The sequence below is a fragment of the Martes martes genome (genome assembly GCF_963455335.1).
Source record: "Martes martes genome assembly, chromosome: 11".
NCBI classification, from domain to species: Eukaryota; Metazoa; Chordata; class Mammalia; order Carnivora; family Mustelidae; genus Martes; species Martes martes.
In genome coordinates, this window is record NC_137899.1 from 94234658 (window position 1) to 94359216 (window position 124559).

Below are 124559 nucleotides of genomic sequence, written 5' to 3' on the forward strand. Positions count from 1 at the left end.
GCAAGGTTTATCTTTATGATCAAGTTCCCTTTAGGACTGTTTTCTGAAAAAAAGAAAAGTGAATTCAGAATGTCACAGGTCTTGCATAGGTAAACTACTTGGAGGTCAAGGGCTACGTGGTAGCCAGGGTTTATTAGTGAAATAGTGCAGAGCAGATAAACTTGGAAGAACCACTGAATACAGTTTCAAAAAGGTTGTAACAAAAAATTTAACTTTGCACTTACTAAGACAAAGCCTTAGGACACTAGAAAGGGCACCAAGGGTGAGTGCGAGAGTCTAAGGGGTAATGCAGGCAAGTGAGTATTATTTTCCCTACCCATTATAAGGGAAAAAAAATACAATAAAAGAATAAAACCACAGTCATGATAAGCTAATTGCTTTGGAAATAGGCATTTGCTTCTTAATGCCCTTACTTTAAAATTTTTGTTTACATAAGGGTATCAAATACTTGACTTAGGGCATGATGTTCAGTGAAAAGCAAAATAAAAGGGTTTTTAGTAAGGCTACAGTATTATTAAAATTACATTACGTTCATCAGCAATGGAGTAAGTATATTATTTGTCCCCCTTTCTTTCCACCTGACTTGTAGTCAGCGTGTGACCATCATCCACCCCTGGATGAGGACAGGATGCACAGTGTCACACAACAGGGGCTAAGCAAGCAAGCTACCTGAGGTCTAGGGTCCTCTGTGACCCCAGGTGAGTCACTGCCCTCCTGGCTTCATTGGTCTCCTTTACTTACTGGCAACACTCCTTTCCTAAATAAGCTCACTATCTGAAGTTCAACCTTTTCAAGACTGCTTTAGATAAAAGCTTGGACATCTGAAAATGACTGATGATTTTTAGCTTCTCTTTTCGGAGGGAGCAATTAGCTTAATATTTAATGGGGGAAAATGAGCTTTTGAAAAATTTTCAGATTTACATTATTCATCTCTTAATATAAAATTGCAAAATGCTTACATGCTGCAACAGTTACTCCTGGCAGTAGTCACGTGGGCCGTACAATCACTCATCACTCTTTGGGGAGTAGCCCTATCACTACAGAGAGCATCTCCTGAAAAGGACAGAAAGAATCTTCTCCTTTGAAGATGTCAAGTCTCCTTTCCACCACTACAGTGGCTGTGGTTTCTCCCTCTACCCAGCAAGCTGCTGTTAGCCAACCCTGAGCTGTCTTTGTTGGTTCCCATCTCCTGACCACCTTCTATTTTTTCCCTAGCTCCTTGGGTAGTTGCTACATTTTAACTGTATGACTTGCTTGACCTCTATCTAGTGCCTGAAGAGTAGGCAGAGTCTGTGGAGCAGTACTGTCCTAATTCCTCTTTGAGCAAAACCTAAAACCATCTTTGAATTCCTTTAAATCATCTTAATGATTACGTGGCGATACACATTCTCACTCTTATCCATCAACTATCTCACTTCTTTTTCTTTCACTTCAAGCATGGATTCTGATTTTAATCCAACACCTTCTTAGAGATTCTTCAGATGTTTTAGGTAGCATGCTCTGGGCATATACTCGATATGAAACAGATTGTAGGAGTAACAGTTTTCACTTAAAAAGGATATGAATGTGCATTGTCAGTTGTAACTTAAATAATGATAAATTCTCTGCAAGTACGAAGTGTCAATAATTAAGGAATGCTTTTCTGTGTTTTTCTTAACCACATTTTTGTCCAAACTGCCAAATGAGAAAACCGACTCAGAAAGAGTAAGTGACTTATTTACAGTCACACAGCTGATCCGTGAATGACAGAACTTGAACAAAACCCCAGGTTCGTCCTCCCTTCCATGCTATATACCACACCCCTCTATTACCAACATTAAACTACTAGCTTTTGAAAAAATGTTTCTTAAATTTTAAAAATAAAAAAAAAATTGACTTCCACTTCTACAGTTGTACTTTTTCAGTTGAAACTAATAAAGTTACCCTCTTTTTCTTACTACACGGGGCCTCTTCTGCTTAAAGTTTGCTTAGAAATGAAAGTAATACTGCTTATTTCTTGGAGAACATACCTTCCAGAACAGAGCCCCCACCCCAGCTTTATGTCCCCCCCAGTACTAAGTCTCGCCGAGCACACGGACGTTGGATAAATACCTGCAGCCACCAGGCGAGTCAACACCGTAGGGCTCATTGACAAGGCAAGAATTAGGATTACTAAAAAACAGACCAGTATTGAAGCTATTTACATCGTGGTCACGATGGTCTTGTTTTTTCTGGGTTTCTAGGATTTCAGCTGGAATTTTAAAATCTGTATGCTTATGAAATTCAGTGTATTTCTAGGGTGCTGAACTACTATCAACCGCCAGCTGTCTTGTTGACATCATTCATCAATCCTGGAGAGCACAGTATGTGACACTATCCCAGTACAGGGGATCCCAGGTTAACAGAAGTCACTTGTTTCAATCAATACAGAAAAAATCATTATCTACTACTACCATTAAAATCGCATGTTAACTTACAACTGTTTTACCTATTTATCTGCACTTAACTAGCTGAATGCCACCACTGTTGTCTCCTTGTCTAAGCTGCAGCTTCTGTGTGGTAGAGGGTTTATAAATGAGACGGAGGAAAACACGGAATCCAGCCACTTCTACAAGATAAAGGGAGGCATCACAGCCAGTAGGCTGAATTTTCACCAATTTGGAAAAAGATACATGAATTGTTTCAGTGGTTAGATTATCTTACTGAAAGTTTTTTTCACATAGCCAGTTCATGGGCTAAACCTGCCAAAAATGAATCCATAGTACCTTAATACTTACACATTCTAGCTACTTAAAATTAGATGTACTGGCCTAAGTACACAGGGGCAGATACTGGTCACCATTTTAACTCAAAAATAAACTGATTTTAATTTTTTATAGCTAAAGAAAAGAAGTCAGGTAATTAAAAATATTTGGAGCTATGAAAATGTAAAGAAAACAAAAGAACCTAAGAAGGAATTATAATTCTGATTTCTTAAACCAAAACAAAATCATGTGAACTCTAACACTAAAACAGTGTCTACAGAAAACCAAAACATCACATACTGGGAGACAGGAAAATCAGTCTAACCCCAACTTTTGACATCTTGAGATCCAGTGACCAAACAGATGACTGATTATACCCATCTCTTAACCAGTTTTGGCATAGTGTAGACAGAGTGACGTAGGCCCTTTACAGACATTTAGTGTTTCCATAAAAACTCTTTTTCCTGACACCTAGAAAAGACCCAGAATCTGGTCCAGTCATCTGGACCAGAAAGGTTAATCCATAAGCTGTTTTGTATTTATTCCATGAGATACTGGAATGGAGACAGAGTAAGAAATATTTCTCTTTGAAAATACACATTTAAACGCAACCATGAAAGATGACGGTAGAGATGTTTTTTCTTAGCGCTTCAAGTGATACTTAATACAGAAGGGCAAGTCCTGCTACCTTGCTGAGTAAAAGAGACAAATCCATAATATGGCCATATTACTTCTCCATAAAAATAAATTTTATCTTATTTGCCTCTATTTTCTTTGTAGAAATTTTTTTTTTTTTTTGTCAGAATTGGGACTATCTTCACCCCAGCCCCAGAAATCACTTATTTTTATGCCATGGGGAGGAAAAGGGAAAATATAAGCTATTACAAGCAACTGAAAACTGGCATTTAGTAAGAGCTATGCATAAAGGAGAGAAGTGATTCCTTAAAGCTCAACCAGATACTCAATATACACTGGTTAAGTTAGGACAGATGGAAGAAACTGCAAGAAGCACCCATTTTACTCCAAATCCATATCTTAGATATTTCTTTAGAAGGTTAAGAAAGAAGAAACTAAACACACATACACCCGAAAGATCTACTCCAACATGCTTGCTTCTATACAACTTAATATAGTATAGTCCTATTATATTACGGCTTATTATGCAGATTTGAATATACGAAGTCAAACCATATCTCATTATTTTCCAACAAGTTAGGTACACAGAATAAAAGTGTCATAAAATATAACCTCTGTGGCAGGTGCTCGTCCTGCCCTCCAACACCAGCAGTATGAAGAAGGCCCTCTGTAGTTACAAATGTATTTGAAAAACTATAAACATGACAATTTAACCAAACTTATAATCCTTTTCCCACAAGTAGGAAAAAGATATTAAAGCTGTTCTCTTTGGGACCCAGATATCATCAGCAAAAATGAAAATGCAAGAAGCCTATTTTTACAGAATTAGAAGAAAACTGCAATGTCAAACGAAATGAGAAATGTGGGATCTTTTATGTAATTCTTACACATTGGCTATGAAAGTGTTTCCCTGCAAAGAGAAGAGTCTTGTTGCGTCGTCACAAAATGATGGGGAGTGCAGAGGGAAGGTGGGATATAAGGTAATCAACCTGGATAACAGTATGCACCTTGGATGTTAGCAAAAGCGAAGCTAATAGCTTATAAAAAACACATGAAATATATAAAATAAAATGATTTTCATATACATCTTAATTTAAAATAATTAATGCATCAAATCCCTGTTTAAGACTTTAACCTGAATATCAAATTTAAGAGTCCAGACTAGTTACTGTTACTGTGGCTCTTCCCCACATGTAACATACACACTATCAAAAATAATTTAAAAACTTTCACATTCTTAAATCTAAATTAGTGAGATATTTCTCCAGAAATCTTCCAAATAAATAGCTTTAAAAAAGAAAGAATTTAAAAGCTGTTAACTTTAAAAAAAAATCTGTTAAATAAATTATTGACAATTCTTTACCCTACCACTGAAAATAAATCAAGACACTACCAACAACAAAATGAAATTCAAGCCCTGACTAGAGACCTTTTCCAGTTCAAGGTCTCTTTTTAAGGTTCTACCCTCCTTCTTCCTCTCCCCCACCAGGTCCAAACGGTTATTGCTGAGTGGGTGTGGCACAGTGAAAATGCAGCATCAGGTTCATTTTGTTCCTCCGGCAGTGTTCTCTACTGTACATGCAAACTGCTCCGGGCAGGGGCGCGGCGGGGAGCGCCAGGCTCCCGCACCTCCGCCACTAGTCTGTCTCCAAAGGGAAGAGCGGCCGCAGTGGCAGCTCGTCACACGAAGAAACGGGCATGGCCATTTCTGTTCAACTTCAGGATCTTCCCAAGACGTTGTTTGGCTGTGGCCATTCCTTTTTTTGGACGTTTACCTGTGAGACAGCAACGACAGTGTGAGTAACAGTGAAGACCGTTCCTGACGGCACCGGGAAGGCTTCTAGGGAGAGCCACGCGGCAAGGCTCGTGGGTGTGCCGGAGGGCCAAAGCCGCACTCCCGGAATTCTACTGTCCCAGACCTCCCATAGCATTCCTCCAGAGAGAAAAGCCAGTCTCCTTCACGTGACCTACCAGGCCGACCCACGGTCTGATCCCGCCTCTCTCTCGAGCAGGGCCCCGGCCCGGTCTTGCATCAAACCGCCATTGGGCCACAAAACTGACAGCAGCTGCCTAAACAGCCCACGAACCGTTTTTCACCCTGGTACCGTGGGCCACACTATCTCCTTGACCTTCACTGCGGTCTGCCCTGCTACTTCCCCAACCCAGCAGGGCTAACCCCTTACTATCCTCATGGTCGGGACCACCACCCCCTTCAGAAAGCCACGGCCAAGCCCCGGGGCTGACCTAGGGAGCCTGCGGCTGCGGGCCCACAGCGACCTGCGCACACCGCCCCTGCCGCGCCGGCCAGAGCGCATCAGGCGGCAGGCGGCGGGCAGCTCCGGGGCGGAGGCCGCTACACCTATCTGAACTGCCACCGCCACTGCCACACACGGCCAAAAACACTCCGCCGACAGCCGTGTCCACGTTACCTTTTGTTGCCTGGTTGCTGATAGGTGGTGGATTTGACGCGGGTCTCTTGGTGGGGTGAAGGGGCACGGAAAAGGAAGTTTCACCAACTGGCCTTTCTGGGCTTACGCTGCCATTATTTATCCGGCACGCCCCTGAAATCAAGCTGGAATTCTGCGTATACTTCCCATTTTGAGGGCTTGCGCCACTGCTGTCCACAGAATTCCTACTTTGTACCTTCTGACTGATTTCTGATGAGCCTTCCTTTTTGATGCATTTCTGGCCTCTACTTAGATCCTAAAAAAAGGAAGGAAATAAGGCTGGATTTTTAGAGTTCCTTTACGGTAAGTGAGGTATTTAACCTCTCTCTGCAATAGCAATTCAAGGGAGAGAAGAAACAGACCACTGAACTTTGGCTTTCTTAACATGTAGCAGCCGCAGACGACACCCCGTCAGGAAGGTCATGTCACCCCAAAACCTGACATCATGAAAGGACTCAAGTATGCAACTTCTGAATAACTTAAGTCCAGAAGTAAAAAAAAAAATATATATATATATATATGTGTGTGTGTGTGTGTGTATAAACTTTATACGTACATATGTAAATGTGTGTATCTATATATTATATGTAATGTGTATTATTTATTATAATATGTCATTCTGCACATGCTTTGACATGCCATGGAAGGAACACATGGCTGGGACATGTGAACCTACCAGTTCCTCAGCACGTCACACTCCCGTGTATCTCTCACGGTGTGATGCACTATCTTTTTTAGAATCTAACTTCTGTTACGGTTCATCTCCACTGTATTTAAATTGTTTGCTAAAAAAAGCACCTAGGTGCTGAGCCCCAAGCCTGGTTTTCCTCTAACAATTCTTCCTTCAATCTCTTTAAGAGATCACTGAGTGAACCATCAGGAAAAAAAACCAACAATGCTACTGATGGGTAGGTCTTGAAACCAATGGAAAGGGTCATGACTGGAAAGGAAAGGAAAATACAAACTTGAAAAGAGCTACTGAAGATGTGATGTTTCATGAAACTAGCCGTGTGTGTGTGTGTGTGTGTGTGATTAATTCCTGATTCTGCAATGGTCAAATAAGCTTTAAAAACAGCACTACAGGGGCACCTGGGTGGCTCAGAGGGTTGAGTCTCTGCCTTCAGCTCAGGTCATGATCTCAGGGTCCTGGGATCAAGCCCTGCATCGGGCTCTCTGCTCAGCAGGGAGCCTGTTCCCCCCCTCTCTCTGCCTGCCTCTCTGCCTACTTGTGATCTCTCTGTCTGTCAAATAAATAAATAAAATCTTTTAAAAAAAAACCAAACAAAAAAACAAAATAGCACTACAGGCAAAAGAAATCTGACTTTCTCTAAGGTGATCTTGCTAATCATCTGTCCTCTACGTCTTTATTTTCAAAGACTATTATAAAAACAACAGCTACATTTAAATAATAGCTTACTTTAAAAAAAAAAGATTTTATTTTTAAGTAATCTCTACATCCAATGTGGGGCTCAAACTTGCACTCCTGTGATCAAGAATTGCATGCTCTACTGACTAAGCCGGCCAGGCAGCCCAATAATAGCTTACTTCTAATACTGAATCCTATAGCGCTAATAAGTTATAAACGTTATGACTGCTAAGGCACTATAAAATTATACACTGAATAAGTGAATTACTAATAGTTAAGGGATTCCTTCCCTGACCTTTGATTCTGGAGCATACTCTTCTATTAAAAGAACCTGTACTTACAAAACGTTACCTTAAAAAATTAACTTGGCTCTTTTTGTCATTGTTAAATGTCTAAGTATTTAGAAAATTTAGAAAGGCAAATGAAGAAAATCAAAACCATCCATCAGGGGCGCCTGAGTGGCTCAGGTGATTAAGCGTCCATCTCTTGATCTTGGCTCTATCTCAGGGTCATGAGTTCAAGCCCTGGAGCAGAGCCTACATCCCAACATGGAGCCTACTTAAACAAACACCTATGATTCCACTACTCAGTGTATGCTTGGGGTTGGAGAAGTTAGGGGACTCTACTCTGCAGCATGAGAATTTTGATTCTTTGGCTGTCATTTTCCAAAGTTTGTAGCCAAAGGTCCTATCACTTTTCTTGTTTGGTGCTACTGGTAAAGCTGTGGCTTCTCTAAAAGCTATCTGAGGTTCATTTTGTTTGGTATAAGCATTTATATGCTGGGATCCCAAGACATCAAGTGTCTTGGAGCAAGGGCTCTTAATCTGGAGTCAATGGATGGTCTGAGTAACGGTGAGGCACAAACCATAAGAAAATGCTATGCAAAAATCAGTATTTATGGGGTGCCTGGGTGGCTCAGTGGGTTAAAGCCTCTGCCTTTGGCTCAGGTCATGATCCCAGGGGCCTGGGATCGAGCCCCGCATCGGGCTCTCTGCTCTGCGGGGAGCCTGCTTCTTCCTCTCTCTCTCTCTCTCTGCCTGCCTCTCTGCCTACTTGTGATCTCTGTCAAATAAGTAAATAAAATCTTAAAAAAAAAATTCTAAAAAAAAAATCAGTATTTATGATGAACACTTTTCTGAAAAGCGAGTCAATATCTGTCATCAAATTCTCAAAGAAATTTGCTGTCTAAAAATGTTCAAGAACAACATCAGAGATTAAAGAGAGATCCTCATGGTACTTTTTTCCCCCTCTCCTTCTAGCCGGACATAACCTAGAAGTGTTGGCTGCCAGTTTTCAACTTTCCTTAAATCAACTAAACTATTCTTTTCCAGATCACAGTCTACCCGTGAGCCTTGCATTAGTTGTTACATCAGAATTCCTAAAAACAGACAGCTGTTCAAATGTGCATTTATTCATGTTATTTTTTAGCTTTCGGGATCTAATGGTTAATTACTGGTTGCAGTAAAAAAAATAGAAAGCAGAAAAAGAGTTAATGATGATCCTAAATCTCCTTTTGATGTTTCAAGCATTGCATATTACCTGAAGATGAAATCTGGAAGTTGTATCAAATTGTTTAATCCAGGAAGAACTTCTCAAGTCTTGATCTTCGGCCTTGACATGGTACCCTAAACAGGAGTTTGAATTAAATTATCTCCACACAAAGTTGATCATAACAAGCAAAATTCTCCTAGTGTTTAAAACTAAAAGTACATATAGGTTGACGCTTTATTAAAAAAATGACTATGTTAACGCTTTATTTACTCATGCACTTTCCACCACACTGCTTTCCCCTCTCAAAAACAAAAGAGTCACAAGCTCACAATCTAACATGTTAATTCTTTCAATTCTCTCAAAGACCGTCTATATGACAGCTTTTGTGCCAGATGCTGGAAGATCCAGAGTCAAGTTCTATGGCCATCTGTTGTAGATGGAAAAGCCAAATGCAATATACTCTCTCTAAAACTGGTATATTTTTCCATATAGAATAAAGGCATATGTTTGCCTGAATTCTGCAGTACTTTCACAGAAGCCTTCTTTTCAAGTGAGGACCAAAGAAATTACAGGGAGAAAGAATGGTGTGGACAGACAGAGAGACCTAGACCTGAATTTTAGTTTTTCCATAACGCCTGGATTTTTAGTCAAGTTATTTAACCTCTCTAAACCTCTGTTTCCTCTTACACAATAAGTCAAGATTTTGAGATCAGACAGTCCTCGATTCCAATTCCAACACCAGTGGATAATAACAGCTATGTAAGTACGGGCAAGTCCAATTAACTTCACTAAGTCTTCTTGCTTCTACCTGTAAAAGTCTTATTACACACACCAAAATGCGGTTTCAAGAATTAAGTGAAATGGATGTCAGGTTGCTGGTATACGATCCACACAACCAGGTAGGAATGAACACGACTTCTGCAGCAAGCATCTCTGCACAGGCTTTCATGTGATACCATCTTCTCCCCCATCCTCCTCAGACTTTCAGGCAACACAACTTCCCCCAAAGGCACAGAGAAGAAAACACTACATGGCCATCACTGGTGCTATCACTGAGTCTTCTCTTTCCCAATAATTCTTTTTCAAGTAGGAGAGAGAATGTCCTCAACCAGAAACAGATCAAAACTTGTTTTCCCTCCCACAAAAGGAAAGAGGATTGACGGTTCAAGCCTAGTGGACCACGTAAGATGTCTCCACACTCCTTCCACTCAGAACGGCTTATGAAAGGGAACAAGTACTAAGTGTCTTGCAATAGCAGTGGTAGGATTATGCCAGCGAACATGATTCTCCAGACATTAATTTACATTTTGAGTTCTTATAACTTGCATCTTATATCTGTCAACTTTATGTGTTTTTTTGGCCAATATGCTTAATGCCATTTCCAATTACCGATGTGCAATTAACAGTTCTTAACTCATACTGTCTAACCTCAACCAGGATGGGGAGCTACGACGTTGGGGGTCCTATGTTACTTTTTAGAGACCGATCATTTATGTTTCTTACCACATTCCACTGGCTTATCACAGCGATACACCTGTCGAGCCTCCTGGTTACTGCTGTGGCAGCCGCCGGGATCCTGGAGACAGTCTCCTTCGCCACTGCAGTCTGTGCTTTGTATCTGCCTCTGTAAACACGCGGAGTAGTGCAACCCTGCCATCGACAACATGCCCTGAATAGCTTCTTCCTCTGTGCTCGTCGAGGTAGGACATTCCCTAAAGAGAAGGTAAGCAGAAGGACAAGAGCTTATTTCTTCTTCTGGCATCTTCGGTAAAAGTTAAAATTAAAAAGTGTTTTCATACTGCTTACATTACAATGTAGTAAGGCCACTAACCGTTGGTAAGCCTACCTTTTAATTGGAATTTCACTTCTAGAGGGCTTCTGGCCCTTCTGAAGGAAGTTCCTCATCACAGTAGAGTCCTCCTTGAAGTTTGATGTTATTTCTTGTTTTTTTTCATCACCTGAACTTTCAGACTCTTCAGTGGTAAAATTATTTTTCTGAGATAATAATTAAACAGAAGCAAATCTATATAAGAAATCTGATTAAGTCTCTACTAACTAAAAACACTATCAGTCTAGACAAAGTTAGAAAGTTAATTATCATATAATTATTTCTGTATTTCTATGACAGAGTTAAAACCTCTAGTAATTGGAGTATATAATTCCTTAGTAAAAAACATATAGTACCAGTTTTCCTTAAAGTCAAATGAAATATAATCTAGGAGAAATATGAGAAACGTAAAAACATCCACCCTTTCTAAAGCCAGACAAAAGCTATGTTTATCAGATGTCAACAGTCACATGACAGGGTGTGTGTATGCTTTTGTGTGTGTGTAATTACCATTACAGGGAAGACCTTGTGCCACAAAGGTCATGGAGACAGGCTTTGGGAAAAGCTGTTACTTATCTTCCCCGCAAGTGAAGGAAAGGCGGGGTCATCTTTCCATCAAGCAACGCACAAGTCTCGGGGGTTTGGGCATACCAGTGCAGTGCAATCAGGTCCAGAGTCTTCTGAATCAGAAATATCAGAATATTCTGATGATCGATTCCTGAGTTCCGATTTCACACTTGTAAAAAACCCTGCGAAGACAAAGGAAGAGAGAAAAAGAGAAAGTCAGTGGAAGCTCATGAACAGGGTGGGACTTGAAGTCCGACCCGCCTCTGCGCAGGTCTCGGCTGCCCGGGCTCCATTTCCACTGCTTTCCTCTCCTTCATTCCTTTCTTCCCCCGAAGACTTCTCTCCCGAATTGACCAAGATCCAGATTGAACTGTACTCTTAAAACATTTGTGGCATTTACGGAACATGATGATACATTCCTCATTTGCGTGGAAATTTTCTATTTCTTTCCAGAAAAAAACCTCCAACACTAAAATTGGCTACAAGATGCTTTTCACTTTCCCTCTTGCATTTTTTCCCTCTCAACAGAAAACAAAAAGATAACTCTCCTAAACCTCAAAAGCACTCAAGCAGACAGTGAATTCGACAAGCTTACAAACCAGGCTTGACCACTGCCCTTCTCTCCCACGTGGCACTGCCAAGTAACAACTGTTTGGTAAGTCCACCGATGAGCAGCCTTTCCCCCGGCACGTGACACATGCAGAGTCACCAACTACAGCAATACCAGATTTACTTAGAATTAGCTTGAACTGTGGTATTCAACACAGATGAAATGTTCGTTTTTCTTGTCAAGTTATCAAAGTATTTAACCACTTTTTAACATAGAAGGGTATAAGGAGGCCCTGAAAAATGCCAAGAAATTAAGACTCCACTCGAAGAATGATCTCAAGAAGGAGGAGGTGTTACTGTTTGTCACACTGATGATAACCAATTAGTAACCAAGTAGAGGTCTTCCTGTCAACAGGCAGTCAAACAGAACAGTACCTGATTACTAATAGCTTCAGGGAGCTAATTATGTGTGTCTCCTAATGCTGAAAACCATATACATGTTCACTAAAATTAGTATGAAACTATTAAACTTCTGACTATTTTATTATTTCAAGTAGAGGCCCATAAAATGCACAAGCTTTCATGTGACTCTTGAAACAACTGTCACCTGACAAGGGTGTCACTGACCAGCACATACCCTCGTCACTAAAAACACCTTCCCTGGGCACGACACGTCACGTGGCATTCACATTCACATCTCCCCGATGGACAAACTACTCAGAAATACTTCCAATTTCTCAGGAGAGTATTAGGGACACAACAATTTTCAGTCCTACTACAAACTTCAGAACTTTTAGTGCGTGACTTTACGTATTATCACACGGGTAATGAGCCGACCTTTCAAACGACCATTAAAACAAACATACTGTTAAGTGGTTTTTCAGACTCTTCATTCTCCACCCCTCCTATTCCTGAACTCTCTTCCATCTTCATTTTTGCCTTTTTCGTCCTTCTCTTGTCCTCCTCATTTTCGCTGTCCGCTGTATAAAGACTCGGATCGGAGAAGGGTTGTCTCTCGTCCCTGCACAGAGAGGGGAAAACAATCATGTCACAAAACAGTGTGACACTGCAGCCAAACAGTCTACCCTCCCCCGCCATCTCCAGTCCGAGAGGAGCACTGAGACACTCTCCCCGCAAGCGGGATGTGCACTGGTGGGGACTAAGGGTTAAATAAGCAGAGGGAATCCACGAAAACTCATCTGTATGACACTGTGATCGACTTTACGTACTTAATTATCCTTCCGTTGGTCAGCAGTAACCGTAGATCATTATCTTTTGCCCTCCATTCAGGTACCGTGGAAGATGGCTGGAGATGTTTGTTAAATTTTCCATTCAGTTTAGAGCTCAAGACGTCCTTAAAGTATAAAAACAGAACTCAACTTACCATCTGCCCTCAGATACACCTGCCCCATTAGAGGAACCCAGGACAGTGCCGCCTCCCACCACGTCCCTACACCCCAAACCGTGCGGTGTGTGCGGCACCGACACTAAGTGGTTCCTAAAACCACAGCATGAATGTGGCTCCTCTTTCTGCCTGGGCACCACCAGTAAAACACATTCTATAAAGCAGAATGTACAATTCATGTCAAGTAAATTCAAAGACATTTCACTCTTGCAGAGAGCTGAAAAGCTGGAGCAGCAGCGCCCGCACGTGTTTTAGTTCCCCTTGCTTGTTCCTGCTGAAGCCCTGGCTGCTGGGTCCTTCCTGGTCCTCCTATCCTTGACCTAATCCCTCGTCCTTCCCAGGAGGCCCGGTCAGCAGCTCACAGATCACCACCTGCTGTCACCAGGAACAAAGGCCACTGTGTGACATAAAAGCACAGCCATGGCTGGTTTTTAAAAAAGAGGGTTTCTTTTTTGTGGAAATTTTCTTTAATAACAAAGAGAACCTTCTCTCAGATAGCTAAGGGTTAAAGAGGTTCAGAACAACAAAAGCTTAAAATATCAATACAATTATTTAAATGTAAAGCCTTTAAGTTATAATTTCTATAGAATTTCTTCAAATATTTTAATTCACAAACACTTCTTTCTTATTCATTTCAAAGTATGCCTGTTCTTTACTCAAGATGTGAAATGAAGGCTGTTGCGGCCCATCACAAGCTCACTACCCTGTTTTACAAAGGCCCTGCCCCTTGCCCCTTTGTCCACTAAGCCAGCATTTCCCAAATTTGAATGGGTTTCTTCTAACAGTCTCCCAGCGCAGTAGCTGCTCGTACTGGTGCTGCTGGGGAAGGAATAGGTTTTCCGCACTTGCTCGTCCCTCAGTTTCCTCGACACTGTATCCACCTGACTTCTTCCAGTAGTTGTCAGCTCAAATGCCGCCACGAAGAGGCTCTCTGGCGGCCCCAGCTAACGGAGCCAGCCACAGCCCAGCCCCTTTACTCTCTCTCCTTCTACTGTCTCGGCTTCCTCTGTAGTACGTATTATCTGAAATTATGTTATTTTAGTATATGTCTCATCTCCCGTTCTTCCAACGGGAGCTGGAATGGAAGCTACACATTGGTAGAGACTTAAGTTGTGCTCACTCTGGTAATTTCCCCAGAGCCTAGAAGAGCGTAGGGCATCTGGTAAACTCTCAATAAAACATGTCCGCAAAGAAAATGAGATCTACTCAGCCTACTACACGGATGCTCAGAAAGCTGAAGCCTGTTCCCTGTCCTGGACATCTGTACTTCCGGACCCCACAATGCGAAGCAAAGATTAGAAAACAAACAGTGCCAGACTATTTTTTTTACTATCACTTTAAAAACTTTCAGGAACAACCAAGTCTCTTTCTATAACCATGTGTCATAATACTTGCCTCTTCCCATGGACACATCTCTAACCTTCTGAGGACCTCCCTTGTATGGAGCTCTAGGATGTCTAGGTTAGAGGGAGTTCGGACATTATGATCTCGAAGTTTCCTCATCTTTCGTCGGGAATGGTATGGGGAAGTTGCTTCGTTTGAGGATCGTGAAACTGGACACACAGTAGGAATTCCCTGAGATTTAACTGGTTTGCCATTTTCCTCCTTTAAGAATTAAATTCAGAGTGTTTTTATTACAAGGCCAGATATATACCTGACTCAATAATCAGCCATAAAAATACTTTAAAAAACAAAAACCATTCATATAAATAACAAAGACCAAATTTGTAACACTCATAAGATTCAACATAAGCTTTGCTGAGACCTTTATCCCCTTCTCTCCCCCACATAATACACTGTGAACGTATTTCTTTGATTTTAAATAGCATTTTAAAAGCTGAGTAAGTATTCTACCATAGAGATACAGCCAAATTTATTGACCTGATACTTACTGGTAGTTATTATAGGCTGCTTCCAGCACTTTCCTAGGAGGGACACTCTTTCACATATGTATTTGCATAAATCAATAATTGCTTTTTAAACCAAAGTCACCAATCTATGTAGTTTTAAAAATTAACTCTATAAATACATCATGAAAACCAGCGGTATACTCTTCCCCATTCCAGAGTCCCATTCTCCAGAGCCAACCACTTCTAAGTTTTCTTTTATTATAGGGACATATACCTAATTTCATGGCACATATCAGGTATTATATACATAACTTACCATTTAACATTGTAAGGTGTACAGGTCAGTGGCATTGAGGACATTTCACACTGCTATGCAACCACACACCACGATCCATCTCCAGAACTTTCTAATCCTCCCAAACCTAAACTCTGTACCCATTACACAATAACTCCCATTCCTCCTCACCACCAGCCCCTGGCAACCTACTTTCTCTCTATGAATTTGACTCTTCTAGGAACTTCACACAAGTGGAATCACACAATAGTTATACCTGTGTGGCTGGCTTATTTCACTTAAGGTAGTATCTTAAAGGTTCATCCAACTTCAGCTACACACCAAAATTCAAGTTTAGCTATTTACCCAAATGTAAGGGCTTCCAGGAAGGGAAAAAAAAAAGTATCTTTTGAGACATCCCTCCTGGACAGGAATGCCAGCTAAAGTACCAGATGCACAGCTAAATTTGAATTTCAGATAAACAACAAATATGGAGTCATCCTCCTGATTCAACCTGGACTGGCTGTACTCCCCGCCTGTACAGGTCATCAAAAACCTCTCCTGCCCCGCCTGTGCTCCACCACTTAAAACTGCAACCCCCACCACCATCTCTGGCTCTCACACCCTATTTCGTCCCCCCTTCTATATTTTTCTCCGCAGCATGTGTCAATTCCTAATACACTGAAGTATGTACAGCTAGCCTCTTCCTACTCAGCTCCATGAGGGCAGGCCTGTTTTCTTCACTGCTCTCTGCCCATCTGGGTATTCCATATTTGTTGGAAGAATTTCAGAGCTCCTTTTTTGGCCTATGTTCTCTCTTTTAGAACAGCACCCCCTCTAAGAGTTTCCTGAAAAGGGGTCCATGGGAGGTAATTTTTTTGAGATCTTGCCTCTTTGACATCTTCAGGATTTCATTTATTTGAGAGAGAGAGAGAGAGAGAGAGCGAGAGAGAGTGAGCCCACGGGGAGAAGTAGGCTCCCTACTGAATAGGAACCCCTACATGAGGCTTGATCCCAGTATATACTCTGTTACATGTATTCTAAAATGTAACCACTATGTGCCTCGGCAAAGGTCTTTTCTCACTCACTGTACTGGGCATTCTGAAGGGAAGATGTGTCCTTGAATTCTAAAACATTTCTTTGATTTTTCCTGATTATCTTCTCCTTGTTTTCCATGTTCTCTCTTTCTGTTCTTCCTAATATTTGATGATGACTATGTAAAATGACCTTCAAATTTTTGTGTCCTATTTTAGTCTTTTTTTTTTTTAACTTTATGAGAGATTTTCCCAGCTTTATCTTCCAATGATTTTACTAAAAAATGAAAAAGAGAGAAAGGAGTTTTTTGGGGTTTTTTCTTAAGATTGTATTTATTTATCTGTCAGAGAGAGCACAAGCTGGGAGGAGAGGGGCAGAGGCGAAGCAGGAAGCAGGCTCCCTGCTGAGCAGGGATTCCCGATGTGGGGCTTGATCCCTAGACCCCGGGATCACAACTTGAGCCAAAGGCAGTCGCTTAACTGACTGAGCCACCCAGGCTTCCCTATATTTTGTTTCTATTATATTTCTAATTTCCAAGAACCCCTTTTCTTTCTTCTATGAATGTTCCTCTGTTATAGCTGCCTGTTCTTTTTTCATGGAGGCAAAATTTATATACTCTTTTCTCTCAAGGATATCAATTATATTTGGGTTTTGGGCTAAAGAACTTATTTATTTCCTTCAAATCCTTTTTTTTCCCCTCCTTTTTTGTCTGTCTTCAAAACTCTTCTTGGCTCTCTATGCACTTTAAAATATAAAGCATTAAAAAGCTAACTGTTTCAAGAAATGGTGGTAAGAGAACTAGATAAACATATGGGAGGAAAATAATGCCTTAAATTTACCTTATGCTACACACAAAAATTCAAGATTAGCTATTTACCCAAATGTAAAGGCTTCCAGGAAGGGGAAAAAAAAAGTAACTTCAACCCTTGGGGTGGGCAAAGATTTCTTAGAGAGGACACTAAAAAATACTAACTATAAATAAGAAAACAAATTTCTAAATTGGACTTCCTCAAAATTAAAATTTTCTGCTTGGAAAAAGATACCACTAAGATAATGAAAAGATAAGCCACAGGCTATGGGTAAATATTTACAGTGTTCATCATAAATGAATGCATACATGCCAAATGACAAAGAACTTGTGTCTAAGATAAGTAATGAACTCCTACAAATCAATACAAACAACGTAATTTCTTAAATGGGCAAAAACTTCAAAGAGGTACCTTATAAGAAAAGATACAAATAGCCAAGGCACAAGAAAAGGTGCTCAACATCTTTCATCTTCAGGAAAATGCACATTAACAGCCTATGAAATAGCATTTCATACTCTCCAGAAAAGCAAAGATTAAAGAGACAGAAAACACCAAACACTAGCAAGAATACAGAATAATGACAACTCCTACACCTTAATGGTGACAGTGGCGCAACCATTTTGGCAAACTGTTTGGCAGATTCTTATAAAGCAGAAATTCACTTATGACTTGATAACTCTATTCCCAGGTACTTAATCCCCACAAAATGAAAACATGTATTTACTACAAAAAAAATACAAGGTTGTTTATAACAGGTTTTTTTTTTTAATGATTTTATTTATTTATTTGACAGAGAGAGAAACAGTGAGAGCAGGAACATAAGCAAGGAGAGTGGGAGAGGCAGAAGCAGGCTTCCTGCCAAGCAAGGAGCCTGACACAGGGCTCAATCCCAGGACCCTGGGATCATGACCTGAGCTGAATGCAGACGCTTAACGACTGAGCCACCCAGGCGCCCTGTTTATAACAGTTTTATTCATAGCGGCCACATCGTACATGACCCAAATATCCATTAACAGGAGAAGGGAAAACAAATTATGGTATAGTCATTCAATGGAATACCACTAGCAGCAAAAAAAAGAACTACTGACAGATGCAACAACACAGACGAATTTCAAAAGCATGACGTTGAAAGAAGCCAGACACAAAACTAGGATATGCTGCATGACTGCCTTTATTTGAAATTCAAAAACAGGCGAACTAATCTACAATGAGAACCACAGAGGTTTGAATGGTGGCAGCTTACCGTAGTCAGACTGCCTAGAAGGGGGAGAAAAGACTTTCTGGGGTGACAAAAATGATTTATAGGTCTCAGTGGCAGTATTCGTTACACAAGCATCTACTGAGTTTTCATCAAAACTCAAACTGTACTTTTATGATCTGTGCATTTCACTGCATGTAAAAAGAGAAAAGCTAACTGGGAGCTCTGTGTAAGTAGGGCTTTGTCAACTGGTGGGTGTCACTGTAGGAAGCCGCCTGGGTTGCTCCATCAGAAGGTTCCAGATGGTCACGATCACTGGATCTTCTCGGCCTTACAGGTATAGGCCAGGGTGCCAGTGTTTGGAGAGTCAAGTGGAAAAAGAATCACTCACTAGGCAGACTGCCACTTAATCCTCTTGTTTTCAGCATGGTACCCATGTCCCTCAGCTGGGTTCGGTGTCCTGAAGTCCAGTCTCAAATTCAACCTCTCAAACAACTAAACCTCTAGAGTTTTCAGCATGTATTAAGATAGGGATTTGGAAACCAACTCATTCCTTAAACAGACCTATAATCAAACCTGTTCTCAATCCCACCTCCACTCATATTCAGAGGATCCTAGCATCCCTAATTCGTGGCTTTTTGTAGGTTCTCCTGTACAAGTAAGACCTGTCTCTGGGCTTCTCCCTCTACCCACATAGATTTTGGCTCTCTCTAGCGTGCTAAATCAGTGATCACTTGTATATTTGTTTTCCAGCTTCCAAAACTGTGCAGAGTTCATCTCTATTATTTTCTGTCTTCAGGAATATAATTTTTATTATTTTTTTTAAGATTTTATTGATACAGAGAGAGGGGCGCCTGGGTGGCTCAGCTGGTTAAGCAACTGCCTTTGGCTCAGGTCCTGATCCTAGAACCCCAGGGGTCAAGTCCCGCATCGGGCTCCCTGCTCAGCAGGGAGTCTGCTTCTCCCTCTGACCTCTCCCCTCTCACGCTCCCTCTCTCTCATTCTCTCTCTCTCTCTCAAATAAAGAAATAAAATCTTTAAAACAAAACAAACAAAACAAAAACATACTTGATACAGAGAGAGAGCAAGCGCAAGCAGGGGGAGTGGCAGGCAGAGGGAAAGAGAGAAGCAGACTCCCCACTGAGCAGGGAGCCTAATGTGGGGCTTAATCCCAGGACCCCGGGACCATGATCTGAGCCGAAGGCAGACGCTTTACCAACTGAGCCACCCAGGTGCCCTAAGGAGTATCTTTTTTATTCTTTTACTATCACTTAAGTTCCAAGAGGTGAGAGCAGTAAGTAGGTATGGTTAATCTACCAAGTTTAATTAGAATGCTCTTATTTTATTAAAGGGAAAATGCTCAATTTCGGGATATGCCATGTAGAAAACACAAACTAATTTATACTTCCTAAACAGCAGGACAAGAATATAGAATTTTATCTCTGCCCGTTAGATAAATATCATTCGAAATCATAAATTATTTGGCAAAATGTGGCTGAATACTTTTTCACATACTGAATACTTTTTCACATAGCTTGATGAAGGGGTCTTGGGAGAAGTAAAGCAAAGAAATTTATCTGCATGAGGAGAAAAGGTGGGAGAAAAAGAAAACAAAGTGGCACGATGGTAAAAGGAAAACCAAACTAACAGAGGCAAGCAGCACTTGACACACATGGCAGACACACATTTTTCATATTTTTATCGGATTGGCATTTGTTTCTTCTTTAGTTTCTCTGCATATTTTTCTACAGCCGTTTTGCTGCCTTCTCAACGTTCCAATTTAAAAAACAAACAAAAAAAACACTTTGTTGGAGGGGCACCTGGGTGGCTCAGTGGGTTAAGCCTCTGCCTTCGGCTCAGGTCATGGTCTCAGGGCCCTAGGATCGAGCCCCGCATCGGGCTCTCTGCTCAGCAGCGAGCCTGTTTCCCCCTCTCTCTCTGCCTGCCTCTCTGCCTACTTGTGATCTCTGTGTGTCAAATAAATAAATAAAATCTTAAACAGAAAAAACAAAACAAAACAAAAAAAAACCCACTTTGTTGGCTACTTTTGCCCAATTATTCTTGCAGGTATAACTCAGCAATTTAAATTTGTAATGTTAATTTAGAATTGAGGTATTTTTGAAATGACATTTATTAAACTATTGTTTCACTTCCCTTAGTAAAGATCTATAGTTTTTTCATACAGACCCACACCTTTATTACTGAGTTTATTCTTAGTTTTGGTTATCATATGAGATTTATATTTATTTATACATCTACATATATATTTAAGATTACATATGTGACTTTTGATTTAAAAATCTATATGCAATTACTACCACTCTTTAAAAATAGAAAATATTTTTCTGCCATATCTGAACACACTGAAAATTAGATGAAATATTCTATCCAAGGATACTAAACACAGCAGTTCATTATTTCTTAGATGTATACCTCTTTCCATTCCCCAAATACAGCCCTAATCTAAGCTGTTAAATGACCAGTTAGCCTCCATTCCTGCACTTAATTTCCTTCCAGTTCAAGCTAGATACTAACAGAACCACCTTCCTGAAGAATTCCTTTAATTGAAATCTCCTTTAATACCCAGAATAGTTCCTAATTTATAAATTAAAACACCTAACTTCAGATTTTATGGGCTTTTATCAAGGGGCATATACATAACCAAGTTGTTCTAATACTTCAGTCAAGGGGGTCTCCTTGCCGCACACCACTAACAGAATCCCGCTTTCCAAACCAGTTTCACCCAGCTCTACTCACCCCACCTTACATTTCTTTCTTCCTCTAATTACTTAACACATACTCTTCTCTGCCCAACAGAAATGAATGGGATCTGAAATTTTGTGTTTGCTCTCTTTCTTATTCTCGGAGGAAGCTGAAGAAACTGACTGGAAGGAAGCTGAAGAAGGACTTTGGAAGCCTGAAAATCTCAGATTCCTTCCAAAAATGCAGCTCATTCTATTTCATCTAAGAGTACAAGGGCTTTTGAATGTTTGTACTATAATGGTAGATCCATTTGCTTCTCAAAGCAGACAGTAACCAAGCATTTAGATGATCGTTTCTACTCTTACCTCTATTGCTCGAATTACTTTTGAAAGTTCTTTAATAAGATGTCCAGGTCTGACATTGTCTGGGATCTCAAAAGCATGTTCAGATACAAGCTGTATTTGGATTAACAAAGATAAGACAACCAAAGTTATTTACACTATAACAGATAAAAATTATACACTAAACAAATTTTGAATTCTCTAGATTTTATAGACATAGCAAAATACTAGTAAGCCAGGTCTCAGAGTTCATGTAGTTGGTACAATACTCTTTAAGGAGATTCTTATTAACTTATAAAATCCTCTTAGTTTGCGTTAGAGATGGACTGTCTCACAGTGAATTTTGCATTATACTGAGATGTAACATTGTACTCTATCCCTCAAAGCCTACTGTGACTCTTAACTACTATTATAATTAGTAAAGTAACTAATTAAGCCCAACATTTAATTCATAATACATAAGGATTTACAAGTGGGAACACAGGCACTAAAAAAATGATCCTATTTCCTATGGGAGGTCTAATTTTTAATAAATTTTTGTAAACTTTTTTTCTTTTACTAGGAAGAAGATCCCGTCAATAGGACAGAGGAATCGGTGAGTTGCCATACCTATCCAAATGCAAACTACTGTCATTATTTATGTCTATTTCTAAGTATTAACCTTTGTATCTAAGAACATTTTAATTTTTTAGATGCATTCAATATGCTAGTTTTTACTTTCGCTTTACATCTTCTCCTTGGTTTTAGCAGAATCTGTTAAAACAAACTAGTAACAACGTAAGTGCTAACTATGTGCCAGTCAAGATTCTATACTGTTAAGCACTTTCTGTGTGTTAACTCACTAAGCCTTTCAACAACAATGTGACAGAGATACTACTATTAGTCTCATTTTACAATTATGAAATTGTAAATTTCACAGGACTGAAAGCACAGAGGTTTGCTAGTTTACTCGCAGCACAGCTGAGATTTGAATCCAAACATCTGACTCCAGAGCCCATGCCCGTGAGCACTACACTGAGCCGCCTCTCACCAGGCCACAAGGTGAACAGAGTTAAATGCAAATATCATGCTTTTAAAAGAGCACTTCAAATGTCATGAATTAACAGTATTTATCACTGATGAATTTTACTATGCATCAAAATCACCTACAAAGTTTGTTAAAGACAGAGGCTCAGATCCTACCACCAAACTAGTCAATCAGTGTCTCCCAGGAAAGATCCAGGGAGTTTATTTTTTAAAAGACTCTGACAAACATACAAGTTTGAAAACAACTTATCTAAAGCCTTCAGCAGGTAACAAATTTTACAGTTTTTGCAACATATATTTTGTTATTATCTTGTTAAATAGTTCTGTCATCTACGTATGCCTCTACTCCTCATCTGCGTGATGACCTCTCTGCCAAAGACTTGATGTTTATTTTCCTGATTGCTTCCACAGTGCCCTGCTCTAACGGGTACGTACTGGCAACGATAATAAAGTGAAAGGAGTAAAAAGTTACTGGGAGGGTAACCTATTAATAACTACCTCCAGTATCTCTTAAGAGCAGGATTTTTATTTCAAGTGAATGTTCAACAAATTAGTATGGAAATATATTCTCATCAGTTTGCGTATCTATCCCTTATTAAAGAGTTGCATGTAAACTTCCCTGGTCTTCAAGAGCTCATAAACCTAGTGAAGGGGACAGGAATATATTACTTTACAGATACTACTTTTAAGTCCATTGGCATAAGAAATGTGCTACATAAGCAGAAGGGTTCCAAATGGGGATGTGGGATGACCTCTTGGAGGTAGTAGGATTCAAACGCTAACATCACATTTAGTGAAAATGAAAGCTCCTGCTTGAACCTTGACCTCCCTTTTCCTTCATTTTTATGAAAAGTCCAGCGCATGGAAAGGAATATGGGCTTTGCAGTCACAGAGACTGAGCTTTAGTCCGAGGTCCTCCACAAGATTCTGGGCAAGTTACATAGAATTCTTTGAACCGCAGCTTCTCCACAGTAAAATGGGGATAACAAGCAGATGCGAGCTCGAAGTTATTTATTATCCTACATTTACATGTTCATTTCCCAGTCAATATCCTAAACATATTTGAATTACTTTCTTTTCCAGATTAAAGATTAAAGAAATACTTAATTCTCATAAATATGCACATAAGCCAGCACATTTGTATATACCATACAATAAAACGGAGGCCGTCCCAAAAGCATCATTTCCATTCCCTCGACCGCCACCACTCACGTGCTGCCAAAGCAGCGTAAGGACGCTCGTTTTCAATCTTGCCACAGAAACAATAACAATTATTTCTCCAAAGAAAACGACTTACTTCTTTCTTCATCCATAACTTTAAAGCAGCATGCAGTGCTTTCACTCCCTGTACTAGGTAAGTTTGAGGCTGGAAACCATCTTCTCGCAGTTCTGTGGGAATGGAAGTGGGTGGGGGACAGGAGTTAGAGGGCTCCCAAGGTAACGCGGGGAGCTTCCGCTGCTGAGCCACCAACTGTCAAACTGTGTAACTGCCGGATGCCCAGAGGGGAAAACAGTGAAATAAAAAGCAAGAAAGAAAAAGAAAAGAAATGACATTAAATGTGGTTGTACCGAAGGCTCCAAGTAAAAGGGAGCTCACCGACAGTCTGAGCAAGACACAAGTCGTGGAACAATGTCAGTATGGACCTACTCACATGAACTCTAACAATGGAAACCATTAAACTACTTCATCATTTGTGACACAGGTGACAAAACTGAAGAAAAGGATTACCACAAAAGTCAGGATAGGGGTTCTCTTTACAAGGGAAGGAGGAGGGTGCAATGGGAAAAAATGACGGGATGTTTCAAAGGCACTGGCAAGGCTGAGCCAGTGGTACTGGTGACCCAGGTGAGCCTGTAATTAATATTCTAACTGTTAGGACCGTGTATGTGTGTATGCTGTGTGCAGTCTATACAGTCAGCTACGAGGCGGGACATAGTTCACGAATGTAAAGGTAAACACACCACACACACATACATCTTTTCTGGGTCTTTAAAATCATCTGAAACTCACACAAAATGTATCAGGTGTGGTCTAACATTCAGGTAAGCCGAAGCAAAAACAAAAGGTTTCACTTCGTCCAATGGCTGATTTACTTAAATACGTCCAAAATTAGTTCACTGTTTTATTATTACTTACCCTAAATGCAGTTAAGTTTCATACAATCTCTTTCCATTTATCCAATCATAGAAGCCTTGTAACAGTCTGAGAGCTGGCAAATACTGGGCCACGATGGAAGGTTAAAAGATCAGGGATGAAAGAACATAATGTGGCATGATAAGACCACTATCCCTGCTTCCAGGCTGAATGCCTAGGGTGATGGCAATTGGTACAATGGTGATTTCACCCCAGCCTTAGCGGGACTGGACTGACTCACTAGTTGCCAGGTCTCCTATCCTGTAGTGACCCAACTGATGAACTAAAATATGTTAAAACCTGGCCTACCAATATCCTTTTACAGTAATCTTCTTTAGCTGCTGATGTACAGGGTCACGTTTTCAATTAGACCTCAATATTTCTAAACTCTCAGTGGCCTAGAACAAAGGCTAAATCACTGTTCTAAGATTAAGCACTTTGCTGTTTGCAGCTGCAAGAGGAACAGCCAGATTTTACCCTTCAGATGAATTCTTAATTTGTCCTAAAAAGGTGATTGATGAACCCCTCCTGGACATTAGGAAAAAGCATCACTTTGAGGGGTGGGTGTATGTTAGTGAGAAAGAAAAGATGGGAAAAGGCTCTGCACTTCCTTTTTTTTTTTTTTTTACTTTAAAGATTTTATTTATTTGACAAAGAGAGACACAACGAGAGAGGGAACACTAGCAGGGGGAGTAGGAGACAGAGAAGCAGGCTCCCTGCTAAGCAGGGAGCCCAATGTGGGGCTCGATCCCAGGAACTCTGGGGTCATGATCTGAGCCCACGGCAGACGCTTAACGACTGAGCCACCCAGGAGCCCCAGCTCTGAAATGAGTACTAACTGCCAATCTCCTATCTGGAGGGTTCGGTAACTGGATTTTATTTCCAAAACACAAGGACATTTATAAATGTTTTTTAAGCATTTGTAAGTGTTCCTATTTTTCTAGGCTTCTACTTGGAGAGGAGACTGCAAACTTTACTGCCCAGTACCCCACTGGAAACTACATATGGCAACTCTATGTGCGGTCCCCTGTGAGATTCCTGCAGCCAAGACACCAAGACACGCTCACTGAACACAGGTGCCTCAGCCTTGCCAATACCCAAAAACAATGAGTGAGTCAGGGACTCAGGGTAGGGGTGCATTTCTGGAAAGAGACTGGTCTTGTGCAGAAAGCAGCCAATCCTCTTCATCCATAGGCTCCTTCCTCTACCATCTCTCTCTCTCTCTCTCTGCACCACGTCAAGACACTGATCTCTATCTATACTGCTGCAAGGTGTGGGATGGGGCCCTACTGTTTTTTCCAAGGAGAGTGAGGTTGTTTTCTGTTTTTGCTGTTTGAGGAAAAAAATCATAAATGACTTTTATCATTAATTCTGTGCATGTTACCCTGGGGAGTAAGTTACTGATTCTTTTCATTTTACCTTTTCTTCCTGTGTAACTTTTAAATGGGGGGGGGGGACCCATATGTTTAGAACAGACTTTACTATTTAATCTGTTTCTATCTGTTCTTCTGAGAATTCATTATAATAATAGCACTATCTGCAAACTGACAAGAAAAGTCAGACAACACAAAAACCCGATGAACTCTATTCTCATAGGTACAAGGGAAAGAATGGTCAGAAGTAGATGTGATAATCAGCCTCCAACTTGACTGCTCAAAGATTATTAAACCAAAGATAAAACACCAAAATCTGAAATTCTGCAGGAAAAAAGGTAGCTAACTGTAAATAAAAGAATGTCCTGGGCACCTGGGTGGCTCAGTCAGTTAAGCGTCTGCCTTTGGCTCAGGTCATGATCTCAGGGTCCTGGGATCAAGTCCCACATTGGGCTCCCTGCTCAGTGGGGAGCTTGCTTCTCCCTCTCCTTCTACCCCTCCTACCTGCTTGTGTTCTCTCTCCCTCTCAAATAAATAAAATCTTTTAAAAATTAAAAATTAAAAAAAAAAAAAAAAAGGAATGTCCCCTGCCCCAAACCATTTTCTTCAACAGACTCATAGTCTGACCTTCAGAAGATCTGCCCTAACAGGTGCCTTGGACCAGCCAGCATCACAGTCCTAACAGTAATGGCTCAGGCACTCCCTGGTTCTCTCAGGACGTGAAAAATCCCCTCGATTTTTAAAAGCAAATGTTTAGGAACACACATGACAGTAACAGTCCCATAGCCTGAACTGTACTTTTGTGAGGGAGGCACTTTTACATGCCTGACACTGTGTGCAGGGTACTAGAGTCCAAGGGGAAACGAACATTTTCCAGCATTTCCTGTGTTGCTCTGATGCAGCTCTTCATAGATCTGATTTTTAAGGCTTTGGGCTAGAGACTGATGTGCTAAAAAGTTTCTTGGCAGGAGGAAATCATGCATTTTAAAAAACAAAACAGGGGCAATAGTTACACCATAATAAAAAAAAGTCCCCTCTTTCTATCAGTGGCTTTTCATGAATTTACAAACATCATGCATCATAATGTACAGATTATGAATTACCTTTCAAAGTTTCCAGCAAATTTTTGGCTACAAACCAACATATGGCTTCAAAGAAAGGGAATTTGAAAAGATCTGGTGTTTTTAGCCTTTTTTCCATCTCATAACACCTAAAGAAAATTTGAAGAAACTTATTAATATTAGCATTTCCAAGTTAAACGGAGGCAACCAACTTAAGGAAAATAAAACAAGCAGGCCACAATACGTAAGGCCAATCAAGTAGTGTGTATCACCTACCACCACCACACTTGAACAAGAATGAACTGTGATCTTATCCAGCTCTGACCTTAACAAATCGAATAGTATACTGAAGATTTATACTGGGGTCTTCCCGTCGTAGTTTTAGCAAAAGGAATGTTATAAGGGTTCCACCGTAACAAGTAAAACAGCATGTGTAGAAAACAGCTCCCTGTGTTAGCACCACAACACCCACTCAGAGTTTTCTTTAGGCTCTGCTACACCCGACGCTGGTCACGGTGAGCAGACAGGATCCACAGCCTGCCAGTGTTATTCTTCTGCAGGAGTCCTGGCAGCAGTCCCCACGGCCAGTAGTCATCCTTCCCCCAGGGACACTCCAGGTAGAGAAACAAGATTCACATCTGATGGGTGTGGGAGGTGCCCTGGCTTCGAGCTTCATGGCGCTATTTCTCACAATACCTCCACAGACACAGAGCTCCCAGCACTCCCCTGGGCACGCCAGTTTACAAGAGTCACCACATTCAGGAAAGCCCAAAGACATGGCTTCTGACTGGGCATCTCTAGTTCTTCCAGTCCTGAGGCAGTTAATTAATCAGAAATCATTTTACCTTAAGCCATGTAGCTTGGTAACATTCTACTCTCTTCAGACCACCAGAGGAACAGAGTTACCCAAAGGTCAATCTCAGACAGAAGGGGAAACAGCTGTTAATCCTTTACCCACAGCAAACTAAAGCAGGTGTTCTGACAGCAGTCCTGACTTAGGATGACTTTCCCCCAGCACCATGTCACACCTGAGTCCAGCTGGATTTGGTTCATTTCCCTAACTATAAAAACAGGCAAACGATAGAGCCCACATTTTGTAAAATTTTGAAATTCAGAGTTATATTTCGTATCAAACTGAATGAATGACTCTTTCAGTTTTTAGGGTTGAAATACATCAAGGAGTCGTCCTGACAAAATTTTATGATAATACATTTGGTTTAAAGGTCCTTAATAATTCCTCAGGGCCTACCTCCATGAGAATGCAATTAAAATACATTGCTGAATTAGTTTTTCTGGAACTTTAAAAATAGTATCTTATTTAAGAAAAGACAAAAGATCCTTTAAATACTGATGACACAAACCTGAGCTGCATGCCAATGTTAAGGTTGTGCAGAAAGTTCCCCCCAAAAGCCATACAGTCCTGAGATGTGAGCACAGCATGAATCCACCCTGGAACAGTTAAAATGCGCATCAGTGAGTTTTCAATATTTAAACCAAACAAATGTGATATCTACCTGTGAAATGAGAAATTCAAAATATCAACATCAGTTTCCTTCCTACTCCGCCAGAGCTCGAGAAGCTGATGCTGATTATCATCTGTAGACACATTCGTTCAAGTATTTATTAAGAACCAAACACATGCCAGACTCTGCTGAGTTTGAGGAAACAAATGCATTGATCCAATCAGACAAAATCATGGTACAGGATAGGTGATGGGTTTTGTGGTTGTTGCTGTTTTAGTTTTTTAGCTTAAAAACATAATCCAACTTCTCGTTGAAGATGTTACTCTGAGAGGAGTCAAATGTGGTAAGAATGAGGTGAGCACATTTCCATTACACGGACACGGGACTGGCCGAGCCCTTCCCTTCTTTATTAGCGCCGTCCTGGGGCGAGCAGTGCCCTGAGGGACTAAGCAAGGAGCAAGAGTGCGACTCGAGGGGACACCTGGTGCTAAGAAGAAAAAGGTAGATCACCTACAATGCACTGTGGAGGGTTATGGGTCCTAAGGTACAAACGGTGGCAATTAAAATGATGTCTTATTTTCCCACAAATATGTCTTCAAAGTAAGAATCATTTCTAAGAGGTGATGCCTAACTTTTGAAAAAAAAAAAAATCCACAGGCTGAACATAAAGCCTTCGTGCAAATGTATATATAAATACACACATATGTTTGCGTATAAAAATTAGTTATTAAAACAGACCCCATTTTCTTTATATTTTTCACTTTTTGATCCCTCATTGTGCTGTGGCACACATGAAAAAAATTCCTTTAAAGACTGACTTTCAAGGGGTGCCATTTGTATGCTTAAAGGCACAAAGCCTTCAGCTTCACCCTGAAATCACAAATGAAAAATTTTTGTCAGCTACAAATCCTACAGATCATTGGTTCTCTACAGCACAGAGGCAGCGCTGCCTGTGTAGGATGTTTTGAAAAGTCTGGAGGACTGGCTTTGATTGTCCATGATCAAGAGGCATTAGTGTCATTGCCTGAGCGAGAGCCAGGGACGAAACAAGTGGGCCACTCCATATAGTAAGAAAGTCGTGCATTACTCAGGGCTCTCTGCTGGGCATTCACACAGGTACAAAATCTGTCATTAATGGTCTAAGTCTAGAAACTGTAAGTTCATTATGTATGTAAGCAAAGCATTTTCTGCACAGTTTTGGCACAATTTTCTGAAAAAGCAACAGTCCCTATGGCAGTGGTTCTCTAGGTGGGGTCTCAGGCCCGGCAGCATCAGCCAGCGACTGGGAACCTTTAGAAATGCAATTCCTAGCACCACCCCCCAAGCCTCTCAGATCTACTGAATCAGAACCACTGGGGATAAGGCCCAGCAATCCATGTTTTAATAAGTCCTCCAGGTGATTCTAATGCTCAATGACATTTGAGAACCATTAATCTACATCAGTGCTCTAGAACTTGAGTTGCCAATCATAAACCTGTATGAGCAGGCACATTTTGAAATAGTATTTTATTATGAATTGCTTTTGAGTTTCTTCTTTCTGTTCTAGTTAGATCATTGCATCAGTTTGGGGGGAAACAACTGGTATAGGAGATTATATCATGAATGAATTTGAATCCAAGATTTTGAAGGGAGCATTTACAAAAGATTTGTTACAAAAGGGAGCCCTGGGAAAAGGATTTAAGAGAGAAGCTGAGCCCACGGACAATAAAAATATTGATACTTATCTAGATTTATAAATTCTGGTGGTTCTAGACATTTATTCATTCATTTATTCAATACATATTTATTATTACATACACCAAAGGCAAGGCAAGAGAGCAAGGCCTGTGGCAACAGATCCCCGTGAACTCTGCAGCCATTAAGGTCACCCAAATCAGAAAAACATTAATTCTCAAAACCAGTGGCTGGATGAGTCCACACCCTGCATTCAGTCAATCTCAAAGTGACACGCCTGATAACCTATACTTGAGGCGATAGCTAAGGCTGGTGTTCAGTTCCTTCCCAGGGTCCCTCAAAATATACCCACTGCCTCCAGTGTCCCAGGGCAGCAGCCCAGATTCTTAGAGCAGGCTCGGCCTTTGATAGCAATGTAGAGCCAACCAGTTAAAACTGAAAGCATGTCAACAAAATTTTAAAATTTTGTGCAAAGGACATTACAAAGAACATATAAACAAAGTGCGAAGATAAGCCTCAGAATAGGAGAGTTACTTGTAGGTCATGTATCTGGATATATCTAGATCATGTATCTAGTATACGGAATATATCAAGAACACTTACAACTCAACAATAAAAAGACAAATAACCCAACTTAAAAACGGATGAAGAATTTGAATAGACATTTCTCCAAAGACAGATACACAAACAACCAAGAAGCACAAGAAAAAAAGTTCAGCATCATTATTCATTAAGGAAACACAAATCAAAACCACAGTAGGATACCATCACTTCACATCTACTAGAACGGTCAAAGTGAAAGATAATTACAGTGTTGGTAAAGATGCGGAGAAACTGGAACATGCGTACACTGCTGGTGGGAATGTAAAGTGGTGAAACCATATGGAAGAGTTTAGCAGTTCCTCAAAAAGCTAAACATCATAAATGCTATGGCCCAACCATTTCATTACTAGGTGTGTATATATATATATGTACATATATATATATATAACCACAAAAACTGTTCAAAAAATGTTCAAAGCATCACTATTCATAATAGCCAATGTCTATCAACTGATGAATGGATAAACAAAATGAGGTCTATCCATATAGTGGAATATCATTTGGCCATAAAAAATAATGAAGCACTGACATGTGATACAACATGGAGGAGCCCAGTGAACATTAAGCCAGCTAAAAGAAGCCAGATACAAAAGGCCACGTATTCCATGTGTTATACACGAAATATTCAGAATAGGCAAATCCACAGAGACAGAAAGTACATCAAGTGGTTGCCAGGGCCTCAGGGGAGAAGAACGCCTATTAACTGGTAGGGGTTTGTTTTTGAGGTGATGAAATGTTCTGGAAGTGGTATGGGTGCACAACTTTGTTACTCTACCAAAAACCACTGACGTGTACACTTGAAAAGGATAAATATTACGGTATATGAATTTTTAAAAGATTATTTATTTTTTATTTATGTATTTATTTATATATATCAGAGAGAGAGAGAGAGAGAGAACACAAGCAGGCAAAGTGGCAGAGGCAGAGAGAGAGGCAGGCTCCCCCCGAGCAAGGAGCCCGATGCGGGACTTGATCCCAGGACTGTGGGATTGTGACCTGAGCCAAAGGCAGCGGCTTAACCGACTGAGCCACCCGGGCATCCCGGCATATGAATTTTATCTGAATAAAAATTAAAATGAAGGCAAATGACAGAAAACAAAATTCCAAAACAGGTTCTAATTGCAAGAAAAGCCCTCTAAGGGACAAAGCAGTGAAAAGTCCAAGGTCAGAATTCTCTCTCACGCAAAGCTATTTTCCAACCATGTTAAAGCCAGAGCTTCCAATAAAATGCCGACTCTGTGCAACTGAGCATCAACTATGGGGAGAGGGGATGGGATGAAAGCCTTACCTGTAGGAACAAATAAAGTATGTCCCTGCTTTACCACACATTTGTAGCATTTATCCACCTTATCTCCAAAGAACACCTCACTCTGGGTCACAGATGAACTCCAAGACTCATAGAGTGCCAAGTTTTCATCTGTTGGCTTTATCAAATAGAAAATCTTCTCACCCTAGAAGGAAGTAATCACACTATTTTTGAAAAAAAAAAAGCCACTCTTAGAATGGCCTACACGGATGCGATTTCCCAATATAATGATCTAAATCAAATTAGATAATTATCAGATTTTTTTTAGGCTCAAGAGGACATCTTTCACAAACCTGATCAATAATTACTGCCCTTAATAAGCATCTTCACAAAAGCTAAAGCTCCCCCTCCAAAATACGACCAGGGGTCAATAAAGCAGGGTTGGAGAAACAGTTACAAGAGAAGAGGGTAAACAATCATAAACACCTTACTGATCTCATTTTTAAGGTATGGAAGCAAACACATGTTAATAGGCCCAGGTCACAGAGTCATCTCTGCAACTTTGCCCTTGCCCCTAAGATCTATGATTATTTTTTTCAAAGACCGGTAAATAAAACTTCCTTTAATCAACTCGCCCCTGCCTTCTCACGGAGAAGAGGAACAGGAGCTCAAGGACACAGCGTCGAGTACAGTCCAGAGCGCTGCTGAAGCATGGGCGCTGTACACAGATCTGGTTCTAGACCAGCACTGTCCAACACAACTTTGTGTGATGATGGAAATGTCTTCTATTTGCACTATACACTAGTCGTAAGCCACATGTGGCTACTGAGCACTTGAAATGTCACTAGTGTAAAGAAGGAACTGAATTTTAAATTATATTTAATTATAATTATTTAAATTTAGCTACATGTGGCCAGTGGCTACTGTACAGTCCAATTCTAGATAAAGCAAGGTGAATACAAGCTGCCGAGAAGAATTAGGTTTTTTTTTTTCATGGGCATTCTGACTCATTCAACTAGCTGTCCTGGCCTACCCTTAAAACCAGAAGCAAGTATTACTGTAATTATGCTGTAATCAGGTATTTGATTCAGGGATTAACTGATAGTTGACTAGGGTGAAAAGGAAACAGAGACAAAAGGCTGCAAGTGACCAATTTTTGAGACAGGGACAAAATAAAGGAATGTAAGTATAAAATAAAAGCATGGTGGCCCCTCCATTACTTGAGATTAAAAAAAAGAAAAACCATAATGCTTAAAGGTAAAACGCTGGAGCCTACTTAAAAAGTACAAAAACTTCCCTCTTAATAAATATCATTTACAGCAAATGAATGCATTCCTGGAAAAACAGGACTAAACGTTTCTGTCAGTAAAAGGAGGAAGAAATGCCCCAGTCTTACCCAGAGGACATGGTACCAGACTGAAGTTCCACCAAAGTCAATGTGGAAATCCGTGTAGCTGTCTTGAACTCCCATTAAGCAGTACTTCTGAACAAATGGCTTGGGAAAAACTGAATCATCCGGCCAGTAATTTTCTACCCAGGAAAGCTTTCTGGCTATATCAGGGACCTCCACCAATTCAGACATCCTTTAAAAAAACAAACACACATATACACACATCCCCACACCATGCAAATTGAAAGCTCTTAAAGATTCATTTCCCATCTCAACCCAAACCAAGAAATTAAATAGAACTCTAGGTTAACAACAATACTTAAAAGATTAAAATTCATATTTCTAAATACTCTCTGTGCGTGTCAAAGCAAAATGTACATTGCTGTGACTGGACCTCTTCAGAAGTCATAATTAGATTTCGTACTGAAATAAATGTATCATTAACTACATTTAGCTAACACTGAGAAGACCAAACCAAAATGTCCAGAACTACTCACTTTGTATCTGAAAATTCAAGGCTGATCACATTTAACACTTTTGGTCTGTTAGGATTCATGAAGTATTTAACATAATTGTGTAGGGTCATTTTGCTGTCTGCCTGCCTTGCCACATCAATGACATCTATCACTTTGTCACCACCTGCAGAAAAAAATTATAGTCTTGTTATTGGGCTTAAGAGTTACAGCAATAGATGCCCTAAACAAAAATATTTTAAAGACTGTATTTACTTAAAACCAACCATAAAACTACATAGCCTAGACAAAGATTCTGCCAGTGTCCTTACTTTTTAAGTCCAACTGGTACTTCTGAAAAAGGGGGCTGCTTTTGAGGGAAAGAATAAAGCAATAAAGACAGAGTTACTAATTTAACAATGAGCGTGAAAACTTAAATGCTTACAAAGTTTTCTACATACTACTGATTTCTGTGTGCAGCTCACACTGACAAAAATGCATTATACTGGTATGCAGGAACTGGGCCATGTGCTCTGCACCTTCAGTGTCCCCATGCATAAGACGAGGGGACTGCCTTCGTCCTTCCACTCCTCTAACACCTAAGATTCCATCATTTAGAAAAACCAGTCAGTCGCTGTGGAATTAGTAAACAATGTAACTATGACAATTTCTGCTTGCCAGGTAGTGTCTTCTCTTCCAACATTCTGCTTCAAGAAAAAAATCAGTGGTTAGGAAGCAAAAATCAGTTCATATTAATGCAAGTGAAATGAGTTCTCAATTGGGATTAATTCAGATTTTTCCTATAAAACCATGAGGTGTCTCTTGCCCATCACTGTACAGTCACCCTAGAAAGCAAACTCAGTTTTGTAATGTCCTACGGGACAGAGGGTAAATTCAAAATATGGCAATATTTAATCAATCTCAAAGAGAAATTGAATAAATGACATTTTCTCACTTTAGTGTAACTTTATATTAATGCACTGCCTAGTAGACTTTATTTTATACCTAAGAGGCAAAACAGTTCTGTTAACCAAAGCATTTTACAATGCTAAAAAGTAAACTATCTAGGAGTTTGAATATTTTTCCTATACTTACGTTACACTAGCCACTTATTTTACAGTGCTATTTATGAAAACATGCCAGGTTAAACCTCAGCCTCATCTCCTAGTTTATCAAATAATTCAGAATTAGTGAATGTGAAGTCATGACATTAAACTGCGTTTCCTCAGTGAAGCATTTATCAATGAAAACTGTCACTCAGTGGCTTAATAAAGGGACAAGTTCTCCAGCATTTTGTACTCGGGAGATAATGCATCACAGTAAATGTACAGTTGGAGTCAAAGTCGATTTGAGATCTAATCCTCAAAAACACCTCTATCTACAACTGATAAGGAATGAGATCTACATACAGTCAGTTTTATCTACAGATACCGAGATGAGAATACACAAAATGACTGACAATGTTGAGAAGAATGCCACAGAGAAACGGTTTCCCCCTTGTTTCTTATGCCTCCCTGGACCTCAAAATCACACACCGAGTGCAGACACCAGGCAGTGGCAATACCATCATGTCACGAATATGGAAATGGGCTTGAACATGGTCTCCTCTTTTTCCCAGCCCTTCTCTAGGCCCTGGAGGTCAATGACACAGGATCCAGGGATTCTGCTCTTGCATGCTACAGAGTCCTAGAACCAGTCCAATTTCCCAGAGTCTTCCTCCTGTTATCTGTAGTTCCACCTCACAACTGTTCCTCCTAAGCAGGTACCAGACAATCTGATGACAACAGAAAGAGCGGCAGAATGAGGCTGAGTACATAAGAATAGAGCAACCGTCTCATTCTCTTTCTCTGACAATTGGAGGTTTGCCCAGAAGAAAGTTTTCCACCTAGGTGATACTGAATTTCACTTTTCCTACTAAATTGCCATCTCTTCACTCAACTTCTAATGTACTCAGAACACTACTACTACTACTTTTACCGCATTTCCCCCAAGTACTTCAAGGAACCAAGTGCGTACCTACATAGCGTTCCACATCCATGACAGAAAAAGTAGGTGGAGGGAGCCTGAGTCCTAGGTCATCTAATTTGGGGACCATAATGGGAACTTCAAATCCGTGTTTCTCCAGGTATCTTTGTGTCAGCTGGCTGCCATGCATCTTTACAATGATTTCATCGGCACTAAGGAAAACATAAGGGTAAACAGTCATCTTTGTTGGTAAGTTCATTTTAAAAAAATAGTCTGGTAATGAGTTAACTCATATACTGCATCATTGTCTATATCAGCAGTTCAACCTATCAAACCCAATTCTCCTTTTTAGAACAAATGTTTTATCAAGTCCTTTTTACTATTCTAAAGTAAAAGTCATAGATAATTACCTCAATACGTACCATTGGAAAAATATAAATACCTAAAATTAGTTTATAGCAAAATACGTATTAGATACATAAATGTTTCAGTAAACTACACAAGGAGAGATAATATAATAATAGGATGATTACAACTTGTTGTAATGAGTGACAGAATTTAAGAGAAGTAACTAGATCAGAAGCCACTAAAAACAAGCTGTGTAGGAAATCAGCAGAGCGAAAGGTAAGGGGGCACATTAGGAAAAAAGCTGGTGTCAAGATAAGTAAAACAGATAAGATTCTATCCAGCTGTAAAATTCTACACAAGTATTTGTTAGACATTTCAAAGGCTCGTGGACATAGAACATTTCACTGTTGTCCTGCACCATGGAGAATGACTAGCTCCCATGGTCCCCGTCCACCAAGACAAAGGTCGAAAATGAACTCCTGATCTGTTACAACCAGTACGTCATAAGTTACGGTAAGTGGTCACCTCAAGCCACTAAAAAGCATGCTGAACCCCAGCTGCCCGCTCTCATGAGTAACACGTCATAAGCATCACGCCTAAGAGTGGTTTGTCCCTTTCCAGTGTTCTCTAACTATAAATCAAAGATCTCTTTAAATGAGGATGTTCTAGATTTAATCTTCCAATTGCCCCCAGAATGCAGGTGTTAATACATTCAAATAAGTACAACAGCTGCTTTACAGGCTAAAACACAGTCGTTTCCATTTACATAATCCGACTTTAACTGTCTTCACGTCACCTGCAGCCCGGGAATCAAGGAAAAGACAAGAGATACGGGTTCCCTGAATTACTGGGTTCTAATCTGTCCACCCTCTCAATAAGAAAAGGGCAGTCTGAAGCTCCCTAAAATGAGACAGACTTTTTCTGGATAGTCTTATATTTGAAGGACTTAGATCTCCTTCATCTGACTCACTGGGTTCCGTGCTGCCTTTCCGTTTCCCCACAAGCATCTAACATTTCCCTCCTCCCCCAACCTCTGAGAATCAAACACTTCCTTCAACTCCAATCTGAGGGATAATTTCCAGTCACTTGTACTTTCTGATCTTCAGTGTTTGGTGTTTTACTTCCCCTGTCGATCAAAAACATATAAGTTCAAGTGTTTAAAAATACATGCATACCGTTATTTTCAAGGGACAAAAACTGGAGACAACCTAAACATATATCAGGGAGGGATGGTGAAGTGGATTACGGTGAGTATACCCGACTACGTACTACACCGCAGTCAAGGAGGGAGGTAAAGTTTTGTAAATGGGGGGAAAATACCGATGAAATAGGTATTTCATATGCAAAATATAACTCCATTTTATTTTTTAAAAATTAGATGCGTGTATATATACACATATATATAGACATAAATATTTTACATGTAATTATTTATGTAGGAAAACGTCTCAAAAGGCCGACACTAAGTTTTAAAATGGGGGAGAGGGAGGTAAGATAACCCATGCACTTTATTTTATACACTTCTGTGTTAATCACATCAAGTATGTGTAATTTAATTAACTACCATCACTCTCTATATGGTTTTAAATGATGTGAAGGTTTATGGAGTTAAAATAAAACCAAAAACCTTTAATTAATGGTAATCATCGTTTAGACATTTGTGACCATCTCTGTAACTGGCTCTTACTTGTTACCACTTTGGCACAGAAGCCACAGGCATCACTAGGCCAGGATTTTTAACACTGTTCTTTTGGGTCACAAGCCTATTTGAAAAGAGTAAAAGCTTTGGCTCCTGTTCCTGAAAAATGCACATTCATATATTGACACTAAAGTATCTACACAGCTTCAAGAAACTCACAAGCCTCTCGGAAGCCTATTCATAGACCCAGGCTGAAAACTCTGGCCCTAGCTCCAAACCAATCAAGGAAAACAAACATTCGTCCAACCACTTTGAAACTGGTAAGAGAGAGTATTTGAGACGAAGGCCTTCACTATCACAAAAGTCATGTGGAAACCACTGTGGAGAGCTCAGCAGACCTGAGGGAGCCAACACTGGGTGCGTATCAATTACACGTTTCTGTTTAAGGATTAAAGGAGGGAGAGGGATAGACAAGAATGTTAAAGACTGTGAAGAAATAGCACGGGTTTTACAGTTACAGGACCTGAAATAATTCTGTAATAGGCTGCACGTGATGTTGAGATTTAAATTTAAATTGCGCTTTCCCTCCTTAACAAGCCTGGATATGATCTCGTGTAAAAGGCTATTAAGCATTATCACTTTAAATAGATGCCAGGCAGTGAGCGGGAAATGATTTAAATTAGCATGATTAAATGCTGTGCAATACTTTTGACGCTCTCTGAGCCACGGATAAGTCAAACACTTTCCATTATCTTTTAAAAATCAAAAAGCCCAGTCCTGCTGCCACCAGAGAGGCTGAGCAATGGTTACGTGTACCCCTGACAGACCTAAGGTAGAGAGATAAGAAAACAACACAAGAAAAACACAGAGTTTGACAATCAGAACAGGTGAGGTAGAAGGGGAGGAGAAGCAGCAGCTTCCCGTCATGAGGAACCCGGTACCAGGAACAACTGCCTTAGATCAGTGTATTTCAAATTTTCTGGACGGAGATCAGCAGTTCATGTATTTGTACAAGGTGCCCCAGTACACATAGGTACCACGATAGTTCCATGAAACCTTGCTTATTTACTCATTACTTATATAAATGCGCCAATATTTTCTATTTTATTAAAAAAAAAAAAGTAAAACGCTGAGAATGGGTTACAAGCTGAAGTCTGAAAACATTACTTTAGATAATGCCACTGTGTGAGATAACAGTCTCAAGTTTTCTTTGGCAAGAACAAGTTTCCATACCTTGGGAAGACTCGAGAACGTAACTCCTTCACAAAAGTCCTAGTCCCAGCTTGCACTGGTTTGGTGCCATCATCAATTTCTGTGTAGTCGTGCCTGTGCCAATTCCTCCGCTTTTTCACTGGGTTTTTAGAAGTTTTAAAAAAGAAAACAGTTGTGATAACTAGTGATACCATGTGCTTTCTAAAAGGTATATTCTATATGATAAGAAACAGCAATTATAAGTACAATAAAAAACACTCCCTTTTGAATGCATTTCCAAGCTGAAGAGTATAAATTTTACTTTGCGTAATGCCACAATTATAGGTAACTGTGGATTTTAAAAAGTCTATGCTAAATCTATGTTAACTAACTAGAATTTAAATAAAATTTTGAAGAGAGCACAAAAATTTTTTTTAAAAGTCTACACTTTATTTCAAAAAAAATTTAAATCGACAAATGCAAATTAGCAGATGGAGCCCATTATAATATCCACACTGACACATACAATAAAATAAAACAATTACTTTAAATCATGACTTTCACAAGACCATGAAGTGATAGTATGATTTTTATTGATCATCCAAGTCATGGATCCCACATCAGAAATCTCTTTTAACAGCAACAGTTCCCTTTTCTTTTATGTCAAGATCTGGTCCCAAAATAAGCACGCTTACACTGCCACAAAAGAAGAGCAGGTGGCTGCAGCACAGTTAAAGGAAGAGGAATGACCGAACAAGTAACTTTACGATTAGTCCTAATGCTCAGACCCTGTGATTCTACAGCTCTGGGCGACTATGGTCTTGAAGAGTCCCGGCAATCAAAATCAGGAGGCTTGGACTGGACTCCCAGTTCAGCCGTAACTTATTCTGCAACTGTGGGCAAGTCATGTGACAAGATTGGATCCACTTTCCTCAAATGGAATGAAGGGAGGAGTGCTGTGTTTCTCTCTCTTCTTTGTTTTTTTTTTTTTCTTGCAGTGCTGTATTTCAAACCATCTTGATGAATCCCTTAGTAAAGGGGAAGACGGGGAAGAGGCCAAGACAGAAACTGTGGGCCTCATTCTGCTTTCGACCAGGGCAACACCACCTACAGCCCTTTCGTGTGCTAGCAATGTAAGATGTCTAAGTTTTATATCCTTTTTTTAAGTTTGAAAAGCACTCTTACAGGGCACGGGGTGGCTCAATTGGTTAAGTCACTGCCTTCAGCTCAGGTCATGATCCCAAGGTCCTGGGATCGAGTTCTGGTCGGTCTCCTTGCTCGGCAGGAAGCCTGCCTCTCCCTCTGCCACTCCCCCTGCTTGTGCTCTCTCCTCTCTCCCTCTCTCCCTCTCTGACAAATAAATAAAATCCTTAAAAAGAAAAAAGAAAATCACTCTTAAGCCTAAAAACTTCATGATTCTAGGAAATGTACTAAAGTCTACAACTAGCTTAGAATGTATAAAAAAAAAATAAAATAAAATGGATAGATACGAGACTGTGTAGTGAAGCAAGTAATATAAAATATTAATAGTAGAGCCTACATGGTGAGGTTGGAAGTACTCCCGACAAAATTCTTTCAACCTCTCCCGTATGTTTCAATGTTTTCCTAATAAAACATGGAGCCAGGGGAACTCTATGAGTCTAAGTTATTCCAAACCTTCACCCTAAAAGATCATAATAAATTAATACTGGATCCTCATCTCAATAAGGAGAAGTCACACTAAATAACCAATAAGGGAGGAAATTGGGCTTATTCATTTCTGAGGGTTTAAAACAAGATTCTCAAGTAATTCATGGCAGTCAAACCCTCAATATAGAAAACAGTAAATCCCATTTTTTTAAAAGTCTCATGAGAAAAACAGTATCATAAAGCAACCTTCCTAGAAAATGCCATTAAGGCATCCTTCGTGTGTTATTTTTCTCTCATTTAAAATCCCTTGTAAAATTCAAGGGTGTTTCATTCCAGGCTTCTGTTCTACATATATATGGATACATAACCCCATTTTATTTTCAACTGGGATCATGATGTTCATTCTGCTTACCTTTCTTATTCTATCATGAGCATTTTTCTCCTTATTAAATATTCAAAAGCAATTTAGAAGCAGCCTAGAATTTTAAGACATAGATATAGATGCATCACTTTCTAATCCTTTTTTTTTTTTACTCCTAAGCACTTAGCTCATTCTGAATCTTTCTTCAAACAAAATTGAGATTAATATTCATATACATAAATCTGTTTCCCTCATTAATTCCTCAGGAGAAATTCCTAGAAATGCTAGAAGACTCAATATTTTTAAGATATTTGCTACATATTGCAAAACTGCCTCCAAAAAAGTGGTAGGTAACTCACATTCTTACCGGTATACACAAGCAGCCTATTTCGGAGCCCTGGGTCAACAGTGAGCATCACCATTAAAAAAAAAAAAAAAAAAAAAAGAGGGGTGTCTGGGTGGCTTAGTTGGTTGAGCATCTGATTCTTTATTTCAGCTCAGGTCATGATCCAGGGGTCTTGGGATTAAGCCCTGCATTAGGCTCCCCGCTCAGCAGGAAGGTCTGCTTGTCTCCCTCTCCCTCAGCCCCTTCCCCTCACTTGCACGTGCTTGCTCTCTCTCTCAAATACATACATACATCATTAAAAAATAAAATTTAATTTAAATTTGAGTTTAAGTTAAAAAAAAGACAAAGTTACCCATTTGATAAGTAAACTACAGTATTGTATTGTTTTAATTTTCATTTTGGCAGAACAGATTAGAATTAGAATAGATCTGGGATTGGACAGCTATCGGCTCAAACTCCAACTCTGCCAAATAACTACATGAAAGAGCTAGTTCAATCATTTTTCTCACCTCAACATGTCACAAATATCAAAGGAAATAACACAAGTCAAGCACTTCTTAGCATAGTTCCTAGGACATCCAATAAGCTGCCAATTACTTCTCTTTCCTTTTAAATGAGCAGATCTGCACAATGTTGACAGAGATGCTACAACTGTCCTGTTAAGCCAACATGCTTAACACATAAAATCAGCCACTGCCAAGAAGCTGACTGAATTTCTTAAAGGGAGGAATATTCTAGTAGCCATCACAGGGAGAGAAAATTTTGAGTTTAGACTCTATGTGCCTGAGAAACACTGAGATATGTAAGTCTGGGGCAAACGAGAGAGGCTTAACAGCAGAGGGAAAGGGGCCAAAAGGAACGACCCAAGTTAAGGGTGTAGGGTGAGAGGGAGGGAAGGTGAGCCTTAAATTAACATAGAACAAATTACTGGATCTTGGACATTTTCCCTGTGGGTATTTAGTGCTGGACTTTTGCCCAGAAGATAACCAATTCCTGATCTTATGTGATTCAAGCATGAGAAGTATACGAAGGGCCACGCAACAGTCCAGCTTCTCTCTGAAGCATCATTATTCAAAGTGCAGGTCATGATCCATTATGGATTATGAAATCAATTTAGTGAGCATGACAAGCTTTTTAAAAAATTAAATCATATAGGAAAAACAGAAAACAGAATGCATCACGCATCATAGCGTTTTAAACACAACACTGTTCCGTCTCATTGTAACCCACTTAATATTTCATTGAAATTAAATTCAAATTATTTCATTTGGAAATTATATACATTCTAAACTAAAAGTGTTATAATTTTTAGTTCTGTTTCCTTTCTTGAGGTAACAACCCAGTACTATTTATTTCCTCCAAGAATTATGTTTAGTCAATAATCATTCCAAATCATATACCACATACTTCACTGCTGCACAAAATAAGAAGCTTTAAAAACATTTATGACAATAAACTGGCCAGTTACACAAAAAATTCTACCAATTTGCTAACCTCAAATTTTATACTGTGTAATAAAATGGATAAGGTGTATTTTAATATTTTATGAAATTTAATGTAATATTTTGATGTATTCTTACAGCCTGAATTTCTAAACCTCTTACAAAGATACTAGGTAAATTATTAATTCTAACAGATAAAATGAAAAAAAATACTGTCATCTTTTTTTTCCCTTTAAAGATTCATTTATTTTAGAGAGAGAGTGTGAGAAAAAGCAAGTGTGTGTGAGTGGGGGCAGGGACAGGAGGAGGGGGAGAGAATCTCAAGCAGACCCCCCCCACACATGGAGCCTGACATGGGACTTGGTCCCACGACCCCAAGATCACCTCTGAGCTGAAATCAAGAGCATGGGCTAGGAAGTTCATGTGCTCTCTGGGGTGTACCAATATCACACATAAAACGATATTTAACTCAGGCAGGAAAGTGTAGGCAGACACTTGCTCAGGCCTCTGCCTTCCTCAGAATGGGACTGGGTCAGGGGTGTTGTCTCAGGTTGGGCAGGACTCTACGCCACACTCAAACTGAAGACCAAAATCAGAAAACAGGATAACATTTCAGCATTTTGATATCCAAATCTACCCAAAACATAATGTACGTGTGTGCATTAAAGTCTTATCCTGTACACTGTCCCAATTACTACTGAAAGATTTTTTTCTCAATTTATAAAGAGAAAAAAACATTTGAAATCAGTTTCCAGAATCAGAAAACTTTACTTTTCCACACTTCCCAAATTGAAAGCATTGAATACATGCCCTTAAGTTTGGGGGTTTTGCCCTTGCAATTAAGAATGACAGTATTTTGGGGACACCTGGGTGGCTTTGCCGGTTAAGCAGTTAAACGTCTAACTCCTGATTTCGGCTCAGGGTGATCTTGGGGTCGTGGGATCAAGCTCCATGTCAGGCTCCACGCTCAGCAGGGAGTCTGCTTGAGATTCTCTCCCTCTTCCTCTCCTTCTGTCCGCCCCTCACTCACACACACTCATTTTTTCTCTCTCTCTAAAATAAATAAATCTTTAAAGGGAAAAAAAGAATGACAGTATTTTTTTTTCACTTTATCTTCTTGATTTATTAAATGTTATTCAGCAATTCAGACAGAAATTGTATTCTCATGGGGCACCTGGGTGGCTCAGTGGGTTAAGCCGCTGCCTTCGGCTCGGGTCATGATCTCAGGGTCCTGGGATCGAGTCCCACATCAGGCTCTCTGCTCAGCAGGGAGCCTGCTTCCCTCTCTCTCTCTCTGCCTGCCTCTCTGCCTACTTGTGATCTCTCTCTGTCAAATAAATAAATAAAATCTTTAAAAAAAAAAAAAAAAAAAAAAAAAAAAAAAAGAATGACAGTATTTTGGGGACACCTGGGTGGCTTTGCCGGTTAAGCAGTTAAACGTCTAACTCCTGATTTCGGCTCAGGGTGATCTTGGGGTCGTGGGATCAAGCTCCATGTCAGGCTCCACGCTCAGCAGGGAGTCTGCTTGAGATTCTCTCCCTCTTCCTCTCCTTCTGTCCGCCCCTCACTCACACACACTCATTTTTTCTCTCTCTCTAAAATAAATAAATCTTTAAAGGGAAAAAAAGAATGACAGTATTTTTTTTCACTTTATCTTCTTGATTTATTAAATGTTATTCAGCAATTCAGACAGAAATTGTATTCTCATGGGGCACCTGGGTGGCTCAGTGGGTTAAAACCTTTGCCTTCAGCTCAGGTCATGATCTCAGGGTTCTGGGATCGAGCCCCACATCGGGCTCTCTGCTCAGTCGGGAGCCTGCTTCCCCCTCTCTCTCTGCCTGCCTCTCTGCCTACTTGTGATCTCTCTCTCTGTCAAATAAATAAATAAAAATATTTTTTAAAAAATTTATTAAAAAAAAAAGAAATTGTATTCTCAGTATCTTCAGAAAAATATTCCCTATAGTTCTTGGTGGGTGTAACATAACTAGTCAAAGTATTATTAAAATACTGTCATGTACACATTAAATTTTAAACTTCGGTTTTTATTTAAGTTTCTAGTACTTACTCAAGGAGGAGCCATGTAGAACGGCACAGTTGGGACAGTGATAAAGGTCAATGTCAACAGCATGATGTTCTTCTACACCAACACAGCTAGATAAAGAAAAATAGAGTCAATATGTAAATAAGCTGAAAATCTTTACTTAACTACAGCAGATGGTTAGAATTTAGCTGGGAAGTGTACAACAACCTCACCAACAAATTCTGTAGAATACAGAAACATATGCAAAGATAAATTTTATTCTCCTCCCTATATACTTGCTAAATAATTATCGGGGAGAATATGCCCAAATACATGGAAAGTGATTCACTATGATCAATAGTAGAGACATCAGAAGTAATCAGAAGCCATAAGACCCTCAACCATTATGTAAATACCACGTAGCGTGGACTCATTGTTTGTATTCCCCCTAATTCACATGTTGAAGCTGTAATCCCATCAGTGTATTTGGAGATAGGGCCCTATGGAAGTAATTAAGACTGAATGAGGTCATAAAGGTACGGCCTTGATAAAACAGGATTAGTGTTCTTAGAAGAGGCACCTGGGTGTTACGGTCAGGTAAGCATCCAACTCTTGGTTTTGGCTCAGGTCATGATCTCAGGGTGGTGACCTTGGGGTCATGAGATCAAGCCCTGAGAAGAGTCCCACATCAAGCCTCCAGGGGAGCCCCACATTAGGCTCCATGCTCAGCATGGAGTCTGCTTGAGATTCTCTCTGCCCCTCTCACTCATGCTGTCCCTCAAACAGATAATAAATTCTAAATTAAAGAAAAGAAGAAGAGGAGACACCAGAGAGCTCTCATGATCTCTTTTCTCTCCCTTCCTTCCCACCCCATCCCCCATCCTAGCATTCTATTAACATAGCATTCAGTACTCAGTTAAAATATGTTTCAAGGAGGAGAGGGGAGAAGTATTCGTAGTCAACCAAAAACTGAGAGTTCACCTCCAGCTAACCCACAGTAAAGGAAATACAAAGGACATATTGCTGGCCAAAGGAAGATGATCACAGAGAGGTCTGATGCAAGAAAAAAATAAAAAGCTTAAAAAGGTAATAATAAATATATGGGTAAATTTACATGGATATTCCCTACTTAAAACAATGTCATGTGAGATTTAAAAATATACAAAGAACTAAAACACATGACAACTGCAGCACCTGAGTTAGAAGAAAACAAATGGAGTTACGGGGTTCCATCCGAAAGGTGATGATTAACACTGGACTTCAGTAGTGAGAATGCCTCCTAGACTCTCCCAGGAGACAACTGAAAAAAGGGAAATAGAAAATGTAATTTCCATACTATTACCAGTGTGGGGACAATTTAAAGGACGCCTGGGTGGCTCAGTTGGTTAAGCCGCTGCCTTCGGCTCAGGTCACGATCCTGGGGTCCTGGGATCAAGTCCCGCATCGGGATCCTTGTTCAGCAGGGAGCCTGCTTCCTCCTCTCTCTCTGCCTGCCTCTCTGCCTGCTTGTGTGTACTCTATCTCTTTGACAAATAAATAAGATCTTTAAAAAAAAATTAATTCAAAAAAAGGAGGGGAGAAAAAGAGACTAAAATAAAAGTATAAATTCAAATATATAAGTACCGTAATTATATCATATGCAAACTGATTAACCTGTTCCAGTTAAAAGACACAGATTACCCGGCTGGACTTAAACACTACAATTCACTGGTTATAGGAGACACACATAAAACAAGGAACCAGAAAGACTGTAAATAATAGGATGGGTAATTTTTTAAAAAATAGTATTTAGAAGTAGTAATTATATAGTAATTTTTTTTAAAAGTACAGGTATGTTAAGATTAAGCAACAGAAAATCTAAAGTAAAAAATATGAGATAGACATATACGGTTCAAAAATTTCATTTCCCAGGAGGATGTATCAGGAAGGACCGTAGTGGGACATTTTGACAACTCTCTCGGTATCTGACAGAATAAAGCAGGTAAAACAAAAATCTATGAAATATATAAGATTTGAATTTCAGGATTAAAAAACATGGCCTAGGAACACATGGGTGGCTGTTTGTTGAGCGTCCGAATGCTGGTTTCAGTTCAGGTCACGATCTCATGGGTCATGGTATTGGCCCCCGCGTTGGGCTCCAGACCTCAGCACTGAGCTCCACACTCAGGGAAGAGTCTGCTTGAAGATGTTCACCCTCTGCCCCTCCCCTAACTCACATGCGCTCTTTCTCCCACTCTGTCTCACACAAATAAACCTTAAAAATAACAATAATAATAAAAAATATGGGATGCCTGGGTGGCTCAGTAGGTTAAAGCCTCTGCCTTCAGCTCAGGTCATGATCCCAGGGTCCTGGGATCGAGCCCTGCATGGGGCTCTCTGCTCAGCAGGGAGCCTGCTTCCTCCTCTCTCTCTGCTTGCCTCTCTGCCTACTTGTGATCTCTGTCTGTCGAATAAATAAATAAAATCTTAAATAAATAAATAATAAAAATAAATAAAAATAAAAAACATGACCTAATGGATATTTATGGGATAATACACCCGACATCTACAGAACACACATTCTTTCCAGCATACATCAACCATTCATAACAAGCGACCGCACACTGAGCCATGGTCAAATACTGACGATCTGAAATCTAGAACACTCTAGCCACAGTTCAATTAAGACAGAAATTAATGACAAACAAGTTAAATGGAATCTTCATGTACTTAAAATTAAGAAACAAGCTGCTAAATAACCCATGAGTCAACAGATAAATTGTAATGAAACACGGAAAATTATCTAGAAATGAACACTAATAAAAATGCTGCATAACAAAACTTGTGGATGCAGAACTTACAAACAGAAATGCACAGCTTTAAACACACATATTGGGGGAAAAAGCTGAAATCAATAAGCTAATAAGCAGCTACCTGAAGAAGTGAAAAAGAATAGCAAAATAAACCTTAAAAACACAGAAGGAATAAAAAAGCAGAACTGATGACACAGAAAACGAACCATGCAACAGAGCACCAAACGCCAAAAATTGTTTGAAAACATAAAGTTGGCAAACCTCTCTGGCGAACTGAAGAGATAAGACAGGAATAACCAATACTGGGAACGAAAAGAGGTACACAACTATAGATTCTATAGACATTAAAGGTAAAAGAGTATTATGAACAATCTTATGCTAAGTGACTAGAAAATATAGATAAGATAGGCAAACCTGAATCACAAAGAACTAGAGTATCTGAATACTCCTGTGATTGTTACTTTGTAATTTTTAAAATTGTCCTCCCAACACACACAAATATCCCAGTTCCAAATATACCCAAGAAGTAATTCCAATACTATATAAAACTTGCACCAGAGAATAGAAAAAAAAGACTTACTCCCCAACTCATTTTAGGGCAGCACAGCCTGATACTAAAACTTACAAAGGATTATGTAAGAAAGGAAAATTACAAGCCATTCTTATTTATGAGCAAAAATGCAAATACCAAGTTTGGTCTATCTCAGGAATCCAAGGTGGTTTTAACTCTAAAAATTTTAATCAGTGAAATTTGCTACATTGGCAGATTAAAAGAAAAAGTCGTGTGGCCATTTAAAAAGATACAGGACAAGTACTTGACAAAATTCAACATTTACTTATGATTAAAAGGCAAACAAAACCTCTTAGAAAAATAAGACTAGGAAGCCTGCTGATTCACAGACTTGTGCTCCTGAGGCAAATAATACATTAGATGTTAATAAAAATAATTAATAAAAAATAAAAAATAAATTAAAAAAATAAAGACTAGGGCACTTCCATAATCCATTAAAGGGTGCTTCCAAAAAATCCTGCAGATGACATGAAACTGGTCTCTCTGAGATTAAGAACAAAAGAAGAATGTCTGATGTTACCAGTTCTATTGAACATAAGCTGGTGTAGTAAAATAAGAAAAAGAATTAAAAGGTATAGGAACTAGAAAAGAAAAAAAAAAAGCAGTCATTTGCAATTATTATTCCTACTCTGCAGAAAGCTCAAAAGGATCTATATATAAATGATAATCAATAAAAAGTTTGCTACATATAGTATCAGCACATAAAAATCACACTTCCCTATATAAACAATATAAAGCTAAACAATGAAATACAACACCATGTATACCTGGATAAAAATTGTCAAGGGGTTCCTGGGTAGCTCAGTCAGTAAAGCATCCAACTCTTGATTTCGGCTCATGTCATGGTCTCAGGGTCGTGAGAACAAGCCCCACATCAGGCTCTGTGCTCAGTGCAGAGTCTGCTTGAGACCCTCCCTTTCCACCCCCACCCTGCCCTTCCCTGGACTGGCGCTCAATAAATAAATAAATAAATAAAATCTTTTAAAAATGCCGAGTACACTGGAAGTGAACAAAAACTAGGCAAGACCTCTTCAAGGAAAATTTAAAACATTATTAAATGATCTTAAAGAAGATATAAATGACTGAAGATATACATCATAATCATGGATTTGAAGTTCAATAATGCAAAAATATTAATTCTCTGCAAAGTGATTCACAGATTCAATTTAACCCCAATCAAAATCTATGGAACCTGATAAGCTGATTCTAAAACTGATATGGAAATACAAAGAGCCAATAATACGTAAGGCATTCCTACATTACTCTACCAGGTATCAGGATTTATCTGAAAGTTATAGGAGTTGGGGCACCTGGGTGGCTCAGTGGGTTAAAGCCTCTGCCTTCAGCTCAGGTCATGATCTCAGGGTCCTGGGATCGAGCCCCGCATCGGGCTCTCTGCTCAGCCGGGAGCCTGCTTCCCCCTCTGCCTCTCTGCCTGCCTCTCTGCCTGCCTCTCTGCCTACTTGTGATCTCTGTCAAATAAATAAATAAGATCTTTAAAAAAAAAAAAAAAAGTAAGTTACAGGAATTAAGGTACTGTGGAAAAGAGGCACGAGCTCAGAAACAGTCTCACGCCCATGCGGACACTTATGTGTTACACTGAAGCCACGGCAGAGCAGGCAGCAAGGACAGATTTGTCAACATAAGGGTCTGAGACTTTTATCCATCTGTATGAAGGAAAAAATGAAATTAGGCACCTAATTCCCAACATTAAAATTCATTGCAAAGTAGATCAGAAACCTAATCAACACAAGAAAGAAAAACTAAAAAGGCTGTGATAAGAGAATATGAAACTAGCAGTGTCTGGTTGGCTCAGTCAGTTGAACATCTGACTCTGTCTCAGCTCACATCTGGATCTCACAGTTACGAGTTCGAACCCAGAGTTGGACTCTGAGCTGGGTGTGGAGCCTACTTAAAAAAAGAAAAAAGAAAAAAAAAAAGATAATATGAAAATATCCTTATGACTTTTGTGCTGGAAGGGCTATCTTACTCAGAATATAAAATGGCCTGTCCATAAGGGGGGAAAAACCCCCAGTAATTTTAATCATACCAAAATAACTTCTGTTCATTAAAATAAAGAATGAAAGGATAAAGCAGAATGGAAGAAGACATTATAGTACAGATCACCACCAAAGGAACTATATCTAGAATATAATAAATTCTTACAAATAATAAGAAAAAAAAAAAGAACCCAATAGAAAAAATGGCCAAAGATTTGAAGAGGCACATCATAAAAGAAAATCCAAGTGGCTAACATACACATGGTGAGGTGTGCAACCTCATTAACAACTGAGGGAAATACAAATTAAAATTCTAATATAATACTTCAATACACCCACCAGACTGGCTAATACTAGAAAGTCTGATGGCACCAAATGTTGAAGACGATGTGGAGCAGTGGAAACTTTTCATACACTGCAGGCTGGAGTAAATCTAGTACAGCCATTCTGGAAAACAAATCTGCAACAAAACTAAAGAACTGTATTCTCTGACCAAGCAATTTCTCTCTAGGTAAATATATCTTAGAGAATCTCACACACACGTGCACCAGGATACCTAATGAAACAGAAATGGTTATAGAATCATTATTTGTAATAGTCAATAGTAAAATGAATGAATTGTAGTATATTCTCAAAGTTATAGCATATACAGATACAAAAGTGAAAGAACTATAGCCCCATGCAATATATGAACAAATTCTATAAGTGAATAATCTGTGTGTTAAAGAGAGAGAGAGAGAGAATACATACCGTGTATTCTACTCATGAAGTTCAAAATCAGGCAAAGCTGTACTAGAGCACTTAGAGATTAAACTAAAAAGGTGAGCAAGAAAGAGAGAAATCACAATAGTAGGATCATGGTTTCCTCTAGGAAGTTGCACTCTGGAAAGGTGTGTCTTGGGGTCCTGGGTGGTTATTATGTTTTGTAATTATTCATAAAACTGAGGATTTAGGTTTAGACTTGTTTTTGTGTCATTTTAAGCAAACAAAAGCTTTAATTAAAATAAATGTAGCAATCGAACAACTATAACAAAATATCCAAAAAAAAAAAAATCTTAGAGGTATCTGGATATCCCAAAACAAACCTACTTTCATGTGTGAACTCCATCCCAAACATCTGCTACCACATGGACTTTGAAAATCTGAGTAGAGCTCACTGCAATCAAGACTAAAAAGTCAAAACCAGCCGTCAAAAATAACATGAAATTGCCACTCAAACATTCAATCCGTGTAACTGAATCCAGTAAACACAATTCACTTTTGAGTAGAACTGAAACTGGCTTTATTTGTCCCATTTAAATTTATTTCATTTATTTCCATAGAAAGTAAAAGGTGAATATACTGCTTAAAAAGATTTTTTCACAAAATTTTTAAAAGATTTTATTTATCTGAGACAGACTGAATGAGAGAGAGAGAGGAAGAGAGGCAGAAGAAGAGGGAGAAGCAGACTCCCCACCACAGGGAGTCTGACCCCGGCACCATCCCGAGATTCCGAGATTAGGACCTGAGCCGAGATTATGACCTGAGCCAAAAGCAGACGCTTAACCGACTGAGCCACCCAGGTGCCCTAAAAAGCTTTCTTTCTTTCCTTTTTTTTTTTTTTTTTTTTAAACTGAAAGGCTATCAATTTCCAATCCAATAAAATAAACCCTAGGCAAAATTCTCTACACATTTATGTACCATGTCCTGGGCCCACAGTTTCTTACACCCAAAAGGGTTTCTACAACCCAAAGAAAAGGTTAATAATCATTAGCTAGGAGATCCAAGCTTCCAAATTTCAAAACTTGTGTACACAACTACAGTAATCGAGATTGTGTGGTACTAGCATAAGAAGAGATATACAGAATGCAACAGAATTGAGAACCCAGAAATAAACCCTCACATTTAGGATCAATTGATTTCCCACGACAATGCCAAGACCATTCAATGCGGAAAGAACGGTCTTTTTGACAAATAGCCCTGAGACAAACACACATGCAAAAGACAGCACTGGGACTCCCACCATACACATACACAAAAATTAACTCAAATAGATCACATACCTAAGAACTAAGTAAGAACCAAAACTGTAAAACTCTTAAAATAAAGTGGAGGAGTAAATCTCTATGGCTTTGAATTAGCATCCAACCTCAAACACACAGGAACAAAGGAAAAAATTAATGAACTGGACATCACACTCTTGCCTCTGGTTTCCGTTTTCTCAGCTAACCTGGTGCGAGAACATGAGCTGAATGTGGTAAGTGTGAGAAAAGAAAGGTGTGAGGTGTGAGGAGCTAGGAAAGAAAGTATAAGATCATTGATCTGAAGAATGAAAGACCAAGAAACACAGTAACACTGCCAGGCAGGACTCAGAGTCCACCTGAGGTCTGTGACCATAAATTCCAAGTGAATCCACTTCTGCACATAAAAATGTGACCTTTTTTTCAGCCATGTTCAACACAGGCCCAAGGGAGGAGGCTGGGTCTGTCCAGAGTTGGGGTTTTGTGGACAAAGACCAGAAAGAGAGTTGAGGATACTTACAGAGAAGTTAATATAATGATGGACCCTGCGATCTGAGCTGCTGGACGGAAAGGGCATGAAGACAGAAGAAGGTAGTGAGAAAACGGTGAAATGGTCTGCGGTATCTCAGTGCATCCCTATCCCTGACTCGGTGGAGGCCTTGGACAAGTGATCCGTAAGGGGCAGAGATTATGCTCAAATAGTGGGATGTTCAGAATCTGAAATATCTGAGGTAGTGTATTCTTTAACACTGATAAGGTTTAAGTGCAGTAACAGCAGGCTACGATGGAAAAGTTCAGGAGGAGAAAGTGAGATGTGTGAGGGCTACCCTGTATCCAGCGAGAGTTCCAAACCAACCCTCTCTATAAAGTGAGGTTCATTAGATGTCAGTAGTAGGGGCTGCACTTCAACCAGAACAGAAACTCAAAGCTACAGAAGCCATCTTGATACTTCCAGAAACTCAGATTTCTCTCATCATACCTTGACTATGGCCACATGTCTCATTCCTAAAAAGTGACAGCTATACCAAATTAAGTAAGAAAACAATGTTAGAACATAAACTCAGCTATTCATATCTAAGATACATAAATAAGGGTGATTTCCACAAGGCTTAGGGGGAAAAAGGGAGGATAGGAACAATCAAATTAATTCAGGACACTTTGGGCAAAATTTAGCTAATAATAATTCTCAAAGGTCCCTGGTTCCTCTCTCCAGCCTCTACTCTTCATCTGCCATTCCCACAACAATATAATCTCTTATACTATAATGTTAGTGATGTCTTCAGGTTTCGACAATTATAAACATTGAAACGTTTAAAGTTTCAGAATTTAATAGTAAACTTGATACATGTACTAATTTTTATAATAGTAAATTAATAAATTAGTAAATATTAAAAACACCTTAAATTAATATAATATGCAATTTAAAAAAATCAAATTAAACATAAAAATTAAGTGTTCCTAAACCAAGAAGTTTATTTCAGATCTTTGAAGAGCACCAAAGGGAATTACTACATACATTTCAGTTTCTCTCCCAGAGGGAGGGATAACTCATCCCACCCCTTAACCTCACCCTACATTAAAAGAATTCTAGAATCACTTTGGCTTTAATAGGTATGTTAAAAGCAAACAGAGTAGAACACACAACATATAGAATTCTGAAAGCAAAATTTGTAAGAATCACCCTCAACCCTTTAGTCTCTCTCACTCCACTTATTTCTCTTATAAAACTTGCCTTCATATACAAATCGCCCTACTTTTTCCTAACAGCAAAATGTTCAATGTTTATTAGACCAGTGTGTGTGTTAATGTGTGTGTGTTGGGGGTGGTTTTCTATAGTGGTGACAATCTGACCTTTGCTGAATAGCTTCCATCTATAGAAGAACAACCCCACTGCCAAATGGTGAGTGGGACAGTGACAACTTTAGCACTTGCTATTGTCTTAATCTTCTGAAATTGTTGCTTAGCTGGCCTTTTTCTTTCTTTCTTTCTTTTTTCTTTTTGGACACCTGACAAGAACAGAATTGAATTAATGACTAACCAGAATTCCGTAGGATCTGCCAAACATTCTCTTTTTTCCTCTTGGATAATGCTCCCATTTATTTATTTTCTCTACTCTTGTTGTTGACAGAGTGGGTGGCCAAATTCTTTAAGATCTCACTGTCCTGTGGACTTCATTAGATATTCCTCTGGCTTCAAATTCTCTTCCCATTTTTCACCTAGCAATCCACACTACCTAGTCTTCAAACCCAACTCAAATTCCAAATTCCTCACTGGATCGCCCACAGAAAGTACTTTGACATTTTACTGATACACATTTCTACATATTGATACTGAGTTATATATACTCTATTTCCTGAACTGAGCTCATGACTTCTCTCAGTACCAAATACAGCCTGCCCACGACACCCTGTTCCCAGTAAATTTCTACTGATAACTGTGCAGAAAACCTATTTGAAAACCAATACATTGTGGTAAAGCTACAGCAACTTTTATTTTTAAAGTCCATTCAGCTTAAATTTTTTTTTAAGAATTTGGTATAGGAACTAAAGGCAACAAATGAGTGGTAAAAAGGGAAAGATCCTTCAACCCAAATATTAGTAGATTTCTTATCCACCCTTGGATGATAGAAGGATGTAGTAATGAAATTCATTCATTTAAAATTTTCCATCCTTACAAAGTTTTTACCTAGGTATCCAAAGTCTACCTTCTTACCCAAACCACCGAACTACCAACTGCAACCTCTAAAGTCCCACACGAACCCCATCAAAGAGGCTGGGAAGTGGCCTTTGAGGTGAATTACCTCCAGGAGCACAGAGGATGGGTTTATAACCTGCTCTGTATTTCCTTTTATATTCTAATTCTGGGGTCAGTCTGGCTCTTGGGACAGCTACAAACCGGGCAAGACCCACCCAGCCTAGTTCCTAGCCACACTTAATAAACAAGTGCCAACTAGCTCCAGTGAGATGCACAGATTTTGGAATCAGAAAGACTTGGTTTGATTTTGAACTCTGGTAGTTTTGACTCTGAGCAAGTTTCTTCAACTCTTTGAGCACGAGTTCCCCTAGAATTAAACAGAACGATGTGTGTTAAGATGTAAGGCACAGGGCTTAGCAAATAGTAAGCAATGCCATAGTACGTATTTTAAGTACTAACTTGGGAGCCACTACTATTAGGACGTTTCTATCCGATAGCAGTCATAGCTCACAGAGCTCTGGGCTTATTCACGAAATCTGAGCCTAAGCAGGAAACTTGGCTGAACAGTTGCCTTCAGGATGGCTCTTCAGAACACACTTCAGATCAAAGGGCCATTCTTAAAGGGGAGAAGAGAAAGATATTTGTTTTCAAATTTTTATTAGTTCTGATGGCTGAGTTGTCTGGAGTCAGGCTGGCCTACGCTGGAATCCTGGCTACTCCACCCCTTAGCTGTGTGACTCTGGGCAACTCACTCTGCCCGTTGTTGTCTTATTTATAAAGATGGAGATAATGGTATTTGTCTCCCTTAAAGAGATAATAATAAAATTAAGTTAATATACATAAGACGCTTCGAATGAAACTGTCGAACAATAGTTTCGCTGGTCCAGAAACCTTGGTTTGCTAACCAGCATTGACTTAATGGACTGAAGTTCCCACTAAGAATACGAGGATGTCAACAGGCATTTCCACTTTTAAATTACGTTTCACGCAGTGTGTTAACCCTGTGATACTTTATTACCAGATATCAGCTAAAGTGAATTTTTCCTTTACTATGAATTTTTATAATTTGTACATATGAAAATCAACTGGTGATTACTGATTAACTCTGAGTTTCTGAAAAAGCCCAACTTCTGTTATTTTCTTGCTGACATAAAAAACTATTTTCATAAAATTAAGGACTTTTCTTTTAAGTTGAGCATGGCATATTTCAGCTTTTGTGAACATATTATTTTTGACACATTAAAGCCATTTATTGGTATATTACGTGCTTAACCATGCTTAGTGAGGGTTTGGAATGAAACACATACTCTGAACCAAATTCTTTCAGTTCATAATAATCTCGAAAAATCAGACACTTTTTCTGCTTCAAACAGCTAGCTGACACTTCCAACTGCTCCAGGGCTTCCAGACTTCTCTCTGACTAGCTGACTAGGAGCATGTATGTTACTAAGGAATTGAAGAAAGAACAGGAGAGAAAAATAAGGGGGTTGAAGAACCAATAGGTGAGCTCACTGGTACAAAACGCAAACTTAAAAACACCACTTAAAATCCAAACTTTCTGTAACAAGCTTCTAGCAAAACTTGTTCCAAGGTAAATTTGTGAAATATACACACAAATACATTTTAAATGAGGATACATTACACTGTTTGCTTCTTGAGTGCAGAAAACACGTTCTTTCTGCTCGTCACTGTGTGACATCTAAGTACAGAGCAGACAATGTAAATGATTTAAATGGATTTTTACCAATAAGCATAAACAAACCGTTCTCTCATGAGGATAATAATTTCTTTTTTTTTTTTTAAGATTTTATTTATTTGTCAGAGAGAGTGAGCACAAGCAGGGGAGTGGCAAGCAGAGGGGGAAGCAGGCTCCCCACTTAGCAGGGAGCCCGATGCAGGATTCAATTCCAGGACCCTGGGATGATGACCTGAGCCAAAGGCAGATGCTTAATGGACTGAGCCACCCAGGTGTCCCGAAGGTAATAATTTCTATTAGAATGTTCTAAAGAAAGGAAAGGTACTTTAAATTTCTGAATACCCGAAGACCCAAACATATTTACCTTTCACCATCCTGTGGTTATTCCACCAGCCATTCAACCTCTTAAGCTAATACTCAAGAAAGCAACCTACTTCCTGCCTGTCTAGCTATGTACGAGGTGCATCTGCAGAGACTAAGGGAAGACAAACGATGCCCAGTGGAAATGCTATTTCATGGAGATAGACTGTACTTCTTTCTTTACCAGTGAAATGGCAAACAAATGCCATCCCAAAATGAGTATGTGACAATTTAAGAATCCTGTAAATTACCTTGGGGGAGAAAAAACTTGCCATGTCGATAAAGGATAAACAGTAGCAATTTCATAATGGTTTGCTTGGCAATGATCTTAAGTTAATGAAAGAAAGAATTTAAAAGTATGTTATCAGTGTGTGTATCAGTACATACACTACTGCCTTCATGTATTTTTGACATAAATTTTACCTCATAACCATAACAAGTAAGAAACATTATGCAAAAATGTATTCTAAAGCAACCTAAATCTAAAAGTACATGAAATGTTTGCTGAGTCTAGTTCCTTACTGTGGAATGTAAGACTTTCAAGTATTAACATTTCAAGAAAACTTTTTCCAAACTCCTTTAACACTCAGACTCTCTCTCTGTGGCTCCCAAACCCGGCTGTGCCCCAGAATCCCCTGTAGAGCTTTTACGCGCTGCTGGGAGGCCGCCTTTCAAAGCTCTGGAGGAAGAGCTAGAGAAAGATCTCGAAGATAACGCGGGAAAGCAACAAAAACCAGGTGCAGAACAGTCCGTGTAACATGCCCCCAACTCTAACCAACCACACCGCGCAGCGTCTGTAAGCGCATGCTCAGTCCGAAACAACATGCGGGAAAAGGTGACGGCGGCTGCCTCTGGGCAGAAACTGGGAATGGATGCACGATGGAGAGGGAGAACTGCTTTTTGCCATATAACCGTCTATATCTTTTGTGCTGTGCATTGCTTATTTTTAAAAAGAAAAACACATTCTTGAGCCCCACCTGAGATCTACAGAGAAAAGTTAATGGGTGGGGCCCAAGGATCTTTATTTTTTTTTTAAATTTATTTTTTTTAATTTATTTATTTGTTAGAGAGAGAGCGAGCGAGCACAGGCAGACAGAGTGGCAGGCAGAGGCAGAGGGAGAGGGAGAAGCAGGCTCCCCGCGGAGCAAGGAGCCCGATGTGGGACTCGATCCCAGGACGCCGGGATCATGACCTGAGCCGAAGGCAGCCGCTTAACCAACTGAGCCACCCAGGCGTCCCAAGGATCTTTATTTTTAACAAGCTCCCCAGGTAATTGTTTTGCAGCCAGCTCAGTAAAGAAATGGTATTTGGGCATGGAGGCTGGCATAACACTTTATTCACAGCTGCTTCCTATGGGCGCTTTGTTACTCCAACTAGACTTTAAGTTCCTTAAAGACACGAATAATACTTAATAATTCAGAATTTCCTATTCCCCACAGATCAACCTGAAGTTGATTACATAGGGGATGCTCACAAAATATTTACTGATTGACACAAAGCAGGAATTCCAAGCACATCCAGGAGGCATTAGTTTCGGCTACTATTCTGAAGCCTGTTTAAATATGAATTTTGCAAATATGGAGGATAGAAAATGGATGAGGGGGAAAAATAAATAAATGATGAATTTTTCTTTTGAGATCTCATTTTGAAATGTCCATAGTTTATGTCAACGAAAAAGGATGCAGTATTTGTGCCTATTTAGGTTCAGTCACAGGTATAATTGTGTTGTACAGAAAGGGTCCCTATTTGTTACAGATATATATATCTTATGACCACTTATTTTGTTTTCCTTTCATGTCGCTCCTAAGTGTCCCTATCTTGATTTTCCAAATAGGGTATCTCTTTAAAGAACAGAGAGGGATTAAATAGATTATAAACAGATAAAGATTTTTAAAAGATGAACCAACAGCCACCAGTAACATTTCAACCCAGCTGACAGTCCTATTTCCTATCATGAGTATGGGAAGGAAAGCTATATTCCTTGGATCTAATGACACCTGCAGAAGATTTAATATATTCAGGGCTAAGAGATCACACCCTGGGATAAAAGATAACACCCAGTCATAAACTTTTACACTGAAGACACTTACTGATGAGTCAGCTACAAAACACAGAAGTCAACTCAAACAGATCTAGTTCCTTCCTGATCTTTCTCCTCCTGTAAGATCTTCACTGCCTGCATCTATGGGCAGAGATCCCACATCCATGCTAAGCCATGAGAAAGGTTTCCTATTAGAGGACTTCTTGTTGGGACAGGATCTAAAGTTAACACTCTGAGGGGGACCACTAATATCCTTAGCAGGCTTCTTTATTTTCAATGACGGATGAGCTGGAATAGGGCTTTGGAGCATGGAAAGCTTGACATCATCCAGAACAAATGTCCCTACATGGAATTTCATGTGTTATCCAGAAGATATGCAAGAACGTCAATCCAATTAAAAATCAGAAGTATCCATCAAAAGTGAAATGGGGGCACCTGGGGGGCTCAGCCAGCTGAGTATCAGTTGAGTGTCTGCCTCTTGCTTTCAGCTCAGGTCATGATCTCAGGTCCCGGGATCAAGCCCCATGTGGGGCTCCATGCTCAGTGGGGAGTCTGCTTGAGGATTCTTGCTCTTCCTCTACCCCTTCCCCACCCATGCCTTCTCTCAAATAAATAAAATAAATCTTAAAAAAAAAAAAAAAAAAGTGAAATGGGTAGCCCTGAGTTGTCCAACAGCAAAGACTAGGCCATCCTATTTCAAATCACACAAGTAAGAGTAATTTAAAACATTATGCCATAAAATGTGCCTTGACTGAGTTTCTCTGGCTGTGCATCTAGAGTCTCTCAAATGCCGTCAGTGTTAACATTCCTTCCATCACTCATTTATTATTCCATTTATGCACAACTTAAATTGCACTTCCAGAATCATCACTTTTTGTTTCTGCTCCACTTTCATCTTTATTAGCACATCCTCTTTTGATAACCCAGTTTTGCCATGTGTCATGGGGGTTTATCATGGGGAGACAAAGAAACAGCACAACAACGCGCTTTCCTGTCTGTGTATGAACTGAAGAACAGATGTGCACCTGCTATTTACACACAGATTCGCTGACCACATATGGAAGAGCTAGCAACAAAGACTGTACTTTATGCACAGTTAATATATTGTGGTGGCTAAAATATGAATTATGTTACTAAGGAAGTAGTGGTATTTAACTGAACCACAGTGCTAACGTGACAGAAGAAGAAATATGTATTTGGTCTCTGTCCCTGATTTCTGGCACAGGAGTACAGAAAATCCCTGTTAATTTCCTGATAAGGGTGAAAGTAATGCCTTTTGTTATTCCCAACAAGCTCCCTTCAATTGTGCCTGAGTTTATGCTAATGACTTTTGGTGGGCTCCTTGATAGCTTCGAGATGGGGACTGGAGGCTAGAGGAACCAACCACGTGATCTGAGGGTTATAACTTTTAGCTCCATTCCCAACCTCTGAGGCCAGGATAAAGACTGGGGATTAAATTAATCAGCAATAGCCAAATGGTTTAATCAGTTATGCCTATGCAATGGAACCTCCATAAAAACCCTAAATGGAGGGGTCCAAGGCCTTTGGGGTTGTTGAATGCATCCACATGCCAGAAGAGCAACACATCCCAAACCCCAACCGGACAGAATCTCCCACATGTGGGCCTCTTCTGGACCTCGCCATAAGTACCTCTTCATCTGGCTATTCATTTGCAACCTTTATAATATCCTTTATAATAAACTAAATGTGTGCTTGGTTCTAAATGTGTCCTTGGGTTATGTAAGCCATTATAGCAAATTACCAAACCTGAAAAGGAGGGCATGAGAACCCCCATTTGTAGCCAATTGAACAGAAGTGTAGGTTACCTAGGAACCCACTATTTGTGACTGGTGTCTGAAGTAGGGGGACAGTCTTGTAGGACCAAGCCCTTAAGGACCAAACCTTAAGTGGGTTCTGTACTAACTCAGTCCAGGTAGTTAGTGTCAGAAGTGAATTAAATTATAAGACACCCACTTGGCATCCGCAGAGAACTGGGGAATTGCTTAGTGTGGAAAATCCACACATTTGGTGTCAGAAGTGTTGTAAGCACAAAAACAATTTTCCTTTACATGGTAACTGAAATCTGTGCATATCAGAACCGTGCTAAGTGAGGACTGCCTATACAGTATTCTCCAAAAGAGCACTTCTTAAACTGTCCCACAGGAATTAAGGTTACTCACAAAATGATTCCAGAGTCAAATAAGGCTCCTTAAGAAGCAAGACACACCATATCACCAGCCCAGCCATCTAAGTACCTTCTCTGCAAAACTACCTCTGAGCCAGGACTACCCTTATTCACCAGGTAGAGTTCCTGTCCCAGGGCAATTAGAATCCAAAGCTACTCTCCAGCTTCACAAGCACTCTGGCTTTAAAAATTCTAACCTTGCCTGCCAGACCTACTTAAATGATATCTGCCAAGTCCCTTTTGCATAGCTTGACTCCATTCCTGGCTGGGCTCATCCTATCACAAATATATCAGAATGACAGAATGGGCAATTTAAGAAGACCTGCTGTCTGATTCCCCACTGAAATCTTAAGTTTCTCTCCAATTACAAAAACACAGAAAATTAGAAGCAGTATGTAAGGGAGAGCAGGAAAAGTATATAAAGGAAGGAGATGAAACACTACCAATAAATAGCTCTGGTCTGGGGCAATTGAGTACACACATGGTTCAACACATGCCAGCAGCCCATAGAGCAGAGCAAAGTAAGGTCCATGACACTGAGTCATCAAAATTAAACAGTGCAATATTCGCTATGTGAGCATAACACATCCACCCAAATCCTTCTACAGATAATTGACATATGAGGAATTCTACCTCCTGAGCAACTTTTCTGAGGACATTCAACCACATTTCACAAGGAGACTCTTCAGTTAGAGGAAAACTCTATTCAAGCAGACCACAACATTCCTCAAAGATGGCAGAGCAGTTGCTAGTTTTTATAGGCTGGTTAATCTGCGAGAGGTTAACACTTCATCGCAATTGTACCCATGCTAAAGGTTACTTATCACTACATAGAATGTTTCTAGCATATTCAGGAAGAAGGCATTTGAAGAGAATAAAGAAATGGAGAAATAAATTAAAATAGTAGCAAACGGTTTCAAAGTAAAAACATATCACACATAAACCAGGGGAAGACATTTTTTCCATGCAGCAGGACCAGAAAACTATTCAATGAGGTAAGGAAGTGGCTTCCAGATCTAATTCATAGGCCATGTTCCCAGTGCATCTGCACATAGATATAAGTAAATGAACCCACACTTATTACACAGTCATTAATAAATAAATACGATCATCACGTAAAAAAATCTGTTTTCTGCTATTTAATAAAGGGAATCCAAACTCTACTTTCAAACCCAATATCTCTCATTTATGACCATTCTTCTCATTAATAACTTTCTGCTGCTTTTGGTTGGAGTCTCCAAAAAGCAGATCCTGATACCCAAATCTGGTACAGATGCTCACACGGCAGGTGATCCCCAGAAGCACTAGGAAAGGAGCATAAAAGTGAGACAGGAAGAAGCCAGGATGACCCCTTTGAGGACATCGGGGAAACTATGTAGAAGGGGCCTGGTCCCACCCAAGGCAAGATGAAGCTAGGTTATTTACCTAGTTTCCTGAAAGACAATGGTTGATAGCTATCCTAGAGGCATTAACCTCCCAGCATTTTCAGCCTGCTTCAAATGCAAGGTGCTGAGCTCCTACAGCTGGAGAAAGTCCTCAGGTCAAGTCTTAAGTGCTTTCTGCAAGAAGTCTTGTTCAAGAGACAAAGAGACAGAAACAGAGAGGGAAACACAGAGAGTGAAGGGAAATAGGGTGCTACTCCTACAGAGCCTGCTACACGCGTAAAATTCCAGTCTACCCAAACTACTATGCATACCTGCTTAACCTGCTCATTCTTTGTATACACACATATGCTCATCTTTTTTTTTTTTTAAAGATTTTATTTATTTATTTGACAGACAGAGGTCACAAGTAGGCAGAGAGGCAGGCAGAGAGAGAGGAAGGGAAGCAGGCGCCCCCTGAGCAGAGAGCCCAATACAGGGCTCGATCCCAGGACCCTGGGATCATGACCCAAGCCAAAGGCAGAGGCTTTAACCCACTGAGCCACCCAGGCGCACCCACATATGCTCATCTTCAACTCATTGTGAAAAAAATACTGCTCACTGCGTTCTTCACCCTTCTCCATATTATTCCTCCACTGTCTCTGGGATAAACACTCAACATGTATATACATAAAACACATGTAATAAGGTTATCAGAGGTAAATAGGTATAGATTAAATAAGTAATACTAACACGTAATATTAATTAATAAGTGATATTTAACACTTATTTCCCAAACAAAAATTAAAGAAAACTTGTGCAACTTGATGAAGAAATCCGCAACTGATTTGTGTAGGAGGGGAAGAACCATCACTGGACCTCAGGCACTCTCCAGAGGGAAAAATAATCATTCCTAGCAATATATCGTATGTCAGTTCCAGAGACATACATAAAATTGATGAATCTTCAAGACAAATTCTGTTCCACCACTGAGGGCAGTCTCAGCACTGCGCTGAGCTACCATGAATCTCTTATGAGTCTGGGCCGTCATGCAGAAGAATGGAACGTGGAGCAGATGGAAAGAGGGCAATCTTTTAGACAAAGGGATTAAAATATCTTCGCTATCTTAAGCGAAGTTCCACAGAGAAAAGTAGCACTTCAGGAACTATTTTTAAATGAAGTTAGAAATCATGGTGATGACTAGGGAATTTCCAGAGACTTATGCTTAAGAGGAAAGTGGTACACTAAATTACATTTGTGTGTGTGTATGTGTGTGCATGTGTGCGTGTGTGTTTGTGTAGCGAGGGGGAAGAAGAGGGAGCATATAGACAGGGCTGTGGAGAGGGGCGGCTCTGAGACCGAGAAAAGAAAAGAAGCGAAGCCAGAATTGGGTAGAAGAGATTAGGTCGCAAAGAGACCCCTAGAGGGCAATGTTCATCCGGGAGGTGAGAGCAGAAGAATCATGAGCAGGTGGAGAGGGAGGCCATACGTTACACTGGCTTATCAGTTCAGCAGCCATAACACAGTCCGCGGCTAAAAGACACACTTAACACCATCTTCTTTCCTTCATCATAATGTAAAACAAACCCAACATGTCTTCTCTGACTCAGCCATCTACTCATTCAAAGCACTATCAGGACACCTGAAATATAATCATGACAAAACCAAAAAATCAAATGTCTACACTCCCGAAGCTTACATTTTATTGGGGAGAGACAGAAAAATGAACAGGGAGCCACACAATATATGTCTGGTAATAACAAGTGCTCTGGAGGAAGAAGTGTGCCAGCGGTAAGGGATTTTCTATTTTCCAGTCCAGCAGCCGGGGAAGGCCTCGCTGAGAAGATGACAAGGAGGAGAAAACCTAGGGCAAGTGCAGGACCAGGCCCTGGGGGAGCTGAGGAAAGATGCTCTAAGCGGAAGCAAAGGCAAATGCAAGCGCGAGGCCCCCCAGGAGCTGGCCAGCAGGCGGGCGGCGCAGCAGCGGGCGGGCGGGGGCGGAGTCCGCAGGCTCCCACGCGCCACAGGGAGGCTTCCACTGGGCGAGATGGGATTCTCTGGAGGGTTTCCAACAGAAGAGCCACCAGACCTAACTTATATTTTTAAAGTGTCACTCTGGCTCCTGTGCTAGCAGAAGAAGAGGGACCCGTTAGAAAGCTACGGCAATCACCTCACTTTACGTAAGGGGAGTGACGTGAAGGGATGAGATGACCACGGTAAGCCAAAGATTCTGCTGAAGAATTTAATGCAGATTATAAGAAAAGAAATCAGGATGACGCCAAACATCCTGGCCTGAACATCTTGAAGGAGTTGCATTAAGACAAGCAGGGAAGACGGCAGGAGGAGGAGGACGGGCTGACCAGGAAGGGAGCCCTGGCTGCCACTGCGGTCACACCAGGGGGCGCGATGACCACCGCTTGTCTGAGGCGAGAGGTGAAAGCTGGCAACTACATATTCAAGACTAGAGCCCAGGGGAGAGGGCCCTGAAGGGGGTAGCGATTTAGGAATCATCCACATACAGATGAAAGTTGAAGTCAGGGGATCAGATAAACGCTAGAAAAAGAGAACTACTGAGGACTAACCCCTGGGGTCCTCCAGTGTTAAAAGATCAGGGAGATAAGAAGGGATTGCAGTGAGGACTGAGGAGAAGTAGTGAACCTGGAGAAACCCCAGAACAGGGCTTCCCTAGAAGCCACATAAGGGGAAGCTCACTGGTCACTCTGACAAGACTGCCACCACCGAGTAGTAAAGATCAAAGTCCAATAGGGTTCAGAGAGAATGGGACCTTAACTAGGGAAAATAGAGAGAGTGAGAGGCGCCTGGGTGGCTCAATTGTTAGGCATCTGCCTTCGGCTCAGGTCATGGTCCCAGGGTCCCTGGGCTCCCTGCTCAGCGGGGGGCCTGCTTCTCCCTCTCCCATTCCCCCTGCTTGTGTTCCCTCTCCCGCTTTCTCTCTGTGTCAAATAACTAAATAAATTCTTTTTAAAGAGAGAGAGAGAGAAGAACAAAACTGGTGACAGTAAACATGGACACTTCCTTTGATGAATTTTGCTATAAAGGGAGTAGAGAAATGGGGCTGCAGATGAAGGGGGAATGTCAGGACAAGGATGTTTCCTTCTTATTTTTTTTTAAATGAAGGTTATATACTATTTGCAATAAGAAAAAAAATGATACGGGGGAAGGGATGTAATTACTGAAGCCATGTCCTTGAATAGACGATTCAAGGGTTCTAACATACCTAAAGATAATTCCCAATGATTTCACGGTTTCCTTTTCTTCCTGAAGCTACATTTCCAGAAATTTCCTACATCTGAAAATAGACTGCTCCATACTACAGCAAACTTTGGCAACTGTGTCTCACATATAAATGGCTGAATGCAGGATGTGTAGCACTGACTCTTCAAAAACAATGATCATGAAAAGTACCAAAAAGAAAATAATGTCATTTATTTCAAGAATACATGCATTCTGACAAAACAGATATGGTACCTCTCCTCATTTAAGGGTCCCCTCTTTCCACCGGGTGTGTATACACCTTCTAGTTACTTTTTATGGCTCTAGCTCCAGGTCTACCAAGGTGTAGAGTTACGCATATCTGAGGAAGAAGAGTCAAGCAGGCTTAAAGCCTGCTTTAAGGAACATCTGAGAAGGTACATCTTAAAGGCACATCTGAGAAGCTGATCTTCAAGTCACCCCATCTTGCTAGAAGTACTGAGGAACATGCTACAGTTGAGAGCAGTTCCTCAGACTTGCTGGGCAGGCAAGGTCACCCTGTAACAGGGAGGCACCCCGAGAACCCCAGCTCCATCATCACCAGAAGGACAGCTGGACCTGATGGACTCCAGCTCCCAGATGGCATCATACTGGCAACAGGACACGCTTATGAGAACTGAAGGCCAGGACAATCTGTCCTGCCGCTGGGCCTCCCACTGCCTAAAGCCATTCTCATTTGGTTAAGTTCTATCCCTTACTTCCCTTAAGGAAATGTGTATTCTTTCCCTGTGTCTGTTAACTATCCTTTCATCAATCACCACCACTCTTCTGACAATCTCACATGTACACATTTTATATGATAAAGCCTCTATCACAATAAATGTATTTTTTCTCACAAATATTAAAATATACAGTGAGCATCACAAATGTGATTTAACAGATAACCTCTGTTTAGGGGACAAAGTTAAACTGGAAAAGCCAAATCCATTTAAAGTTGATTTAAAGAAAAATGTTAAATAAATACTGCATTATAGAGATAGCTTAGAAACCATGATAGTGGTCAAGAAACCAAAAAGTCATTGATGTGGTGGAAAAGAAGAGCGAGAGAGGGTCAGCCATATCCTAACAACACGTGATCTAAAAGTCCTCAGATCTGTGTCACAGTCTTCCTCTGCTCTGTCCAAAGAAAGAGAAAAATTTTCCTGAGCACCGGAGCTGGTGAACGATCCGTGCAGCAGGCCTGGGGCCAGCAGTAAGGTTGAAAACCAGCACTCTGCAACTGGCAGAAGTGAATGAATAAGTTCCCTGGGTAGGTAACACTCCCAAGGTGGGGCGCAGCCCGAACAAGGTGATTCCAAGAGGAAGAGGTATACAAAAGACTCTGGTTAATCAATTCTCTTATTTTATTTTATTTATTTATTTGAGAGAGAGAGAGCGAGAGAGAGAGAGAGCGCGCGCAGAACAGGAAGGAGGGGCAGAGAGAGAAGCAGGCTCTCCAGTGAGCAAGGGAGCCCTGACTCGGGGCTTGATCCCAGGACTCTGGGATCATGACCTGAGCCGAAGGCAGATGCTTAAGAACTGCCACCTAAACGCCCCAATTCTAACAAGGGGTTCAAGGAATGAGGACACTGAGAAAAAAACTTCACATCAGAGGATCTGTTCTGTCCTACCACAGGCTGGATACCCACATAGAGGCAAGAAGAAGAAAATTACGGAACAGAGTCCAGCACTGACTACTTGGCGTTTGGACGGCTGGAGAAGCAGATCTGAGGAAAGAATTACCCGAATCAAGCAGAAAGGACTCTGCTCTCCAGTAACCATGGGATCTGATCCTTTGATTTACAGAAAATAAGGACAGGCTAGCAAAAAAAAAAAAAAAAAAAAAAGAGAAAGTGATTCAAGGAAACAAGGCACACAGAAAATGAGCTTTAAAAAAGTACTGAAATAGGAAGAATGTTAAGAGAGAAATATGACTCAGACCCGTGACAAGTTAAATTAAGTAAAAAGACTCAAATTCCTCTAATCTGCAGATAAAACTATTTATAGCCCAAGATTACTTCAAAAAGCAATAAAGTAAAAAGGACTGACCACATGCCTACAGTATCGTGTGTGTGATAGGTGAGGCGCTGCGGGAGCTCACAGAGAAGAAGAAAAACCCATGACCCCACAAAGCAGTCTCTGGGGGAGAAGGCTCCAATGTGGTCAGCAGAGAAAAGTTTCTGACGTCACTGATGGGAACTGGCCAGAAAGCCTCTGCTTCCAGGGTGCCTTGTGTCCCACTTTTTGTCACTCAGTAAATCAGTTAGGATGCTAGCCAAACTGATACATTCTTCTGACTTTAGTTTGTGTGTGTCTGTGTGTGTGTGTGTGTGTGTGTGCACACGCGCGCCCACGTGTGTAACAGTCTATGGAGTCCCTGAGCAGTGAGAATATCTCCAGGACCTCCAGGCAGATCCCCAGGACCATTTACTTTTCCTTTTCATATATATTAATACTACAGTATCCATAAGACACTATATAAATCAAAAGGACCACAGTGGATATCATTCCAGTTTCTTTGTCAGTGACCACTTATCTAAAAAACAGCTTTTGCACATAAAAAAAACCCACACCGAATTATCTACGATGGTATCTCCCAGCTTGAACAATGTCGTAATTTACTGCACATGATGTCAGACTGCTATGATTACTAACTGATGTTCAAAATACCTGTGTTTTGTGCTCAAGGAAAACTCTACTTCTAAATTATAGAAGAAAAGTCCTGCACTTCTTCACAGAATATTCTGGAAGTATTTTATTCCCCCTCCCCATAATAAAATACAAATCAGATATGTCATTGTACATTCTCTAACACTGACTTTTGATGTATTAGAATTAACTTTTTAGCAATTTTTAGCAATTTACTGCCCTGGTAAATCAGCATCTTAAATTTGCATAGTTAGTATGGTTAAGCTCACCAAACCTATACTTCAGTATCACGGTTCCTTGTGTCCCTTTAGAACATAAATTTTACAATATGACTACAGGGTGCCTAGGTGGCTCAGTAGGTTAAGCGTCTGCCAGTCAGTTAAGTGTTTTGATCCCAGAGTCCCAGGATCCAGTCCTGCATCGTGCTCCCTGCTCAGCAGGGAGTCTGCTTCTCCCTCTGCCCTTCACCCCACTTGTGCTCTCTCTCACTCTCTCTAGTAAATAAATAAAATCTTTTTAAAAAGTAAAACAAAATAAGAGTACAGATAAAAACAACTTTTCAAAATGTATTACACTAGAAACCTACCTTAAGGATACCCAAATGCTTGCCAAGAATAAAGATAAAGACACAAAAATATATTACACCACAGCACAGTTTAATACCACGAGAAAAAGAAAGAGGGAGAAACCAGATAAGGAATCCATCAACAGATAACCAGGTTAATTATGGTAAATCCACAGAATGGAATTCTGCGCAGCCACTAAAAAGAAATGAGCTATCTGTATATGCTGATACAAAAAGCTCTCCTCAGCCTCCAGGATAGTTTAATGAATGAAAAAGAGCAGAACAGAATCATGTGTACATGATGTGAGCCCTCCTTCTGGGATGGAAACTCAACACTGTTAACGGAGTTTACCACTGGAAAAAAGGACGGTAGGAAGGAGACAAGAGAGGTTCACTTCTCCTTTTTTTAATCTTTCTATATTGCTTGAATTTCTCACTAGATTTTTTTGGTTTTATTGTTTTAAATTACTGGGTATGTGGTCAAAGGAGACATGAACCCTTTTTTTATTCATCTGTTTACCTGTCTATATTGCTTACAAAATAAGTATTATTCATTTCAGTTTTTCTTTAATGAATAATGAACAAAGAATGCTAATGAGCCAATTAATTCCAAAACTAGTGATAAAGGGAAATATTTAATTCTTCCTCTCTTATACAAACTGTACCACTAGGTAACCAAAGAAGTAAAGAAAAATCTTCTCTTCAGAGAAGTATTTTAGCTAGTAAATAAAAAAGAATTATATAATTAAATTATCATCATTTTTGGAACCACTCATGAATAAATTAATGCATAATGGCATTGGTCAATGGGAAAAAACATGACAAAAAGAGAAAACAAGCAAACATTTTATATCTCCTGATGGAAAACTATACCACCCACCTATAAAATGTTCCTGAGGAAAAAACCTGAATATGATCAAGTTTCTCTAGCTCCAACTACCAATTTACAGGAAAGAGAGGAATATATTAAAAGATGCAGCAGGGATATAATAAGCAAAATCCAGAAAGTGGAAAACTGTAGGATAAACAACCACATTCTACCAAAAATAAGTTGCAAAGGAAAAGTGAGAAACATGAGGAAAGCCTATAGCTCAGGGTCTTCCAACACTACCGGCGCTCAGGGACACATAGTCCTTCCTCACAGGGGCTGTGCTGTGCAGGATGTTTATGAGACCCCTGCCCTCTAACTACTAGCAACACCCCCCACCCCAAAAATGTTTCTAGACATTGCCAAGCATCTTCTGGGGGGAGACGAAACCCATCCAGTGGAGAACTACTGCTACAGTTTATGAGACTTACAAGACATATGAACCAATCACATGTGAACTGTATTTGGATCTTGATTCAAACAGATAGTATAAAAACTTAAGACATTCCTGAGACAACTGGAAATTTGAACAATGACTATTTCATGATATTAAGGAATTGGCAATTACTTTTAGTTGTGATAATGGTATTTCTCCTAAAAGAGGCCTTACAGATATATTTACTGAAACATGCACAAATATAATGATATTGTCACAAATTTGCTTCAAAATAACTAAATGCGGAGGCACCTGGCTGGCTCAGTCAACAGAGCATGCAACACTTGACCTCAGGTTTTAAGTTCAACCCCCACACTGACTGTAGAGATTTCTTAAAAAATTAAAAATCTTTAAAAAAAAACCCTAAATCCAAGGTAAGGAGGAGGGTTAGCTGAAACAAGACTGCTCATGAACTGATATTCACTGAACCGGAGGGATAGTCAACATGGGAGTACATTATACTATTCTGTCTACTCTTGTATGTTTGAAATTTTCTCTAAAAAAAAAAATTAAAGTCAAAACCATCATGGTAGCTAGCAGCATTCAGTTGAAAGACAAACCAACCCAATCTAACCCATTCTTAATAACATTCAACTGATTTCCACTAACTTTCCCACGAACGCTTGTTCGTATGTACACTCAGAGGCAGCCAAGTTAATCCATTAAAAAAGGAACCTTGTCTTTTTATAAGACAAATTAAAAGAAATGAACTCCCAGGATACCTTAAACCTCAGGGGTTCATAAAACACAGATTAGAAAATCCTGCTTTAGAGAAATTCCTGGATCATTAATGCCTATCATATATCATATATATATATGATAGGCATGATATAGATAGAATCTATATCATATATAGATTCCTATCACATATCATAGATATATGATTCATATACCATATACATATTACTTGCTTAGTGTTTATTTGTTCCTCTATGTCAGTTCTGTCAATTTTTTTATACTAAAAATAACCAAAAGCAATGGTATTTTATTCATTTAAAATTTTATTTGAGACAGAGAGCACAAGTTGGGGGGCACAGGGAGGGAAGGGGGGCAGATGGAGAGAGAGTAGCAGATTCCCCACTGAGCCCAACTTGGGGCTTGATCCTGTGAACTGAAGCCTCTTAAATGCTGAGCCACCCAGGCTTCCCAGGCAGTAGCATTTTAAAATCTAGAATCTAGACTCTAAATCTAGACAGAATAACATTTTTAAACTTAGGTACAAAGCATCACCAGAATACAACTTAAGTATCCAATGGTGAAGCATGTAGTGAAAAATATTTTTACATGAGGCTGTCTTCACAGCAGCTAATGATAATAAAGTACACTTAAAAATATGTTATATGGGGGGCGCCTGGTGGCTCAGTGGGTTAACGCCTCTGCCTTTGGCTCAGGTCATGGTCTCAGGGTCCTGGGATCAAGCCCCACATCAGGCTCTTTGCTCAGCAGGGACCCTGCTTCCTCCTCTCTCTCTGCCTGCCTCTCTGACTACTTGTAATCTCTGTCTATCAAATAAATAAATAAAATCTAAAAAAAAAAAAGAAAAAGAAAAAAATATGTTATATATATATTAACAGATGTAAGGGGGAAAAGCATATGGTTCTCTTCATAGGTGCTGAAGAAGTCTTTTGACAAAGTCAACATCCATTCATGACAAAAACACTAAAAGATTTAAAAGAGACTTTTTTTGAGCCGAAGGCCGACACTTAACAGACGGAGCCACCCAGACGTCCCCAAAGCGACTTTCTTAATATGATAAATTATGCCTAAAGTTAGTACCCAATTTAACAAGAAAATAGAGGCATTTCTACTAAAATCAAGAACAAAGAGAGAATATCCACAATCCACCACTATTTAACACTATAAGGGATAAAAGCCTGTGCAATTAGGTAAGAAAATTCATTTTGAGGTGAATAGGTAAAGAGGCAGAAAAACTCTATTTGCATTTGACAGGAACCTCTAGTGAACTAATGATACAATGAACTCTAAAAAATTCTTCTGGTAAGGGGTGCCTGGGTGGCTCATTGGATTAAGCCTCTGCCTTTGGCTCAGGTCATGATCTCAGGGTCCTCGGATCGAGCCCTGTGTTGGGAATCTCTGCTCAGCGGGGAGCCTGCGTCTCCCCCCTCTCTGCCTACTTGTGATCTCTCTCTCTGTCAAATAAATAAATAAATAAAATCTTTTAAAATTTTTAAAAAATTCTTTTGGTAAAATAGCAGGAAATAAAAGTAACATTCAAAAGTCAAATCTTGGTGCATCTGGGTAGCTTAATTGGTTAAGCATCTGCCTTTGGCTCAGGTCATGATCCCAGGGTCCTAGGATCAAGCCCATGTCAGGCTCCCTGCTCAGCAAGGGAGTCTGCTTCTCCCTCTCTGCTATCCCTCCCCCTGCTCATGTTCTCTCTCACTCTTGCTCTTTCTCAAATAAAATCTTAAAAATAAAAGTCAAGGGGCGCCTGAGTGGCTCAGTGGGTTAAAGCCACTGCCTTCGGCTCAGGTCATGATCCCAGGGTCTTGGGATCAAGTCCCACGTCGGGCTCTCTGCTCAGCAGGGAGCCTGCTTCCTCCTCTCTCTCTGCCTGCTGCTCTGCCTGCTTGTGATCTCTGTCTGTCAAATAAATAAATAACATCTTTTAAAAAAAAAGTCAAATACGCATATATATAACCAATAACCAATGAGAAAGCAAATGGTAGAGAAAATCTTATTTATAATAGTAACAAAGAAAACAATATATAGGAATAAACTTAATAATACATGTGCAAAATCTATAGAAAAAATGTATACATATCTGAAAGTCACATAAGTAGACTTAAACATCCCTGTTCTTGGATAGAAGACTCAACATCACAAAAAAGTCAATTCTCCCTAAGTTAATTTAGAAATTGAATGTACAATAAATAAAATACCAACAAGCTTTTTAAAAATGTTTTTATTTTAATTCCAGTTAGTCAACATACAATGTTATATACTTGTTTCGGGGATGTATCCCCCGAATTCAACACTTCCACACATCACCCTGCGCTCACAGGAACAAGTGCCCTCCCTAATTCCCATCCTCTCTTTCAACCATATCCCTACCCCTCTCCCCTCCGGTAACCATCAGATTGTTCTCTATAATTAAGAATCTGTTTCTTGCTCTGAAAAATCAAAAAGCTTTAAAAAAAATTTATTTACTTACTTCAGAGAGAGTGTGCAAACATGAGAGTGGGGGGAGGGTCAGAGGGTAAGGAAGAAGGAGAGACTCTCAAGCCGACTCCGCGCTGAGCTCAGGAACACACCCAGGGCTCAATCCCACAACCCTGAGGTCAAGACCTAAGCCAGACTCCATCCAGGACGCTGAGATCCTGACCTGAGCCAAACCAAGAGTCAGGAAGCTCAACAAGCTGAACCACCCAGGTGTCCCTAAGTATAAGCTTTTTAATAAACAGTGCTGGCACAGTTGGGAAATTTTATTTAGAAAAACTTATTTATTTAGAAAAAAATAAAATTATATCCCTACTTTTTACCATATACACAAATTATTTCCAAATGGATTAGGGATCTAAATGTAAAACAAACAAACGAACGAACAAACGAAAAACAGAACCATACAAGTTCTAAAAGAAAACACAGGTAAAAATCCTCTAAAGAGGATTTCTCTACCTTGGAGCAGAGAAAAGCTTGCTAATCATGTCTTAAAACCCAGAGCCAATAAAAGACTGATAAATAGGACTACATAAATATTTTTTCATTTGCATGGCAAAAAAAATCACCGTAGACAAAACGAAAAAGAAAACCAACAAACGTGGAGAGACTATATATATGTCACAAAAGCCTAATAGCCCTACTCTTTAAAAAAGACACAGTCAGAAAAAGCTATAAACAGATCATTTTCCCAAAAAAAAGAGGAAAAAGAAGAAAGAAAATGGCTTTCAATAAATGAAATGTTGTTCAAACTCATTTGTAATTAGAGAAATGCAGATTTTAAAAGATGCAATTTTTCACCAACTGGATTGGCGAAGACTAAAAAATATGAAAATACAGTCTGATAACAAAAATGTGGGGAACAATGCACATTCATACCCTGTTGGTGGGAATGCAAACTGGTCCAACCATTCTGAAGGGAAATCTGGTGACCTTAACAAAACATCTGCACTTACCTTTTGACCAAGTAATCCCACTTCTAGTAATCTAACCTGAATATACCTCCAACAATATGAAAATACATATACACAAAGTTCTACTTTGTTTGTAACTATCTGTAATTGCAAAATATTATAAACAACCTAAAATGCCCATGCACAAGAGAATGAATAAAACAGGGAACATCCCCGTGATGGAGTACTATGCAGCTATTCAAAAGAATAAGGTAGAGCCCCGTGAGCTGACACAGAACAATTTCCAGTATATATTATTAAGTGGGAAAAAAGCAGAGCATTTATCATAAGCTACCCTTTGTGTTAAGGAAATACACATAAGAAAATATACATTCATCTGCCCATTTCTGGGAAAAGAAACAAAAATTCCGCATGAGATAAACCAGAAAATAAAGAGAGGTGGGTGGAAAAGGGATGGAAAGGCACAGGAGAGATGGAGAGGGCGTGACACTTCTGAGTATACCTTTTCATATACCTCTAACTTCTTAGAACCCTGGTATTATTTTACATACTCAAAATATAAACCAATAATTAAAACCACCCAGGATGTGGGAGGAATCAAAAATGCAACACGAACAGTAACAAACCCAACTGTACTACAAATAAATGACATGACATGATAAACTGGGGGAGAAAAGAACAGAACCTAAGTTAAGTGTGAAAAACAGGGGCTGACTAGATGTTATAGGTACCTGGAAATTATAGGCTAGATATTATAGACAGACAGTAGCTATTATAAGGCTAAAGATATTATAGATATAAAGCTAAGAACAAAAAAACGACAAATACTGTAATTTAGTCAGTAAATTTATTACAAGGGTATGGTTAGCAATTCTAGAACCACTTTACATATACATGAAGATGGAAAAAAACATAACTATACTGTGGATACTGGGAGCTGGATTTCTCTGTGATGGACAAAAAAGTCACAGGGAAAGGGGGAAAGCTAAAATGAAGCCAGTGATATTGGATTAAGATCAAAGTTACATTATAAAAATTCAGAGGTTTTAAAACCTATAGGTAGGGAACCTGGGTGGCTCAGTGGGTTAAAGCCTCTGCTTTCGGCTCAGGTCATGATCCCAGGGTCCTGGGATCGAGTCCCGCATCGGGCTCTCTGCTCAGTGGGGAGCCTGCTTCCTCCTCTCTCTCTGCCTGCCTCTCTGCCTGCTTGTGATCTCTGTCTGTCAAATAAATAAATAAAATCTTTAAAAAAAATAAATAAATAAAACCTATAGGTAGATAGCACAAATAGAGATGTGTGTGCCTATCAGTTTCCTGGCTCTGTCCCCTGTAAAGGCCTACAGCAATGAACCCCCTACTGCCAGCCCTTGGTTTCTAAAAACCATTCTTCAACACAAACACCTGCGAAAATCACAGGTTACCAGTAAATCACACTATAATTAATGGGAAAAATTAGTGTTAGTATTAGTGGAAGAGCAAGCAAACGACCACTGTTAATAAAATGTCACTTCCAAAAAGAATCAGAAACTTGGTAGCAGCTGCAGGATCAACATTGTCCAACTGTTCCAAAGCTGTACCCTTTATGGTGGAGTCTGAAGCCCCAAACCAACCCAAGTTTCGTCTAACAATCAAATCCCTCTACACCTGTTCCATTTTTCTTGAGCCCCCACTTCAGATCATCAAATATAAAGGCATTTCTTCCTCTTGGATATTCAGTAAACTCAATTTCACACCTAAGAATACAGGATATGAGAGCATACCGCGCAGAAATCTGCCCCGAACTTGGAGTTTAAGAAAAAAAAAAAAAAAGCTTGATGAGAGAACTATCTGTCACTGCCTCCACGCAGCCCGAGATGAGACTCCCACATCAAAACAGATTTTGTTCAAATAGCAAGATTGAGTATATATATTCACTTTTATAAAAAGTGACACACAGGAAAAGAATGCTCATGTTTTCTTATGATAAACTGTCAGTAAAAAAGAAACTGAGAAGTTCTCTGTTCTCTTACAGGAAGATATATGTTCACCTAGTAAGTTTATGTCACAACACTAAAAGCAATTTCATCATTACAGGGAAATGTATACAGAATCAATTTTAAAAATAATTTTTATCCCTAATTTAAAAAATAAAAATAAACTCCAATAAGAAATCCATTATAACAAAGATGAAAACAGAGTTAAATTACGGAACTTCTCAAATATTTTATAAACTGTTCCCAAAGCAGTTATGATCATTTTTAACATATTCACACTAAAGACAATTTAATAAAGAACAAAAACAAAGGTACAATGGTTCCAGACAGATCTCTTTAGAACCCTGTGGCATCTCTTCCACCTATGCCCCCTCACACCCCAGGATAAAGACAGACAAGGAGGAAAGAAACCCAGTACCATCTACTTACTGGTCAAGAGAGTGAGCTCAGGAGTCAAACCCACTTGAATTCAGATCAGCTAGCTCTATGACCTTCTAGCTTTGTGACCCTGGACAAGCTACTGACCTCTCTAACCCTCAGATCCCATCTATAAAATAAGAATAGTAATAGCACTTATCCAACAAGGTTAAGAAACAGAAGTTGAGAAACAGATGAGCTAGATGAGTTAATTAATACATCTAACACAATCAGAACAGCGTCACATGTGGTAGAAAACATTCAGTAAGTGCGTGAATTCCAGGACTCAGAGTGAGTACCTGAGAAATTGCTACCCAGAAGCACTACTCTGGATAAAATTTTTCTACTCTCATAAACGAAGCTGTTCACTCATTCAAGCTTCAGGAATTAAAATTAATATGACAGGGGCACCTGGGTGGCTCAGTGGGTTAAAGCCGCTGCCTTCGGCTCAGGTCATGATCCCAGCGTCCTGGGATCAAGCCCTGCATCGGGCTCTCTGCTCAGCAGGGAGCCTGCTTCCTCCCTTCTCTCTCTGCCTACTTGTGATCTGTCTGTCAAATAAATAAATAAAATCTTTAAAAAAATTAATATGACATTTGAAAATTACCCAAACTGACTCCAACTTTGAAAATCCTCTCTCACCTGGATGACTGCAACAGCCTTCTTCCTGGTCAGCTGTCATCTTTGCCTCCCTCCAGCCTAATCTCCAAGTAGCAGCTAGAGTGAACCTTGTAAAAGGTTAAGTCAAATTCTTTACTCCTCTACTCAAAATACACCATTTTCCCTGAGTAAAATCCAAAATATCTTGTGTCCAAATGTGTCCTTGTCAAGGCCTTCCATAATCTCGCCATATGAAGGTGGCCTTATACTATCTCCAGGCCTTTCTTTCTTCCTAATTCAATTTCCTTTTCTTTTGTCATCTACATTTATCTATCTTCCCCCTCTAGAATGTAAGTTACAAGAGAGCAAGGACTGTTTTGTTCGCCGCTATATTCCTAGCACCAAGAACAGCGCCACACACACTGCAAACTCTGGGCAAAAGCCCAGATCCTACCTAACAATAAACACAAGAGGCAATCCCATTAAAGACAGGACAAGAAACAAAATCACAAAATATCACATGTCAGCTACCAAACTGGTAAATTTTTTTTAATTATTTATTTGACAGAGAGAGAGAGATCACAAGTAGGCAGAGAGGCAGGCAGAGAGAGAGGGGGAAGCAGGCTCCCTGCTGAGCAGAGAGCCCGATGTAGAGCTCCATCCCAGGACCCCGAGATCATGACCCCAGCAGAAGGCAGAGGCTTAACCCACTGACCCACCCAGGTGCCCCCAAACTGGTAAATTATTAATTTTTTAAACTCTGAAGTACACTTCAGCCATTACAATAGTTTTTAAAAATCCCCAATGCACGTCCACCTCAGTGAATTTTTATATCTGCGCACATTATGTAACCACCACCTAAGATCAAGATAAAGAACATTTCCTGAACTTCAGAAGCTCCCTTGACTGGGCCTCCTCTTGGCAAATACCCTGCAGAGGTAAGGACCAGTCTGACTTCTCTCACCCAATTAGATCTGTACTTGAACTTCATAAAAGCAGGCTCAAACGGTATTCGCTGTTGTGCCTGGCTTCTTTTATCCAACCTTGTATCTGTGATACCTGCCCATGCTGCTGCATGTATCAGTCACGCATTCTTTTCTTAATGAATATTAACTGATCCACAATTTATCCAGTCTACTGCTGATGACATTTAGGTTGCTCTAGTTTGGGGAGGATATGAACAGCACTGCTGTGAACAGTTTTGGGTATGTCTTTTGGTGGAAATATTCATTATCTGCAGACTGGCAAAGTGTTTGATTGGTTTTGGGGGGGAGAGTTTAATAACACCTTAGACTGGGGATGATGCAGGCAACTAGAAGCGGCACTGCTGGTGAGAGTATAAAGTAGGATAACCTTTCCAGAGGACAATCTGGCAATAGGCACCAGAAGGCTGGAAATATCTGAGCCCTGAGACCAATAATTCTACTTCAAGGAAATTTCTTCTTGAGTACCTACAAGTGCCAGATCTTCTAAATGTTTTACATGTATTAATTCATGTTATTTATTCTAGGGAAATATTAGAATGCTCACAATGGTTTAGAAGTTAGGTTAACAGTGAAATGCAGGAAATGCATAAAATGTATGCATTTACCTTAAGTGTTAAAGTAGTGGTAAATCCTAGAAGACATGGGTACTTTCATATTCTTAATACTCTTCTGTACTTCCCATTTTTTTCTATATTAATTTTGTCAATCAAAGAGAATATATGACTAAAAACACTAGCAAACAAAGGTTTTTACATTCAAATGTGGAGACAAAAGGCATTATTACACAATTTAATTAGGGCAGTTGATACAGTTTTGTAGAGGATGATAGAGTACTAACTAAGGAAATCAGGGTGCCCAGGTGGCTCAGTTGTTAAGCGTTTGCATTTGGCTCAGGTCATGATGCCAGGATCCTGGAATCAAGCCCCACACTGGGCTCCCTGGTCGGCGGGAAGCCTGCTTCTCCCTCTCCCCGTCCCCTGGCTTGTGTTCCCTCTCTGGCTGTGTCTCTCTGTCAAAAACATAAATAAAATCTTAAAAAAAAAAAAAAAGAGTACAAAGGAAAGACCTCAAGCCTAGAGATTAGGGGGTGTGATATTATCAGGAAAGATTTCCATTGTCTTACTTCCACCTAGGGCCCAGAGAGGAAGAACTCCCTGTCTAGGTTGGAAGGAACCTTCCCAGGAAAATCCTGTTAATTCCTCGGCTCACTGTCCTTAACATATCAATTACACACTGTACCTTGGCAAGTGTTCTTCTCCCCTCCCACTTAGAAAAGAGCCTTAGGAGACTGACGGATACGAATTCCTGAACACCAAAAATTCAATAGCCAACAGCCTCAAACCTGGAGGCAGAGGGTCCCCTTCACTCTGCTGCCTGGCTGAAAAGCATCAAGGAAGAGCCCCTCCTTCCCTGTCAGGTTAAATGAGGGCAAAAACTTTTCAGACTAACAGATGTCAAAAACTCCAGAAAGAGAGTAAACTCAAATTTATACCAAAATTCACTGACTCGAGTTTAAAAAAATTCTTGTACTTGAAGTAATAAAACCATCAAGAAATTATGCCATAATGGTAATTCTCTCTCACAGCGCTCCTATTCCCCCCTCCCTCCTCTGCAGAAGGACCACCCCTGGCAACCCCAACGGGGAATCGAGCGTGGAGATTAAAGCTATACCTTGATGGTGCCATAAGCGTTATTTTCTCTAACGTTATCCAAATTACTCATACTTCATTAAGAAATTTGATAAGAAGATACTGCTTTTGCATGACAGGGCAATATTACTAAATTTTCTAACTTTTGACATCTGAACAACATTAAATTCTCAAGAACTGATGGTCAAAAAAGCACGGACTTCGGGCCCTTGCGCCGATATGAAGTCACACAAATCTACGTGATAAAGCAGAGCAGACTTGCTTTGGCCTCACTCTCCCTCCTTCATATATGCCCTCTTTATTTTCCCTTCAAACTTCTTCTGTTTTCTAATTTATACTTCAATGTATTACCAAACTTTCCATAAACTACCTGCAGTTTTTCTCAGTTACAGTGTTACATTACCTAAATTAAGGTAAATAAAATCTAGTCTAAAATTTATGAACATATCTACATTGCACCATAGAACAAGCTTCTTATGCAGCTAAAACTGTTCTTTGAAAAAAGAGTATTTACATAATCACCAGAGATTCTGGTTTTATTCTATATGTAACCTAGATTTTTGGATAATCTACTCTGGTTTCGTAGGGTATATTATGGGAACAGAGGATATAGAAATAGAACTGGCAAGATTTGGTACGTTCAAATTTCAGTTTTACATGTAATCAAAATACAGGGGGAAAAATCTATTTGGAGTAATAAAAAAGAACTTTAGATAATTTATTCTTAATTACGTGTAGCAAAGTTCTAATAATATTCCCCAAGCATAGACCAGACTGTGAAAAATTACCTGATATACAAAATTAAGACGCCGTTTCTCTTTCACAGTGGCAATGTTAGGGTTTTTTTTTTTTTTTCGCTGCTGTTGCTGTCAGAATTGTGCAAGCTGATTAAATAAAACTACTTGAAGATTAAGTAAAACTAAATGTACCGAGCACTGAACACTGAAAAGAACGCTGTAACCTAAGTGGTTTTCTCTCCCAGGGCCAGTAGAGGGAGACTAAGACATCTGGCCTGGTCGTGTAGTGTTTCTGTAAAATTGGGGAGGGGGGAGCGGAGGCTGTATTTAAATGTCCTGCTGTCAATCAAAGGACACTTCCTACAATCACAGTCACCATATCTGCTATTAGCCGTGAGCGTACTCTCGCCAAGATACAACACCAAACGGTGCTCGCGTAACCTGCTTCACCTAAAGGTGACCGCAAGCTTTGCCACAACACCCAAATAAGGACTTTGGGAGCCCAACCCCAACTAGTTTCTTTGTTTAAATGCCTGCGAATCCCTCCCACGCCGGAGTCAAGAGGCTGTGGCGCCGCCCTTTATTAGCCTCACACTTTGATTACAAAACACACGAGTCGACGGCTCGGCGGCGGAGGCGGCCCGAGCTCTCACAAACGTCAAACCCGAAACGCAGGCGCCTGCCGAGGCACAGGGCGACGCTCGCCCCCGCCACCCGCCCCAAAGTGCCCACCGGCCGGCGAAAGTTCGCCCGCACCGGGGCCCTCGGCTGCGAGCCCCCGGCCGTGCGGTGTCGCCGGCCCCTCGGGCGACGGGAAATTTCACTCTTTCTAAAGTTTGAGCGGCGGCGCGGGGGCGACGCGGGGGGTTGGGGACCGGAGGCTGTCCCCCCGGACCCCGCTGCCCACGCCACCCGCTCCACCCCCGCCAGGACAGGGTGTGCTGGGGTGGTAGGTGGGGGACACGGTCCGAGCCGACCTGCCGGCCTGCCCGGGACCCCCGGCCCCAAACTTCCGACTGGCATCTTTTAAGTCCCCGAGAGTGCCTCATCTGTTGCTCTGTTTACTCCTCGGAGCCCCGCCGGGCTGGCGCTGCCGACGCCCCCGTCCCAGTGCCCCTCGGCCGAGGAAGTTTGATAAAGACCGGGGAAGGGGGCGCGACGGGCACCGCGGGGGGGAGGGGGAGGGCAATTTCTGGAGACCCGGAGTCGGGGCGAGCCGGTCGCCGCCCGGAAGGAAGGCGCAGCGGCCGGCCGCGTAGGGCGGCCGGCCGGGCGGCGACTCCGGGCCGGAGCCCCGGGCGGGCGGGGCGGCGGCCGGGCTGCGGGCGCGGCGAGGGGCGGCGGGCCGGGCCGGCGCTCCGCCCGCCGCCTCCGCCGGCGCCTGCCCCGGCCGCGTCCCCTCGCCCAGGTCTCCCCCTGCCAACTTCTCGGCCGGCCCCCTTTGTTCCCGTTTGTTGTGGCGACTCTTCTCCCGGCCGGGCGATCCCACCAGCCCCCCTCTCTCCGCCCGGCGCCCGGGGAGCTCGGGGCCCCGCGCGCCCCGCTGCCCGGGCCGGGGGTTCGGCGCCGGGGCCCCTCGGCGCCTGGCGCGGCGCGGCGGCCGGGCGGAGGGGGGCGCGGGCGGCCGGCGCGGCGGCGGCGGTTGGCCCGTGGCCGGCGACGGCGGCGGCGGCGGGGCTGGAGGGGGTTTATTTACCTGCCGTGGAACCAGTCCTTGCAGATATCGCACTCGATCATGAAGCGGTTCACGTCGTAGGGCTGCCGGCACACACAGTACACCGGCGGGGGCGGCGGAGGCGCTGAGGCCCGGCCCGGAGCCGCCACCGACACGGCTGCCGCGGCGGCTCCAGCTGCTGCTCCCGCGGCCACCGCCGCCGCCGCTCCGGCCATCTTTAAAAAACACACACACGCTCGCTCGCTGCTCCGCTCGCCGACTGGAGCGAGCGCAGCCGCCAGCCAGCGCCGCCTCCTGCAGCAGCCGGAGCAGCAGCCGCGGCGGCGGCGGCGGCGGCGGCGCCTCAGTGCGCGCGCGCGAGGTCGCGGCCGGGGCCGGGGGGGCGGGCGGCGGCGCGCGCACGACGCGCGAGGCCCCGGCCCGGCTCCTTCCGGCGCTCCGCGCGGGGCCGTGTGTCTCGCGCACGTCGTCCCGCCGCCGGCGCGCGCGCCCCGCTCCCCTCGCGTCGCTCGGGCGGAGGGACCGGCTGAAGGGCACGCGGGGCGGGGGAGGCGGAGGGAGGCAGAGGCTCCCTGAGGACACGCGCGGCGGCGCCGGGAACGCGGCCCCAGGAGAAGGACGGCGGGAGCGTGCGAAGAGCCGGCTTCGGCGTTTCTGAGTGAAAGCTGAAGCCGGGGAAGTTCCTGCGCGGTGAAGAGCGCCGCTCGCTGCGTCTGTGCCCGGACATGGGAAACCGAGAAGTTAGAGCCCAGCCAGGGCCGCCTCCCGACGACGGGGGAAGCCGGAGGCAGTCCGCAGCCGCCTCGCGACCTCCGTGGGCCCGAGCCGAGGGTTCACAGCCCGCCGAGCCGGCTGCGTCCTGCCGAGGTGCAGGTCTGAGACTTCCGAAAACGTCCCACCTCAATTCCCCCCGACTGGCTAGGGAGTTAGTGCGGATGGAGCCGCTGATAGGTGAAGGAGCTGGTTCCCGAGGGGAATTCATTAACGTCTGCGAGCTGAGAGGGGCCAGAATGAAGTGTGGCTGGTGGAGAAAGGACTGGAGAGGACACTGGCGTGTCATAAGTAACACGACTTGGATGCGAATGCTTTCGAGTCCCAAGTTTGGAAGATGGGGTCAAAATTCTAAATGGCAGTGACAACTCGGAAAAAGAATACTACAAAAGCCGGATAATACGGTGGTTGGCGCATAATACAGGCCATTAATAAATATTTCTGAATGAGGGGTAAGATTGCTAGGAATAAAAACAGCTAACAAATATTGAGTAGAGAAAGAACGCCTTGGAATCGTAATGTGAGTTGGAAGGCATGTTAAGGATTATTGAATGAGATGTTTGTAGCTGAATTTCTACATTTCTAACATGGGGAAAGCCCTACAGCTCCCATCTCGCCCAGCCCCAGGCAGAGAATCGCTGCTCTAACCTCTTTTATAATTGAGGAAAGCGAGGAATTTGCCTGAAGACTCACAGATCTAAGCTGGAGCTAAACTTACAGTCTCCTGATGATGCACCCAATCTTTTTTCTACCTGGCACATATTTTGCAGGGAGAAACTCCTGTAAATCAGAGTCGACCACGAAATGAATACATTTGAAACATATTTCTGCTGGAGAAAAGGGAAGAGTTACTGTAATTTTGACATATGTTTAGAGGCACCATAGATTGGTAGAGTGGCAAGAGCCCTCCGTTTCAGATCCTGCTTCTATAAGCTGTGCAACCTTGGGCAAGTCACTCCATTTCTCTTGAACTAGATCCTTGGAGATCTGTTCAAGGAAAAAATATGGATAATAGTACCTTCCTTCGGGCGCCTGGGTGGCTCAGTGGGTTAAGCCTCTGCCTTTGGCTGGGGTCGTGATCTCAGGGCCCTAGGATCCAGCCCCGCATAGGGCTCTCTGCTCAGCGGGGAGCCTGCTTCCCTCCTCCCCCCCCCCCACCCCAGCCACTCCACCCCTCCCCCGCCTGCCTCTCTGCCTACTTGTGATCTTTGCCAAATAAATAAAATCTTTAAAGATGGAGAGGAGAAGGGAGTTGAGGGAAATTGGAAGGGGAGGTGAACCATGAGAGACTATGGACTCTGAAAAACAACCTGAGGGTTTTGAAAGGGCGAGGGGGTGGGAGGTTGGGGGAACCAGGTGATGGGTATTAGGGAGGGCACATATTGCATGGAGCACTGGGTATGGTGCAAAAACAATGAATACTGATACGCTGAAAAGAAATTTAAAAAAAAAGAAGAAGAAGAATACCTTCCTTAACTACTTCATAGAGGTCTTATAACAAGCAAAGGGATAATGTATTTTTAAAATACATTGTAGAGGATATGTGTAGGGAATAGCACAGCCGTGTGTGAGGGAAGGGGAGGCAGCCAAAGCTGTCATGTTGGACTTGGGGTGAGAAGGGCATCCACACAGGGAAGTGGCCTGGTGTAGAGTGCTCTCCTCACCTTGCTGGAGGTGCCATCTGGCCTTGGGAAGTCAGCATGGGTAGGCGAAGAGGGCAACTAAGCAGGGAGGGGACAGTACCAGTGGTGAGAGATTGGTTATGTACAAGAATACCATCCAATAAGTAAGGAAAATGGGAATCAAATTTCTTACTGTTGAGAAAGAGAGTTACAACAGAAAGAAAGTAGAATGAAACTTTTGGGAGTGGACTGATATAGAGGTATCAATATTTACATAGGTGTATAAGTACATATATACTCTACACTGAGAGATTCTGGGAGTAGTGACAAAACAAAAAAATGAATTCATCTAGCCCAGATCTTGGCTTCTCAATACCATTCTCCTCATTTTTCTTTTTGGCAAAATGGCTGATTTCCAGGCTGGAGAAGAGAAGTACAGGTTGAGCCTGGAGCCTCTAGTTGTGCCAGAAAATAAGGACATGCTCAAAGAATGATGGGGCATGTCAAAAGGACACAGGCCAACTTGTGTCCCACTGGCCAAATCTTTTGACAAACTGACCTTCAGAATAAAAAATGATAATGTATTGTAACCCACTATTCAGTGGGTTACAGCATAGGAAACCAGACAGATGTAAATAAACATAAACTGAAAATTTGAAAAAGACTGGAATAATTACATACTTTCAAATTAACTCCCTATAAAGTTCTTACTCATCACAAAGGGAATTAGGGTAATTTTATAGCGGGGAGAGTCTGGCGAACACCATCTTAATCAAGTGTTCAAGTGCCATCAGTAATGGGACAAATCAAATAAAAAGCATTGGATCCAATGAAAAGCATACTACTATCACTTCTGTGTGTTTTTTCCTGTTCTAATTAGATGAGTCTCTAGTTTGGAAATGAACGTTTTAAAGGTACATCAAGAAATCAGCAAGAATAAAAACACAATAAGGCATACAAATCTATAAGGAAAAGGTTAAAGAAATTATAAATACAAAGATTGAAACTTGAGGAGAAAAGGATGAAGGCTAGAAGTCTGAATAATCCCAAAATTTTAGTTACAAACTTCATGCATAGTAATTAAGAACATATGCTTGAATTCCACAATCTAATATGTCGTGACAACTTACTATTGGGTTTTAGTTTCTCGTTTTAATGGGGATGATAAGAATAACTACCTCACAGGGTTGGGTTCATTAAGGAAGATGACAAAATGCTGGCCACAATTCTTAGTACATAATAACCCACATAGCTGTTAGCTATAATTATGAATAATTATTTTACTTGTTTATTAACAATAATAGGACTGAAGAGCATCTAGAGAATTAGAAGAAAAGCCTAGGAGAGCATTATCCCAAAAACAAGGGGGAGAGAATTTCAGAAAGAAAATATCTCAAAGACAGCCAGCTCCTGCCAGCCTTGGTTGGCAATGACTGTGCGGCTCCCTCTGCCTTTCTCCTCTGCAAGTGCTCTAGTACCTGCAGTAGATCTTTAATTCTCATATCTAATCTAAGCTGCTCTGTTGGCTGTTTTTAACACTACACTTGTCCTTAAGCCCTCATATTTCTGAAAAGAAATATATTCTTTCTGTTACTCAGATTTTCAGTCAGTGCCTATACTTCTTTTTTTCTCCCAGGGAATAATTAGTTTCCTTCTACCAAATTCAGGAACTGAAAGAGCCTGTTTCCAACAAGCTTTACATACTTACAGGAAAAACATGAATAATTAGAAAAAAATTTAACAAAAGAAGGGATATTAGTAGAACATTTAGCAGTAGCTCTGGATGCTTCTGTGGTGATGAAGGTAAGAAACCATTTATCCTATGCAGTTTATTTGGGGATCCTGAAAGAAATAACCTATCTCAAGTGGTTTTCTTCATCAGCTTGCCAAGGTGCATCAAAGTCTCATGTACAGAGTCATCCCTTAAAGGTAGGTGTACGTAGGGTCTTCTATCTTCAAGGCCCCTGAGCAAATGCAGGTATAAAGTGTGAGACGTAGCCCACTGATGGTAATTCCTGGGAAACAGTAACACTAAAAGATTCTAGAGACTGCCGGCTCCCATAGTCAAATAAGTTTGGACAAGGCTACATGAAACAAACAAACCTAAAACCTGTGTAACTTTGGCTCAGCTTCTCCCAAATCCATTTGACCACTTAAGTTGTTGGGGGTCTTTTGTTTTGTTTTATTTTGTTTTGTTTTGCATAATAGACATTAATGTCCCATGGAAGAAACCTATTTTGGGAACGCTACATTGAGCCACTGACGTGTTAAATGATAGCGATTTGCTCTTATAGAGAGCACTTTGTACTACTTGATTTTCACAATTGTCTGTTCATCAGATTAACTAGAGTAAGAAAGGAACAACCTGCCTAAAGTTATAGTGAGAAGACAGAAATTTTGAGGGAGCAGAAGAGGAAAGGAGATGTCTAGACAGAAAACATCACTCGGAGAGCACATCTTGAAGACATAGTGCATTGCCGGTGCTGGGAAGGAAAGCACAGTCCCAGGAGAGAAGACAAGACCCCCCAACACATGAAACTCAGCAGCTTTACCATAGTCAGCCTATTTGCTTCTGCCCCAGGAGCTAGGGAAAATTCTAAACTGACAGCTGAAGATTAGGATATTATTAAAGGAGGACTCATTGTGTTAACATATTCGATCAAAATGCATATCTGAGTATAAAACAGGGATGAGAAAGTAGTATAAAAGAAGACAAACCAGGTAAGTGACATTTGTAAAGAAAGTGAAGAAAAAATGTAGCCTGAGGGATATCGTATAAAGTACACAGCATCACTTATGAAGTATTCTTGCGAAAAGTATTTACCTGGAATGCAATTAAGCCTTTCGACTGAACTTCCATCTTACAGGACATTCGGGAGATAGAGCAACAAGTTGCATGATGCCATAGGGAATTCAGACCCATCCAAAATGTGAAACACTACAAGACAAATGGCTCAGTTTCTTTAAAAAGTTGTCATTTTAAAAAAAAGAAAGAAAAGAGAAAAGACAGGAGTAAAGGAGCACTGTTATAGGTAAAAGTCTTAAGAAAATAACCAAGAGGCGCCTGAGTGGCTCAGTTGGTTGAGTGTCCAACTCTTGGTTTCGGCTCAGACCATGATCTCAGGGTCCTGAGATCAAGCCCCGTGTTGGGCTCCACCCTCAATGGAGAGTCTGCTTGAGATTTTCTCTCCCTCTCCCTCTGCCCTTCCTTTCTCTCTCTCAAACAAATAAATAAATAAAATATTAAAAAGAAAAAAGAAAGAAAGAAAAGAACCAAATACAATTCAATTTGATCCCAATTTTTTAAAAAGTAGCTATAAATGATAGTTTGGGGGAAAACTAGGGAAATTTTAACATAACCCAGGTATTAGATGATGATAAGGAAACATTCATTTTCTTTGGTGATACGATAGTGTGGTTTTATAGAAGAATGTCCTCATATTAGGAGATGTATGTTGAGGTTTTAAAAGTGAAGCTTTTTTTTTAAGACTTTATTTATTTATTTGAGAGAGAGAGATAGCAAGAGAGAACATGAACAGGGGTGTGGGAAAAAGCGGGCTCCTTTCTCCCGGCTCTCCCTTCTCCCTGCAAGCAGGGAGCCCGACATGGGTCTCCATCCCAGGACCTTGAGATCACAACCTGAGCTGAAGGTGGACGCCTAACCAACTGCGCCACCTAGGCATCCCAAAACGAAGCATTATTTTATTTTATTTTTTAAGATTTTATTTATTTATTTGACAGACGGAGATCACAAGTAGGCAGAGAGGCAGGTAAAGAGAGAGAGGAGGAAGCAGGCTCCCCAGCAAGCAGAGAGCCCGATGCGGGGCTCGATCCCAGGACCCCAGGATCATGACCTGAGCCGAAGGCAGAGGCTTCAACCCACTGAGCCACCCAGGCACCCCCGAAGCATTATTTTAAAAAATAAATAAATAGGGGGGCCTGGGTGGCTCCTTTGGTTGAGTGTACAACTCTTGGTTTCAGCTCAGGTCGTGATCTGGCATTCGTGAAATCGAGCCCCAGGTCGGGCTCTTCATTCAACCAGGAGTCTATTTCTCTCTCTCCCTCTGCTCCTCCCCTCTGTTTGCATACTTGCTAGTTCTCTCTAAATAAATAAATAGATTTATTCTTAAAAAGTGAAGCGTTATAATGTCAGCACTTGCTTCAAAAGATTTAGGAAAGGGCACCTAGGTGGCTTAGTCAGTTAAGGTCTGACTTGATTTCAGCTCCGGTCATAACTGAGCCTCACTTCAGGCTCAACACTGGGCATGGAGCCTCCCTGAGATTCTTTCTCCCTCTCTCTCTGTCCCTCCTCCACCACCCAAGCTCACACTCTCTCTCTCTTAAAAAAAAGAGAGAGAGAGAGAGAGAGAGAGGAGGAGGGAGGTGAATGAAGACAATACAATAACATTAACAATTTATCAAATCCAGGGGATGGTGTGTGCACAAGTATTCATTGCATTCATCTTTCAACTTTTCTACATTTTTGTAATTTTTCATAAGTGTAAAAATACAGCCTCTTTCTTGAGTCTGTTCAGAAGTTAAATGTTATTTATGTAATCAATGATTTCCTATTCTGAATCTCTCTACAGTTTATTATAATGCCTTCTAGAGTTACACCTGTCTTTCAGAGATCAAAGTACTATGGGATCATTATTTTGTTAAGCTCTAAAAGCCAAATATGGCCCTTCTAAATAGGAACAGGGAGGGACACATTTTTAGACTATCTATATACACATCCAGCAATTCTCCTAAGTGTTTTAACAGTGTGCCTCCACCCCTCCATCTGTCATCTAATGGGAGATGTTACTCATGGGCGTGTGCCACACATGTGCCCAACGCAGAAGCAGAATAAAGTTGATAACCACCATGTTAGATTGTGTCTCCTTAGAAAAAACTCCACCTGTGCCTCAGTCTAACCATGAGAAAACCATCAAACAAATTCTTATGGAGGGACAAAGTTCCTGACTGGTATACCCAAAACGGCCAAGATCATGAACACAAAGACAGCTGAGGAACTGTCACAGCCAAGAGGATCCCAAGGAGACATGACAACTAAATATAATGTGGTACCGTAGATTGGATCCTGGGTGGGGGGACAAACATATTAGGTTAAAACTAAAGAAATCTGGTGGCACCTGGGTGGCTCAGTCGGTTGGGCTTTTGACTCTTGATTTCGGCTCAGGTCATGATCTCAGGATCCTGGGATGGACCCCCACATTGGGCTCTGCACTCAGTGAGGAGTTCTGCTTGAGATCCTCTCTCTCCCTCTCCCCCTGCTTCTCCCCCAACCCTCCTCGATAGGGCTCTCACTCTCTCTCTTCCTAATAAATAAATACATAAAATCTTAAAAAAAAAACCTAAAGAAATTTCTTTAAACCATGGGCTTCAGTTAAAGATAATGTATCAATATCAGGTCATTAATTATAACAAATGTACCAGACAAATGTACGATGCTAATAATAGGTAAGACTTGGTACTGCCATATGGGAACTCTGTACTACTCAATTTTTCTGTAAACTTAAAGCTGTTCTAAAAGATAAAGTTTATTCAAAAATTAAACAAAAAATATTTCTCTCTCAGGGGCCTAGAGCTTAGGGCTAACCCATAATTACGAATGCTTGGAATTTGTATATTACGTTGGCCTACCAAAACACTGTTGTGTACATTATCTACAAAGTCTCCATGTTTCTAATACCAACCCAGCTACTTAAAAATAGTTGTGCAGGGCACTAGGTCATGGTTTCCCATTCTGAATTCTGGAGTACTTGGATGCAGTCTGAGAAGGTGTGTCTGGTGGGATGAGCAACATATTATTAATGATTAAATCTGGAAAATTATGGAGGCCTGTGTCTATATGGGTAGCATATGAGCCCGAGGGATTGGCTAAATTTAAAAGTAAAGTAACTTATTTACCCATCCACTTATTTGTCATTACTGAGGGGCTACTACATACATCTGGTAGTTGCTAAGAAAACAGGAATAAAAGATACATCCTCTATCCTCAGTGGGATCTCACCGCCAAAGAGATAAACAAGTAAATATAACACCGTAACCCAATATGGTAAGTGTTGTGGTGGAGAAAAACACAAAGAGTTGTGGCAGCACGTAGAAGGGACAGCTAATCCAGACTGGAGTAGATCGGGGCATGTGTAGATCTACAGGGCAAACACTGAAAGGTCTATGTCCTTCACCATCCCTATTCCTGAAATATTAAAAATTTTACTTTCCAAGAGGTAAAAGGAAGTTTTACTCTCCCCTCAAGTAGACATATATATCCAGTAGCTACATACAGATGTATATACATATACACATATATATATACACACACACATATATAAGTATATAAGTATACTTTACATATCGACACATATACATCACATACATATATACTTACATAGATACTATACATATATATCAATTATATATACTTATGTATATACTAGTATGTATATACATGCATGATGTGTGTGACTATATATTTTATACATACATATATACATATTTTTTTTTTACGTTTTCAGATTATAAAAGGCAAACTAATCAAGGTAGTGCTTACTACTAAATGAGTTGGGTTGTGTACCTTTTTTTTTTTTTAAAGATTTTACTTATTTATTTATTTGACAGAGAGAGACAGAGATATCACAAGCAGGCAGAGCAGCAGGCAGAGAGAGATAGGAGGAAGCAGGCTACGATGCGGGGCTCGATCCCAGGACCCTGAGTTCATGACCTGAGCTGAAAGCAGTGGTTTAACCTGCTGAGCTACCCAGGCACCCATAGGGTGTGTATCTTTAAAGGAATCTGAATGAAGGGCGCCTAGGGGGCTCAGTGGGTTAAGCATCCACCTTCAGCTCAGATCATGATCTTTCCATCCTGGGACCGAGTCCCGCATCAGGTTCCCTGCTCAGCAAGGAGTCTGCTTCTCCCTCTCCCTCTGCCTGCCACTCACCTCCCACCACTAGTGCTCTCTCTTACTCTCTGTCTCAAATAAATAAATAAAATCTTTTTAAAAATTAAAATAAAAAATAAATGAAGAGGACTGAATGAGAGACAGTGGCAAAAATCACTAGTGTATCCACAGCCACAAACACCTATGAAGAACTCCAGGCAATATGTTTAGCAAAACTGCAGATATGAAGAAAAATTGAATAAACATTGTAATACAAAATTATGGACAAAGTCTTAAAAAATTTTGTTTCCATTCTTAGTTTAGGGGTGATTCATCCTCATTTCTGAGTAATAACAATCAGTAGTCACTCCTCATAACCTATAAAGATTTCCAAAATGTGAAGAATGGCTTTCAAATTGAACCCAAATGACAAGTAATTCTTTTGTGACCTGAAAACCGCAGCATTAAATATGTATGTAAAAAGTTCCGATATTGTTCATTGTCTTTAAATTCCTCACATATGACCTATGGCCTATGCATAACTAACTTACCATCTATTAAGTCTGTAAATGTAGTTAAATTGTGACTCCTGCCTCTTGAGTTTATTACCCCCACAGATTTATTCCTCTCTAGGTCCTTAGTGAGAAATTATCATTAAAACCAAAACTGAAGGGGCACCTGGGTGGCTCAGTGGGTTAAAGCCTCTGCCTTCGGCTCAGGTCATGATCTCAGGGTCCAGGGATCAAGCCCAGCATCAGGCTCTCTGCTCAGCAGGGAGACTGCTTCCCCCACCTCTCTCTCTACCTGCCTCTCTGCCTACTTGTGATCTCTCTCTGTGTGTCAAATAAATAAATAAAATCTTTAAAAAAAAACAAAAACTGAAGTTTGACTTTTGTTTTTTAATTGCTCCAAGGCTGTAAAATACCACTGAGTATCTTTCTTCATAATAGGAGACAGAGTTCAGAATTCCCAGCTCTCTTTTGCCTAAGTACATAAAAATAGTAATTAATGGGGGCGCCTGGGTGGCTCAGTGGGTTGGGGCCTCTGCCTTCGGCTCAGGTCGTGATCCCGAGATCCTGGGATCGAGCCCTGCGTCGGGCTCTCTGCTTGGCGGGGAGCCTGCTTCCCCCTCTCTCTCTGCCTGCCTCTCTGCCTGCTTGTGATCTCTGTCTGTCAGATAAATAAATAAATAAATAAAAATCTTTTTAAAAAAATAGCAATTAACGTATAGTCAGCCTTAATATTTAGGGCCAGTTATGGGAAAGAAGTTTGCATTTTCATATGTTTGAGAAAGAATGGCTTTAAAGATGCTTTTAACAAAAGCACTAAGATTTACCTTAGCATATAATAACAAAAACAAGTTGGGTTAGTAAGATTATACTGAGGTCTGCTTCATGGAAAGGTACTATGCTGGATGTCAAGGAGAAAAATGAAACATACAAACGGCTCCTGCTTTTAAGTACTTATAATTTATAGGAGTGAGAATAGTGAGCAAAGGGCTAATCGTGTGTACGTACACAAGGAGCCCTGCAAAGCCAAGATTTTCAGAGAACTTGGACAAAGGGACATTCAGTCAAGAACAAACACAGAAAAGCAGCACAGATGTGTATAAAAGGTGTGAGGAAGATTAAAGCACAGGACGAGTTGGGCCTTGCCAAAATAAGCTAAGGACAGGGGCGCCTGGGAGGCTCCGTGGGTTAAAGCCTCTGCCTTCAGCTCAGGTCATGATCTCAGGGTCCTGGGATCGAGCCCTGCGTCGGGCCCTCTGCCCAGCGGGGAGCCTGCTTCCCCCTCTCTCTCTGCCTGCCTCTCTGCCTACTTGTGATCTCTGTCTGTCAAATAAATAAATAAAATCTTAAAAAAAATAATAAGTTAAGAACAACGAAAAGGACCTTTGATCTAGATTTAGAGTGAGAAAAAGAACAAGGCAGGTGTAGGCATGATGCTTGGGGCTGAGGGTATAATATTGACAGATGATAAAGCAAAATTGCTCAATATCTATTTCGTTTTCATCCTTCTTATCAGAAGACGTCTTTGAACTAGAAAATACTCTCTGCCAAAGAAGATGGCCAATGGGATTAAGTACTGATTTGACCCACATATTTGTAGCAGGACTGGGAAGACGACACAGGTTCTCCATTTAAAACTCGACTTAGCTTCTTGAGTGGCCCAAAGGGAACCATCAGAGTATAAGAGAGGCAGAGGCAGGCGGTGCCGGAGACAGACCCCGGGGACAGGTGCACAGAGGGTCAGTTTGTCCGAAGGAAACAGTAAAGCCAAGTAACAATGCAAAGACAGCTGTTCGTGGTGGGATCAGAGGCAAGGTCATAAGGCATGGAGAACAGACCTGGTATTTCCGTGTGGCACCTACCCCAGATGCTTTGTAAATACGCTCTCGTTTAATCTCTTCGACACTCTCCATGAGAACAGTATGACCCCTGGACTTCTCTAATGTGGGAAATAAGACTTGACCGGCAGGTGAAGGCAGGCAGCAAGCGAGAGGAGCAGGTGAGGTTCTACCCCGGGTCCGGACGCCTGCACTGTCTCTTCCTCTATAGGCTCAAGATGGCTGAAGAATGTACCACCTAAGGGATAGCAAAGTCCAGAATCAGAGGTGCCCGATGGCATCAAGGAAGTCTGTGAGCAGCTATGAGAGCCCCCTTCTTGGGCCTGGAGTTTGGGGGGAGGGTGGCCTTCCCTGGGCAAGGAGACTGATAAGAACAAAGTGAGGTACTAGGCCTTCGTTGTTGTCTTCGATTTATCAAGTGTGACCTAATCACAGGGACAAGGCCACAAGGCCCGGAATTTCACACACAATTCAAGGAAGGATGACTTGATGCTGACCTGCTTAAGTACTTCCTGCTAAGATTCCAGCGTGGGAGAACAGCTGAGGGAAACCCCAGGACTGCAGCTGAGCAGAAGGCCCGGGAGCAACCTGTCAGACAGGGAGTCCCACAGCGAGCTTCAAGACGGAGGTCTCCAGGGAGGGCGCCTGGGTGGCTCAGTGGGTTAAGCCTCTGCCTTCTGCTCAGGTCATGATCTCAGGGTCCAGGGATCAAGCCCAGCATCAGGCTCTCTGCTCAGCAGGGAGCCTGCTTCCTCCTCTCTCTCTGCCTGCCTCTCTGCCTACTTGTGATCTCTGTCTGTCAAATAAATAAATAAAATCTTAAAAAAAAAAAAAAAAAGACAAAGGTCTCCAGGGATTAAAAAACAATGACGCTGACAGTTTGTTGGAAGTGGCATTTTAAACAAACAAACAAGATACAGCTGATGAGAATGTGACAAACATATTGGAGCATTTGTGGGGGGGAATTAATAAATAAGCCCTTAGAAAAATAAGCAGATTCAAAAATAAGTTGGTTTTAACTTTAGGATAAACTCAAATTGTGGGAGAAGAACAGAGTACACTATGAGGTTCTGTAGTGAATTCTAATTAAACTGTGGCTATTGATTTTTTTTTCTTTTTTTGTCTATTGATTTTTTAAAAAATAGTAATATAAGTATGCTTAGAAGATAGGCTGAGGAGAAGAAAGGGTGGATAGGGTAAGAGTTAAAATGCTCAATAATAGTAACAGGAAATCAATGCGTAACACCCAAAGTCGATAACTTGAGAAGTAGCCACATAATTATGTTATTTAGAAACATGGTGTGAAGGGGCGCCTGGGTGGCTCAGTGGGTTAAGCCTCTGCCTTCAGCTCAGGTCATGATCTCAGGGTCCTGGGATCGAGTCCCGCATCGGGCTCTCTGCTCAGCAGGGAGCCTGCTTCCCCCTCTCTCTCTGCCTGCCTCTCTGCCTACTTGTGATTTCTCTGTCAAATAAATAAATAAAATTTTTTAAAAAAGAAATATGGAGTGAAATAACATAAAGTGGCTGAAAGAGTTGGAAGCGGTTGCCAGTTACAGAATGGGTTTGGGTGGCGTGGGCTGTGGGGGTGTAGCGATGTGGGCAGAAGATTGCTTTTTTCATCGCAAGTCATTTTGTACTATTTGATTTATTACTTACATCATTATGACGAAATGGCTAATTTTTAAAAAGCAGATGGGATCTGACTGAAAAAGGGAAAGGAAACCACACCAAAAGTAACTGTGAGTCACCAGTCAATGCACTGAAAGAGAAGGAGTGAGCCAGGGCACAATCAGCAGAGTAACTCATTGAAGAAAGTGGGAACCAGCCGGAGCAAGTGTACAACCCTCTCCTCTCCTCCCCTGAAACAGAGCTGCTTGCAGCAGCGGCGTTGCCCTAAGCCAAGAGGTGGCAAACCATGGCACTTGTTTTGGGGGTTGTTAAAACCTAGATACCTGAGCCCCAGCACACCCCCACTCCACCCCCACCCACGACCCCGAGTTTCAGTAGGTCTAGGGCGGGGCTCAGCAAAGAATTTGCCTTTTGAACAAGTTTCCAGGTGATGCTGCTGCTGGTGGTCTGGGACCCCAGTGAGCACCAGGATCCAGGCCACAGCTACAGGGGCTCTCTAAAGAAAACAGGCAGTGTGACCAAGGAGGGCTCTTAATAAGGGGACCGAGGGGTGCGCTGGAAATGCAGCAGAACTTAGGCTAACTCCAGGCCTCCACAACAGCTGCTAGGAAAAAGAAGGAAGAGAAGAAGGAGGAGTAAGGGACAAGGACAGACACACACTACAGTGTTACTTTCACAGAATAGGGCCTTTCTTACTTTGATCATTGGAGAGGCCCCCAGCCTGCTGGCCTGAGCCCTACATCCCTGACCAGGAGAAAGCCTGTAAATGCTCCTCACCCACTGACCTAAAAGCCACAGTCAAGGCTCCCATGTGGGAAAGAACCATGTCAATAAACCGCAGAAAAAGTCCAAAGCAGCCACACAGCAAGAAACAGGAACATATATTACAAACGTGAAGGGATAAAAAGGCACGTGAGGAAAATCAGCAGCTGCAAGAGAAGCATTAGCATGAAAAACACACGCAAAAACAGCTCACCCTAAAAGAAACATAATTCAGGAACATAAGGGAAGTATTTATTTTTTCTTAATTCTAGCCTCAGAGAGAAACAGAGAGAATATTCCAAGCAACAAGAGCAGACTGCTATGAAAAAGGAACCTAGGTCCTCATACAGTTTGAGGAACCTAAAAAATACAACTACCCAAACTTAAAAAAAAAAAGTGAATGAGCAGAATAACAAATGAACAAAGCTAAAGGCCGAATTCGTGATCTGGAAGATAAACCCAAGGACACCACTCAGAACATGATACAAAAGTCAGAGAAATACAAGACATGTGAGGAAAAATGAGACAGAAGATGAAGGTCATCCAATGGAAGCTCCTCAAGGAAAGAAAACAGAGAAGGGGGGAAAAATCAGAAACAACAAGGAAAAAATTCCCTAAGTTGAAGAATGAACAATTGCAGAGCGAAGGGGCCCAGAGAATGCCAAACCAGAGCCGTGTAATAAGATCCAGAACTAGGTGTGTGTTGGTGAAAACCCTGAATAAAAGTCAGATTAAATGATCTACGTGTGTATGTGGGAAGTTTCCAGAAAGAGAAAGTGCATCACCTACCAAGGAGTGAGAATCCGTTGACTTCAGACTTAGCAACATGGCTAGATGCTTGAACGTCTTCTAAGCAAGGCCAGCTTCATAACTTGCAGGGCTCAGTGACAATGAAAACATGGGACTTCACGATGAAAAATTATTAAGAATTTCAAGATGGCAACCATAGAGTCTTAAACCAAAGCGGGGGGGGGGGGGTGGGGGTGTGGGCAGAGGTTAGGGGTAGAGGGTATTTTTAGGTACAGGGCTCTTCTAAGCACTTCCTTTACTTCCTGATCCTTCCCAGTGACCAAGGCCTATAGTACTTCATGCTATTTTCTTTCTTGGAGAGCACAGGTCCCATGCCAATGGAGGCAGCCCTGTTTCCAAGTTTGGAGAAGCAAAGATTTTGAACCTAACATTCTCTATTTAGCCAAACTGTCGACTAAGTAGAAGGGCAAACAGAGATGTTTTTGGACTTGTGAGAATTTAGAAAATTTACTTGACGCCTACCCTACATGAAAAAGGTATTTGAGTCGCTTTCCAAAATAACTTAGAGCTTCCAGAAAAATAAAATCAGACTCCAAGAAATAAAGTGGCTGAAAATATCAGACACAGTGGTAGCTGGGGATGACCTAGAAGTAAAGGGAGATGAAAAGAAAGCAGGGGAATACATTAGGTACTGAGGCTTAAGTGATTTTTCTTTAAGCTTCAAAGGTTTAGTGACATTGGATAATGTTCCTTCTCTATAGAGCCAATCATTGTTGGTTCAGTGGTAAATAATATTTAAACAATTATAATATTGTCTTGGCTTTTTCAATGATTTTTATTCTTAGAATCAACCTATAGTCAAAATGCATTAAAAAAACCCATCACTATGATTACAGAACAGAATGTAAATATTATAAACCTTGGCAATGTAACGTAAGTCATATAAAGAAATTAAGAGGCAGGTAAGAAAAGCAGAGAGTCAGGAGGATCTGCTTAAATTTGATAGATCCAGATATAAAGGTTTCAGTATTTTATTTGAAGTTGTAAAATACCCCATACAAAAACTAAGGAACTAAAATAATAAATCTAACAAAAGCTGGTCAGGGAAAGTAGGTGGCATTATAAGATGTTTTAGATTCTGCATTTTCATAGCAAGCAATCAGTAGACCCTTTCTACACTGATAAATCAAGAATCAAAGGTATGAGCAAATTATTTCAGATTCTATAACCACCGCCATAAAAATTTTAAACAGGAAATCTTGACAATGGGGGCTTCTGAGGAGTGAGACTCAGGGAGCAGTCTGGGGAAGAAATATAATGTTTATTTTCCATTTTATACTTTCATTCTATACTTTTCTGTATCATTCTAATTTTGCCGTGTGCATGCATTATTTAATTAAAAAATCAGTTCAGCAAGAAAGGAAATGGGAGCAATAGGAATCAGCAGGAGCCAGGACGGCTCAATGAACTTGATTTTCTTCCTGGTTACTAGCCTGCTAGATCAAGAGAACTCAGTATTACCATGTTTCAGACTCTCTCCTAGGAGCTGGGGATGCAGTAAAGGAATCAAAAAGAAAAAGTGAAACAAAAAGTTGTCCTCATGGAACTTACATACAAGCGTAGGAGGTTGACATCCCAGATGGTCAGGTCTAAAGAAATTTCCTTGAGGGAAAGATCAAGGGATGCCTGGGTGTGTGGCAGTTTTGGTTTGGGTGACCAGAGAAGGCCTTACTGCAAAAGTGATTAAATGACTAAAGACAGAGAAGTGATAAGGGAGTGGTCAAGTAGATAACTGAGGGGAAGCATTCCAGATAGAATAGCCAGTGCAAAGGCCCTGGGGCAGGAATATACCCAGTAAGCTCCAGGAACCCAAGTGTCTGGGGTGGAGAAAGCAAAAGGGAGTGTTGTAGGAGATGATACAGAGAGGTAAAGGAGTAGGGGCAGGTCACACAGGCCTTATCTGCTCTTTGAAGGACTTCAGTTTTTCCTGTGAAGGAGATGGCAAGAGCCCTGTGATATAGCAGAACACAGAACTTCTCAAACTTTAACATGCACTTGCATCACCTGAAGGGCACATGAGAATGCAGATTCTGATTCCGTAGGATTGAGGTGGGCTCTTAGATTCTCCAGTTTTTACAAGCTCCCTGGTTATACAGCCCCATTGGTCCAAGAACTAGCCAGTGAGGAACTGAGGTCCTCAGTCCAAGAACCTATGATGAACTGTATCCTGCCAACTACCACAGGAATGAACTTGAGTTGAGCCCCCATCAAGCCAACTTCAGTCCTGTCGAATACCCTGATCGCCACCTGTGATGGACGCTGAGCCAGCAGACCTGGCTAAGCCACATCGAGATTCTAGACCCACAGACCCCGTGAAATAATAAATGTGTGTTATTTATTTATTTATTTTAAAAAGATATTTATTTAATTATTTATTTATTTATTTGACAGACAGAGATCACAAGAGGAAGAGAGGCAGGCAGAGAGAGAGAGAGAAGCAGGCTCCCTGCTGAGCAGAGAGCCCAATGCGGGGCTCGATCCCAGGACCCCGGGATCACGATCCAAGCCGAAAGCAGAGGCTCAACCCACTGAGCCACCCAGGCGCACCTTATTTTTTTTTTTAAGATTTTATTTATTTATTTGACAGAGAGAGAGAGAATAAGTCGGGGGAATGGCAGGCAGAGGGAGAGGGAGAAGCAGGCTCCCTGCAGAGCAGGAGAAGCCCCACGTGGGACTCGATCCCAGGACTCCAGGATCATGACCTGGGCAGAAGGCAGTGGCTTAACCAACTGAGCCACCCAGGCGCCCCAATGTGTGTGTTTTAAACCACGGATTTTCAGAGTAATTTGTTACACAGCCACAGAGAACTAATACATCATCAAAATTTTCTTTTAAAATATATGGGGCATTTGGAATGCTCTGACCTGCATTATCAAGCATGTTCTCGATAGATTTTAACGAGGCTTGGATGAGAACCCAATTATTTGTGTAAAACGTACATACCTGAAGATGGAAAGAATTCTGGCTCCATACATTTGAAAAAACTAGTTTCTTCTCCCTTATTCACATATTTCATATCAAATGCCTAACTCTAGTCCTGAGCCTTCATGTCGTCAAACAGGGTGAATCAACACCGTAGGGGATAGGAGAGCTCGTGGCTCTCAGCCGTGTCAGGGAGCTCGCTCCTTCCGGCTCCCAAGAACTGCTAGCTTTTCGGGAACCTGGGGAGGCAGCTGTTAATCACAGCCATGATTCAAAATTAAATAATAAAAACTTACAATTAAATCAGTAATCCTAAAAACAAAGATCACACATTCTCAAAACTCATCATTTCCCACTTACACATGTTACTCTATGTTCTTGACATTATTTTCATCTATTGTATTCTAATCGTGTCAATATAATGGTGTCTGCTCTTTCCAACCCTACACACAGGGATGACACACCAACAGCTCGAAATAGGTGGGAGTATTTATACCACAGAAATCAGCAAATATTACCAATCTGGTTCTCAACATTTACTCGTATACCCAAGCCTGCAAACCATCTCTACTCCAGCACCACTAGCCACAGCATAACCAGACACAGAGCTGACTACAACCCGTATAAGCACGTCCCACAAACCCAAAACCCAAATTCCCTCCAGCTGGGCACCTCTCCTACCCAACTCAACAGGAGGATGTGTGTGATGGAGAGGAAACTGGAGTGGAACAAGATGTCGGTTTTCACCAATTGCAATTAAAAATATCTTTTTGCAAATTTGTTCAAAACAAGATAAGTGAATACCTTGCTAGGGCCCCAACTAAGGCATGGAGGAAGCTCCAGCAAGTCGGACGCCCTGAAGCTAAAGTTCATGGTAAACCCACCTGCGCCCCAGAACTTTATGGATGTTTCCATCGCGCCTCAGGGGCTCCCACCCCGGGCCGACTCTGGGCTGGGGAGCGCAGGGTGGGGGGGTGCTGAGAGCACTAGCACCTGACACGTTTCTGCCTGCTCTGCTCTGGTGCTCGCTGCAGTGGGCTCTCAACACACACACACACACACACACACACACACACACACACACACTCTTCAATCTTCCCGGCTGAAAGCGGCTGCCCTGGGGTCATGTCTTTCTCTTTCTTCATTGCCGGAAGAGGCTTTAGCTGGGGCGGGGAGGGGCGGGGGGGGGGTCGCCCCAACAAAATACCATAGACTGGAACCCTCAAATAATAGAAATGAATTTTTTTACACTTCTGGAAGTTCAAGTCTAGGATCAAGATGTCGGTAGGTTTGTCTTCTTCTGAGGCCTCTTTTGTTGGCTTGAAGACAGCCATCCTCTAGCTGGGCCTTCGCATGGTCGTCCCTCTGGGCTGTCCTGCCCCTGGTGTGCCTCTCTGTCCAAAGTCCCTCTTCTTTGAACGACACGAGTTGGATTGGATTAGAACCTACTTTAAAGACCTCATTTCAACTTAATCATCTCTTTAAAGACCTTATCTCCAAATACAGTCACATTCTGAGGCACTGGGGTTGGGATTTCAACATAGAATTGGGGAGGGGAGGGACACAATTCAGTCCCTAACACTACCCTTCCCAGAGATGCTAAGCTCAGCCTCTCGGCCTAGCATTAATACGAACAAGACTGCTGGAAAAAGACCTCATTTATCAAAAAGGAAAATATAGCAGGGGTGCCTGGGTGGCTCAGTCGGTGAAACGTTCCATCTTTGGCTCAGGTCATGTTGTGTCAGGGTCCTGGGATCGAGCCCAGCATCGGGCTCCCTGCTCTGGGGGGAGTCTGCTTCTCCGTCTCTGTCTGACCCTCTCCCTCTCCCCCATTCATGCTCTCTCACTTGCTCTCAAAAAAAAAAAAAAAAACTTTAAAAGGAAAATGTAGCAGTATTTCAAAAACTACCACTCTGTTACAGAATTATTCAAGAGATTCATAGAGAATAGGGATGAGAAGGAGGACCCTGTGCTTGGAAGCTATAGCAAGACAGGGTACAAAGGCGTGAAAGTCCCATGCAGAAGTGGTAGTGTCTGGTACCCAAAGGGCCCTCTGTCACCTGATACATCAGAGCGAAAGGAGTCCAAGCAGACCCTGGAAAACCAGTCGGAAGGTATTCACCCACTAGATAAGGTTTTAAATTAGATGACCTTCAAAACTCGACTACTCCCACGTTCTCCAATTTTTTCACCACCAACATGGCAACCACACCACTTGATTTAGCAAATCTTTTATTTTTAAAAAGATGGAATATTATCATTCAAAGGATACTTCATAACCTATAGCGATTGCTAGGGAGCTTTCCTTTAAAGTTCTATCTGGAAAAGATCTGAAATGATTGAAAGACAAAATAAAAACAAAAAAATTCCCCAAGCTCCAAGATTTGAAATTCAAGAAAAAAATGTTCCAGATCTCAGCATGAAATGATCCAAAATAGGCAATATAATTTTCACATCTCTTGGAAAAATACTGAGTCATATTGCCCACCCACATCTTACAAAAATAACAGAAATCCAGTGATTCAAGCAAGATACACTCGGCCATTGTCTGAAGCAAACATTTGAGTCATTCAGGAAAATGAGGTGCAAAGTCCCCTCAGTGAAAAACATTTAAATTCCATGTCCCAAGGGAAGTTTTGTAATGAGGAGTTCTTTACAGCACCAAACATTCCTTTTTTCTCACCTCCTGGGATACCTTCGGGCCAGAAATGGGGGGCTTCGTGGATCCACAGAGAACCCTTGAACAGGCAGAGTACAGTCCCGTGCCCGGGGAGCAGTGATTAGGGCTGGACCCACAGCTGCCTAGGGCAAAGGTGGGGAAGGCTCCCCAGAGACCTTCAGGACCCATGGGACAGAAGGAGGCCACACCTCACCCACCCTCTGGGCTCGTGTCACCTCCCAGCCCATGTGTCTTTCCCTAGACTCAGCAGCAAGCAGCAGGCTAGCCCTCCACCCGTCATTCATCCCCCAGCTCCCCCTCTCCCTACCAACCCTGCTCTGTCTGTGCCTTCCTTGTGCATCCCTCCTTCCCTGCTCCCCATCAGCACCACCACCGCGCCCCCGCCCCCACTTCCCGCCAGGCTGCGTTCCCTGTTACCGCCTAGCAGAGTGTCTGATGGCAGTAACTGAGTGTCTGATGGCAGTAACTGCTCAAGAAAGGTCTGACCGGGGACAATGACAACACGAACAGAAGAATTCCAAAGAAGCTGCTCCTGAACTTGTCACTCCTAAAGAAACGGGCCCAGCCGTCCTCCTCCTTACCCATCCCCCTCCAATCTGTCCTGTGGTTGGCACCGCTAGGAAATTACTGAAAGCGTTCCCGGAAGGGCACCAAGGGCCCACTGATGCCAACCGAGGGCCCTTGGCCCGTCCTCAATCTGCTCGGTCTCTGCAACGCTGGGCAGCGCGGATGACTCACTCTCTACAAGAGGTGTCCTTCCCGTCTGCGGCAGCGGCCCTGGTTTTCCTCCCAGTTCCACCGAGCAACGTGTGCTCGGCCCTGCGGCTGCATCACCTTCTCTTGGGCCTGGCCTTCTTTGCCGACCCCTCTTTCTTTCCACTCCCTGCACCCCTCAACCTCCTCTCCCTTCGGAGAGGTCCCCCTCGCACCCCACCCCCACCCGGGGTCCGCGCAAACATGGCCGCCTCACTGCCTCGGGCCTGCGCACCGCGTCTTCCGGTCGTGCCCCTTCCGCCCTACCCTTTCGAGATTTCCGCCAAGCCGCCCCGCCTTCGACACCCTCATCCCAGTCACACAAATAAGAAATAGTCATCACCAAGCCCTCTGAGTTCTTTCTTTAAATTGTCTTTCTTACTGACCCCTGCCTCCCTGCCGTCCTGTTCTTCCTTCCTACCGCATACCTGGGTTCTCCTGAGTTTCAGCCCCTGGTCCCTCCAGTTGAGCGTGAGACATCTTCCTGAGGCACCTCACTGATCCACACTGCCCTTCTGTAACATTTCAGCGGGTCCCCATCATCCCTTCAATATGTACATATATTTTTAAAATACGTATGCATATATAGAGAGGGGGGGGAGGGAGATTTATTCTAAGAAATTGGCTCCTGTGATGGTAGATCATGGAGGCTGACAAATCTGGGTAGGCTGGCAGGCTGGGGACTCAGGGAAGAGTTAATGTGGCAACTTGAGTTTGAAGCCAGTCTGTTGGCAGAACTCCCTCTTCCTCTGGAGAGGTTAGTCTTTCTCTTAAGGCCTTCAACGGATTGGGTCAGGCCCACCCACATTATGGAGGTGATCTGCTTTCTCAAAGACTGATTTAAATGATTAAATGTTAATCCCATCCAGAAATACTGAGTTAACCAACTTGGGCTGCTGTGACAAACACCATGGCTGGGGGGCTTCAATGACAAATCCTTATCTGTGTCCTCACATGGCAGAGAAAAGAGAAATTCTCTCTCTCATTCTCTTCTTACAAGGGCACTAACCCCATCACAAGAACTCCACAAAAGTGACTTAATTATCTTCCAAAGGCCCTACTTCCAAATACCATTGCACTGGGATTACTGCTTCTATGTACAATTTTTAAGAGAACACAAAATTTTAGTCCATACCAAATGCTTTCACAGAAATATCTAGAATGGTGTTTGATCAACTATCTGCGTACTGTGGCCTACCCAAGTTGACATATAAAATTAACTATCAGTCTCTCCAAACTCTGACATTGGCTTCCTCAACTCAAGACACTACTAGGCTTTGTTTGGATTCCTCTTCCTTACACAGCAAGTGGGAAACTCTGTCCAGGTCATCATCTGGGAGAATTTAATGGTGTCCCTCATTGGTTTCAATTCTTTCAGGTATCACTATTTTGCGCTGCCTGTTGTACAGTGTCTGAAAACTTCTCTCATATATTTTCTCTGCTTTTTAAATCGTTTTAGGTAGGAGGGTAAATCCAGTCCCTGTGGCTCCATCATCCTAAAGGCAGAAGTTTATTCCTACATCATGCAATGAAGAGTGCTTTGTTCGGGGGCACCTGGGTGGCTCAGTGGGCTGAGCATCTGACTCCTGGTTTTGGCTCAGGTCAAGATCTCACAGTCCTGAGATCAGCATAGAGTCTGCTTCAGAGTCTCTCTCCCTCCCTCTCTGCTTCTCTCCCTGCTGGAGCTCTCGCTCGCTCTCTCTCTCTCTCAAATAAATAAATAAAACCCTGGGGTGGGGGGGGGGAGAGTGCTTTGTTCATCTAGGCTCATGTTCATAGAATAGCATTTTTAGTTTAAAAAGTTATTTGTTTGGGTGCCTGGGTAGCCCAGTTGGTTAAGCCCCTGCCTTCAGCTCTGGTCATGATCTCAGGGTCCTGGGATCTAGCCCCACATCGGGCTCTCTGCTCAGCGGGGAACCTGGTCCTCTTTCTGTCCCCCTCCTGCTCTGTTCTCTCCTGCTATCTCTCTCTTTCTCTCTCAAATAAAGAAAATCTTTAAAAAAAAAAAAAAAAAAAGAGTCCCTCTCCCTCTGCCCCACCACCTTGTATGCTCTCTCTCTCTCCTTAAGGAAAAAAAAATTAATCTGTTTATCATAGAAAACATTTTAACTACAGAAAAGCACAAAAGAAAAAATAATTTACACATAACCTCCCACCTTTGGCTGCATAATCTTCCACTCTTTATGAACATATTTTTGTCTTCATGAATACATTTATGACTTTTATTACTATAGGATTATTATTATCTCAATAAACACTTTTGAATGAGTGTGTGTGAACTGGTGTTAAGATAGTCAGGGGTCACACAGGCACAAGTCCTGAGAGAACCCCCTTTCCTCCTAAGTGGGAAGCCAATGCCTGCTAAGCAGGTAGACGAACCTGCTTGACAAGGAAGCACCTTCTGTGGGAGGTCACTTCAGGAGTTTGGACAACCAGCTTCAGAACCGAGATCCCAGACCTGATCAGCTTCTGAGGTGTGAGTTGCTCGCAGTTGCCAAGCCCCCAAACCTTTCTTTCCAGAACAGAAACTACTCCCCATCCAGAAAAGGAAAACAGGGCATCTGGCTGTGGGCTACGGGAGTCTAGCCTGATGTAGCTCATTGGAAGGAGGGGAGAGTAGATCTGAGAGGTCAAGGGTGCTCAGTCCTGCCGAGCCGATGCCCCACCACACCCAGGGAGAAAGGGACATCCTGAGTTTCCTGACTTCGTGGATATGATGCCCTTCACTCCCTCCTCTTTTTGTTTTGCTCATCGAAGGCCAACCACGATTATTGGTTGGAATAGTGAACAGAATATATAAATAAAGTAACAGGATGTCTCTGAGAAGCCAGATCTTTTTCTGGAAAGCTTTGTCCCTCCCTGATGGTTTCACCTTAGCAAAGCGGTTCGGTAGCTCTGCCAACACGGGTCTGAGCTATCTTACACTCACGGCACAGGGACAGTGTCCAATAATTAATAGGCTCACAGAGGCCCAAGTTTTTATAACACTTTCAGTTTTCAATTGTCTGACCCTCAGCCATTGTTTAGGGGACCAGCCCGGTGTCCTTTGACTCCTGCTATTGACCTATGACCTCTCACTTGCTTTTGGCGATTCTGGCCATAGCAGGGGAAGATAAGGGGTGAAAGTTAGTTCGAGTGTCTACCAAGCAGACATAGATGAAATTCTCCTTTGATAAGAATCCAATAAAAAACCTTAAAATATATAGCAGGAGAATACAGTTGGGGGTGAAAGAGAGAGAGAGAGAGAGAGAGAGAGAGAGAGAGAGAAAACCAGACCTTTCTTTCTGCCTTGAACACCGATGACCCTGAGGCTGGAGAGAGCCGAGCAGCCTCAGATCAAAGCAACTCGGCTGGACACGGGAGAACACAGTATTACCTTTCACGGTAATAATAGCTCAGTTCTCGGGGCGTCTGGGCGGCTCAGTCGGTTAAGCGTCTGCCTTTGGCTCAGGTCACGATATCAGGGTCCTGGGATGGAGCCCCGCATCGGGCTCCCTGCTTGGCAGGAAGCCTGCTTTTCCCTCTCCCCCTGTCTCCCACCCCTGCTTGTGCATGCGCACGCTCTCTTTCTCTCTCTCAAATAAATAAACAAAATCTTTAAAAAAAAAATTCAGCTCTCATTGACGGGGCTTGAAAGAGTCCCCATTTTCCCTCTTTCTCATCTCAGTCACAGAAGGTAGGCAGGATATCAGGGTAGCAGAGGGCACAGGCTCATTAAGTTACATTAAAGAGTTTGCAGGCTGAGCCCCCTACATAATGCCATTGTGACCTTGGGTAAGACCCTCACGAGCAAGGGGGAGCTGAATTTAGTAGCACCTACCTCACGAGGCTGCCATGAATCCAGTGGGGTAAGGCGTTTACAATGGCCCTGCCACTCGATAAATCTCATGAAATCCGAGCTGCTATTCTTTCCTTTTCCAGATCTTTCTCCTTATATGTTCCTTTAATTACCTGGTTTCATTTAAAGAAATTATGAGGGCAGCATTGTAGATTGTTACAAAAGATTGAAGATGGCAGTGACACAAACATTTCTGGGGCAGAAAAGGGAATAGGGAAACTGGGGGGACAGAGAAATATATGAAATGGGAAAGATACAAAAATGCCCTTTAAAAAATTAAAATCACTTTGATGTTTGGGAAAGGAAACATGTCCTGCGCATAGCTTGCACTTAGAATGCTTTCTACAACAACTATAAAAGGATAGTTTAGCTCAGCATTAACTATAAATCTATCAGTTGACTTAATTATTATATGTCTTGAATTCTTGTTGTGAATGGGGCTACAAGACGTTGAAGGAATCTGAGTTGTCAGTTTGTGCCTATTTGTTGAGAATCAGACAGAACCTAAGAACCGGGGGAGAAAGTCAGCCTTACAGTAAAACAAAGAAAACCATTATGTTCTCTGCACTCAGTGTCCTCCACGGTTTCAAAAAAGATACAGAAAGCCCTGGTTTCCAGAAAAGGAGCTGAGAATAAAATGAACCCAGATTCACAGAGAACATCTTTTTTTTTCCCCCACAGCTCTAATTAGTCTTGTTTTGTGCGCTGTCACCAACATAAATGTCTGCCTTTCCGTTTCTTTTTTATCACCTTCAAGGATTTGGGAAGAAAGAAGTTTTGTCCCAGCCGAAATTAATTGTCCAATCTTTCTCATGATTTCTAGAACTCTTTATCTAGAATTATTTCTAAAACAAATATATGTAATTTGTTCATTTGTTCAAAAAATATTGAGTCCCTCCGGCATGGCAGGTGGGTGGGGGGTGGACACACACAAGAACACACATAACCCCTGCCCATGAGTTGCTCATGGGCTGTGCGGGAGAGAGGCTTGTGGAGAAGTCAGCGTACTGGAGAGTTAGGGGAGCGGTGCCTGGTGCTTCAAGAGGGGGACACTCGGGGATAGTGTCCACCCAGAGGGACAAGAGGGTAAATCTGCCCATCAGTGTGAGGGTAAGGAACGTTTCCAGGGAACACAACTGATGACACCTTTTCAGATATGCTTTCCAAATGGACCTCCTTCTTTCCTATTCTGTAGGACTTGGGGAACTGTGAAGTCATCGGGGACCACTACTTTGCAAAGGCCTCATAGAAATATGGGGATATTGGGCGCCTTCGTCAGTCATTTTGGCATCTGCCTTGGTCTCAGGTCATGATCCTGGGGTCCCAGGACTGAGTCCCACATAGGGGTCATTGCTCAGCAGGGAGTCTGCTTCTCCCTATACCCCTCCCCCCTGCTCATGATCTCTCTCTCTCTCTCTCTCTCTCTCTTTCACTCAAATAAATAAAATCCTTTTTTTAATGTAGGGATATTTTTACAGTCTCAAAATTAGCTGATACCATCAGCGCTACTGGTTAGGAAATGGCGGACAGAGACGCTCAGCCCAGCCCCTCCTCCCTCACCCAGTCAGTATTTGATTCCCTGCTGAGCGCCCCTGCTGCTAGTTTCCCTCATTTCCTCCAGGCAGCTCCCCAGGGTGAACTCAGAGGTCGTTCTTCTCAAGGACAACGATCTTCCTTATACCTAGAAGTCCTTTGGGTACCTCACACTTAACATTAAAGCACACCTTGCTTTTCACAAACACACGCAGCACCTTACGGGGGACCCTGACCGAGATTCCCCACAGAGTTCCAGTGTTGGGTTTTCTCACAGACATTCTTTTCTTCGTATTTCTTCTTGAAGATGGCAGCCACCTGAATGGCTTTTATGGGGATGACCAAAGGTCATGGCTGAGGAAGGGGGTGAAGGGAACAGGAGTCCAGGCGGAAGGGGGTGAGCAGACAGGCGAGGTCAAAGTCCTGGAGAGAGCAAGCTGTGGCCCCTCCGCGGCCGCCAAGCTTCCAGAATCGAGGAGCCAGCACAGAGCGGGTGGGGAAAAGCAGTCACACTCGGGCACAGCTGTCTATTTCCTCCTCCGTGTGAACACCAGGTGCTGAGCACAGTGCCCTCCTCTAACTTCTAGAAGCATTTACCACCTGTACTAGCTCCCTGGAATAAGGGACAAACAGGTTTAGGCACCAGGTTCCCAGGCAAGCACACTTGGAGATGGGCAGGAAGGTGACCAGGAATGCCCTCAGGTTCCATTCCTGACGGGGAGTGAGGGAAACAGGACCAGGTTAGGGAGGCGTTGAGCTGTGATATGGCCGCAACAGAGGCTTCTGCTCTCCCATGGGGAGCTGGGACGGCCCCGAGTATCCAGAACTGGGGCAAGGGAGCCATACCCCAGCACTGACCAGTCTGCGGATGTGGGCTGCCTGGGGAGAAGGAGGTGACCTTGAGCACGGGTGGCAGTTTCTGGACGAGGACTCAACTCAGAGCCACCAGCCAGCCACTCCCAGCCTCGGGGAGAATGAGCCCACCCAGACCCTGCTGCAGAGGGGCATGATTACACAATAAACACACAATAAACAATCCATCGTTACCTGAACTTCTCATTTTGTTCTGATGTTGGAGGATGAACATGTTGCTCTAAGTGTCCCCCACAATGCCCTGCCTCTGGAAGTCTCCTTGGACAGAATTACCAACTGGGCCTAAGAACACCAAAGTCGCTTATGCTCCTGGGATGCCAGCCGCCATAATCGGGCGTGTGGAGGACTGTCCTCCTGGCTCACCATGCCTCTTCTTCCTAGAATCCAGAAAATCCGAACCTCAAACCCTGTGGATCTAGAAAGTCCTACTGGCGGGTCTCAAGATGGGCTCCGGGTCTGGCGACCTCCGCATCACCTAGGAACTTGATAGAAATGCAAATTCTTGGGCTGCCCAGCGCTTCTGCATCAGAGGCTCCCGGGGTGGGGTCCTGCGCCTGTGTTCTAACAAGCCCGTCCCGTGACTCAGGCTCAGTAGTCGGAGAAGCGTGGCCAGTACGCGTGGGAGGCAGGAGATCCTGTGAATCAAGGGGGCCTGTGACTCACGTCTCTGCAAGGGCTCGCACCTGGCCGGGGAAGGAGAGGAGAGCGAGAACGGCAGAGAGTGTCAAGGGTCACCGTGTCCATCCAAGGACACAGCGTGTCTTCTCTGGCCCAAGGGAAGGGGAAGAAGCCCTGCAGGCCCCAGCCATGCAGCCCACACCTGACGCCCCCCAAGCCGAGGCGTGACAAGGGTGGAGGGGTGTCCTTGCCGGCGTCCTGACTCTTGCTGCGTTCTAGGGGTCTCGGGGCAGGTTGTGGTTTCCTTACTGTAGTTGAAGGGGGGTGCACTGGGTGTTACTTCCTTGGCAGAGAAAAAACAACCTTCGGCCCAAGTCTCTCCCCTCTGCGGAAGGAGAAGTGAAACGGGCTGTGGGCTGGGGAGGGAGGAGGGCTGACTGGGGTTTCTGGAGACGCCAAGACTTTCTGGTTTAATCTGACAGCGCCACCTCAGCCATGCTAGGAAAACAGAAGTGGTTCCTTCCATCATCCGTTCGGTTTCTGCAAACTGCTCAGGTCGCTGGGATTCTCGGAAACCTGCACGGGCCCGGGTCACGGAAGACAGAGCCCTCCAGATGGGTGCATGGAGCTGCGCGAGAGACCGCGGGGCCCCTCGCCTGCGAGAGCGACACATGGACCCGGCCTGCATAGCTTGGAGCTAACGGATGCGAGCGGGATCTAAGTGGGACCTGTCGGGAAGGAAAACTGCAGAAACCCCCAAGGAGGAAAGAAGGACGGGTCCAGGAGGCTGGGAGAAAAGGAGAGGAGAAAGCACGGGGCCCCCACCCCCGTAAGTGCAGGAGCAGAAGCAGGGAAGCAGGGAACCCAGCGGGGAAGCAAGTCCCCCTGGACCAGAGGGTCTGGCCAGACAAGCCAGCTGATGGGTCAAGGCCCGTCTTAAGGGATGTCCTCAGCAGCATTGCCAGATAAAACACAGGACACCTTGTTCACCTTGAACTTCAGAGAAATAAAGAATCATTTTTAGTATAAATACGTCCCCAATATTGCAAGACTTTGTGTTCTAAAATATTATCCGCTGTTTATCCTAAGTTCAAACTGAATTGAGCAGCCTGTATTTTCCTGTGCTGCCTCGGGCGGCCCTACTCCTCGAGTACTCAGATTTGACAGTCCCTCCTCTGCAGTAGTACCTTATCAGGCTGTTCTGTTGTCACCATCATCCCCATCCTACAGATGTGACAACGAAGTTGCTCCTGTCCGTTGCCCCAGCTTGTGCTCCTAACCTCTAGGCGACCACACAGAGTCTGGAATCCATCAGACCTTGATTCAAAATCCAGCTCTGCCCCTTACTCCTCATGACCCAGGGACAGTGACCTCTGGCAAGTCATTTAGCCTCTTCGAGCCTCCGTTTCCTGATGAACAGTTGGTGCCCCGCAGCGTTCCGTGAGAAGCAAGCGCTCGGTAAACCGGTACCTGGATACCGATGATCACAGCGGTGGCGATGGTGGTCCTTGTGACACACATGGTGCCGGGGAGCCTGGAAACCTATCAGAGAAGTCACCGATGATGCTAAGAAAATGAGGAGCCACGGGCAGGCTCTGGGATGGTAGCAGAAGGGGACGTATCTTCTCCCTCCTCATGCCTGCCTCCTCCTCAGTACCCGGTCTGCTAGGTTCTCTAACTTGTCTCCCCACCCCCCACCCTTAAGCCCCGAACCAGCCCCTCCCATGTGTGTCAGAGGCATCCTGCCCCGAGCTCGCCTCCGAGGCCGGACTCCCTTGCTGCTGGTGGTAGGGGTTCACGGCCTGTACTTCCGGCCCACGTTCCTGACTGTGAGCAGTCCAGGCCTTTCCACTTGCTCCACAGATCACTGCCCAGATGTGCCTACATCCCAGATCTTGCTGCCATCAGGGGAAAAAATCCAACGATGGAGCACTTTGCACCCGTCTCCAACCACATATAACAAATGGGCTCTCCTCCCTATTACGGAACTCAGCCCAGTTCAGACTGCCGGCACGCATGCTCTAATGCCTGTAACTGACACATCTACTGAGTAAAATCAAGACAGAACATTTCTGGTGAGTAGGTTCAGTGTTAGTCATTTCCTGCCTTCTCAGGTCAAGTCAGGTAGAAGTTCGTTCCTGGCCCCTCAGCTCCCCACTGAAGCCCCTCACTGCCCTGGGTCTGCTTACCGTGGGCCATCCCAGAAAAGCTGCCTCCCCTTCTCCACCTGGATCAGGTGTCCGAGGTGCTGGGAAGCCAGCCCGCAACAAAGATGCCTAGTACCATCACTGTTTATCTGTTCATTCCTTATGATTTTTACCACTAGTACTCCATGGAGGCATTAATCCTAGTAAGTAAACTAAAAATATGTATGGCCAGTACTCTTCTTAGAATTCTCTCTCCTCCAGGGCTGAAAGAATTACCGTCACCTTGACCTCCAAGTTGCCCTCCCGATTCTGGCTCTCAGTCTGACCTGTGTGACTCTCCTGTTCCAGGTCATAGCCAGATTGCTGCTCTTATGGGACAAATAATATTTTTCAAGACTTTTTATTTTTATTTATTTGACAGAGAGAGAGAGAGAGAGCACAAGCAGGAGGGGTGGCAGGCAGAAGGAGAGGAAGAAGCAGGCTCTCCACTGAGCAATGACCCCGATGTGGGGCTCGATCCCAGGACCCTGGGATCATGACCTGAGCTGAAGGCAGTTGCCCAACCAACTGAGCCACCCAGGCGCCATGAGGCAAATAACATTTTTGACTCCGATTCCAATCATGTGGTCATTCCTGGTTTCTATCTAGCTCCCTCTCTTGACTTTTAGAACCAATGGTCACTGGCTCCAAATTGCTCGCCGGGCTGTGGGTCCATGCTTTCATAACTGCCAACGCGATGTACATCTCTGGCCTCATCTGCTCCCCTGCCCCCTCGCCCGTGTGCCTGATGTGAGTTTCCAGCCTTCTCCAGACTCTCATACCGAGCCCTTCACCCAGGACCCTCAGCCACCCACCCCGCAACACTGAGGACACCCGGAGTCCAGCCATCTGTCCCTCATTGAGTGTCCCTGGCTCCATGCGGAGCAGCACCAAAGATGGGCCCTTGGTTCCCTAGGAAACTGTAGGCTGAACTGGCTGCCAAGTCAGTGGCAGGTTTCAGCCACGTGGCTGGCCACCTGGGCAGAACCCTCGCTGATTGCTTTCTCACCTACCACTTCCCCTTCGTGAGCTCTGAAGCCCAACCCTACGTGAGTCACCCAGGCCTCGGAAACCTGTTCCTCTAGAGTCATTTGCGACTTGGAAACCCAGTCCGTCTGGGTCATGGGCACCTAGGACATCTGATGAGTGTCCTGCATTCATTAAGTCTTTTTGTACTCTGAAATATTTCATCTTGTTCCTGGTGTTCCTTGGAGACGTCCTAAGCCTGTGAGAGCTGGACTCCAAGAACTGGCCACCCCGTGCCTAGAACCCAAGTCTCTGAGTCACCAGAATCTTGGTGACTTTCCCTAGATCAACAAAAAACCCTGCAGCTGTGTCAGAGTCCTGCCTTCATTCACCCCGCCCACCCCCTCCACCAGCCGTTAACCCACTTATCCACTCACAAGTGTTTATAAGTTTATAAAGCATGTGTTTGGAGCCAGATAATGTGTTAGTTCAGGTTCCCAATAGGGAATGGGCAAGACATGGTTTCTGGACATAATTCTCCTTTACCCCTAGATACTTCTATTGGTTTTTCTTTAAAAGGGCATTTTCTTACACCATAACAATGGTCAAACTCAGAAAAACATGGATATAGTGCTATTGTCTAATCTATAAACTTTATTTTACATGGTTTCTGGAGCTCATAGCACAGCAGGAAGTCGATCTAATTCATTTCAAAGTCGATCTAATTCATTTCAACCATGTAAACAATGTCACAGTAGGGTTGGGGCAAGTTCAAGGTGACAGGGAGCACCTGGGAAGGGCATAAGTCCTGCCCCAGGTACAGGGAATGTCTCCCACAGTAAGTCTAAGCTGAATCCTGAATGGCAGCGAGAGCTGGTGAATGAGTCCAAGTGGGAGGTGGCACTCCAGATCTCATGTGTGAAAACTCAAGGAGAGAGAGCAACTCAAAATGGGAAATGAAAATCGTCAACATGACTGGGGCAGTTGGAGACGTAGGCAGGGCCTGACCATCCAGAAGGAGTTGGCTGGTACCCTGAGGGCGATGAGAAAGCACTGAGGGATTCTAAGTAACACCTACCTCACCCACTCTATTCCTCATGCTCAAATCCACACTTTAGGAAGCTCGCTCCGCTGTCATGATGGAGAATAGAGGGAATGCAAGGTTCTGGGCAGGAAGAGGTGACTGTGGCAGAATTCCAAGCCTGTGATGATAACGGTCTGAACCAAGGAAGTGGTAAAATGTGCTGGGAGCCTGAGATCAATGGGACTTATGATTGTGTACGAAGTGTGAGGGAAAGAGAGGAGTCTAGAATGATGTCCAGGAGTCCAGAATGAGAGCATGGTGATGTCAAGGACATCAGGGGACAGAGGGGAAAGGGATCAGGGGAATGGGAAGCAGGAAGAGCAGCACTGAGGGACATCCTGTGAGGGAACTGTGTCTTCAGGAGCCGTCTCAGCCAGAGACAGACGTCTGAGATACAGCGGCAAGAGAGGAGGAACGGAAGCCATGAACACAGTTGAATGGGAAGAGCGAGGCTGATGATGGAGCGGAGGAAAGATCAGCCTTTAGAAACAGACAGAAATTGACATAGTCCAAAGTATCCCCCATAGATGATACTTAGTAACTGTGATGGGAGAAAAGTAACTTTACAGTGAAGAAACCCAGCAGACACCTCTTTCACCAAATGATCAACGTTACCATTGCCAATAATGGGACCAGAAACCATCACAAGCCTCCAAACATGTGCAGTGAGAAGGAAACAACTTCACCTCTGTAATACTCCTGCCCCAAATGCAGAACCTGAGTCTAGTCACCTGGGAACATCAGACAAACCCTTACTGAAGGACATTCTACAGAATAACCACCCCGTGCTCTCCAAAGATGCCAAGATTATGAAAGACAAAGAGGGGCACCTGGAAGAGAGTGTGACTCTTGATCTTGGGGTTGTGAGTTCAAGCCCCACGTTGGGTGTACAAATTACTTAAAAATTTTTTTTTAAAAAGAAAGGCTGAGAAACTGTCTGGGTTAAAGGATACTAAAGAACAAACAAAAACTAAAGAATTCATTGTATAGGGGCGCCTGGGTGACTCAGTGGGTTAAAGCCTCTGCCTTCAGCTCAGGTCATGATCCCAGAGTCCTGGGATCAAGCCCCACATTGGGCTCTCTGCTCAGCAGGGAGCCTGCTTCCCTCTTTCTCTCTCCCTGACTCTCTGCCTACTTGTAATCTCTCTCTCTGTGTCAAATAAATAAATAAAATCTTTAAAAAACAACAAAAAAAAAAAGAATTCATTGTATAATCCTGGATTAAATCCCGGACCAGAAGAAAAAAGTCTTTTAAAAAGTTTACTACTGGGGCGCCTGGGTGGCTCAGTGGATTGAGCCTCTGCCTTCGGCTCGGGTCATGATCTCAGGGTCCTGGGATGGAGCCCCGAGTTGGGCTCTCTGCTCAGTGGGGAGCCTGCTTCCCCCTCCCTCTCTGCCTACTTGTGATCTCTCTCTCTGTGTGTAAAATAAATAAATAAAATCTTTTTTAGAAAAGTTTACTACTAATGTTATTTTGTGATAATTAGCAAAATTGGAAATAAAGTTTATAGATTAGACAATAGCAGTATATCAGAGATTTTCTGAGTTTGACCATCATTATGGTGTAAGAAAATACCCTTTTAAAGAAAAACCAATTGAAGTATCTAGGGGTAAAGGAGAATTATGTCTCTAATTCACTCTCTATGGTTCAGGAAAAAAGGTAATACAGATGGACAGATGAATAATGATAAAGCAAATGTGATAAAATGTTAAAATTTGGGGAAGCCAGGTATCAGCGGGCTGGAATTCATTGTGGCATTCTTTTCAACTTTTCTGTAAATCTGAAACTATTTTGAGGTTGTATTAAGTGCTAAATACTTTTTAAACAGATTCGAAAACTGACTTGTTTCTCTAAGAACTTCAACTTCTATCTCTATCCCTATTTCCCCTTTGCAACGTAATTATCCCTTCAAATAGCATTCTTTCTTAAAATTGTGATTTTATATATTTATATATATATTTATATATATTATATATATTATATATATTTATATATTATATATATATTATATATATATACACACACATAACATTAAACTTGCCATCTTAACCACTTTTTTTTTTTTTGTCAGAGAGAGAGAGCACGAGCCTGAGCGAGCACAGGCAGACGGAGAAGCAGGCTCCCTGCCGAGCAAGGAGCCCGATGCGGGACTTGATCCCAGGATGCTGGGATCATGGCCTGAGCCGAAGGCAGCCACTTAACCAACTGAGCCACCCAGGCGTCCCCATCTTAACCACTTTTAAGGGTACAGTTCAGTACCACTTTTAAGGGTACAGTTCAGTAGTGTTAACTGTATTTACACTGTTGTGCAACAGATCTCTGTAAATCTGAAATTATATTTTTTTAAGATTTTATTTGTAAGTAATCTCTATACCCAACGTGGGGGCTCAAACTCACAACCTTGAGGTCAAGAATCACATGCTCTACCAACTCGAGCCAGTCAGGCACCCCAGTCTGAAATTATTTTAAAAGAAAAGTTAAGAAAAGAAAAAGGCAGAAAAGGTACCCAAGGAGGAGACAGAAAGAACAGGCAGGGATGGAGACAAAAGAGAAACAGCAGAGCGTGAGGTGGTAACAGCCCAGGGAGGAGAGCATCAAGGGGTCGTTTGCGATCCGAGGGGTCAACGCTGCAGAAAGGCCACATAAATATAAGGGGGAGACAAACAAACCTCAGTCCTACAACTTTTGCTCTAGAAAAGCTCTCCATTCTCCATCCACAGGTACTATTGGTAGGGAGGAAAGCCTAGAATATTCTTTGAAACCACTGACTCCATGAAAGAAAAGATGGCTTCAGAGTGTCTGCCTTTCTTCCGTGCAGCTGAAGGTGGAGACCAAGCGATAGCCTGCATTTTGGTCTGGAAGGTGTCTCAGGGACCCATGGCTCACCTCCCCAGTAGCCCCTGCTCACCACCATCTCCTGAGAAGGAGAGCTAAATCCAAAGGGAACAGGAGTTACCCTGTGTAGAGCTGGGTAGGGGTTATTTCACTGGTCCCTCGTGCCTTGGTGACCCCAGAGATGTGACGTTGGGATGGAACTCAGCACTATGGGAAATGAATGCATGTGGAAGGAAATTCTATGTAGGAAGCAAGAAGGCTCCAGCAACAGAGCAGGAGACTGGCCAAGATGAGAGGCTGCGGGAAAAAAGTTCCAGTGAGGCTTGTGACAGCCACAGGAATAGGACGGAAATACCTCACAGAGAAAACCATTAGAGTTTAACAATATACGTAAACCATATCCCCTCAGAAATATTGGGGGATCACGCCCCAATTATACAGGTTACTTACACCCACACGCTGAACCTTCCTTTGTTCAAGCAAAGAGTGACCTCTGGAAGGAACTAGGGACATTCGGGCCACAGAGCTGAAACCGGTTTTGGGGGTTGTCCGTGACCTTGGCAAGAGCAGACTCAGCGTAGAGCTCTGGCACAAACCCGCTCACAGAGAGCCAGCAGAGCACAGGTGGGAGGAAAGGAGAGGCAGCCCTCGTATAACTCATTCCAGGTTGACAGCTGAGAAAAGGAAGAAGGACATGGGTAGCGAGAGTCATCTGCCTAGAAACGGAATCTTGTTTCAAGATGAGAAAGACTTCGAGCGAGGATGAAAGCCAGTAAGGAGGCAAAGACTGAAGATTTAGGGGAGAAGGTAAACAGCAACGGGATTTGGTTTGTTCTAAGGCATTGCTCATCGCAAAAGAACGCCAAAGCCCTACGGGAGAGGGGCTCAGTCCAGAAACCATCAGGATGATGCTCCAGGGGCCAGCGTCATCATCTTTATCCCAAGCCTTGGGAACTGACAGGCAGAATCACTAAGACCAGGCCGTTCTGCTCTGTCTTTTCCTTTCTGTGGTGTGGGACCTTCTGCTCGGCAGGTGACAGACACTAAAGTAGACAAACGCTTTCTCATGGCCAAGCTTCATAGACCTGATTACATTTAATTCTCACAGCAGCCCCCAAGTAGGCATTATCGCCCCCATTTTATAGATGAGCACGTTGAGGTTCAGAGAGACTGAAGAACAAGCAGCACATAGCCGAGGAGGGAGACGAGCCTGGCCCTTATCCCAGGGTTCATTGTTTCGTCACTCCAGCCCTTAGGAAATACATTCTAATACCCCTGAGTTAAGAAAATCATCTCTGATTACCTACAAAATCAATAGTATTACCAAGCTTTTTAGCTGACAGCTCCAGGGGTTTTCTGAATTACCGAAATGGGTGCTTCTGTCTCTAGAACCACAGAAACCTGAGCCCACATAACCTGTTCAATTTGCTTCTCTAGAAACCCAGAAACTTTTCACCATTGCTCTTCACCACAGCCCCAGGCTGTGGAGCTTCGGAATGTTGAGCGAGTGAATGAAACGAGCAGGTCCTGGCGTGGGCCTCCGGGGGCTCTGGCGAGAGAGCGGGAGACTAGCTGAGAAGTCATAGCTCTACGTGCTCCGTTGGTCTCCGAGACACCGCCCACAAGGGACACCGCTTAACAACCACGGCTACCGGCCAGGAAGTCTAGCTTTTGTTCCTTTTTTAGTGAAGATACTAAAGCTCAAAGAAGTAAAGTGATCTGCATAGGGCCGGTGACCAGTGGGTTAAGTGAATTACAAATCCTTTTTGTGTGTGTGTGTGTGAATTACAAATCCTAATAACCTGTTTACTTCACAGCTACGAAATCCAGCTTTCTCTGATAGAGACTGCTAGATGCCTGCCCAACCCCGCAGCAATGCTGTTATTCCCCCTTGGTCACAGAACCCCAAGTTTATTCAGAGTAGCATTACACCCTGTTAATGGACTAATTTTTCCCACCTTCCTTCAGCTGGGTCTGGCCATTAAGTTCTAGTCAATGAGTTGTAAGCAAAAAGGATAGCATGGTTCTTCCAGGAAAGTCTCTTTTAAAAAGAAGGTATTGGCCCTTCTGCCTTTCCTCTCTCCTGCTGCTTAGAAGTCAGGTGTGATGGCCGGAGCCCCAGCAATTATTTTGGAGGATGAGGCAGACAGTCTAGGGAGAGCAGACAGAGTGCTGGAAAGAACCTGGGTCCCTGACGATGGTGAGGCTGACATAATACAGCTGGACTGTGTATATGAGAAGCGATTTAACATATCTGGTTTAAGCTGCTATAGTGGCAGCTGAATCTAAAGTAATTGATATAAATCAGGAATAGGTTCCACCGTTTTCTCTAAGCCATGAGGACAATTCCCAGTAGTATGGCCTGGAATGGAAATCTGGGGGCCTGCAAAGTATGACCAGCAGCCTTCCATTCACTCTCGAAGCCTCTCTGTGCTGAGTTTCCAGAGGCACGAGGCCCGCCCAGCAACATTACACAGTCCTAGGAGGATCAGGTCATCCCAGCTGCCAATTCAGGCTCATCGAGGATTTGTAAATCTATGTCTGAGCTCTATCTCCAGAACCTCCAAAGTCTGACCACTTCCTGAGCCTTCAAGCTGCTGTTTTCTCTTAACCTCAGAAAACCCCTGAGGTGGTATGATCGTGAACTCCACACAGGGGTCCCTGAAAAGCACAAGAAGTCGGGGGGGGGGGGACTACTTAACCTTGTTCACAGAAACTGAGTAAAAACACACTTAGCATGAATGAAGAGAAACAAATCTGTAAATATGAAGAGGTTAGAATCCAATAGTGATAGAAAAAGCTAGAATGGGATCCTCAAGACTCCACCAGAGAGTTTCTCATTAAAGCAACAAACTCAGTCTTGCCTGAAAAGACTAGAATGTAGGACATTTCCATCCACTCCGACCGGGGTGGAGCTCCTGAGGACATGTAGGCCCTGTCCAAGGTCAGCAGCCCCTCAGTGGTCGATCCAGTTACCTCATTCCTGGTCTAGTCTCCGTGCTGGGGGTGAAGGAGGTGTGTGTGTGGGGGGGGGTTGTACCTGTCAGCAAGACATTCAGTAGCCTCTGATCCTAGCTGCCGGGGAGACCGATAGGTTGGAGGGAGAGCTGTCCCCAAATTTATGCACCTGAACCAAAAGGAAGTCTACTTATGGTGCTCACAGTGATCCTCAACTCGAGAGAAGTCTGCTCCCTGATACTGTCTGTCCCACTCTCCCATTCCAGGACCCTGAGATCATGACCTGAACCAAAGCAGATGCTTAACTGACCGAGCCAACCAAGCGTCCCTAGAGACATTCTTAGTGTCTTCACTCCTTTCCCCACAGACTGGCCCTGGGCTCTGACGCTCCCCCCCCTACCCTGCCCACAATTCCTGACACAGCGGGCCCTGCCACTTAGGCCATTTCCAGCACCTTCCTCCGTGAACCCACCCTGTGCCCCGGGTGGGACAACACCTACCCCATGTTCAGTGCTCATGGGCTCACGGGTCTCCGAGATCCTCAGATCCTCCTGGGGGCAGACAGAAGGGCCCACAAAGACTACAGCAGCCTGGTGTCACAGGAGCCATTGGGGACACAGCCCCTGCGGCTCACCAGCACCAGTTGGGGGCACCGCTCTCCCCACAGATTCTGTGGCAAGCGGCCAAGCAAAGTCCTCCTTCCCAAAGCAAAGCCTTGGCCTTCACAAAGCGCTCGTGCCGAGGGCCAATCCTAACATTCCATTTTCATGTTTGACAGTTTTAATGCTGCAAGGTTTTTTGTTATTTTGAGCCAACATTGGGGTCGATCTAACTTCTGCCCGCTGGTTCTTGTCCTCCCCCGTGGGCGGTCTCCGCTTTGCTCTGAACTTACAGAAATCAAACTCGAAGACTTTTTGGTGCTTTCCTCCTACCTGAATGCTTTCAGCTCCTCCTGCTACTTCCTAGATGACTCGGTTTCCAGCTCTTCCGCCATCCCCAGGATTCATTCGTTTATCCGATAAATAATGACCGCGCACCCACTCTGCGAGGCCTTGTTGGGCAACAGGATGTAACACTGAAAAGGACAGGCTTGATCTGTGTTTGTGAAGCTTATTTAAGGCGAGGGAGTTCTCGAGTTTACTCTTGCTCCTTTTAAAATGTGATACCCATCCTGAACGTAATAAATCCTTCATACCGAGGACCAGTAAACTATAGAATGGGGCTGTTACGCCCCCTGGGACCTTTCTGCAAGTTGAATTTTATGTTCAGTGGAAATAGAAAAACACTGGACCTGGGGCCTAATTCTGTCTCTGTTGCTTAAAGACATATGCTTCTTTGAGATTTTGGTTCCCCATCCATAAAATAAGGGTAAAAATACCCTGCCCATCTCCCCGACTCCCTCTGAAGAAACCATGCATGTGTACTCAGTTTGGAGCAGCCTGGGGTGACATCAGATCCCTTTTAGAGTGCTACTCCAAATCACCGGGGTTCTGACGCCCTGCATGAAAGCACTGACCATTTCATCAAATGTTGTAATAGAAGGAGAGGGTAGCGGGCTCTCCCCTCGGCTACAACACTCGGAAGTAACAGGTCATGTCCAAAACTGAAGAATCAAGAAATAGCCATCTCAACATATTATTTAGGAAAACAGAGGTAAAAACCAGGAAAAAGGCTATCCAGTGGAGAGTCATTTCCTCCGGGGCAAAAGATAAAGGCAGGTGTTCCTTTTCATTACAATAAATACGTATTTATTCCATTTCACTTTTAAACTATGTGTATGTATCATTCTGTTAGAGAGAGGGGAGATACTTTTATACAAAACAGGTCTTCTCGGCTTCTAGAAAGCAAGGTTTCCAAAATCGAAGGGCTCTGCGGCCCCCAGGGCAGCCGACCAAAGTGTGGCCGTGCGCATTACTTTGCGAGCGCCCAGCCCCGCAAGCCCTGCGCACGGAGCCGCTCAGCCAGCAGAAACGTCCGGTGCCATGGCAGCCACCGTGTTGCTTTTTCGGAGGGTGACAATGACAGAGGATCTCTTCTCACTTCTGCAGGCCGGTCAGCCATCTTTAGCCTTCCCAGGGTGGTAAACACACACCCTGCTCTGTGCCATTGTGTCCACACGGTGGTGTGTGTGTGTGTGTGTGTGTGTGTGTGTCCAAACCTTCCCTTTTTAGAAGGATACCAGTCATAGGGGGTTAGAGACCCACCCGACGCTGGCATACCTCATTCTAACTCAGCTAACTACACCTGCCAGGAACTTATTTCCAAATGAGGTCACAGTCTTAGGGGTTAGGACCTCAACATTTGAATTGGGTGGGAGGATACAATTCAACTCAGAACGCTGTGATCCGCTGAAACAAACTGGCCAGGCTGCAGGTTCCACCGCTCCCTGGGGACACCTTCCTACGACACCCTCCTCCCCCGTGCTCGCCTTCCTCTGGTCCCCTCTGACTCAGCGAGGGCCCATCTCCCTTTGGCCTTCCCCAAACACACAGCACTAAGAGGCACTCTCGCTCCCCCAACAGCGATCCAGTCCCGGCGTTGTCCCACCACGTCATCTGTCCTGATTCCTCTCACTGATCCCTATTTGGCCCGTGGACCCTGAGCCATTCTTTCCTTCCCTCTGATTCAGCCAACTCCTTTCAAAACTTTCTCCTCAGGTGGATTCAGACCAGGAAGTCCTGAACATTCCCCAGGACAAGAACTTCTAAACCAAATCTCAGCAAAAGAGAGCAAAACACTTCCATCCCCACGTGTCTGAGTGACACCGCCATGAGCACCAACCCTGCCTGGCTGGGCCACTTACCTTCCTTTGGCTGCTTCCTTAGCTGGAAACTGGTAATAGTAACACTAACCTACTTCATAGGGCGAAATGATAAGAAGCAGGGAAAGCCCCTAGTACAGTGCCTCCTGCATGACAGGTACCCAAGAAATACCATTTGTTACTACTTTTCTTATTATCATGCCTTCCTCTTTTATACCTTCCTCTGTCTTTTCACGTTAGGAGCAAAAGCCTGGTTGGGCTCCACCTCACCTCTCACCAGCCTCCGATTAAAGGCATCCGAGCTTCACAGTGTCTCAGTTATCAGTGTTTCTGTGGCTCCTGCCTCCTCCCTGTCCTATCCTGTGGACAGCCAAGCAACGGGGCAGCTAGCGTGTCCTCCCGGGTCTCCCAGGACACATCCATCCCCAGGTCAGACTCCATCGCACTGCCTCACTCAGACCATTCCTACTCGTTCTCTCAACTTCGGCCTTCAGGAGGACCTCTCCACTCCCAAAGCAGCACTTTCAGAATATTTTTTTGTAAAAAAACAAACCCAACAGACCAAAAAAACAAAAAAACAAAAAACAAAAAAAACAAAAACTACTATTTAAAAAGTTAACAATTTGGTGAGTAATGTTGATTTGCTTTGTGAAAGTTTAGGACAAACCCAAATTACCTTACCCACGTCGCTAAGAAACATACACACACACACACACACTCCATCCCATTCTAAATTCACAGGCATCAAAGCACCCCGCTGAGGTCTGAAGAGATGTTTTTGCTAATGGTCTCCAGCCGGGAAGGAAGGACAGATCAGGTCTGGGAGCAAATCTCGGTGGGAAAACTACAGTACAGTTTGTCTTTGAGCAACTTGTTCTGGAGTCCAACTCCCAGTACCATGTAGAGATAGCTCTGAGCAGGGAAAAACAAAACCCTGAACATTTCTGAAAGAATGCATCAAGGTCTACTGCCTTCAGTCACTGCCGAACTTGCTATAGTGATAGACTGAGCTTTTATGCTTATTATTTGTTGCGATGACAGCGATCCAAAAATAATCAGTAACTTTTCACTGTGCGGTTATGGTGTGGCAGGCACTTTTGTGCTTTGTGGGATTTGATTCATTTGATCCAGGCAATTAACTTTTAGTGGAACTGGTGCTCAAGAAGAAAGGCTCTTCCGTCACTTGGGTGGCTCAGTTGGTTGAGCGTCTGACTCCTGGTTTTGGCTCAGGACCTGATCTGGTGGGTCAGGGGCTCAAGCCCCATGTCGGTCTCCATGCTCAGTGGAGAGTCTGCTTGTCCCTCTCCCTCTGCTCCTTCCCCTGCTCACTCTTCTCTCGCTCTCAGATAAATAAACAAATAAATAAATACCTTAAAAAAAATAGAAGGAAGGAAGGCTCTCAGTGGGATAGCTGTGGGACCCTAGGCCTTCAAATTCCTCATCTATAAGGTTGGGGGATAATACCAGCCAGGGACAGTGGTTGTGAGGATTAGATGAAATCACGTGGATAGAGCAGGTGAGTCTAAGGTTTTCCACTG

General features: G+C 42.5%; 1 protein-coding gene across 1 annotated transcript; it reads right to left on the reverse strand.

The window, feature by feature from the left end:
* Nucleotides 1–3521: 3521 nt before the first annotated feature.
* On the reverse strand, nucleotides 3522–82481 carry KDM7A (lysine demethylase 7A). The gene is made up of 20 exons (XM_080818016.1): nucleotides 82208–82481; nucleotides 44631–44716; nucleotides 38830–38947; nucleotides 35661–35821; nucleotides 33690–33831; nucleotides 33199–33385; nucleotides 31845–32007; nucleotides 28178–28265; nucleotides 26859–26965; nucleotides 23546–23637; nucleotides 21247–21336; nucleotides 14408–14617; nucleotides 12837–12961; nucleotides 12474–12628; nucleotides 11143–11240; nucleotides 10510–10658; nucleotides 10167–10375; nucleotides 8712–8797; nucleotides 5789–6062; nucleotides 3522–5134 (listed from the first exon to the last, which is right to left on the reverse strand). Exons 1-20 carry the CDS (start codon nucleotides 82399–82401, stop codon nucleotides 5040–5042), a joined length of 2829 nt encoding a protein of 942 aa, XP_080674142.1. The 5' UTR covers nucleotides 82402–82481; the 3' UTR covers nucleotides 3522–5039.
* Nucleotides 82482–124559: the final 42078 nt, after the last annotated feature.

What these genes read in the sequence shown, in the direction of transcription:
- KDM7A (XM_080818016.1), bottom strand. Translation starts at nt 82,401, where the DNA reads ATGGCCGGAGCGGCGGCGGCGGTGGCCGCGGGAGCAGCAGCTGGAGCC. An exon ending in TACTTTATTTGTTCCTACAG is followed by an intron (nt 28,266 to 31,844) that starts GTAAGGCTTTCA and finishes TAACTGTTCCAG; the next exon opens with GGTGGATTCATGCTGTGCTC. An exon ending in CAGCAACCAGGCAACAAAAG is followed by an intron (nt 5,135 to 5,788) that starts GTAACGTGGACA and finishes GCTGTCTCACAG; the next exon opens with GTAAACGTCCAAAAAAAGGA.